This window comes from Hibiscus syriacus, unplaced genomic scaffold (assembly GCF_006381635.1).
Source record: "Hibiscus syriacus cultivar Baekdansim isolate YM2019G1 unplaced genomic scaffold, ASM638163v2 tig00111128_pilon, whole genome shotgun sequence".
NCBI lineage: Eukaryota > Viridiplantae > Streptophyta > Magnoliopsida > Malvales > Malvaceae > Hibiscus > Hibiscus syriacus.
The window spans coordinates 72323-216501 of NW_024062989.1; the positions used below are offsets into that span (position 1 = coordinate 72323).

Consider the following 144179-nt stretch of genomic DNA (forward strand, 5'->3'; position numbering starts at 1 on the left):
TATTTTATCATATTTCAGTCACCAAGTTAACAACCAGTTTAGACTGTCATCAATTTTTAACAAAAAATGACGAGTTTAGAACATATAAATAGTTGGGTGACCATTTTGTAACTTTTAATAATCAAGCGACTCAACAAAATAAAGTCAATTGATCATTTTATAAGTTTTAATAGTTAGAGGACTCAGAAAAACATCACTCTATAGTTGAGAGACCATTTGTGTACTTTACCCATAATTAGTTTAATAGTTAAATTATAAAATATTAATTAAATTTATTAAATCGTTATAAAATAATTACTTCAACATTATAATAATATAAAAAATCGAAAAGATCTTTTTAGGATCTCAAAATATATGCATGGAGCTGTCAACTCAAGTCCGAATAAAAGTATAGGATAAATTATCTTTGACGTATTCTTTTCTTTCTTTCCTTTTTATTGAAACATTAATAATATTGTGGACATTGTTTTTTTATCCGTCTCTCGTTGTCATGGATAATTATATCACTGAAAGGTACATGAAGAAAAAGAAAAACAATGGTGAGATTTGGGGGTCTCCGGTTGGTTGTTAGTTGTTTGAGAGCCGTAAAGTCCTTATCTTGGTTTATAATATATGAGAGGTTGATATTCAGTTATATGGTCTTAATCTCAAAGGTTGCCCAATCTTTCGGCCTTAAATACTTTTTGGTGGGTCGAAACTTGGAAGTGAGGCATGCATTTTAAGAAGAGAAAATAATTTCAGTGATCGAAAATGCCTTGTAATATACGATTTTAATCAAATTTTTTTGGATTTACGAAAATGACCAACAAATTCGTAACGCGAACTATAATTTCGCAACACAGTTTCCAAATACGCAATGCGAATATGTAAATCGCAACAGGATTTTCAAATTCGCAACGCGATTTTCAAAATAATCCGCAACGCGATTTTCAAAATCGCAACACAGTTTCTAAATTCGTAACTCAGTTTCGAAAATTCGCATTGCGATAGTTGTGTTTACCTATATCGATAATTAGCGTTGCGAATTTGAAAATCGCATTGCGATAATACTGTTTACATTGCGATAGTACTATTTACTTATATCGGTAATTAACGTTGCGAATTTGAAAATCGCATTGCGATAGTACTGTTTACATTGCGATTTTCAAATTCGCTAATTACCGATATAGGTAAACAATACTAAAATTCGCATTGTGATTTACCTATTTGCGTTGCGATTTTGGAATCTGTGTTGTGAAATTGGAGTTCGTGTTACGAATTTGTTAGTCATTTTCTCAAATCCAAAAAAAATTAATTAAAATCATATATTATAAGAAATGTTCGGTCACTGAAATTATTTTCTCTTTTAAGAATTAAGACTGCAGTATTTTGTTTTATTATATGAAATTATAATCTTTTTAATCATATTTATGTATCAATTCAAAAAAAAAATTTATATTAAACTGATGTTTAAAGCCAAATACTAATACATATGTGTTGAGATTTTATGTTAACCAGGTATCGGTTTAATAAAAAATTGAAACTTTTTCAACTTCTCCTTTGAAGATCATGGTCCTCTGTATATTCTGATTACAAGTTCAATTGTCGGGTTGATTCTCTTTAAGATCTATTAAGGGCTAATCTATAACGGTTTAAACCTGAAATACATTCTTCACATCCCGAAGTCAATCACTTTAAAACAGAGTTAACACGTATTGCTGAAAGATGATCAAGGTAAAAAAGTTTGAAAGTACATACAAGCATCTCTGGTATGTATAGGTTTCAGGCAATTTATTAACATTTGAAACTTCAAATATCCTTTACTCATAATGATAAGAGGACATCGGATAATAACCGTGTAGGCACAAGATATATGCTGTGCTGCAGTTAGCCACCGCAGCAAGAGCCACAGGCAGGAAGGGAACCTGAAATATAGTACCAGAAAGGAAAACCTTTTAGCGGACAACTAAATTTATAAAAATTGAGAGAGGAAAGCTTGTATGACAAACAATAGATAATTCAATGTTACAAGGTGGGAAAAAACAAAAAGGCCAAACCACTTACTATGGTCAATTCCCCGAACATTGTCTAGTCCACGCGGTGGTCGTCGTGGGCCACCGCCATATGGTCCACTCCCAGGTCCACCTGGACCACCATCCCATTTCTTGCTTGAACCAACACCTTTTCTATAGGCATCAGACTTCTCCATCTGATGCACACCAACATTCAAGTTTCCAGTTGATTGATACAGATTAAAAAAATTGAAAACAAAAGAAACCCTAAACAATGGCCATTGACACACACAAAAAGAACCTTACCGAGAACATGGTTGAGAAGAACACTCCGATGAAATTGATAACCGCCCAGAAAAAATCAGTGATAGTTCTCAGTCGCCATATTGACCGCTTTGATTTCACAACACCTAAACAATCATGCATGAAGAAATTATTCCCAAATATGAAGAGAAGGTTCCATGACAAATAACAATATGCAAAACTAATGAAATGGCCATGTTTTCATCACAAAGGCAATATGCTGTATTAACAATTCAGCTAGGAATGCCATGCAATTGTTGTCATCCAAAAGCTCTGCAAAGTTTAAGAAAATCACCAGCAATCCCAGAATCAATCAAGCCAAGACAGGTAATCAACACAACCACATCCTCTTTTTGGATTTAAAACATAAGGATATGCATATACACTCACAGGCTACATATGGAATAACATACAGAACTTCTTTTTCAATTTGAAATAGCTTTAGAAATTAGGAAATAACTGTCTCCAAACATCACATCTTTAACTGGTACCAGCCATTAGAGGCAAAAAAGCACTAGCTGCAGAAAGTGAAATGGGCTCTCCAAGATTAAAGAGTTGAACCTTTAAATGAGTGGGGGGGAAAAACAATGATAGGGATGTCAAAGAGAGGAATTTTGCAAAACCATAGAAAGTTTTTGGGAATGAACTATGCTAATTCCAATTAAAAGCACTTATGAACACTACAAGAAATTAAGAAGTGCGGTGTCTGATTTGGTAAAAACCTGTGGTTTCAAATTCACCTGGACTGCAACAATAATGTAAAGTAGGACCATATTTCTATTTGAAATTAATTTTAAATGTCAGCTTAAAAGGGGGGTGTAACATCCTCCATGCCGGGTTAGTGATTAATTTGCAAAGTTTCAACATTTGGTGATTTAAGTAAAATGATGGAAGAGTTCAATGACCTATTTGAGTTATTTGGTGTAGGATTGAATTATAAAGAAGGAAAATTAAGAGGGCAAAAGAGTAATTTAGTAAGTGAAATAATTAAATATTCCTTAAGGTGATTTTATAAATCACGTGGGAAGCATTTGAGATAAACAAGGTTCCAGACATTTCTCTTCTTCTTCTCCAACCGTGAAGCTTGCAAGCAAAGGTGAGTTGTCTTCTTTTGGATTAATTCTTATGAGTTAAGCATGGGTTTGGTTAATGAAGATTTAGGAAATATGATGGAGAGAAACAAGGATCCTAGAACTCAAAGAATTGTAAGTTAAGGGAGATTAAAGGTTGGGAGCCATTGAATGAAATCTTAGATTAAAGGTCATAATAAGAATTAGAAGCTGGATTTGACTTGTCATCAAGCTAATTAAGAAGTATGAGGTGATAGAATTAAAATTAGAACAAGTTGGAATTTGAGTAAGATTCTTAAATTCTATATGGATGATTAGTTTTTTTAGTTTTAGAGGTATTGAATGGATAATAATTAGTTTAAGTAAGTGTATGAAAGTTAAGAGTATTAAAGGGAGTGAAATATGAATGTTTGAGCTGAAATGAGATGATTTTCGAGCTCAAAATAGGATTTCTGGGCTAGGGGAATCGGTACCCATTCAAGGGGAATCGATACCCCCTCAACGAATATGAATTTCCAGAATGCTAGAGGGGAATCGATACCCCCAGGGGGGAACCGATTCCCCCATATAAAAAAAAGAAAGACTAAACTATTAATTCCTTAAATTGGTAGGCTATTAAAGATTAATTTCAAGACATAGACATCTGATAATCATCTTGAAAATTTTGTTTATGTAGATACTGAGCCTACACGAGTTCTGGAACAATTTACAAATAGGATCGATCGAGGAAAAGGCAAAGAAATATAAGTGAGTGCATATGCATAGCATAATTATAGAAATATACTCAATTCTAGACTTGTGATAAGTCTAGATTTTATATCTTGGTACATGATCATATTCTGTATTTTGAGACATGACATGAATTCATATAAAATGCATTATATGACATGAATATGCAGGAAAAGTTATGAGCTATGTGAAAAGGTAAGAATTTACATGTCTACGCGATATAGACTACGTGAAATGTAAAAGCCCATGTTATGTAAATGGCAGTTGGCATGTAATTAAAGGGTTAAGTTGTGTATGCTCTGAATATTTTGGTAAACTTATATTACAATATGTATATTATCGTATTTTCTTAATATAAGTTCAAATATTTTGCTATTATTTGTTAAGAGTTGTGTTTTAAAGTCAATGTAGTATCTCTGACTCATATCCGGGTCGGGTACGGGTTGGGGGTGTTACATTTAATGGTATCACAGCTATGGTTTAGCCAATTCTAGGCATAAACTAGAGTCTATAGAGTCTTTAAATGGAATACATGCAAACAAATAGTGAGAACTTCTGATCTGGTATAGTATGAGTATGTTGTTTTGCTAATAGAACAATGTGTTTATTCTTATTAGATGTCCGGACATAATAGCTCCCGAAGTGAAGCGGGAGAAGATAGACATGCTGAAAGCAGTAATTCACATGCCCTGGCCAGGCAAGGTGAAGAACAGGCATCTCAAGGAGTGTCTGTGCAAGATCAAGATACGTTCTTCAGAACGTTAGACGCTATTCTGACGCGTCTTCAACCTTCTGCTCCACTAACTCAAAGAATAAATGTAGCAAAAGAGTTGAGAGGCTTAGGAGCTCCTGAATTTAAAGGAGAAGCTGAGGAAGGTCCAGTGTCAGCGGATCTTTGGTTGAATGATTTGAAAATCATGTTAGATGGTCTCCACTGTTCCGAAGTGGAGAAATTAGATGGAGCTGTATCTTTATTGAGGGGTCAGGCGAGGATATGGTGGACGAACGTCACCATGAGGATGTCAACCGACCAGTTGACTTGGTCTTTGTTTTTAGAAGAATTTAAAAACAAGTATATTGGAGATCAGTTTATCCGACAAATGAAGCAGGAGTTTATGAATTTGAAGCAGATGAGCCCGCTCTGTATATGAGTACGAATGTGAGTTTAATAAGCTGAGCAGGTTTGCAGCTGAGCTTGTGCCTACTGAAAAATATGCTTGCGAATGGTTCGTGGAGGGCTTGCGCCCTAGACTTAAAGAAATATTGATAGTATTAAACTTGTTTGATCAACTAAAAGGAGCTTCGGTATTTTCGAAGATCGATCTACGTTTGGGTTATCATCAATTGAAGATCCAGGAGAAACATATTCCGAAGACGGCTTTCAGAACGAGATATGGTCATTATGAATTTCATCGTAATGCCATTCGGAGTAACAAATGCACCCGCTGCTTTCATGGATCTCATGAACAGGATTTTTCAGCCCTATCTGGACCAGTTTGTTGTTGTCTTTATTGATGACATACTGGTTTACTCGAAGTCCATTGAAGAGCACAGCACACATCTGAGGCTAGTTTTGCAAATTCTCAGGGATAAAAATCTCTATGCGAAATTGTCCAAATGTGAATTTTGGCTAAACGAAGTAATTTTCTTGGGGCATGTGATCTCAGCAGTTGGGATTAGAGTAGACCCTCAGAAGGTTAAAGCTATAATGGATTGGGAAGTTCCTAAGAATGTGTCTGAAGTTCGGAGTTTTCTTGGACTTGCCGGTTACTATCGAAGATTCGTTAAGAATTTTTCGATGATTGTGCTGCCTCTAACAAAGTTAATGAGAAAGAACGTACCATTTGTTTGGACTTCTGAATGTCAAGAAAGTTTCGAAGCTTTAAAGAGAATTCTGACGGAAACTCCGATATTGGTTCAACCGGAATCTGGCAAGAATTTTGTAATATACAGTGATGCATCCCATAACGGGTTGGGGTGTGTATTAATGCAAGAAGGAAATGTGGTAGCGTATGCATCGAGACAGTTGAAACCACATGAAAGGAATTACCCCACTCATGATTTAGAAATGGCTGCTGTAGTATTCGCTCTCAGGATTTGGCGTCATTATCTTTATGGGGAGCGTTGTTACTTATATACGGATCATAAGAGCCTGAAGTACCTGATGACTCAAAAAGAATTGAATTTGAGGCAACGTAGATGGGTAGAGTTTTTAAAAGATTATGATGTGATAATTGACTATCATCCCGGAAAGGCTAATGTGGTAGCAGATACTCTGAGTAGAAAGACGTTTGCAGCTTTTCGAGCTATGGATGCAAGATTATCTTTAACGGGAGACGGTGGTCTTTGTGCAGAATTAACCCTTAAACCAACATGGTTGGAACGAATAGGAGAATTGCAAAGTAAGGATGAAGTGTGTTTGAAAAGAATTGAACAAGTAAAGAACAAAGAGATTAAAAACTTTGAGATTAAGTCAGATGGAAATCTATATTGTAAAGGAAGAATTGTAATACCCGACAATGACGACTTGAAGAAAGAAATTTTAACAGAGGCTCATTGCAGTTCGTTAACGATGCACCCGGGTGGAACCAAGATGTATATGGATTTGAAGGATCGATTTTGGTGGTCAGGGATGAAACGAAGCATCACCGAATTTGTGTCTAAGTGTTTGATATGTCAACAAGTCAAAGCCGAGCATCAAGTTCCATCAGGATTATTGCAACCGCTTTTTATTCCTCAATGGAAATGGGAAAATGTTACGATGGATTTTGTTTCGGGGTTACCCTTGACTCCGAACAAAAGAGAATCAATCTGGGTAATTGTTGATCGATGAACTAAGTCAGCGCATTTCCTTCCGGTTAGAACGGATTTCTCTATGGAAAAGTATGCAGAGCTGTATATTAGAGAAGTTATTAGACTGCATGGAGTACCTGTTTCTATAGTCTCTGATCGAGACCCTCGATTCACTTCTAGATTCTGGAAATCTTTGCATGGAGCGTTGGGGACTCGTTTAAACTTTAGTACGGCTTTTCATCCTCAGACTGATGGGCAATCAGAGAGAACTATTCAGATATTGGAAGATATGTTGAGAGCATGCGTAATGGAATTTAAAGGATCATGGGAAAAGTATTTACCGCTGGCAGAGTTCGCTTACAACAATAGTTATCAGTCTAGTATAAAGATGGCCCCATATGAAGCATTATATGGAAGAAAATGTCGTACTCCATTAAATTGGTATGAACTCAAAGACCGAAGTATTCTTGGTCCGGATTTAATTCAAGATGTAGAACAGAAAGTTCGAGAAATTCAGCATAACCTCAAAGTGGCCTCTGATCGGCAAAAGTCCTATTCTGATCTTAAAAGAAAGGAGATTGAATTTGAAGTTGGGGATAAAGTGTTTTTAAAGGTATCTCCATGGAAGAATATGTTGAGGTTTGGTCGGAAAGGAAAGTTAAGTCCCCGGTTTATTGGACCATATGAGATTGTAAAAAGGGTGGGACCCGTAGCATACCAATTGACTTTACCACCAGAAATGGAAAAGATTCACAATGTATTCCATGTCTCAATGCTTCGAAGATATCGATCGGATCCCTCCCACATCGTAAATCCAGAAGAGATCGAGGTACAACCGGATATGACTTATGAGGAAGAACCGATTCAAATTTTAGCTCATGAGGTTAAGCAATTGAGGAATAAGACTATTCCATTGGTTAAAGTTTTATGGAAGAATCACAAAGTAGAGGAAACAACATGGGAGCGTGAGGAGGATATGAGGAATCAGTATCCCCATCTCTTTTCTTATTGAAAATTCGAGGACGAATTTTCTTAAGGGAGGGAGATTTGTAACATCCTCCATGCCGGGTTAGTGATTAATTTGCAAAGTTTCAACATTTGGTGATTTAAGTAAAATGATGGAAGAGTTCAATGACCTATTTAAGTTATTTGGTGTAGGATTGAATTATAAAGAAGGAAAATTAAGAGGGAAAAAGAGAAATTTAGTAAGTGAAATAATTAAATATTCCTTAAGGTGATTTTATAAATCACGTGGGAAGCATTTGAGATAAACAAGGTTCCAGACATTTCTCTTCTTCTTCTCCAACCGTGAAGCTTGCAAGAAAAGGTGAGTTGTCTTCTTTTGGATTAATTCTTATGAGTTAAGCATGGGTTTGGTTAATGAAGATTTAGGAAATATGATGGAGAGAAACAAGGATCCTAGAACTCAAAGAATTGTAAGTTAAGGGAGATTAAAGGTTGGGAGCCATTGAATGAAATCTTAGATTAAAGGTCATAATAAGAATTAGAAGCTGGATTTGACTTGTCATCAAGCTAATTAAGAAGTATGAGGTGATAGAATTAAAATTAGAACAAGTTGGAATTTGAGTAAGATTCTTAAATTCTATATGGATGATTAGTTTTTTTTAGTTTTAGAGGTATTGAATGGATAATAATTAGTTTAAGTAAGTGTATGAAAGTTAAGAGTATTAAAGGGAGTGAAATATGAATGTTTGAGCTGAAATGAGATGATTTTCGAGCTCAAAATAGGATTTCTGGGCTAGGGGAATCGGTACCTATTCAAGGGGAATCGATACCCCCTCAACGAATATGAATTTCCAGAATGCTAGAGGGGAATCGATACCCCCAGGGGGGAACCGATTCCCCCATATAAAAAAAAGAAAGACTAAACTATTAATTCCTTAAATTGGTAGGCTATTAAAGATTAATTTCAAGACATAGACATCTGATAATCATCTTGAAATTTTGTTTATGTAGATACTGAGCCTACACGAGTTCTGGAACAATTTACAAATAGGATCGATCGAGGAAAAGGCAAAGAAATATAAGTGAGTGCATATGCATAGCATAATTATAGAAATATACTCAATTCTAGACTTGTGATAAGTCTAGATTTTATATCTTGGTACATGATCATATTCTGTATTTTGAGACATGACATGAATTCATATAAAATGCATTATATGACATGAATATGCAGGAAAAGTTATGAGCTATGTGAAAAGGTAAGAATTTACATGTCTACGCGATATAGACTACGTGAAATGTAAAAGCCCATGTTATGTAAATGGCAGTTGGCATGTAATTAAAGGGTTAAGTTGTGTATGCTCTGAATATTTTGGTAAACTTATATTACAATATGTATATTATCGTATTTTCTTAATATAAGTTCAAATATTTTGCTATTATTTGTTAAGAGTTGTGTTTTAAAGTCAATGTAGTATCTCTGACTCATATCCGGGTCGGGTACGGGTTGGGGGTGTTACATTTAATGGTATCACAGCTATGGTTTAGCCAATTCTAGGCATAAACTAGAGTCTATAGAGTCTTTAAATGGAATACATGCAAACAAATAGTGAGAACTTCTGATCTGGTATAGTATGAGTATGTTGTTTTGCTAATAGAACAATGTGTTTATTCTTATTAGATGTCCGGACATAATAGCTCCCGAAGTGAAGCGGGAGAAGATAGACATGCTGAAAGCAGTAATTCACATGCCCTGGCCAGGCAAGGTGAAGAACAGGCATCTCAAGGAGTGTCTGTGCAAGATCAAGATACGTTCTTCAGAACGTTAGACGCTATTCTGACGTGTCTTCAACCTTCTGCTCCACTAACTCAAAGAATAAATGTAGCAAAAGAGTTGAGAGGCTTAGGAGCTCCTGAATTTAAAGGAGAAGCTGAGGAAGGTCCAGTGTCAGCGGATCTTTGGTTGAATGATTTGAAAATCATGTTAGATGGTCTCCACTGTTCCGAAGTGGAGAAATTAGATGGAGCTGTATCTTTATTGAGGGGTCAGGCGAGGATATGGTGGACGAACGTCACCATGAGGATGTCAACCGACCAGTTGACTTGGTCTTTGTTTTTAGAAGAATTTAAAAACAAGTATATTGGAGATCAGTTTATCCGACAAATGAAGCAGGAGTTTATGAATTTGAAGCAGATGAGCCGCTCTGTATATGAGTACGAATGTGAGTTTAATAAGCTGAGCAGGTTTGCAGCTGAGCTTGTGCCTACTGAAAAATATGCTTGCGAATGGTTCGTGGAGGGCTTGCGCCCTAGACTTAAAGAAATATTGATAGTATTAAACTTGTCCTCGTTCCAGGAGGTGATCAATCGTGCAAAAGCTCTTGAAAGGGCTCAGAATGAGAGATTCGGGGATTTTAGAGTTCAAACATCAAAGAGAACAGGTGCTTCTTCTAGCTCAGTACCATCAAAAAGGGGAAGAGACTCGGGATTTCGATCACAAGCTAGATCAGAATCAGTTGCTTCGTCTGCTGGGGGAGCAAGTCAGGCAAGACCTAGACAGACGCAGTCAGTGGAATCTGGTGCTGGGAGATCTACTCCGAGTCAAGTGAAACAGTGTCAGCACTGTGGGAAAAACCATTATGGGGCTTGTCGGATGGCTGCTGGGACTTGTTTTCGATGCGGAGATGCCGGACATTTTATCCGGGATTGTCCATTGATTGTTGGTGAGCCTGCACCATCTGGAAGAGTTGGTTCTTCCTCACAAAGAGGACGAGGAAGAGGCAGAGGAAGGAACCCGTCTGAATTCTCTGCTCAACCTAAAGTTCGATCAACCGCACTGGTGTACAATCTAAAGACAAGTGAAGACCGTGATGACCCTGCTATTATAGCAGGTACTTTTCAGTTGTATGATAAATTAGTATTGGTACTGATTGATCCGGGTTCTAATTATTCTTATATTACAAGTAAGTTAGTAAAGGAATTGAGGATTCCCTTAGAAGCTACGAGTAATGAAATTATAGTAACAACTCCGTTAGGCCTTAGTGCCCGGGTGAATAAAGTCTATAAGGGGTGTCCCATAAAGGTTCAGGGAATTGAATTCCCTGCTAATATGATGGAATTACCCTTTGACGAGTTTGAAGTGATTCTGGGAATGGATTGGTTGTTCCGTTATTATGGAGATGTTAATTGCAGATTGAAAAAGGTAACCCTGAAAAGTCCAGGAGGAACATAGATAAGTGTGAGCAGTGAAAAGTTTAATCCCTTAGCAAATGTAATGTCAGTAATGTCAGCTAAGAAGTTATTGCTACAGGGATGTCAAGGATTTATTGCAAATGTAATAGATTTAAGAGCTATAGAGAAAGGGTTAAAGGAGATTCCAATTGTTCAAGAATTCCCTGAAGTTTTCCCGGCTGAGTTGCCAGGATTACCTCCGGAAAGAGAGGTAGAATTTCAAATTGAAGTAATGCCAGGAACCGCTCCAATTGCAATGGAACCTTATCGGATGGCTCCGAAAGAATTGAAAGAGTTAAAGAATCAATTGCAAGAGTTGTTAGAAAAAGGATTTATTCGACCAAGTGTGTCACCTTGGGGAGCTCCGGTGTTATTTGTTAAGAAGAAGGATGGATCAATGCGTCTCTGTATTGATTATCGACAGCTTAATAAGGTGACCATCAAGAACAAGTATCCCCTTCCGCGCATTGATGACTTGTTTGATCAACTAAAAGGAGCTTCGGTATTTTCGAAGATCGATCTACGTTTGGGTTATCATCAATTGAAGATCCAGGAGAAACATATTCCGAAGACGGCTTTCAGAACGAGATATGGTCATTATGAATTCATCGTAATGCCATTCGGAGTAACGAATGCACCCGCTGCTTTCATGGATCTCATGAACAGGATTTTTCAGCCCTATCTGGACCAGTTTGTTGTTGTCTTTATTGATGACATACTGGTTTACTCGAAGTCCATTGAAGAGCACAGCACACATCTGAGGCTAGTTTTGCAAATTCTCAGGGATAAAATCTCTATGCGAAATTGTCCAAATGTGAATTTTGGCTAAACGAAGTAATTTTCTTGGGGCATGTGATCTCAGCGGTTGGGATTAGAGTAGACCCTCAGAAGGTTAAAGCTATAATGGATTGGGAAGTTCCTAAGAATGTGTCTGAAGTTCGGAGTTTTCTTGGACTTGCCGGTTACTATCGAAGATTCGTTAAGAATTTTTCGATGATTGTGCTGCCTCTAACAAAGTTAATGAGAAAGAACGTACCATTTGTTTGGACTTCTGAATGTCAAGAAAGTTTCGAAGCTTTAAGAGAATTCTGACGGAAACTCCGATATTAGTTCAACCGGAATCTGGCAAGAATTTTGTAATATACAGTGATGCATCCCAACGGGTTGGGGTGTGTATTAATGCAAGAAGGAAATGTGGTAGCGTATGCATCGAGACAGTTGAAACCACATGAAAGGAATTACCCCACTCATGATTTAGAAATGGCTGCTGTAGTATTCGCTCTCAGGATTTGGCGTCATTATCTTTATGGGGAGCGTTGTTACTTATATACGGATCATAAGAGCCTAAAGTACCTGATGACTCAAAAGAATTGAATTTGAGGCAACGTAGATGGTAGAGTTTTTAAAAGATTATGATGTGATAATTGACTATCACCCGGAAAGGCTAATGTGGTAGCAGATACTCTGAGTAGAAGACGTTTGCAGCTTTTCGAGCTATGGATGCAAGATTATCTTTAACGGGAGACGGTGGTCTTTGTGCAGAATTAACCCTTAAACCAACATGGTTGGAACGAATAGGAGAATTGCAAAGTAAGGATGAATGTGTTTGAAAAGAATTGAACAAGTAAAGAACAAAGAGATTAAAAACTTTGAGATTAAGTCAGATGGAAATCTATATTGTAAAGGAAGAATTGTAATACCCGACAATGACGACTTGAAGAAAGAAATTTTAACAGAGGCTCATTGCAGTTCGTTAACGATGCACCCGGGTGGAACCAAGATGTATATGGATTTGAAGGATCGATTTTGGTGGTCAGGGATGAAACGAAGCATCACCGAATTTGTGTCTAAGTGTTTGATATGTCAACAAGTCAAAGCCAGCATCAAGTTCCATCAGGATTATTGCAACCGCTTTTTATTCCTCAATGGAAATGGGAAAATGTTACGATGGATTTTGTTTCGGGGTACCCTTGACTCCGAACAAAAGAGAATCAATCTGGGTAATTGTTGATCGATGAACTAAGTCAGCGCATTTCCTTCCGTTAGAACGGATTTCTCTATGGAAAGTATGCAGAGCTGTATATTAGAGAAGTTATTAGACTGCATGGAGTACCTGTTTCTATAGTCTCTGATCGAGACCCTCGATTCACTTCTAGATTCTGGAAATCTTTGCATGGAGCGTTGGGGACTCGTTTAAACTTTAGTACGACTTTTCATCCTCAGACTGATGGGCAATCAGAGAGAACTATTCAGATATTGGAAGATATGTTGAGAGCATGCGTAATGGAATTTAAAGGATCATGGGAAAAGTATTTACCGCTGGCAGAGTTCGCTTACAACAATAGTTATCAGTCTAGTATAAAGATGGCCCCATATGAAGCATATATGGAAGAAAATGTCGTACTCCATTAAATTGATGAAAAAGACCGAAGTTCGAGATGTAGAACAGAAAGTAACCTCAAAGTGGCCTCTGATCGGCAAAAGTCCTATTCTGATCTTAAAAGAAAGGAGATTGAATTGAAGTTGGGATAAAGTGTTTTTAAAGGTATCTCCATGGAAGAATATGTTGAGGTTTGGTCGGAAAGGAAAGTTAAGTCCCGGTTTATTGGACCATATGAGATTGTAAAAAGGGTGGGACCCGTAGCATACCAATTGACTTTACCACCAGAAATGGAAAAGATTCACAATGTATTCCATGTCTCAATGCTTCGAAGTATCGATCGGATCCCTCCCACATCGTAAATCCAGAAGAGATCGAGGTACAACCGATATGACTTATGAGGAAGAACCGATTCAAATTTTAGCTCATGAGGTTAAGCAATTGAGGAATAAGACTATTCCATTGGTTAAAGTTTTATGGAAGAATCACAAAGTAGAGGAAGCAACATGGGAGCGTGAGGAGGTATGAGGAATCAGTATCCCCATCTCTTTTCTTATTGAAATTCGAGGACGAATTTTCTTAAGGGAGGGAGATTTGTAACATCCTCCATGCCGGGTTAGTGATTAATTTGCAAAGTTTCAACATTTGGTGATTTAAGTAAATGATGGAAGAGTTCAATGACCTATTTAAGTTATTTGGTGTAGGATTGAATTATAAAGAAGGAAAATTAAGAGGGAAAAAGAGAATTTAGTAAGTGAAATAATTAAATATTCCTTAAGGTGATTTTATAAATCACGTGGGAAGCATTTGAGATAAACAAGGTTCCAGACATTTCTCTTCTTCTTCTCCAATCGTGAAGCTTGCAAGAAAATGTGAGTTGTCTTCTTTTGGATTAATCTTATGAGTTAAGCATGGGTTTAGTTAATGAAGATTTAGGAAATATTGAGAGAAACAAGGATCCTAGAACTCAAAGAATTGTAAGTTAAGGGAGATTAAAGGTTGGGAGCCATTGAATGAAATCTTATAAAAGGTCATAATAAGAATTAGAAGCTGATTTGACTTGTCATCAAGCTAATTAAGAAGTATGAGGTGATAGAATTAAAATTAGAACAAGTTGGAATTTGAGTAAGATTCTTAAATTCTATATGGATGATTAGTTTTTTTAGTTTTAGAGTATTGAATGGATAATAATTATTTAAGTAAGTGTATGAAAGTTAGAGTATTAAAGGGAGTGAAATATGAATGTTTGAGTTGAAATGAGATGATTTTCGAGCTCAAAATAGGATTTCGGGCTAGGGGAATCGGTACCCATTCAAGGGGAATCGATACCCCCTCAACGAATATGAATTTCCAGAATGTTAGAGGGGAATCGATACCCCAATGGGGAACCGATTCCCCCATATAAAAAAAGAAAGACTAAAACTATTAATTCCTTAAATTGGTAGGCTATTAAAGATAATTTCAAGACATAGACATCTGATAATCATCTTGAAAATTTTGTTTATAGATACTGACCTACACGAGTTCTGGAACAATCTACAAGTAGGATCGATCGAGGAAAGGCAAAGAATATAGTGAGTGCATGCATAGCATAATTATAGAAATACTCAATCTAGACTTGTGATAAGTCTAGATTTTATATCTTGGTACATGTCATATTCTGTATTATGAGACATGACATGAATTCATATAAAATGCATTATATGACATGAATATGCAGGAAAAGTTATGAGCTATGTGAAAAGGTAAGAATTTACATGTCTACGCGATATACTACATGAAATGTAAAAGCCCATGTTATGTAGATGAGAAACTATAGGTATAGTTGGCATGCCAAGGGTAGAGGGTCTACGCGGTCCTTCGGGACAAAATTCTAACGGTCCTTCGGGATATATATATTATGGAACATGTTGAAGTCTGGTGATACACACTTGATCCCTAGCATATGTATATGATCTTAAGGAATTCTATGTGGTCCTTATGGACATTATTATATGGCACTATAGTGCAATTCTACGCGGCACTTCGGTGCATTTATACGAGCTGTGGTGACAGCATAGTGCACAACCTCACAATACTCAGATGTAAATACCTTGATTAAATATAACATTCATCTCATTCATATCATTATGACATTTTCATTACATTGCCTTGTTATTATTATTACATTGCCTCACTAAGTCGATGACTTAGCGTGTGAGTGTTTCACACTTAGGATCCGAGAAAGTAGACGAGACAGGTGAAGCAGCTTGACAGCATTACTCCTGCAACCATCAGATCAGCAACTTAATCAGTAGGGTCATTTTGTTATGTAAATGCAGTTGGCATGTATTAAAGGATTAAATGTGTATGCTCTGAATATTTGGTAAACTTATATTACAATATGTATATTATCGTATTTTCTTAATATAAGTTCAAATATTTTGCTATTATTTATTAAGAGTTGTGTTTTAAAGTCAATGTAGTATCTCTGACTCATATTCGGGTCGGGTACGGGTTGGGATGTTACAGGGGGTTTCCACTGGAATTCCCCACGAACCCTACGGCAATCCATGGTAGGCTCAAGGACAGCTAAAAACTCCATTTTAGCTGTTTCATGGCAAGCCAAAGAGAATAACGACTCATTCAAATTCATATATTAAAAGGGTTATAAATTCAATATTATTCCAAACCAGAACAATCCTCATCAAAATCATCGCGTAACCACAAACTAAAACCCCAATTTGCATAAACTCACTATAGATTACGACAGACAATCATCTGATAACATAAACATGAACAATTCGTTCTTTTCCTTTCTCGTGGCTAATTGGGTTCCTACAATATTAAATTTCAATACCCAAAAAGAAATCTATAAATCATAAAAAATAGTAATGATCGGCAACAAATTTCGAATTGGAACAACAAGATCTCATACATAAACTATATTAAAACTAAAAGAAATGAAATTTGAGAAACAGAGAAAGGAACCAAACCTCCTTCGACGTAAGCCATGAGGAAATTTCCAGGGTCTTCTCCTCCAGAAAGAGGAAGATTATAAAGATGAATACGGTCTTCTAACCGGCGTATTTTTAAACTCTTCATGGACTTTTGACTTTCGGTAGGAAGACTTATTTTGATTGGTTCCTGGAGCTAATATATACGTGTTCAGTTATGATTCGTTGCACTTGTGAAGAATTCTGTACGACCGACACGTGTAACGCATCTTTATTAAGCGTAAAACAATAAAATATTGTGAAAATATATTTATAATATTAATTTAAAATAATCAATTTTATAAAATCATTTATAACTCGTATTAAAAAGACTAAAGGGTTAATAAAAAACATTTACCTTTTTAATAATAATTTAAGATAATATAAGATAATATTTATTTAAAAAATTATAAACAGTATATATGTTTACAGATAAAATTACTTAAGCCCGTATTTTGATAAAGAATAACAATCTAATTTTCTAATAATTCTCAAGTAAATATCTATTCAAATACCCGAATTAAATACACCAGCCCCCCCAGTATGATGTTTTCCCTTTTCCAGTAAACATATACAATATTGTCAATTCTGTTCATACAACAGTGACTGAGTTTCAAAACCATTTACATTATTGGGGCCTGAGATTTGCTGTGAAGACATATAAGAAAAACAAGTATTTGACCCGCTTGTAAATATGCTAGCATTTTCTTGTTGAAACAACATGAAATCATCGTCACTCTGCCTATTTTCCTCGTCCACCATGGAAGCCTCCGTAAATCTGCGGCCATAAAACCTCAAAAAGTTCAACGATTCAACTCTCGGCTGACTTAAAGGAAGCCCACCTTCCAACATCCCAACAACGGTGGCCATGCTCGGCCGAAGTACAGGCTCCTCATGAACGCAGCACAAAGCAGTGCGCACTAATTTCTCCACTTCTTCATTGTTTACTCGCCCTTCCAGTCTCGGATCAGCGAGCTCCATGTACCTGCCTTGCTCGTGCATCTGGAGCGCAAACAGTGGAAAATAAACCAATCTCATTACTGATGACGATGATGATTGTTGGCTCCACCACTGTTGGTTCCGTTGGTTGTATGGCCGTTTGATCTCAACGAGCAGTTTTTTCCTGCCGCTGACCAGTTCAAGCAGTACCATCCCGAAACTGTAAACGTCAGTTTTTTCGGAAATGGCGGAGTTCGTAAGCCATTCGGGCGCAAGGTAGCCTCTAGTGCCTCTCATTGTCGTGAAGAGACTGGATTGTTCCGGTGTTAGCAGCTTCGAGAGCCCGAAATCGGAGATCTTTACCTGGAAATGATTGTGCAAGAGAATGTTTTCCGGTTTAACATCGCAATGAATGATCTTATGTTCACAACCGCCGTGCAAGTATGCGAGCCCACGAGCAGTCCCGAGTGCTATGTCGAACCTCTCTTGCCATGCCAAGGCCGGACCATTGCTGAAGAGGGATCGATCCAATGAGCCTCGGTTCATATACTCGTACACCAAAAACCTTTGTCGCCCATGGGCACAGAATCCTCTCAGTTTAACCAGATTGACATGGTGAACGTTTCCGATTACTGCGATTTCAGTGCAGAACTCTTTTTTGCCTTGATTGCCTGGATTTGTTATCTTCTTGACTGCCACAACAGTTTTATCAGGGAGTGTGCCTTTGTATACAACACCGAAGCCACCTGCTCCGATTTGGGTCTTGAAATTATCAGTGGCTAATTCGAGTTCTTCGTAATTGAACTTCTGGGGCAACCCTGGAATGCTGAACCCACCGAGATCGTCCGAAGCAACCGAGTTTTGGTGGCCTAATTTCATCTCTTCAGATTTGTTGAATTTACATCTTTTCCACCAGAGGAAAACCAGAGCGGCTAAGAGGAAAACGCCGGTGAAAGGTAATAGCACAACGGCAGCCGTGGGGAAATTTTTGCTTCCATTGCTATCACCGTTTCCGCCATTGGAATCTGTTGAAGTTGGTCCAACAAGTACTTTAACATACCCTTGAAGATCATCTTCAACAGTATCGCTTAGTATAATTGAGCCTAATTCATTCTGAAGCACATAACAAGAACCAGAAGAATTGTCGTAGAAAATTCCCAAGCAGGCACAATCGTCCGAGCATAAATCTTGACAAGATGAATACTTTACACCGTTTATTTCAGGATGAGAGTAAATAAGAGAAAAATACTCCATGCCGGAGCCTAGTTTCATATATGAAATATCTGAAGAATTTGACTTAGTAACAGTGACATTATTGGTCGAATCACATGCAATGGGAAGAGAATAAGAAGGATTATCCGGTAAACAGCCACCGATATTTTGTGAAGCTGAATGAAAATCAAAGGGACAGAACATGCGGGTGCATTCGAGGTTGAATCAGTGGTGCATAATTCCAGTTTGCCACAACTGGTTGGAATTTGACAGCCATTAATGGGGCCAACAAATTCTTGAACCCATCCGCCACTAAAACTACTTACAGAAAACTGACCTGAAACACCCAGCTTGGCAATCCGAAAGCTGGTCGTCGACAAGTTAACCCTTATTACAACAACCGATCCATTTCGACCCAAGAGATAAAGTCCTGTTTCGTTGATTGCCATGTACTCGACAACATCATTCGAGTTCATATAAGCCTTGGTATCCATAGATAGTTTCCAATATGTCTGTTGATGCCATTGCAATATTGCATCAGAGCCGGTAACCATGAATCTGTAATCACCGGTCGACAAGTTACTTCCCGAGGCAGCATTCGACAGGTTCGCCCCAACGTAGAGCCGTTGTCCGAACACGATTGTATCCGTCGGATAATCGAAGCTTTCCCAAAGAGAACCGTTGGATTGATCGAGCAAAACAAGATTTCCCATATCAGTCAACGTTAAGGCACGAACCGTGGCTTGTAACTCTGGGGTTGACCATTTGAGAACACCATCTGAACCGGTAACGCTAATCCCTTCCCCGGTAAGATCCATTTCTCCGGAGCTGGAGATCGGAGAATCATGATTGGCTGACCAATGACGGTGTTGGATTCTACATGTATGATACACAGGTAAAAGCTGGTTTCCTGAGTTTCGGGATTGTAGATGGAAGCTTTGAATGTTCCATTCCGGGAGAACAAGAAGGCGCCATTGTTGTCAATGAAACTAAAGTGCGAAGCAGTGAAGTTTGGGTAGATAAATTCAGAAAAAGAAGCCCCAGAGACAGAAAAAGGAAAGAAATTAAGGAAAGCGATGAAGAAGAAGAAGAAGAACAAGGATGAGGATCCCATTAGAAGTGGAGAAAAGAAGATAATAACCTTGTTGATAACAATGGCGGAGCATGCGCTTGCCTGTGGTTTTTGTTTATTTGTTTTTAATTATCCGGTTGTTGGTGCTCAACTCAGCAGGCATTGACCAAGGGATTTGACATACAAGATTAATAAAAGTAAAATCATTTCATTGAAGATAACATCAACTGGGGATGTAAGATGTGTGAAACATTTGGTGGCGGTCAAAACTACATAAACTGTTTTCATCACTAATGCGTATTCCCATGAGCTGATATACAACAGGTGTCATATACATAGAGATAAATAATTATAAAATTTTCAACACTTGAACCCATATTAAAATCCCACCTGTTGTATTTAAATCCCCTCACCATCCACATTGATTACATTTTTCTTACCTGTATTATTCTTTTGATTGTTTCTTAACCCCATTGTTATAATAATAGCCAATTACATTTACATCTATAGGGAGGTTGAGAGGGAGCAAATAGAAAATAAAAGAAAAATAACCTAATACCGAGTAATTCAGTGTCTATTCATTCTACAATCATCCATAATTCAGCTGGCCTCCTATAGTTATATATATATATATATATATATATATATATATATATATATATATATATATAATCACTTTTTAAATCTCAATAACTAATTAAACTCTGGTTACAAAGCACTTTATGATAATTAAAAATATAATATTAAAATTTATTCTTAATCATTTTCTCATTTCATTATATGTGATTGTATCGAGTTAATACTTTAAAAATGCGTCACAACATATTAAATTATAAATTATTAAAAATTAATATATATATATATATCTTATTTAGATATGACACACACATGTTCTCAAAGATTTAGTTTCCGTTTGGCATGGTTTTTTAAAATCACTTTTAGTTAAAAAGTTCATTTTAACTACAAAATCAATATCAAACGGGTAAAAAATAAAAAAAATTGCGATAAAAACGGTGGTTTCAAACCAACCGCAAAAGCAAGAATTTATAGTTTTTTCATTCTTAATTTTGCGTTGTGAGTAAATTATAATTTTATCCTTATTAATGTATGAGCTTCACTCAATTATGTACTTACATTTTATTTAATAATTAATATTAACATTCTTAAAAGTATTTTATTACTTAATAATTTATTAATCATTTAAAAGAAATAAAATTCATGGTTTATATATTAAAATATTAATAAAATATTTTATATCCACATGTTAAAAAGTATTGATAATATATTTTAATAAAATATTTATTTATAAAAATATTATTAAGGAGATATTTTAAAATATTTTTTTTATTTTTATTTTAATTTAAGTGATATATTTATATCATAGTATTAATAAGTGTAAATATAATTTAAATTTTATATTTTAATTTATAACATAATGTCTATAATTGATATTTATATTTTTAAACTCACTTTTTAACAACAATCTCTTTTTAATTTATAACTTAATGTCTATAATGGACATTATATCATTTTATTATAGTTAAATTTTAAACTGCACTTTTAAACATCACTTTTAAAAGTTCTTTTTTACCGCACTCTTAAAAGTCACTTTTCAAAAGTTCTGTCAAACTGGTCCTAGTAAGGTGTATAATATATATATTTCTAATATTTAAAATTTTTAATAATTTATAATTATCTTTTATAATTTGTGATATACTTTTATTTTTTTTCTAAATCTTTTAATAGTGTTTAGAATTTTTAATATATTTTTAAATTTATTTAGTACTAACTTTTTAAATTTATTTTTTAATTTTTTATATTTTAAATATAAATATTTTTAAAAAAATCAAATAAGCCATTGAAATTTCAATAAAAATCAATTTGGACCTTGAACTCCACAAAAAAATTAATTTAACTCATTAGTCAAGTTATCAGCCACCATGGGCCGTCATATCAGCACAATTAATTGTCATTCAATATTGTGAACTATCATATCATTATCGTAACAGTCAACGATGAAAATTATTGGTCAAATGACCACTTTAATTTTTTCTGAATATAAGAGACACATTAAATACAAAAATAATTTGAGGATCACATTATTTATTTTTAAAAATTTTGAGTTTAAGGGACTCACATACCATTATGCCAAAAAGAGAGACAAGAGAAACCAACATATTGAATATTGTTGATTTTAATTCATATGACACTTCTTTGCTCACTTTTTGCGACTTTTTTGGCCCAATAAGTCTTTTAGATTAAAAATATAGGATTTTAACCAACCTCAAATTTTAATTAGGATCTACGACATTTGCTATAACATCGGGCGAACTCGTCACCCTTAAAATATTATTTTTAATGGACACGGATTAGTAGGTCTCACGCGGGCCATTAATTTATTTTTTTAAGCGGACTCGTCACTTCGAGATGACAAGTCCATTAAAAAATTATTATTGAAAAAAATTAAAATTATATTTTTTTTTTAAAAAAAATCATTCGAATTCAAAAAACTAGTCATCGGTCAACGGGTAGTTGTGCAACGGTCACTTGGCAATAATCGTTAGTTAATGGTTACCTCGAGGTGACAAGTTCCTCCAGAATTTTGCATTATAGTTGTTGGAATTGGTGATATAAATAGGGGTTTGTGTTTTGTTTTTTCATTAAACCCTAAATCCAAAAAATGTGAAAATTATGACTTTCTGTGAAAAATCTCGAAAAATGGCTTCCTAACCAGACATGTTGCGCCTCGACAACGCCCATATTTCATCGATCAAACTCATGCCGGAAAAAGAACGGAGTATTCGTCAGCACTAGATGGATTCGAGAGATGTACATCGGCAGATGTTGATATATCTTCAATAATCCGGTATTTTTCCATCCATATTTATACGTGGCTTCAAGGTGTACCCGATGTTGATTGAGGCTCTAATTGAACGTTGGCGGCCCGAGACGCACAATTTCCATTTCCCGAGTGGTGAAGCGACGATTACTTTAGAAGACGTCGCTTGCCAACTCAGTGTTTGATCGCGTGTAAATATATAATGTTGTGGCACATAAGCCTGTGCAAGTATACAAATCAACACAAGTAATATATTAGTGAGTGAGTATCGTCTCCATAGGGATTGGTCGGTCTTTTAAAAGATTGCTATAGCTAAGAATATGTGTCACTAACTAATCATAAGTATCTAAGTATAATGATATAAACAAGGAAAATATGCAGTGGCAAATGGTATGAACAGATGTAAAATGTTTACCGAGGTAAGAAAAGTGTGAAGTGCAGTAAGCAGATAAATTTTTTCATGGCAAGAAAAATATGCAATAGTAAACAAGCAAAAGTTGCTAAGGCTAAAATTTGTCAAAAAAACTTGAAATAGACTGACAACCTAACATAATCAGACTTCTAACAGAGCACTTGGGTTGGATATGTTATGGCGAGAAATTATTTTATGGCTAGGATGATCTAAGTACACTATGCCTATGTTGACAGATAGGATTTACTAAAGTGTTCCAAGAGTATCTCTAACACGGAACCTGATAAATTATTGCTATGGTAATACTACTCAGCGTGAAATGCATCCCTTAGTTTGTCAAACTGTTACTGCGGTAATGCCCCTCAGTGTAAACTGCAGTGCTAACCTATCTACTCAAGCATTTATACTTCTTAGTCGAATGAAATCCTCTCCTTATCTCTAAGGCGGATTAAAACTTCACCATCCTGGATTAGTTCCCTTATTCACGTAGATATAACCTAACTCTCTCGATATTAGGTATCAACTCCTAGAAAAATGACAATCTTTCAAAAGCTCTAACAAAGACTAAGAATATTTTGCCAATGCACCAGTCAATCTTTCAAAAGCTCTTACAGTGCTAAGGTAAAAGATTAAAATAGTGAACAAAACAACATTTTTAAAAACATACTTAACCATCCATGTAACACCCCCAACCCGTACCCGACCCGGATACGAGTCCGACGTGTCACATTGACTTTTCAATCATTTATTCGTATAAAATAGTGAGTAATTCAAAAACTTGGATAACATTTAACTTATTCAAAACGTTTACAAAATATATCAGAGTTCATACAATTTATATCTTTAGACTACATGCCAACTACACTCTATATACCGTACATATATTTTCTGATCTGACAATTGGGTAAGGAGAACTGACCTGTCTTGCTCCTCTTAGCTCTTTACTCTTTTTCACTTCTGTAACCTACGTGTGAAACAATCGCACGCTAAGTCGTTGACTTAGTGAGGCATATAAAACATATAATATAACCATATATCATTTCATATAAATAAAAGACATACATATGCAAACACTATCAATAATCCTTTCCACTTACCATATACTCATCATATAACACATATATCACTATACCCAGAAACACACATAACATCCTATAATTCATGTATATGCATTCATATCATTGAATCATGACATATCAATATGCATGAATCTATTGTATGATAACAATATACAATCAGGTCATGCACACATGCAACTTACCTTCTTGTATCACTTTCACTTTCATTTGTCTTTCAATTTCATTGCCCATGTATCTTATTGAGATTAGAGGTATGTGAGTACATTGAGGTTGTGCACTAATGCTGTCACCACAGCTCGTATAAATTCCCTCATGGGGCACCGAACATTCATTCAGTATTCGTCCCGAAGGACCTGTCCAGAGGTTACAAAGAACCCCGGTAACTATCCAGAGGTCATAAAGATCCTCGGCAACTATCCATATGTTCCTTTCAACATAGGTAAACCCTCGACTCTTGGCATGCCAATTACATCTATAATTCTCATATCGTATACTATGGGCATTATTCTTATACATTTCGTATCACTTGTTCTTTCTATTCTGTCACATACCACATGTATGTGTAACCATATATCTCATATCATATCACATGTATTATATATACATGTATTCACGTAAATCATTTCATGTAGTTCATATCACATATATCACATGTGCATATAAGCTTATAGCTTCTTTCACATATACATGTAGTCACATAGCTTTCTTTCATGTAACCATGCATGTCATGTCAAATAACATATATCATATGTTGCATTTTCACTTAAGCATATAAATCATATAACATAGCATCCATCTATTTCTATATATTAATGCATACATGGTAATCACATAACAATTTAGAAGTTACTTCTTACCATAGTAACTCCATCACTGGCTCATCGCAAGCCAATGTTAATTCAATCAAATAAGTACAAAATAAATTGCACTCACCTTAGCTTTGCTTTGATTCGATTCTAATTCCTCAATTGTCCTGAAACGGATCACGTTCTATCTCTACATAACAATACACAGATTCATATCAATATTCCAATTGATATATTCTAAACTGTCACTTCTTAGGCTAAGAGAAAAGCCAATTTTCTCTTTTAATGAAGGTATGCATCGATGCACTACTTGTGCATCGATGCATAAAATGCATTCGATGTTTTTATTTAACGGGGATGCATCGATGCACTACTTATGCATCGATGCACGAATTACATTCGATGTTTTTATTTAAAAGAGTGCATCGATGCACTACCTATGCATCGATACACCTTCAAACAAAATTCTGGGTTTTAACCTTGATGCATCGATGCACAATGAATATGCATCGATGCACTCTGCCCAGAATCCTCTTTTTGAACCCGAAAATCATTTATTTTGGATTAAATCCTTCATGTTTCATCCCGTTTTTCATTCTTAACTCTAGTACACATCCTTAAACCTATTTATACTCATTTATTTCCTCTTAAACCTTCAAATCCTATCATCCATATGTAATTCAATAATTACATCAATTTTGCAACATGTTTCAAATCCAATTATAGCACTTCATATCTCTTACTTAGATTGATGACAAGTCAAATCCAACTTTCAATTCTTATTATAAACTCTATTTCAAGATTTCATTCAAGAACCACTAATCTTTAATCTTCTCTATCTCCTTTATCTTTTGATTTTAGGACAACCTAAGCTTTCCATAATCTTAAGTATTACCTAAGGATCAAAACCCACTCTTAAAATCAACAAATCATCAGCTAACAAGGAATCTTACCTTTGCCTTGGAGCTTTCACGGGAGGAAAAAGAAAATGAAGAAGAAAAGAGAGAAGAGATTTCTGGAAAAATCTCTCATCCTTATCCCTATATATATATCATTATTTAATACATCTCTTGGTCAAATGACCCTTTTGCCCTTTAATACCTTTTATAATTACTAATATCTTTTATGATTTATTTCCAGATAAATCATTGAACTAATCCATTCTTCTACTTTAATCACCAAATTCTGAAACTTTATAATTTAGTCACTAACCCCTAGTTTAGGATGTTACAATCCATTAACCGTAAAATAAAATAGCATCCAATCATTTCCTACACCAAATAAAACAATTTATGGTGTACCTAACATCATCTCAAAAAATATTTGTTAAGTACAAGCCCTTAAAAAAAGAAATAAAAAATGAAGAACAATGGGAAGAAAAACTCCCAGAACAGAGCTATGCCGTGACGTGAGACTATCACCAAGACTGCTCTAGCACGCTAGCCTTTCTCGAGGGCCTAGTCATTGCTCCGACGAAGCCTGGCTATGGAGGGAACCAAGGAAGATGATAGAGAGTGTCTCAAATGGTGGGCATCATGTCTTATTTATAGTGGGGAATTTTTAGGGTTTAGTTCCCTTGAAATTCCCCAAATTTCCCTTGAATTCATGCCCAATTCGTGAAAACAAGACAACTAGCAGTGGTCCTAAATTAGCAGTAGGACAGGAGTTCACGTGAGGTGCATTGGATAGATGGCTACACGACGTCAATAATTTTGTCTCGTACTGTGTCATGCTTGCAAGATAAAAATTACCATGGCAAAATTTTTCATCACGGTCATCGTCTTCAGTTCCTTTGGCCTTAGCATATAATTTGTCTCGGCAAATAAATTCTTTCTCGGTCGTTTCCTATCACCTGCATCATCATAGCCAACACACAACTCTTCTCATCAGCATCATCAATTTAATCAAATAAACTTTTTCGAGGCAAAACTTATCCACTACATGCAGAAATGTCCTAAATGCAACTGTATGCAACTATGGCTTTTAGACAATCAATAACTTGAGTAAAAATACCTAAAATATAGTCTTTTTATGGAGTTATCAGTGTTCCTGTGAATAGAGCTCTTGTGGTGAGGCGAAACAATTATGACTTCAGGATGTTGGTCTACAAAGTTTTGGGAAATGTGCCACCATCAGAGTTCATCGATGGCTATTATGTAAAGATGGCGTGGTTAGAGTTTGAATTCTAAGTGACGGGCGACTCTACTAAGAACGAGGTTATTTTTGCATCCCAAGCATATATTCTCCACACTCAGTATCTTCGAATATTAAATGACTTCGCCAAGTGTTGTAATACCAGTTGGGGCTCGGGGATTTTAACCTTTATATATCGGGAGCTTTGCAAGGTTGCAATTGTTGAGCAGGATCTAAAAGCCGATGTAGCAGGCTATCTAATATTGTTACAATCGTGAGTTTGGTATCAGTTTCTGTTTTTTACGCCGATTACAACAGCCCTAGTCGAGTTTTTCTCTTGCTGGAAGATAATTTTTTTAACTTTGTTTTTAAATTTGATTAACTTAATTAATTTTTTATTTGTTTTTAATCTTTTTTTAAATAATTTAGATTCCCTCATAAAATAACCGAGACGAAGTTGTCGAGTGCCATTGCAAAAGATATTTAGATGAGGATTGACATCGCCGGTCGATATGCGGTATACATTTTTTCTTTTATTATTTTTTTAAAAATTTTAAACTTTATATATTTTAACTTTGATATTTAATATTTACAATTTTCTTGGCTTTCATATGCTGACGACGAGATCTACCGGTTATTGCCACCATAATTTTTTGAATGGTTCGATTTATGGTGTGTCGTGACGCTATTATTACATTTTGCGATTGTTGAGTGGTACGACACTGATAGAGTACTACGATAATATGCATCACATCAACCGATTACTACATCGATAATATGCATCATTGAGATAGACGTGTTCCATAGAATTGATATGCGTGGGAAACAAACTGAAAATTGGTTGGCGAAGCACGCTTACTACATCGAGCTATGAAATCAGCGTCACTAATCGCTCCCCGCAGTACGAGATTACATCACTGGATCTAGATTTCAACCATTCTCCATATCTCCGAAATTACAAAGCAAATGGGAAATCATATCTCACGTCATCACAACAGAGGTGGGAATGTGAACAATATCAATCGAGACTTAACCGACTTGGGTTGGAGGTTCATGGGATCCAATAAACACACTCAAACATCTTCGACAGAACATGCGGGTGAGGTGAATGGGATCATATCATATATGGTCAACAACATAGCCGCCAAGTTAATTCAGTAACAACAACAATGATGTCAGATACCATAAGTCCATCACCATATTTTGAAGGTGGATCTCAGAGTGTGTTAAGTACACCTCCTCGGTAAGATGAAGTCGACAACCATCAAGGCCAATGACCTCGACATACTCGATGAGTCCCATGCCATTATCATTCGACCACTCATCGGCATCGTCAAGAACTTAGAAAATATAAAAAAATTATTAGTTTGTAAACAATGTTATTTTAATAAAAAATATTATTATTTTAATTAATTAATTTTTTAAAAATTTAACATGTGCGAACTCATCACCTTAACTCGACAAGTTTCATTGTGACCGTTGCACAACTGCCTGTTGGCCAATTACTAGTTTTTTGAATTCGAAGTAACTCGTCATCTCGAGGTGGCAAGTTACCCTCTTTTTTTAATTTCTAATTTTAATTTTTTTCAATATTAAATTTTTTAATGGACTCGCCACCTCGACGTGACGAGTCCTCTTAAAAAAATAAATTAATGGCCCACGTGGGATCTATTCATCGGGGTCCCATTAAAAATTAATATTTCAAAGAACTTGTCATCTCGAGCTGATGAGTTCATCCGATATTGTAGCAAATGTCGTATATCCCTAATTAAAATTTGAGGATGAGTAAAACCCTAAAATTTTAATCTTAAAGCCCTATTGGGCCAAAAAAGCCCCCTTCTTGATCTTTAGGTACTTTTGAAATGAAAATTTTGAAAGGGGTTTTAGTAGGCCTAAAGCCCATTTATTTGAGCCCATTTATTTGAGCCCATCAAATATGACAAAACCTTAAACCAGACTAATGCAAGCAAGCTCAGAGCAGAAGCATCGTGTGAGAGGAAAGAAATAAAAGGGATGACAGGAATAGGAGGGCCTTTGCTTACCATAGGGGATCTGCTTAGCGACGATGGGGAAGAATCCGGTGAAGCGCTTGAACACCATCCCCGCCGTGATGCCGCTCTCCCACTACAATCAGTTCTTGATTCCGTTGATGCCTCATCTCAATCCTTGGACCTCATCAAACTCTCCCAGGTTCCTTTATTACTCCTCAATATTTACAACATCATAGTAAAACCCAAATTGGAAAAGTTTTTAATTCCTTCTCTCTCTTTTTTTTGGGGTACATTTTTATGTTTTTTTAAACAAAATTTCATTGCTTGAACCAAGTTGAGTTGTTGAAAGTTTAGCAATTGATCCATAACTTTGGAATCTAAAGTAAACCTCTTAATGTCTGATTTCCAGATTAAAATGGCTAAAATTATTTAGGGTATTTTTATTCCTTTAATTCGTTGAAACTGTTTCAGTAGTTTTGGTTGTTGCTGATGCTGATGTCCCCCTTTACATTTTCTCCTCGTATAAATCACCTACGTTAAATCATTTGCCATTTCATTTCAAACTCTATTATACATGATGGGAAAACATTTACACAACTAAGTTCCGTTCATTATTGCCTTCTGATTTGATTTTTAAGTATTTTTGTAGCTTTGAATCATATGGGATGATTCGATACATCTTCATGATTTGTGCTGGTAAATGCCTGAAATTAGCACATTCTATATGTGTTTTTTGGGAAAGCTTGTTTCATTTGCTATGTCAAACGGTTAGTGGTTTCATTCAGGAAAACTTTGAGAAACTGAAAGTGGCACTCGAGGGTTCAGATCATTCATGGACAGCTCTAACTTTTGAGGTAATTAGATAATCTCTTTTAAAGCATGTATAGAACTGCTTCCCATTGATTATTTTCAGTTGTTCCTGTTGCAACTTATGTCGTGCATTAGCCTGAGTATATATTCATACTGGAATCTGTTAGGGAGCTGCAGTTTTACTTATTACTTTAACTAGAATCAGATCTCCAATTTGGGCATCAATTCTTTGATTTTAGCCGTTGTTCAAGCGTCCTGCATTCTCAGTTTTGTTTTGACAATTTCCGACCTATGTTACGTGGAGTCAAGTGTGAGTGTGAGTGTGGACTATGAAAACGTGTCCGACATAAGTATTCCAAATTTTGTTACATTTTCCCGTTTACCTGGATGTTTCTGATATGGATATCAAAGTTCAAAAAGCCTGAGGAGTCGGACCATTGTGGATTTCGATGATTCTAACAGTTAACACACTGCCCTCTGTTTACTCCAGCTATGCACTGCTCTGGAAACTGCAAACAAGTTTGTTCAGTCCACCGACACAAATGTTCGATTGCTGTCAGAGAAGGTGAGGGAAGTTGAGAGGATTATCAAGAGGGGAGATTCTGCAGTTACAGCGGCCAGAGCCATCTCCATCTCTCTAAAGCGGGGAGGAGGATCGTCTGTTTCTAGTCAAAACCGAGAGATACCCAGGTCTCCTTAATAACATTTAAAGTCATAGACCTTGTTTTCCACTTCTTGGAGGCAGTCTGTTTCTTGGAAAAAGTCCCAAAATGATCCTGGAAGAAATAATTCCAACCTTTTCCAAATGAACTTTTGAGGGTATATGCATTGTGCATTTGGTCTAATAGAGTTTTGTTTGAAAGCGGGCGTTTGCAATCTGTTGTAGCGCCATTCATACACCGGGCCTGAAATCTCATTAATCCAACTTCAAGCTTTGAACCCTTAACGTTCCGTTTGGTTCCTTTTCCTTTCAATTTGCCCATTTCTTTAACATTAGAATCACTGTCTTTATTAACATAATTTAACCCCCCAAGTGATGCCTACAAACTACATGAAAACCTCTTTATTTCTTTTTTCAAAGATAGTATGTATAAAAGATGTGCTTAATCGTATTGTAAACATAAAATAAAGATTAAAAAACTATATTAGCTTGAAATTATGGCTCCACGTGGAAGACAAAGAAATGGTTTGCTATTGGTCAACATGAAAAACAAACGTTAGTCTAACTACATAGTTTAATTAGCTAAATGATTAAGTTAATTAAATGTTTCGCTATGAACTTCGTTGCAATTTGCATTTATTTGGGTTTTGTTTTACGAAAGCTTGATTTGCTAATTAACATTAACAATCTTACAAAAGTTTAAGCCCCATAAATCTACTTGCTGGTCATGTCTGAAAATTCCACTCCAGAATTAAGGCATCTCTTCAGGAAAGTAGGCAAAATCAGTCAAAGTTTTTTATTTTCGTTCCGCTCGGGAAATAACCAAGACCTGAAGTGAAGAAGATCAGAATGATGCGAATCAGTGGAGCTTAAACGAATAAAATTATGTTTGTGTTTGTTTGTTTGTTTGTTTTTACAGGTGTTTATATTCAATTTGTATTCGTTTAAATTTTTAATGTCATATTCGTTTGTTTATTTTTAAGGTGTTTATGTTCAATTCATTTACTGTTTGCAAATACGTTTGTTTAACGTTCACAAATATGTTCGTTTAACATTCGCTAAAATGTTAAATCAGTGTTCGCTAATATGTTTGCAATAATGATGAAATTAAGTCATTAGTCTTGTTAATTTTTCAATGTTCTCTTACTTTTTTAACGACATTCGATCAAAATAAAACTAAACATAACGTTAGGTATGATTTAAGAAATAATTGAATGGCTAAAACGAAACCACGTATATAATTGGATGACCAAATAAATAGTCTACCCTATCATAAATATCTATACTTAAAAATTTATTTGCAAAGGCTAATGAAAAGACATGATTGAAGTTGTGTTGTGTAATAGTGATGAATTGATTCATTAAATTAAGGGGATGTCTAAGGAAAGACAGCCTAATATAAGGCTAAAGAAAGACGCAATCAAAAATGTTAATTTTGTTTTAACATTTTCGGTGGAGCAATACCTAGAATGTTAATTTCGTTACCTAAAATGTTAATCTTTTTAACGTTTCTGGTTGCAACCGAAAATGTTATGGAGAAAATAACATTTTCGGTTGTAACCGGAAACGTTAAAAGATTAACATATTAGGTAACAAACTTAATATTTTAGATAACACTGTCGAAAATATTAAAAAATTATTAACATTTTCGATTGCGCCTTTCCTTAGCCTTATATTAGGCTGTCCTACCCTTAAATTAAGTGAGGTGTATTAAACAAATTAAGGGAATCTCGTGGTCGTTACAACGGACAAAGGAATATCATCTCTTATTTGGCTAATTGTGGTATTGATATTAAACCAAATTTTCTATGAATTAAGTTGACAATTATGGAGTTTAATTAGTGTGAAATTAGAAAAAAAATATTTGTCGATATTTATATTGGGCAGTGTTTTGATTTGATTTATGTTTTTTTTTAATAATTTATAATAAATCATTTACTTCTTCCCTTACAATTAATTATAATAAATAAAAGGGTTAACTACATAATTGATCACTTATGTTTGTATTTTATTCATTTTTTCTCGCTGATTTAAAAAAAACATAATATATAGTCACTTTCATTTTTATTTAATTAAGATGTGGTCACCACGAGTTAATTGTTGTTAAATATCTTGGTATAATTACATATTTGGTCATTATTATTTATATATTCTCTCAATTTAGTCTTACTTTTAATAAATTAAATAAATTTAATACTTCAATTGAATGATGTCATATGTCATTGATACCACGTGCCATGTCATGTGTCATCATTCGGTTGGAGGACTAACTTTATTTAATTCATTTTAATTTAATATATCTAATAAGTTAATATAAAAAAATTATTTCTTAAAGTTAACATTATATAAAATAGAGTCAATTGTATCATATATCTCTAAACTATGATCCTCATTTCAAATTAGGCCTTAAACTTTTTAACATTCCAATTAAATCCTTAAACTATGACTCTCATTCTAAATTAGTCCTTAAACTTTTGAACATTCTAATTTCATCTCCAAACTATGAATCTCATTCTAAATTGGTTCCTAAACTTTTAGATCTTCCAATTTCATCCCCAAATCCATCCAAATATATAATCCATTTCAACCATAGTTTAACCTAAATTTTATTTTTTTTCAAACATACAATAATATAACTTGGCTTAATGATTTTATTAACAAGACATGTGATTAGCATATACATATAATTTAGGATAAAATTGAAATATTCAAAAAATTTGGAGACTAATATAGAATGAATATCACAATTTGGGGATGAAAATGAAAGGTTCAAAAGTTTGAGGACTAATCTAAAATAATAGTCATATTTTATGATGAAATTGAAATGTTTAAAAGTTTAAGGACCAATTTGAAATGAGGGTCATATATTTGGGATGCATGATGCAATTAACTATATAAAATATTATGAATTTAAGTTAAGTATTTCTATACTAAGCAAGCATGTCCTAAAAGATGTAGAGGTCATGTGCTATTTTTTAAAATGAGGCCCCTAAAATATTTTATAGTAAAACAAAATTATAAAATATCAAAATTTATCATATTACTAGTGCTTATTATAAAATTAAAAAAAATAAACATATGAATCTAAGATAATATCACAAAACAATTATATAATCGTGATATTATATTTAAAAAGTGTCATCCTCCAAACGCTTTTTGAAGCAAAATCAACACAATTATCATCATTGTCATTCAAATTAACAGTCATCATTCAAAATAATTGAGGCATGAACATCAACAACATTATCAATTTCAGCAAAAGTATGTGATTCTTTCACAAAGAACTTATCAAGAGCATATATTTAAGATTGAGTTAACTCTTCTCGTTTCTTTTTTCCCCTTATGTTTTTTTCACGTCCAGAATCATGTTTTCTAATTGCAGGACCCATGATTAAATTCAAACTAAAAATCAAAATGATAAAAAGACCCTGGAAGTTTAGAAGAATAAAAAATTTGAAACTGTCGAATTGCAAGTCTCAACAGGACTATCAAATTGGAGAAGAAAAATCTTCAAATTCCTCAATTAAAATTTTATCTTTCAAAACATTAATTAAAAGTAGTAGTAGAAATTTCTTTTTTGGGTTTTAGATGATGAAGAAGATTGGAGAATATTGAAATTAAGATAAATATAAATAAGTTTTTTTCTCGCTAATCATCATGATTTTAGTGGGGTTTTTTAAGAAGAAATGATTATAATTTATTTATTGAGATAATAAAGAAGAAAAATACAAGTTTTTTTTTAATATTATCATGAGAATTAATAAAGAAATGATAGTATATTTTTTGGGAAAATATTTTTTTATTAGCAGATTTTTTTTTAAAGTATGAGGTCCTTAAAATTTTGTGATCCTGTGACATATCATATTATACACATGTAAAAGGACGGGCATGACACTGAGAAATAAAATATATACATCATGTTGTCTATTTTAGACTAAGCATTGGTCTTAGTTCAAATAGTTGGGTACTGTTTGATTTCCTAAGAGACCTAAACTTTGTGCATTGTATGTTTTGCATCATTCTCGATATTTTGAAATGAAGTAGGATATTGATCATGGACTATTGGGTAGCTTCATAAAGCTGTGGAGTGAACCAAACAAACTTGGAATTCAGAAAAGAGTCGGCAAAACTTCAACAAAAGAATGGGGATTCTTTAATGTCAAAATCAATGCTGGACCTTCATGAGCAAGCACACTTGGACATGCGTCTGAACGGTATATCTAGTGTAACAACCCGATTTTCAAAATAATATTTAATTAAAATTTGAGGGTTTTAATTGTGAAAATTTGGGACTGAATTGAAAGATTTTAAAACGTGGAGCTTGTTTTAAAGTTAAAGAAAATTCAGGGACCAAGCCCTGAATTTAATCATGGAGTGTCGGCAGACAATTGATATATGCGTGATTTCTGTTTTGAAAAACAGAAATCAATTTCACAAATCCTTCCTCACGCACACAACTTCCAAACTCGATTCCGACGCCGTCCGAATTCCGATCGTTGTTTTGAAACCACCGTTGTGTTCATCATCGAGCGAGGAGAAAAACCTTCAAATTAATTGAAGCGAAACGCGGCCAAACGTCGGGAATTTCCAGTCAAAGTAGCGACGGTTTTGTTAGCTCTATCGCCGAGAAAATCTTAAATTCACCGCTGATCGTTGCTCTGTTTACGACACCTCCCGCACCATCGTGTTCCTTGTGCCGTTCCGAGTTCACCGGTGTCAACCTTGTCCGCCGTAGACGGCGGCGCGTGAGGAGGTGGTGCAGTCAAAGATTCGGCCGATTTGAAATCGAGCTCTCCGCCGTTCAAAAATTTGAACCGATCGTTGTAAGTATCTTGAAATCGCTCAAAATAATTTTTAGAAATTTTTCCGGTATTTTTAGGGCCCCGGAGGACGTCTCACGCGCCACACGCGCCGCCGCAGGGCGAGTGGCTGCTGGAAACCGGTTTAACCGGTTTTCAACCGGTTCTGACCGGTTTGACCGGTTTCAACCGGTTCGACCGGTCTGAGCCGGTTTGACCGGTCCGACCTGACCCGACCGTTGACCCGACCCGATCCGACCGTTGACCCGACCCGACCCGACCGTTGACCCGACCCGACCCGACCGTTGACCGTTGACCGTTGACTTTCTTTGACCAAAACTTAAAATGGCTTTGACCGAGCATTAAACGACCGTTAATCTTTTCCGAGTATACCTATCCTGATAGTTTTCGACGTGCCGAATCCGTTTCCGTGGTCTGTTTTGTCAAATTCGAATCCGAAGGTCTCAAAATCTACGGTCAAAGTGGTTGACTTTGACTTTGACCAATAATCTGAATTTTCAAAAAGTCATACTTTATGTTTTTCGACGTCCTGATTCCGATTCCGCAGTCCGTTTGGCCAAATTCAGACTCAAAATACCCCAAAATGATAGTCAAACCCGAAAAATGCTTATATACTTAAGAATTCTAGCTTTGAACAATTAAGTAAGATTTGGGGCTGATTAATTATTATTGTTTGAAGGTACAAGAGACTCTCCGGATCGTTCGATAGCTCGACCCAACTCTTCTAGATCAGTTAAACCACGTATACCAGTATTCACTCGTAAGACTCGTAAATTTTATGATTTTAGAGATTTATTTATGTTACCCATTAGTAATATAGTGATATTATAAATTAGGTTCGAAAACTGTAGCAGAGCGTGGTGAAACCAGCAATCAGTAGATCCACGATTTGAACATATTATCGAGGTGTGTTCCCTATTTATTACTGAACTGTTTTATTTGTTTTAATATGTGGTACACTGAATTCTTTGGTTTTCGTATTGTTGATGCACCGATTTAATGTGATGATTTATGGATTATGACTGTTATCTGATAATTGCTTTGAAATGGTATATGATTACCATGTTTATGGATTTATGGAATTTATAACACGGTGCAATTGAATTTTTGGAATACGAATTTATAAAGTACAGCTCTGATCAAGCTGGAAAATTTTACAGACCTAATGTGACTCTTAGGTAGGCTCTGCGGCCCTGAGATTATTCTCGGGTAGGCCCTGCGGCCCTAAGATGTGTTCTTAGGTAGGCCCCACGGCCCCGAAATCTATCTTGGGTAGGCTCTCAGGCCCTAAGATGTTCCCTTAGGGTAACGCTTTTTAAAGAGATTTACTGCAGTATAATTTTATGAGACTTATTGGACTATGATTTGTTTAGTGTACCTATAGTGATTTTATGGTAATATTGGGACACACTGAGCCTAGCTCACTTTTCGAAAATGTTTTCCCCCTTTCAGATACTGTTGGTTAGTTACCCTGGATTGAGCACTTGGAGGATCAACATATCTCTTGAAGTATATTTGATTGTAATGTTTTTACCTTGCAAGTTGTCTTTATTTTGTTAACATGGACCTTATTTTAAAGTATGGTATTTTAATATGATGACACTTTTGCTATTACTATTCGGTTTATCGTGATTTGATTTTTAAGATATGTTTTAAATTAATTTATTACTTATTGGTATTATCTTTACAAGTTAGGTTTTGATAGTATGATTTATTATAACTTCATGTCATTTATAATGTGATTTTACATTGATTGAATAACGGTTTCGGAAAAAAAATGTCTTAAAGAATCATAATGTGAGCCACTAGACTTAGTCAAAACGCATAGGCTGGGTCTAGGGGGTTACATTTATTGGTATCAGAGCTTTTGATTTTTAAACCTCGGACTGTGTATGAGTCCACATTGAAAATACGATTTTGAAATATTTACAAAACAAGTTACTAAGGCCATGTCACAAAGTTATTAAGATTTTAATTGTGTTTAGAGACTCCAAGTGCTTGTCTAACCATAAGTTTTATCTTCTGTAGTAAACTTGAGATCCACCAAAAAAATGAGTGCTAGACGTGGTCGTCGAACTAGCCGTGGACGAGGTCGAGTGGCTAGATTTGCAGATCCGATCGATGAGATACGAGTAGATCCCCCACCTCCGATAGGTGATCCTGCTCCTACGACCCCAACGAATCTGCCTCCTACCGATGGTATTGGCATGACTACACCGATCATAGGAGCGACAGATATTGAGTCAGAATCTACCGGAGTTACTTTGGATGAGACTTTTGGTAGACAATTTCTGCAGTTGATACAGGGAGCAGTCAGAGCTGCTGGTGTTGTATCTGAGGTTCCTATTTCGCAGACTCTAATTGCTAATGGGGTCAGGACTTTTGGAGGACAGCTTGGAGGAATTCCTACTGAAGCAGAAGATTGGCTACAGGATACAGAAAGACGCATGGATCAGTTGGGTTTGGACTCAGCAAAGAGATATTTGGGGGCAGTAGCGATGTTAGATGGAAATGCCCACACATGGTGGGAGTCAGTGACCAGTAGTGTTTCTACTGATCGTTTGACATGGGATTTCTTCAAGGAGCGCTTTCGGAGCCGATTCTTGGGTGAGCGCTACTTAGTCCAGAGACGACAGCAGTTTCAGGACTTGGTTCAGGGTGACATGACTGTTTCAGAGTATGAGATAGAGTTCTTGAAATTGTTAAAGTATGGAATCAGTCTGGTGCCTACCGAGAGAGATCGATGTCGTAAATTTGCCTTTGGACTCTGATACGAGCTACGTAGGCAGGTGGTAGCCCTTCAAGATGAGATTTTTGATGTGCTGGTAAGCAGAGCCAAGGATGCTGAGGAGATGGAGGCGTTAGCTTCTGGTAGAGAGCGTGTTGATCAGGAGCGATCTAGGAAATCTTTTGGCCCTACTGAATCATCCGCACATTCCGGTAAGAGGACTCGTACTTCAGCCCCTCAGAGGAGCAATACACGCTTCAGGCCTACTGTATCATCACCTTCAGCTGTTAGTAGAGGTGGTTCTTCGGTTCCGGTTCTAGTGCCTCAGTGTGACTTTTGTGGGAAACGGCACACGGGAGAGTGTTATAGGAAGACCGGAGCATGTTTTCATTGTGGATCTAGTGGACATTTTCGGAGGGATTGTCCTCAGCTAGCTTCGTCTGAGCGGATCGCTACCCAGACTCTTGTGCGTTCTCAGACTACAGTACATACTCCAATTAGAGATCGTAGCCAAGTAAAGGCTCGTGGTTCAGCGTCCAGGACAGACAGTAGAGCTCGACCTCAGCAAAATAGAGGGCCAACAGTTTCTGAGGCTAGACAGCCAGCCTTGGTTTATGCCACTAGACGTCAGGATGACAGAGATGAGCCTGAGGTTATTGCAGGTACATTTACTATTTATTCTATCCCATACTTTGCATTACTGGACAATGGCTCCACTCACTCCTATGTATCGAGCTCAGTATCTCGAAACCTTCAGATTCCGATAGAGAACACTAAAAATACTGTTACAGTTACAAGTCCAGTAGGACAAGCGGTATTAGTGAATAAGGTATTTCGGCGTTGTCCTTTGGAGGTGCAGGGAGAAATTTTTCTCGCTGATCTTATGGAGCTTCCTCTAGAGGAGTTTGATCTAATTCTTGGGATGGATTGGTTGAATAAACACAAGGTAAATCTGGATTGCGAGTACAAGCGAGCTACCCTGAAGACTTCAGATGGTCGGACTGTTGTGTTAATTGGTGAACGGCGTGGCTATCTCTCCAATATAGTTTCAGCGATGGAAATTGATCGTATGATCCGAAAGGGATATGAGACGTTCATTGCCTGTATTTTGAACACTAAAGGTGCATTATCCACAATCGAGGAGATTCGTACAGTTAGCGAGTTTCTTGATGTTTTTCCTGAGGAGTTGCCTGGGTTACCTCCTGATAGAGAGGTAGAGTTCGAGATTGAGACTTATCCGGGATCTTCACCTATTTCTATGGCACCTTATCGCATGGCTCCAAAGGAACTTAAGGAGTTGAAGGTCCAATTGCAAGAATTATTCGATCGAGGATTTATCCGACATAGTACTTCACCATGGGGAGCTCCAGTTCTATTCGTGAAAAAGAAGGATGGGTCGCTAAGATTATGTATTGACTATCGGAAATTGAATAAGATGACGGTCAAGAATAAATACCCATTACCCAGGATTGATGACTTATTTGATCAATTGCGAGGAGCTACTGTATTCTCTAAGATTGATCTTCGTTCGGGGTATTATCAATTGAAAGTTAAAGGATCTGATGTTGCAAAAACGGCCATTCGCACTAGATATGGTCATTATGAATTTTTAGTGATGCCTTTTGGTTTGACGAACGCTCCTGCAGCTTTCATGGATTTGATGAATCGGGTGTTCCGACCATATTTGGATAAATTTGTGGTGGTCTTCATTGACGATATTCTGATCTATTCTCGTACTGAGGCAGAGCATGACGAGCATTTGAAGATCGTTCTGCGGACTTTGAGAGAGCATCGTCTATATGCCAAACTAAGCAAGTGTGAGTTTTGGCTTCAAGAAGTGTCATTTCTGGGGCATATTATTTCTGCGCGAGGTGTTCAGGTTGATCCCAGCAAGATAGAGGCTATTATGAATTGGAAACGACCTAAGAACGTATTTGAAATCCGCAGTTTCTTGGGCTTGGCTGGTTATTATCGACGTTTTGTTGAGGGCTTCTCGATCATTGCTTCTCCTTTGACAAAGTTGTTAAGGAAGAATGTGTTGTTTGACTGGGGCGAGGCACAACAGGAGAGCTTTGAGAAATTAAAGGCGGTTTTGACTCAAGCACCGGTGTTGATTCAACCGGAGTCCGGGAAGGATTTTACAGTGTATAGTGATGCTTCACATTCAGGACTTGGTTGTGTTTTAATGCAGGAAAGTAAGGTGGTGGCTTATGCATCCCGTCAGCTGCGGCCGCATGAGAGTAAATTATACTTTGGATAAGCTGGCAAGATTGTATATTTCAGAGATTGTCAGATTCCATGGTGTTCCATTGTCTATTATTTCTGATCGAGATCCGAGATTTACTTCGAGATTTTGGAAGGTGTTACATACGGCTTTGGGAACAAGATTGGATTATAGTACATCCTTTCATCCATAAACTGATGGTCAATCTGAGAGAGTAATTCAGATTCTGGAGGATATGTTGCGGGGTTGCGTAATCGATTTTCATGGTAGTTGGGAGAACTTTTTACCGTTGGCTGAATTTGCTTACAATAACAGTTATCAGACCAGTATTCGTATGGCACCCTATGAAGCACTCTATGGGCGTAAATGTCGCACTCCGATCTGTTGGACTGAGTTGCGTGATAGAAAAACGTTGGGACCTGAGTTAGTGCGAGAGACGGAGGACACAGTCAGATTAATCCGTGACCGTCTGAAAGAGGCATTTGATAGGCAGAAATCTTATGCAGATCAAAGAAGGAAGGATATACAGTTTGAAGTGGGAGATCGGGTCTTTTTGAAAGTTTCACCCTGGAAGAAAGTATTAAGATTCGGGCGTAAGGGTAAATTGAGTCCAAGATTTATTGGACCATTTCGTATCTTGAAGAGGGTAGGACCTGTTGCATATCAGCTTGAGTTGCCTTCTGAGCTAAGTCGTATTCATGATGTCTTTCATGTATCAATGTTGAGGAGATACCGTCCAGATCCAGGTCACATTATTCAGGTTGAAGAAGTAGAGCTGAGACCTGATTTGTCATATGAAGAGGAGCCCATTCAGATCTTGGAGAGAGATGAACGAGTTCTTCGGAATAGACGAATTCCAATGGTCAAAGTTCAGTGGAGGAATCGAGGCCCCTCAGAAGCTACTTGGGAGACATTGGAGTCAATGGAGGCTCAGTTTCCTCAACTATTCTCATAAGGTAAATTTCGAGGACGAAATTTCTTGTAGAGGGGGAGAATTGTAACAACCCGGTTTTCAAAATAATATTTAATTAAAATTTGAGGGTTTAATTGTGAAAATTTGGGACTGAATTGAAAGATTTTAAAACGTGGAGCTTGTTTTAAAGTTAAAGAAAATTCAGGGACCAAGCCCTGAATTTAACCATGGAGTGTCGGCAGACAATTGATATATGCGTGATTTCTGTTTTGAAAAACAGAAATCAATTTCACAAATCCTTCCTCACGCACACAACTTCCAAACTCGATTCCGACGCCGTCCGAATTCCGATCGTTGTTTTGAAACCACCGTTGTGTTCATCATCGAGCGAGGAGCAAAACCTTCAAATTAATTGAAGCGAAACGCGGCCAAACGTCGGGAATTTCCAGTCAAAGTAGCGACGGTTTTGTTAGCTCTATCGCCGAGAAAATCTTAAATTCACCGCTGATCGTTGCTCTGTTTACGACACCTCCCGCACCATCGTGTTCCTTGTGCCGTTCCGAGTTCACCGGTGTCAACCTTGTCCGCCGTAGACGGCGGCGCGTGAGGAGGTGGTGCAGTCAAAGATTCGGCCGATTTGAAATCGAGCTCTCCGCCGTTCAAAAATTTGAACCGATCGTTGTAAGTATCTTGAAATCGCTCAAAATAATTTTTAGAAATTTTTTCGGGATTTTTAGGGCCCCGGAGGACGTCTCACGCGCCACATGTGCCGCCGTAGGGCGAGTGGCTGCTGGAAACCGATTTAACCGGTTTTCAACCGGTTCTGACCGGTTTGACCGGTTTCAACCCTGACCGGTTTGACCGGTTTCAACCGGTTCGAACCGGTTTGACCGGTCTGAATCGGTTTGACCGGTCTGAGCCGGTTTGATCGGTCCGACCCTATCCTGAACGTGCCGAATCCGTTTCCGTGGTCTGTTTTGTCAAATTCGAATCCGAAGGTCTCCAAATCTACGGTCAAAGTGGTTGACTTTGACTTTGACCAAGAATCTGAATTTTCAAAAAGTCATACTTTATGTTTTTCGACGTCCTGATTCCGATTCCGCAGTTCGTTTGGCCAAATTCAGACTCGAAATACCCCAAAATGATAGTCAAACCCGAAAAATGCTTATATACTTAAGAATTCTAGCTTTGAACAATTAAGTAAGATTTGGGGCTGATTAATTATTATTGTTTGAAGGTACAAGAGACTCTCCGGATCATTCGATAGCTCGACCCAACTCTTCTAGATCAGTTAAACCACGTATACCAGTATTCACTCGTAAGACTCGTAAATTTTATGATTTTAGAGATTTATTTATGTTACCCATTAGTAATATAGTGATATTATAAATTAGGTTCGAAAACTGTAGCAGAGCGTGGTGAAACCAGCAATCAGTAGATCCACGATTTGAACATATTATCGAGGTGTGTCCCTATTTATTACTGAACTGTTTTATTTGTTTTAATATGTGGTACACTGAATTCTTTGGTTTTCGTATTGTTGATGCACCGATTTAATGTGATGATTTATGGATTATGACTGTTATCTGATAATTGTTTTGAAATGGTATATGATTACCATGTTTATGGATTTATGGAATTTATAACACGGTGCAATTGAATTTTTGGAATACGAATTATAAAGTACAGCTCTGATCAAGCTGGAAAATTTTACAGACCTAATGTGACTCTTAGGTAGGCTCTGCGGCCCTGAGATTATTCTCGGGTAGGCCCTGCGGCCCTAAGATGTGTTCTTAGGTAGGCCCCACGGCCCCGAAATCTATCTTGGGTAGGCTCTCAGGCCCTAAGATGTTCCCTTAGGGTAACGCTTTTTAAAGAGATTTACTGCAGTATAATTTTATGAGACTTATTGGACTATGATTTGTTTAGTGTACCTATAGTGATTTTATGGTAATATTGGGACACACTGAGCCTAGCTCACTTTTCGAAAATGTTTTCCCCCTTTCAGATACTGTTGGTTAGTTACCCTGGATTGAGCACTTGGAGGATCAACATATCTCTTGAAGTATATTTGATTGTAATGTTTTTACCTTGCAAGTTGTCTTTATTTTGTTAACATGGACCTTATTTTAAAGTATGGTATTTTAATATGATGACACTTTTGCTATTACTATTCGGTTTATCGTGATTTGATTTTTAAGATATGTTTTAAATTAATTTATTACTTATTGGTATTAAATTTACAAGTTAGGTTTTGATAGTATGATTTATTATAACTTCATGTCATTTATAATGTGATTTTACATTGATTGAATAACGGTTTCGGAAAAAAAATGTCTTAAAGAATCATAATGTGAGCCACTAGACTTAGTCGAAACGCATAGGCTGGGTCTAGGGGGTTACATCTAGGTTAGCAGAAATATAGAGGAATTGAGGAGTCAAAGAACGAATAAGCTTTTTCGAGAAATAGGGGACATTATTTACTCCTTCATGTAGAAGTGGATGAGAACATTATTTGAGCTGCCATCAGATACTAGGATCTAGCCTACATATGCTTACTTTGTTGCGGAATACGGCTATCGGATAGAGCAAAATCGTAACTGATAATTTGAAAAAATAAAAATGAAGATAAAAGAGACACAAAATTTACGTGGAAAACCCCTAAATAATATAGGGTAAAAACTACGGGCAACGGTAGAAGAATTTCACTATGAGAAAATAGTAATTACAACCTCTCTCAATCTACTAAGAAAAAAACAATGATAATTCTCTCTTGATAAAAAGGAGAAAACAACTCTCAAGAAAACTCTCTAAATTCTCTAATATTGGGAGAAAGCTAGAATATTTTAGGATGATTTTGAAGCTAAATGAGTTAGGGTATTTATAGTTGAATCTTAAGAACTAATTTTATAAATATCCTAAGGTACAATGACTAAATTTAATAATTTACCCTTGCACATTTTGTTTTTTTTCACCTTTCGGTGGATGCCTTGAATTTTCAACATACTTTTAATCGAGAAGACCTTACTCCCATTATTGAGGAATATGATGTTTTACTGCGTCTAGATTTACCAAATTCAGACAAAATCTACTAGGAGGAGAAAATCCTAGGATTTAAGGGGAAAATGGCTAGTATTTTGGGATAGAAGACTGAAGAGATTGACAAATACATCATCAAGAAGAACAAGAGCTCTTGTTTTTCGTGGGATTTCTTGTGTGCCCAAATTACAAAGAATAAAGATCATCTGAGATCCCTGCACTTATTCATTCAGGTGAAGTCGAATCCTGCCATTGCTATCTTGACAGAAACTATCAGTTCTTTGAATCATTTTCGAACTCGAGGAAGTGGGTGTTTCACTGGATGTTTGTAACTCTTTTACGGATGGATGCGAAGTCACTTTTGAGAGGGCGAAAAAATAAAGAAGCACCCAAGTTCGAGTACGTTGGTCCCAAAAAAAGAACTTGTGAAGAAAGGTTGGCCAAAGGACGAAAGCACCAAGCAATGAGAAGTTTTTCCCCCAAAATCTAACAAAAGATGATGTGACATGGAGAACCCCTTGGATGTGCCCTATGCATATACTATATAAGTGTGGAGAATTGATGTGAGTCATACTTAATTGGCTTATAGGGAGTCATTAGTTACGACCGTTGCGAGTATAACGTCAATACGAGTCCCGACATTTTATTTTGGTTACTCATGGTTTGTATGAGCAAGAGATCACATACGGGGGAGCTGCATATATGAAGTAGGTCTTGAAGTTAGCAAATGTTTGGAAGCAAACATTCAGGATGAAGTTGGCCATGTATTCAAATAATGTTACACCTGAATATTTGAAACGAAGAGCAAGTAGGACCAATGGATTAAATATTAATGTCCCTACAGGCTAGTCAAACAATTCACCGCCTGGTATCTAGGTATCTGAGATGGAAATAACAAAGCAAGACTTCGAGGCATAAATGAGTATAATGAACATGGAGATCATAAAGCTTCGAGAAGAGCACACCGTCGAAAATATCAAAGAGAATGCTACCAGACAAAAATAGAGAAAATAAAGACCGAGTGTGAGGGGGTGTTGAAAGATTTCAAGGAGTTACATCAAAAAAATAAAGGATTGAGGGCCAATTTGAAGTACGCTGGCATCTCAAAGACCCGATAGAGAGATGAATAGTGTTGAAAGAATCGAGAGGGGAAGCAAAACTTTGGCGTAATAAAGCTAAAAAAACATAAAGAAAAGGCAATTCAGCTTTCAGAAGAAAAGCAATCCTGGAAAGAGAAATGTTAAGAAATGTTCTCAAATCTCACCAAGACTCGAAAATTGAATGAAGAGTTATAAGTCAATCTTATCAATGAGAGAGCTAAGGGAGTCGAGTCAGAGATGCTCCATAAGAAAGTAAGTGATTTAGAAGTACAACTCCAAGGACATTAGGAGCATATCCACCATATTTTGAGAGAATGGGACGAAGAAAATTAGAAATGGAACAATTTACAGAGTTTGACCAGTACGACATGTCTCGGAAGGCAGATGTACATTGAGCATCTTGAAACTCAAGTATGCAAGGCAGTTGTCAAATCCAAGAAGATAGTGGAGGAGGCAAAAGCATTGAGGAGAGAATTAGTCCCGATAGGAAGATTCAGGTAGTGGTTACTAAATTTCCTCGAAGAAGCCAAAGATCAATATAAGCAAGTAAGAGCTTTTTATGGATACAACAAAAGGATGATAGAGTCCATGCTATCCGAAGATTGATTTTATACTAGTATCTTTTGTATTGGAACTTGTAATTGATGAATAGTAATGTTACCCAAACTCTATGATCAATAAAGCTCTACTTTTAATATTCATTTTTTTGCATTTATTTATTTGTCATATATGTTCATACAAACATTTTTCAGGCATCATATCATTCATTCATTAAATAACGACACCCAAATAATATGAATGATTTTTTATCGCAACTACGATGGCCCACTTTAACGACAAAGAAACACCACATCCTTACAAAACCAGGAAAGTGAGTAAGAGGATGAAGAAATGTGGGCTCGCATTGAGAAAGAGCAAAAGGATATGCAGGAAGAAGTTAAGGACACATTGGCTAAGATCAAAATTGATATTGCAAACTCGCAGCTGGATATGTTAAAGAAAATGGAATCGACATTCTTATCTGATTCAGAAACATGTGGACTTATATAGTTACCATCAAATGTCTGTAAAATCCAAGTCATGAGCCGATATGAAAACTACATTTCTCCCTCTGAATTTTGTTTCCGGTAAGCAAAATGGTACAACAGAGTTAAAAGGAATTCAAAGACCTTCGGTTGACACCGGGTGCCAGCTTAAAACCCTTCTGTATATGCTGTGTTCTTGAATATTGTCTGCAAGGGGAGAGTCACCATTTCGATTAAGAGTAAGATTAAAAAAATTACTAACTTTCTTTTTCGTTTTATTCGAAAATGAATGGACGGGAAAGCAAATGTGTTGGCATTTGTTTTGGCAATGCTGACTCCAAATACTTGCTAATTTTCCATATCATACTTAGAGCGAGGTTCTTTAGGTCTTCTCTAAGACATTTTTTAACATTGTTTGCTACCTCAGCTCCAAGCTGTCCACAATGTTGCTTAATGGAATCCTCCGAAATCTGTATTCGTTTAGTTAGTACAAAAAATCCATGATATTTACCAAGAGTACAATATTTAGCTTGCTTCTGAAAGCAGCAAGGCAGATGCTCTATCCAGAAGCTCTTCTACAAATTTCTCAGTATCTGCAGCAGGAATAGATGGCCGCGCACTTTCAACTGACTTCTCCTTAACAATTTGTGATTTACCAGATGGCTTAACAGCTTTTGCTACATCAAAGTGCAGAGAAAGGGTTTATATTATTTGGACAAATTAAATACTAAATTACTCAATGATAAATGACAGAGATGCAAATTCAGTTGTCAGCCTGTCAAAAAATTAGCATTACAGTTCTTCTCTAAGTTACAAGAAAAATAACAAAATTTTCATTTCCTCCACGAAAATGACCACCAGTGTTTCCCCTCCGCAAGAAATGGATTCATAACCGGACATCAGCTCCACCCCTTTGCCATTACGACATTAAATCAACTCAATTAAAAGCAAACAAAATTCTTTATCTCCTCCTCTACAGCTACAACTACAACTAGGTTCTAGAGCATCCTAAGTAGACAACCACTAAATTTGGCACCTTTATGCCCAAGTAGCCACACAGAAACATACACATTCCCGTGATCAGTATCGCAGCTACAGCTATTATTCATTTTGCCTATATGAATATTAGGCTAATCCGTAGAACCCAAAACAAGATTCAAGAATGTTGAATTCTGGAAACAGCAGTTACTAATTCGATAAAATTAAAATGAAGCAACGGACTTTTACTTTTTTGAGAAAGTCAGAATAGGGACAAAATTTAGAAATTGTAACCTGCAGATCCTGCACAAGTAATGAAGTTGCAAATGACAATTCTTTTAGATAAATTACCAGTCAATGCTGCAGTTTTAGTAGCAGCACCAACACTTCTCCCAGTAGAATCTTGTGAAGGTCTTTTTCCAGAAGATCTAACAAAACTGGGGAATCTGATGGAACATAAGCAGCTAGATCGGGTGGCTGATCTTTCCCTACAGGAGGGTTAGCAGACCAATGATAAACTAATATTAGATCAGCTAATCCGAAAATTCATTACCGGTGAAACGGGACAGATTAAGAAAATTCAAATCACCTCCAGCTCAATGTATGATGGGTTTCTCCCAATCGATTTAAGAAACTTGTCATGACCTTGGACATTCAGAGCTGGGAATAAATCAGTTAGGAATTACTCCGATCAGGCACCAAAATAAAGAAGATCTGAAAAAAGGGCTAAAGAGTCGTATCGACTAACTAAGTTCCTCCCTGATTTCCAATTACATGAAACTGCATCCTAGGAAGTCGGTCCACTTTTTCTATCACAGGATTTTGTAGACCTCAAAGACTAAATTGTATACACCATGCAAACATATGGCATTCACACTCGTAACCAGTAAGTGCCAAGTACAGACGGAAAAGGAAGCAGCAAGTTTTAAATTGAATTTAAGTTTTTACGCATTTTCTAAAATTTGCATTACCAAGTCCATAACTCGATAAAGAATAACAATGTCATACACGCTTATGTTTCAGATATATAAAGCCAATTAGGTTTAGAAAAATCTAGAACGCCTATCTTCATTCCAAAAAAACAACCACCCCTTGAAATAATCTCCTACGACCGCCAATTATATAGTAGGTAACAAGATAAAGCATTAAGAGTTAATTAAAAAGAGGATGAGAACATGTTTATTCTTTTCTCAGACTTACAGATTGACATGTCATTGGCGGGTTGGTGAAAGAAGCAACACTTTGGAGTTTTGAATCGTTGATCCAACAACAGTGAGACATGTCTTCAAAAAACGACAAAACTGAAAATTAAAGCTAGACCAACTCTAAATAAAACCAACCAGAAAAGGAAGTAAATCTCCATATATTGAACATAAAGTATAAAAGATAGTTAAGAGAGAGGTGGGTGGGATAGCACTTGCATGTAAGAAGTAGAGAAATCATACTAGAATTTTAGCCAAATGGTCATTAGCACTAGATACATCTCCAAATGCAGAAATGTACGCAGTAAACATACATTATTTTTTTTTCACATAGGCTCAACCTCTTCATGCACCCATGAATGGAATAAAGAAAAGGAGAAGTTAGAAACGAAACTTTTTCAATTTACCGAAAGATGTTCATACATCAATAATGAAGGAAAGAAAACTAATCCAGGCAACTCATTCAGAAACATTTTCAAACACAAAGGTAGCATCAATGAGGTGAGGTTCTTGATAACATGAGAAATAAGTTAAAATATTTTCATGAAATGTCACAAAAACATCTACTCATGTGTATCCTTGACTTGAGGTTCTTTGCGGATGAAATCTGATTACACAAGATCACATGTAAATAAATGGATAATTTGGGCCTCTACAAATTGCCACACCCCAATATGGGGTTAGATTTTTTTTATTAAGGATATATTTTTTTAAACAAATTGAGGGCCACTCAATAAGAGATATATTTTTTATTTAAGGATAATGGTATTGCAGACAAAGTTAGAATCCATTATCTTTCCGTTTAGAAGAAATTGTATATTAATTCCTGCTTGTCAGTTGAATTTGTTGACAAAAGAAAAATAAAATAATGGAAATGATGTGAAGTTGATTATTATTATTATTTTTATAATATGGAAAATAGAGAACCACAAGTGGAAACTAGCTGGCTATAACACATACCCAAAAATTAAAGACAAGCAAAACCAGACTGTCGGTCATTCAAACTCCTTGCACCAAAGAAGAAGAACCATGAAACGAATAACAGCAAGGAGCAAAACAAAACCAGAACCTACACGAGCACCAGAACAAACGCTTCCAACAATTATCAAGGCGGGTCGAGCCATCGATGATCCTTCGACGCTTGATCTTCCACTCTTGGAGGAGCTTCTTCCACCCATCGAACCAATCGATGACTCAGCGACTAGAAGGTGAGCCGCCATATTTGCATAACGGGGAACCACTTTAAACGCACATGCCTAAAAAGATTAAGCCGACTCTTCAATTTCCAGCTCTGCAGCAATGATAACAACATCAACGACCGCTCTACCTTCCGCCATAAACGCTGAGGAACAAAACGGGTATCGAAATTGGCCTTTAGAAACGACTGAGATGGGGTCTACCATCGCATGAGAATAAGCACTGGACGAAGAGTACTTTTAAAAAAAGTTAATTGAAATATAATATGGGTAAGGATCACGTGGGTTTTAGTTGATAAAGTAAAAAAGGGGAAATTACAAGGTAAGACATCCAAGTGTTAAAAGCTCAATCTTGTCTCTTAGCTTTCATATTGTAATGATTATAGCATACACTACAACAAAACTGATATGTAGCGTCGTTTTTAGCGGCGTTTGGAGAGAAAATGCCACAAAAGTTAAACATATAGCAGCGTTTACAATCGTAGCGCCACTAATTGATACTTTAGCGGCGTTTTTAGTAAAAACGCTGCAATATAATTGACATATTGCGGCGTTTTTCTAAAAACGCCGCAATAGGGTGATAAATTAGCGGCGTTTATATCACAAACGCTTCAATAGATTATAAATTTTGCGGCGATTTAGCCAAAACGCCGCAATATAGTGGTAAACTGGTAGCGTTTTTACCACAAACGCCACAATAGAGTATAAATTTTGCGGCGATTGAGTCAAAACGCCGCAATAGATCGGTAAATTGGCGGCGTTTTGACAAAAAACGCCGCAATATATTACAAATATAGTGGCGTTTGTTCCTAAAACGCCGCAATAGAATAGTTCCTTAGTGGCGTTTTAGTAAAAAACGCAGCAATAGAGTAGTTATTTTGCGGCGTTTTTAATATAAACGCCACAATTGTCCTTTAATTTATCAGATATCCCTAATTGCTCAGCCCGAACCCCTTATTTGTTTTATCCCCAAATCTTCTTCCTCGAATTAGCAGTGCGAGAACAAACGATTAGTATATACAACAGCTTCTCTTCATTTTGATTCTCCATATCTATTCATTACGAATTTATAATTTTGTGAACAAACGGTTAGTTGATCTATCACTTGTTTATTTTTCTTTCTAGATTTCCTTTTCCCATTTTGATTCTCGTTCTTTGGAAGTCGGTGCTGGGTCAGGGAAACTGAGTTACAGGCATTTGTTTGCGGTTGGAGAAGACCAACCATTGCAGTTTATTCCTCCTCAAATTTCAGATAGGGTTCTTATCGTTAAACCTCCAACGAAAGTTTTCAACGAGGGAATCCAGATTTGGCAAAGCTCATTGGTGACTCAATTTTTGGCAGGCCTTCAGATCTTAGTTCTGTTCAAAGGTTAGTAAACTCTGTTCAATTTTTGTTCTCTTAGTCTATTCGAAGCTTCATAGGGTTCTAGTTTCTTTTCCTGGTTGGATTTGTTTCCTCATGCTCGAGTGGAGTTAATTTAACAAACTTAACGAGCAATTAGTTTTTTACTGAACACGAAATGTTTTTTACTGAACACGAATGATGTTTCGTAATTAAGGGAATGTTGTTTAAGACAGTTATTGAATATGAATTAGGAAATCAAATCCAAGAAATTTCGAAGAAATTTAACGGAATATCAAAAAAGGTGTTCGATAAATGTTTGATGAAGTAAGTTTATCACTTCTGCCTGGTTATGCTAGCATTAAATAGGGTTCTGATGAAATAAATCTGCATTTCTCTAATGTTTTTAAGTGCTTTTGTGCTTATGAGCTCTGTATTGCACATATGTACTTCCACTGTCTCCATGTTTTATCAAATTGTGTTTTCACCATACTATAAAATATTTGAAAAGTTTGGAGAACTTGATACTTAGTCTTAAGTAAATAGAACCAACAATGCCTAGTACATGCATCGAAAAATGACATAATACTGAAAACCATTCGATGCTATATGTGAAGGTCCCCACACATTAGTTAACACAAGTTGAAAAGGCTTATCATATACTATTGTGGAGTTTTTGAAATGCATTTTATGGCCTTTACCCATTCTACAAGCTATACAAAATGTTCTATCAATTCTATTGCTTTGAGAAGGAAATAACAATCCAACTTGTTCACAAGCTTGTACAAGAACCAACTGACCATGATGGCCAAGCCTCATATGCCATAGGTCATAGGTTTTATTAACACTACTAGAATCTTTAACTTCCACAAGATCACAACTCTTTACACGATCTAATTCAGCAGCAAACTAATGTTTTTAAGTGCTTTTGTGCTTATGAGTTTTGCTGTAGTGCACATATGTACTTCCACTGTCTGCATTTCTCTAATGTTTTTAAGTGCTTTTGTGCTTATGAGCTCTGTATTGCACATGACATTAGCTTCATTGATGAAAAAGCTGGTTTAAACATGCTAATGATTAGAATCTGGTTTTAATTGAAGTACATGACCAATGTATGTATGATTTGGTATGCAAGAATTTTAGTTATGATATTGAAGTGATTTGCTAACTCGAAGTATTTGCTTCAGGTTGAATAACCTGCTGACATTTTGAGCTTGTATGATACATTCGCATCCATACTTGTTTGTCTTGTGGTAATGACATTCATCATGAGTTGAAGTAAATTATACATAAATGGTCTCTTTTCTTGCATTTATTTCCATAGTTTAGGAACTCTTGGCAAGCTTTGTTGAGTAATTTAGTCCAAATCCATGTCGGGTAACTTCATTGAGTGTAGTTTGGTTAAGAGAGGTTTCGGTTTTTGCTAGATTCAAAGTAAACTCTCGTTATGATGCGTTGAGTTTTGTAAAATGATTTGTTTGGACTGGAATATCAGAGGTCATGGAGCATTGGTTAAGAGAGGGTCGGGGTGTTAAAGAGTTCAACGATTTCATCTCGGGGTGTCATTTAATCATACATAACATTGTGATTATTGATGCTAGACAGTTTCTGCTTAAAATTTGGAGATTGTTGAATTGAATGCAATCTTGAGGTATTTCAGCAAAGTGGTTTTACATCTTTACTAGAAATTCAAATGAGATGAGAAATTAGTAACTAGCATGAAATGAGATGAGATGAGAATGGCAGCCATGCCATGCAAATTTTGAATAGAGATTTGGGTTTTACATCTTTACTGCAAATATTGGGTTTTAGAAACTTGATCATGCAGCCATGCCATGCAAATTAGTAACTGCTGGACTTTTTTGCTCTTAGTAACTGTTGGTGACGAGTTTAGAAATTTGATCATCTATTTGAGAGATTCTTCCCTTTTTATCATTTATGTTTGTTTGAACTTTAATGATCAATCTCACTGCAAATATTGGGTTTTAGAAACTTTTTACTTTTTTCGAATAAAATAACATTTATGTAGAGATGATAAAACTACAAATTAGGGTTATTTGATATTAGGTAGCTTTAAGTTATTGTCTTTAAGTTGATCATCTATTTGAGAGAAATGGCCCTTTTTGGTTGCATGATAAGCTTTGTTTGCTCAAAATGTAAGTAAAAAGTTTTATAGATCTTAACACGGTTGTGGGAAGGGTTTATATTTCGTTCTAAGTTCTTAATGCCTCTCTCTGTAACAATGAAACATGAGTCTGTTTAGATGTAAATGCTACATTTCGATGAAACATGTGTAAGTATTTAGTTATATAGTATGCAGTTGTATATAATTCTCGTTATAATTTTTATAAATTAACTGAGATACATTTGCTCCCATACAATTTTATCAATTTAAAAGTTGTATAATTTATGAGTGATTAGTTTTATACTATGCAAATATTATTATGCACTAAATATGATAATTTAATGCTTCTGTTTAGGTTCTAATTTTATCTATATTATTAGCAATTAACATTTGAAATTGAAACTCCAGAAATACGAAATGGATAAGAGTTGGATGGATTTCTCAAGGGTAAGCGTCGAATATCGAAATGGAGTCGAAAACTTTCTAAATTTAGCTTTTCTGAATGCAAGCCAAGAAAATATGATTCTTTGCCCTTGTAAGAATTGTGTGAACATTAATTGGCACATTCGTGAAGTTGTGTACGAGCATCTAGTAATTTTTGGATTTGTTCGGGGGTATAGAAAATGGATCTTTCATGGAGAGATTGTATCAGATAGATCTGCTTCCACGAGTTACTCGACTTATCGTGCTCCTTCTCCCCATCCAACTTTTAGAGAAGATGACATGGAAGGGATGTTACGAGATGCATTTAATATGCACAATCATCAGTCGTATGATACAGAAAATTATTGTCAGGATGATGTTAATGATTTCACTGAGATTGGAAGAAGTGGATGTGATGAAGAGCCAAATGGAGAAGCGGAAAAGTTTTACAAGTTGCTGAATGAAATGAATGAACAACTTTATGAGGGATCAAAGTTTTCAAGGCTTTCTTTCTGCATTCGTCTTTTCCACTTAAAATGCCTGGGAGGGTGGACTGGTAACTCCTTTACGCAATTGTTGGAGTTACTAGGAGAAGTGTTTCCTTTTGCAAAAATCCCTCAATCATGCAAAGATATGAAGAAAATGATCAAAGATTTGGGTCTTGGATATGACAAAATTCATAGTTGTCCGAATGATTGTATGTTATATTGGGGTGATCAAAAAAATCAGGAGTCTTGTCATGTATGCGGAAAATCTCGATGGATTACTAGAGAGGCAGAAAATGTTACTGAGGATGAAGCTCAAGCACGATCAAGAAAGAAACCGATCAAGATTCTGCGATATCTTCCTCACGAAGCAAGGGTTGGTGGTCCCGTTTTCTATCGATGGATGTACCCTATAGAGAGGTGTTAATTGAATTACACGTTTCAAATTACTATGATTATACATTTGAATAAAATGTATTTACGTAGTATGTTGTTTTCTGTATAGGTTCTTGGGCAAGTTGAAGTCTTATTGTCGTAATAAGCGTTATCCGGAAGGATCAATTGCTGAAGGGTATTTGGCAGAGGAATGTATGACATTTTGCTCTAAATATTTGGAACATGTTGAAACAAGATGGAATAGACCAAATCGAAATGATGAGTTAAGTACTGATGACTTAACTCAACATTATTTGTTTGGAAGTTATGGTCAACCATTAGGGAAAGTTGAAATTGCACATTTAGATGACACGTCTTGGGTACAAGCACACCGATATGTTCTTTTCCATCACAATTCAATAGATCACTTTCGCACGTAAGTCTTTCGGACCCAATGCTAATGAAATCTCTTTATCTTTTATATTTATCAATTTTTAACGACATAATATTCTTTATAGTGAGTTTAAAGAAGTATTGAGATCTCGAGCATGCTCCCGAAGATTAAATCAGCGAGAGCTACATAAGTTATTCACAGAAACTTTTCATGAATGGTTAGGCCAGACGGTAAGCAACTAAATCTTACGGAACACTTATAAATAATATATGTCTTGCTTTTTATATCGACATCAATGCAAATTAATTCACCATTCATGTGTAATAGGTTTGGAGTGGGAGAGAAGTTAGTGAAGAAGTTAAATGGCTTTCTCAAGGTCCGAATAGAATAGTTAAAAGATATAATGCCTTCCTCATTAATGGGTTCAGGTTTCACACAAAATCTCGTGAAAGATTAAGGAGGACACAAAATTGTGGACTCGTAGTTACTTCATCAACTACAAGTTATGCTACTGTAAGGGACAATAATTCGCAGGATGGAGAGGTCGATTATTATGGAAATATTACGGACATTATTGAGTTAGATTATTATGGAAAACGAAAGGTTGTGTTGTTTCGGTGTGACTGGGTTGATGTAAACAGATGTATAAAAAGAGATAAATTCGGGTTTTCAATGGTGAATTTCTCTCGATTAATTCACACGGGTCAACGTTTGATGGATGAACCATATGTATTTTCCTCTCAAGTGAAACAAGTATTTTATTGTCACGATCCAATGGATGACGGTTGGTATGTTGTGCTTCGAAATACTCCCAGAGACTTGATAGACATCGGGGATGGAAGTAGAGATGACATTGAAACAAGATCAGAGTGTTTACCTCTACTACCACAAAACTTAGATGAAACTATCAGTAATACAACACAATTTCAATGGGTTCGGGAGGACGTTGATGAAGATATTTATGACAACTGACATTACATAAGACTGTTGTACGATTTTATATCTTCATTTATTTATTTATAATGTTATAACCCTTAATATGTTGTCTTTCAATGTATTCATTAATTAAATCGTTTTTTATTACTCATGTTTGTTTATTACAGATATAATGCCAAAAGAGAAAAATATCTGATTTGCGGGTTGTTCGAGCTTCTGAAGACCATGTAGAAAGAAATAACGAGGAAACAAATGCCCCCCTGAGTCTTCCGAAGTTCCTGAAACTGTTGAAGAAGTAGAAATTCAAGGTAATCTTCGAAACTTTATTTACTACTTTGTTCATTTTCAAAACTGACATTTAATAATTTCTTATATAGTTGAAAATGCTGGAACGCGCAAGACTCGAGGACGTACAACTTTAAAGGAATTATACCAACTTCCTCCTGGGCATCGTGTCAAAGTTTCAAGAAACGATGCCGGTCAACCTATTGGCCCAGAATCACGTCTTCTAGCAGGTTACTTAGGCATAGTTGGACGTAATGCGAATCTGTTACCGATCAATTATGAGTCATGGTGCAAAATGCCTAATAGTAACAAAAATCAAGCGTTGGATTTTGTTAAGGTAATAATGTCATTATAATAGATACTCTATATAAATTCAATACTAATTTATACTTACGGTGCACACTTATTTGCTGTATAGGAGAAATTTGTTTTAGAGGTCTCTGACGATTATGTGAAGCAAGCGTTAGGGAAGAGATGGAGGGATCACAAGAGCTCCTTAAAGAAGAAATACTTCAAGAATGATCTCAGCCTTGAAGAGAAGTTGCAAACAGTCCCACCAGGAATGCTCAGGTACCAATGGGAAGATGCAGTCAGATTTTGGAGTTCTCAAAAAGGACAGGTATGATGTATTTTTCATAAATACTTGTAACAAAATTTAAATCATCATTATAAGTGGTTGTTTGACATTGTAGGACCGAGAGCATGTTGGTGTTGCTAGTAGGCAACAACAAAAGTTTACGCACACGGCTGGATCGAAGAGCTTTGCTTGTATAGCTCATGAGGAGGTATTATAGATTATTGAAATAGTTTTTTTGTATTCCATGTACATACTAACTCATAGTAATTACATTATGGTACATTGTAGGAAAATACATCCGGTTCTAAAGTTGGTCGAATCCAACTCTTCGACATGACACATACGAAGAAGGATGGCACTCCTATGACTGCTGACGCTGCAGAAATTATGGTACGTTTATTGGGTAGATGTTTTAAATTTACCTGACTTTATTTATATTTGTACCATGACATTTTTTATTTTAATTAATTATTCACTTTATTATTAGGAAAAATTGAGGGAGAAAAGGGCAGAGTATCATGCTACTGCTTCGAGTCAAGGTATTGTTAATGATGATGACATTGAAAACCAAGCTATTAATGACGTTTTGGGTCCTGAAAGATATGGTCGGGTGCGCTGTCAAGGATCATTCGTTACTCCCACCAAATATTTTGGATCCAGTTCATCACAGTACATGTCATCACAGTCTCGATCTTCCCAATTAGAAGTTGGTCGTTTAAAAGAAAAGTTGGCTGAGATGGATCAACAAATGGCTAACTTGAAAGCGGAAAATGAAGCAAGGGAAACAGAGAGAGCAGCAGCGGAAGCAGCTAGAGCAGCAGCGGAAGCAGAGAGAGAAGCAGCGGCAGCACAGAGAGAGGCAGTGGCAGAACAGAGAGAAGTAATATATCAGCAGAGATGTAAAGAATTTGAAAAACGACTCAATGATATGATGCTGATGATACAAAAAACGCAACCTCAGAATCCACCATCGTAGCCTCATTTATGTTATGAGCATTATGTTAATGTTACTGAACCGTGTTTAACTTAACCTATATTACGTTAATGAAAACTTTTATTTATTATATTGGATTTGATGTTATTGCTGTTTTGTTTGTTAGATAATGGAACAGGTTGAAAAAACAGATTTGGGGTATTAAGTATAATTTTTAGAATTGTTAAATTCTGTGTTATTTAGCGGCGTTTGTAACAAAAATGCTGCAATATACCATACAGTTAGCGGCGTTTTTGATAAAAACGCCGCAAAATCTCAATACATATTCTGCGGCGTTTGTAAGAAAATGCCGGTAAAAATAAAAATCTACTGCGGCGTTTTTGTAGAAAACGCCGCTAAACATCAACGACTATTGCGGCGTTTTAATGATAAACGCCGCTAAATATCAATACCTTTTGCGGCGTTTGTTGAACAATCGTCGCTATATGTTGTAACCTATTGCGGCGTTTTTTGTTGAAAAACGCCGCAAACTTTAGCGGCGCTATTTTTAGCGGCGTTTTTTTTACGCCGTATGTGTTTTTAGCGGCGTTTAAAAACGCCGTTAGAAGTAAAAAAAAATGCCGCAATAAGCCACTTTTGCTGTAGTGATAATAGTTTTATTAAGATCGATTTAGTCCCTAATTTTAGTAATTAAAAATTATATTGGCTCCTAAAGTTTTTAGTGTTAACAATTGGGTCCCCAGATTATTAATTAGATTCTAACAAGTTATTTTTATGGCGAGGAAAATTATTAGAAGACGTAGTTGCACGATAGATTGTACGTGTTCGTTAGAAAAAGATTTGAAGCTACAAATCAAGTTGGTGAGCTGGAATTCAAGAGTAATATTTTGGGTTTTGTTGACGTTCTGAATCTAATTCCGAAGTCCGTTTCACTAAATTCGAACCCGGTAAGCTGTTTTTCAATGATTTATCACCCGATTCGATCCGTTTTTTGGAATTAAGCTCCGTTTTTGATGAAATTTATATTGTTATGTATTTGAGGAATTATAGGAAGTTGAATTAAAGATCGAGAGTGTTCAAATGGAATTTAATGGTCGATCAATATGGCATGGAAATCGAGGTAATATTTTACTACCTCTTTATACTTTATGGAATATGTTGGTATTGGTAAATGCATGAATGAATATGTTTGGTCTCATTTGGGTATTTAATTAATTCATACACTCGATATGAATGCGGTAAAAGTTTGGTAACTGAATACGGCTCGAATGACTGATATAAGAAATTGAAGGATTGTTAGAATTAAATTTATAAGTTATGTGATTAGTGATAAAGGAATTAGCCTGGATATGTAACATAATTTATTTCATCAAAGGTTAAATGTTAAAGGTACTTGGATGAGAAATTATGAGAATACTCTGGTAGGGTAAAATTACGAAAATACCCTTATATTGTAAAATGAAAAGAATTATCCCTGGAAGTTGGTTAATAACTCTGAAAATACATATTGATCTGATAAAACTACAGATGTGTATAAGAAATGCTAGTTTTGATTAGAAAATTTGGATAACTGGTTTTTAACCCCATGAGGATTTGTGCAAGATACTAGAAGTCTGTTAAGGATTCATTTCAATATCAAAGAATGTTCAAGAAAGCAATTAACCATAGGATCTCTAAATTATAATTATTTTCATTAAGAGTTAATACCGAAATTATCTGGTTACGAAATTATGAAAATGCCCTTGAGAGGTAAAAAATAGTCCAAGTTGACGTTGAATGAGAAAATAACCAGTTATGTGATTAGTGATAAAGGAAATGAAATAGATGATAAGTCTGAATTAAATAATAAGATCGGACGGAAGGAACTGATTAAAATACGTTGGATCTGTAAAATGATCAAAATACTATTGTAATGGAAATGACTCAAGAATATCACAAGCCTATGAATTAATGGATACCCTCAATCTTTGAAATAAATGGAAAATATTGAACACCAAAATGACTAAAATGCCCTTATGGCCTAGACTAAGTAAATATCTTGGGTTAATTAAGGAATTCAAATAAGCATAAGTGTTGTACTACCTTAAAAAGTAATGAAAAACAATTTAAGTTAGTATATCAACCCTAATGTTATGCCAATACCTGAATATCATCAATGTCACTTGGATGCGTGTTCGTCTTCTCAAGTTTGGATTAATGATAATTCTGGAAGTACTTGGCTTAACTAAACTTTAGAGCGCATTCGGTACTAAGAAGTGGATATTTGTGAGACAAATCAACCACGAATACCAAAAGGACTTTATTATATGACTAAATTAAACTAAAAGGAAGTACAAAATGTAGTTGAAATTCAAAAATGTTTGAATTAATCTGAAAAGCTCTGAAGTAACCGGGATAGACTTGATTGTTAAACAAACTGGGTAACCTCAATGACTGAGGATTAAATAGGTGATTGGATGAGTTTGGAAACACTGTTAAACTTACATGAAGAATTGACCTTATGGGTAATATGAATCAAGTACGTCAGTAATTCCTGATATCGTTGAAACGTGAAAATGAAATAAAGACCATTGGAAGAACTATTCAGCAATGATTACAAAGATGATTTATGGATAAGAATTGTTCGTATTAAAGAGTGAATACCTTGGAAATGCAACGAATTGACGGGTCAACATGCATTAGTTCTGAGAGTTGTTCAGCTCGAATAGTTCAATAAACAGATCGATCAACATGAATTGTAAATGTTTAGAATCTCCGTTTTTCTTTTATTAGCTCAAATCTCTCCGGTTATTCTTGAACGTTTTCCGGATACAAATGAATCATAGTGTAATTCTAAAGTATCAACCTTAAATGTCTGTTTAGATCGGTTAGTAATCGATTCTCCCCAATAGAACCTTGTTCTTGGAATCCGATCAAATTGCACGAGTTTCATGTTATCCTTACTGATAACTACAAAATGCCTCTGAAATACTTGGATCCTCTAGTGTGTTCCATATGTACTACATGACGGTTTTATATGTTTCAAAATAAGTTTAACGCAAGTATTAATTTACTAGATTATGAACCATGACAACATGGTATATGATAAACAATTATGGTTTTTATCGAGAAATATGAATTGTTCCTGATTTATGGAATCACGAAAACTATTGGTTTATGAACTATGGTTTTATGTTTCACTGGTTTTACTCGAACTGCTTTATTGGGATATTATATGGGTAGATTGGAGGTACAGCTCTGATCAAGTTGGAAATTTCTTACGGACCTAAGGAGATCCTTGGGTAGGCTTTCAGGCCCAAGGTACTCCCTTGGGTTAATCATTTGACTACTTATGGTGTACAAGTGGAAATTTGATATACAATTTATTTCATGATCACAAATATGACATATTACTGGATCACGATCCAGGTATTATGATTTACAACTAAACTGATTTCTACTGGATTTTTATATGGATAGGATTCTGAAGTATGGGTTACACAGCTCTGATCCAGCTGGTAAGACCTTACGGACTTAAGGATATCCTTGGGTAGGCATATTGGCCCCAATTCATATTTTTAGGTTGGTTCTCTTTTTTACTGTGTGCTTAAGGTAACCCTACGGATCTAAGGATACCCTTAGGTAGGCATATTCGCCCCAAGGCATATCTTTAGGTTGGTTCCCTTTTGTTATGTGCTTAAGGTAACCCTACAGATCTAAGGATACCCTTTGGTAGGCTATATGCCCCAAGGCATATCCTTAGGTTGGTTCCCTTCGCTGTGTGCTGAAGGTAACCCTACGGATCTAAGGATATACTTGGGTAGGCCCATAGACCCCAAGATATATCCTTAGGTTGGCTTTCTTTTTATTGTGTGCTAAGGGTAAGCCCTACAGATGTAGTTCTAGGAACTGCATAATGGAGTTTGGTTGGAGGGGTTCCACTATGGTTTTAAAATATTTATATCTTTTCACTGGTTTTAATTGGAACACTAGACATCCTTTTCGACTCATGAAAACGTGATACTATGAATGCTTCCTATGAAATGTTATCTTCATGGATTCTACTCGATGAACTACTAATGGAACCCCAGATTATTCCGCAAACTGGTATACGTCTGATTCAATAAGGAAATTATATGGCTTTACATTTATTTGCATGTCCTATAGCATCACCTGATAGTTATGTATTACTGAGCTTTCCGAAGCTCACTCTATTACTCACCATTGCATGTTAAAAGAATTGTACCAGTGCAGCTATTGACATCAATAAGGGAGTTCTTTTGGCGTTGCTTGTAGAGTATGGTACATGTGATTAGGGGGCATATAATTGTATTTTGTTTTATATATGAGTATGAAAATCTATTTTATATCTGAAGGTTGAAAAAACAATTATGAGTAACATGTTTTAATAAAAGGTTTAAATTTTTCGAGGTTTTTATAGTGGGTCGCTCCGATGACCCTAATGTGACACTCCAGATCGGATCAGTCTATCCGTATCGATATGAGGGGGTACATTTAGTGGTATCAAAGCTTTGGTTTGAGTCAAAATTTTTATGATAGACCGGTCGGTCGAATGTCAAAAGATGTCTGATCAGTATATGTCCCTAGACTACAATCTTATCTCTCTGAGCTGGAACTCCAAGGTCTAGTCCCTATCTGTAACGAGCAAACCAAATTTTTTATCTGTTAAGGCTCTACCTTTGCATAAAGGAATGCCAGTAACGTTTGTCTAAACTCTGTAAAGTACCACATGAGCCATGTGAGAGTTACTCATCTGAGAAATTCTGACCTGACTCCGGAAATAAAATTGAGATATGCTACTGCTTTATGAGTCTATTCTCGTAACCAAGGCTGAATTGATTTCATAAGGATAAAGTTGCTTTGATTATTTATTTTCACTGAAGGAGAGTTCTAATGAGAATGTATACTCAGCTGGTTAGGAATTTGTAGAGGATCCATACTTTTGTAAAATAATGTGAAGCTATGAAAGAACTGATGGAAGTTTTATTTCTGCAATAATGTGACATAAATGAATTTTGAGGATAAAATTCTTTTAAGGATGAGAGAATTATCACATCCCAATATGAGGTTAGATTTTTTTTATTAAAGATATATTTTTTAAACAAATTGAGGGTCACTCAATAAGAGATATATTTTTTTATTTAAGGATAAAGGTATTGCAGACAGTTGGAATCCATTGCTTTCCAGTTTAAAAGAAATTGTATATTAATTACTACTTGTTGATTCACAGCTGGATTTATTGAAAAAAGAAAAATAAAATAATGGAAATGATGTGAAGTTGTTTATTATTATTATTTTTATAATATGGAAAATAGAGAACCACAAGTGAAAACTAGCTGGCTATAACATAGACCCATAAATTAAAGACAAACAAAATCAGATCATTCAAACTCCTTGCACCAAAGAAGAAGAACCATGAAACGAACAACAGCAAGGAGCAAAACAAAACCAGAACCTACACGAGCACCAGAAAAAACGCTTCCAACAATTATCAAGGCGGGTCGTGCCATCGATGATCCTTCGACGCTTGATCTTCCACTCTTGGAGGAGCTTCTTCCACCTATCAAACCAACCGACGACTCAGTGACTAGAAGGTGAGCCGCCATATTTGTAGAACGGGAACCACTTTAAACGCACATGCCTAAAAAGATTAAGCCGACACTTCAATTTCTAGCTTAGACTGGCTTCCTTTTTGTTGTGTGCTAAGGGTAAGCATTATGGATGTAGTTATGGGGAACTGCATAATGGAGTTTGGTTGGAGGGTTCCACTATGATTTTAAAAGATTTATATATTTTCACTGGTTTTGATTGAAACACACTAGACATCCTTTTCGACTCATGAAAACGTGATACTATGAATGCTTCCTATGAACTGTTATCTTCATGGATTCTACTCGATGAACTACTAATGGAACCCCAGATTATTCCGCAAACTAGTATACGTCTGACTCAATAAGGAAATTATATGGCTTTACATTTATCTGCATGTCCTATAGCATCACCTGGTAGTTCTGTATTACTGAGCTTTCCGAAGCTCACTCTATTACTCACTATTGCAGGTTAAAAGAATTGTACCAGCACAGATATCGACATCAATAAGGGAGTTCTTTCGGCGTTGCTTGCAGAGTATGGTACATGTGATTAGGGGGCATGTAATTGTATTTTGTTTTATATATGACTCTGAAAATCTATTTTATATCTGAATGTTGAAAAAGCAATTATGAGTAACATGTTTTAATAAAAGATTTAAATTTTCCGAGGTTTTTACAGTGGGTCTCTCCGGTGGCCCTAATGTGACACTCCAGATCGGATCGGTCTATCCGCATCGATCTGAGGGGTTACACAAATAGAAAACCATCGTGTACTAATTACAGCCAAAGAAAAACACAAAACTTAAAGCTTCAAGAGCATTTCATCTTGTGTGCAACCAACAAAATTACCAGATCGGCAGATCCTAGGAAAAGAATAGTCCATGAACCATTCCACAAAAATGCATGTATATTTTAAAGCATGAAGCAAATGAAACTTAAATGCATACCTTGCAGATTCATTTGCAACTGCAATCGGAGTAACACATCCAAGTGGAACCTTAAAAGAACAAAACAGAAGCAACAGCATAAAAGAGTGAATTACAGTCTTGTTATACATGTAACGATGAACAATCTTGATATCATATATTTGATGATCATTAGTGGAAAACCTTTTTAATCCTTAGCTTTTTCTAATGAAAAAGAGAAATATCATTTGGATAGTAGTTTGTCCTTTTACTCTGTATCCTTATAAATTGGATGAAGCCACTCTTGAAACATGACACAACATTTTAGGAATGAAATAGGCTATTAGAAGCAATCTGCTCATAATATTAGAGAAGATTGAGTAGAACACTAAACAAGCTGGCAAAGACTTCTATACTAAATCCATAAACTTACTCATAAATCATAATACAATCTCAAAAATTTTGCTACAAACAAGTTTTAAATAATATGTACACACACCTGAAGTATCTCACCCAACGCCTCTTCTGGAGCCATTCTTAGATCACCTTTCCCTAAACCAAGCCTCTGAGATAAAATTACACAGCTTTGAAGGCAAGAAAAAAGCTCTAATTAGCATCTGAAATTAGCTCCAAAATTTCCATATCGTCAACAATATGCAAGAATAGTAAACTATTCCCATGTACTATATGAAAAGATTATGAAGATTAAAGCAGAGAAGAAAGCATGCACCTTTCAAATCTACTTTTGTATCTGCAAGAGCAGAGACAACATAGTACTTTGTTTCTTGTTCTGCATGGATAACCATTTGCAATCACATAGAAAACTAGAAAATTCTAAGATCCATTCAGCACAGATGTACAAATAACGGTACAGAACTTCATATTATACCTTCAAGAACAAATTTTTGCTCAGAACACCTCCCATATTCCCAACATATTTTGCCTGGTTGAGCAGAAATATTTTAGTTTTATAATCCATGAATGTGCAAAAGGGATTTATGAGCAAATAGCGGTCTTCTTTTACCTGAGCTTCAACGGTCAGAACAACGGGATGTTCATTCTGGGAAAATTCTATTTGAAGCTCCTGAAAGATCCCAATTCACGTTTCAGTCACTAAAGAAGATGGTAAAAAAGCATCGCTACCATAACTAAAGTAAGACTATTACCATGGTGCTATGATCTTATTTTCTTTCAGTAGGTTGTATAATTGACATAAATTCATTAACTTCAACCACTGTCCCATACCAACACCATATAACTAGAAGGGTTACAATATTTTCATCCATTCATAGCGCAATTGCAAATAACTATAAAAGTTCATAGTTACACAAGTATATTAATTAACGAATAAACCTATCTCAAGCTCAATGCAGGTGCCTTTGCTTCTATCCTTCATTTCAGCTTTGAGTCAGAAACTGACCAATACAATGGGTTATTCCAAGCACCAGCTGCTTGCTCGTTTAAAGGGTTTTTTTTCTTTCCTTTTTAACTATATTTTTGGATATTTTTAGCTTTCGCTTTTCTCTATTTTGTTATATTACGCACTGGTTCTTTATTTAACACTTCAATTTTGATTTGGGCTTTCATTATTTTGCTTTTATTATGGGTTTTTCTTTTCACGGTAAGAATCGAGTACAGTAGAGGTTGGAATCCAAGTTAGGTTGTTAATAAGTCCAAGAAACTGTACAGCAAGGACCTTGATTGGGCTTAGACGCCATGGGTCCATGTAAACCAAATTAAGAAAATGAGAGGACAAAAATGGAGAAAGCAAACGACTCAACATTGTGTTACTATATTTTTTGCGATTAGCAAGAATTATCCTAAAATATAAATTAAATTTTATATAATCTATTTGTAAAATAATTTTTCTTAATTTAACTAACAAAGTTCAATAACGTAGTCGCTCATAATTTTCTCATAGCCATGCTGCCATGCAATTTGGAGACCTTCGAGGATGCTCCAAAGTTCGACTTCAAGCACAGAAACATGGCCGAGCAATTTGGTTTTCCCTCCCCCCCCTCCTCTAAAGTTTAGACATATTATATTATTTATACATCACAATAAATTTATAATATATATATTAAAATATAAACAGTAGAGAGAGATTTACATCCTGTAGAGGTGTCATAAAAAGACACTCAGGTACATGAGTGATCGGATTCTCCAAATTTTTTAGAATATATTCTGTGGTAAAAACTGAATTATGAGATATAATGGAAGGATTAAAACAATCGTGACGCTTATGCGAAGAGATTCGAGTCAAGTTCGGATTTAGATTACATTTAGTTTAGGTTTGATTCATGTTGGGTTGGATTTGATTTGAATTTAGTTCATATTTTTAGAATACTTTATTGATTTTTTAAACTTTATTAAAAAACACAATCTAACTGAGGTTTATATAATTCTTCATATTTATTTATTTTTTCACTTGAATATGATAAATTGCATAATTTATACATAAAATTAATGTAGAAACTCTCCACTTCGAGAGTTAAAAAAAAAAATCGTCTGAAAATACAGTGAAATATGAATTTTTTTGGTTACTGTCAGCAAGCATCTTCAAGCAACAACTGAAGATTATCAAATAATTGGAAAGAATAAAAGAATGGTTTAATGCTCAAGCTTAGCAAAAACTCCACAGACGAATATCATCGCCTTCATCGTAGAATTCATTGATCGTTGAGGGCGGAACAAGCGAGGACACATTCAACATCTGATTAAAGGAGGAGTACCATGGTTCCATCAGAGAAATAGGCTCATCTTCCGCTACAAGAGATTGTATTAGTGACATGTAATCATCATCATAATCAACTACTTGATCAGATGGCGAGGAAGACATAGATGGGGAAGAGGTTGAAGAAGAGGAGGATTCGGAGGAAGGTGGCGGCGATATTGTTGCGGCGGCGGCGGCGGCACTGTTGACGAAACCATTGGCAGCTGCAGCGGCCACTCTTTGTATTGACTTGGGAGACAAAACACCATCGGGGATGTAATGTGAAGAAGTGATGGCGAAGTTGAGATTTGCCGATGAACCTTTGAGGCATAGCAGTGCAGCATCATAGGCTCTTGCGGCAGCTTCTGGCGTAGAATAAGACCCTAACCAGATTCTTGTCTTCTGATTTGGAGCCCTAATCTCTGACACCCAAGAACCCCAGCTCCTCATTCTCACACCCTTGTACTTCTTCTTGCATGATGACGACGGTGGTGAAGACATTTGCTTTGATGCTTCTGGTTGAATCTTCTTCATATCGGCTTTCACCATTGGCAAGGAGCTTTCAACAAACAACAGTGCAGTGAACAATAAGTCTTCAGTTATCAATCAACGCTTTGGCAATGGTTTTTGGTAGCTTTTTAAATGGTTTCTTGTTGTTTCAAAAGTGATGGTCCAAATGTTGATATTTATAGATGGGAGGTGACATTGAGTTAAAGCTAGGAAGATCCCTTGCTTAATCAGTCTTGGTCCACATTTGAATATGAAACTGGCTGACAGGCAGTATATTTTTAGCTTTATTAAAAACAAAAAAAGAAGGGAAATATAAACATTACTTCATTGCTCCATGGTAAAACCCCAGTTTCCATATGGCTGGTATTTATAATAAGTTGTACCAAACACGTGGAAATAAATAACCATTTTGTGGTTAACTACATAGCAGAAATGTCAATTTGCAAACCCCAATACTCAACCTAATTGTTGATTATAACAAAATCATCTAATTTAAAATATTGCATCTTTGTTTTAGTATTGTTGTTGTTTATGGTAAAAAAAAAAGTGTTAGTAGGCAACTTGCAGGATGCGTAGGGCAGATTATTTAATGGGGTGGGGGTGTGATTCACTCAAGAGACGCGCAGTCTAAATCCGAGTGCTTAGCTCAGCCATTCGGCCCCAACGTAGAATAACCAAACCAAAAACAAAAACCAGCTGTTGCTGCACTGTCTTGCTGCTCTAAAACCGCGTTCCTCCAGTCTTGTTTGGAAACTGAAAACAACTCTTTTACTCACTAGTAAATTAAAAGGACACATCTCTCAGCTGTTTGTTTCACTCACGGTGTTTTCTTTTTTTGTTTGCTTGGCAGCTTACGCTTTCATGTCTTGACTTTCTTCACTCCTGCAAAGTTCAAAGGGTTTCTCTTTATGGTACGGCGAAACCAAAGCTGCTAACTAGCTACTCGATTTTCTCTTACTTTTGTGTTTGGCTGGAAAATGCCTGCCATGTCCATGTGGAACATTCGTATAGAATTGGTTCGTTTTCACACTGGGGGGATGGGGATGAGCCGAATTTTCAAACTTCCCAGCGCACCATTGTCAGGCAAATGGGCAGTGAATCGCTCTGGCAAAACGTGCCAATGATTTTTGCAAGAAAGGGTATAGATTATTACAAAGTTAAATTCAACCGGTCATAAAAGGCAGGCCAAAGTGGGGGAAGCTAATAAAACTGTTTGTTTAGTAATTTTAATGGTGTCCCCAATCCGTACAAATCATGCTTTAATTAAAAGGCGTCTGTTTCTTGAAATTTCTATTACCATCTGTATTCGATAAGCTGCTGACGCAGATCCTATTCCCGATATTTTAAATATATCCTCACATGTGTGAGGCCAGACATTGGTGATTTGTTTATCTTAAAATTTTCAGAAATTAAGGAATGAAGCAGGGGCATGGTTTCTTGGAAATGAGAAGGAAATTTCATTTATTTTAATATATAGAGTGATTGAGCCCTGCAGCTAAGCTTATAGTTCATCACAGTTAATTGAACAGCAACACAATGATAATGAAGAAGATTCATGCTCCTGCTCGTCTCACGTCTCACGTCTCATCAAATATAAGAAACATTATCTTCCCAAAATCTCATCGGTTGCTTAACTGGCATTGTCCTTTCCGTACCCCCACAACCCTTTTCCGTGGTATTGGAGGGAAGTCAGACTGACATAATGAAATCTCCTCCAGCAGCAAAAAAGGGGCACTTCAGCATTAGCCAACTGTAAGTAGAACCGATAGGCCAAACTCGAATACCCTGCTCTCTCAGAAACTTGGTAGAAAAAGAATTTTGACAAGGGATCCAGAACAACCGTATCCAGAGCAATGCTATTTGTAGATAAGATGTTGACTTGAAAGCTGGATATATCATACAGCTGTTCCACAACCAAATTGAGTAGATGTTTACCACATTTATTCAAATCCGGATAACAATGCACACTGGGAATGTCAGTCTTATCTATTTCAATATTTTGTACCTTTTTGTTAGATTAATCATTTCCATCAATTGCCCAATCCGCAAATAGAAGTGTGAACCGATGGGAGAGGCTTTGAAATAGTCTCATTTGGAGTTTCTATTGCATATTTTTGGGTCTTTCGGGCACGTTAAAATGAGTGTAGATCAGATATGAAAACTGTGTGATCCGATGGAGTTTACATATTATTATTATTATTTATCTGTCATTTATCATTTGAATATTAATGATTTATTTTTATTTTAAGTTTATTTTGTACAAGAGCTTCATTGAATTAATTAGCTCAAAACTAGTAGATTTCAACGGTCCATCAACATATTATAAAAGACAAGCAAAATTTTATTGAATATTTAATTTGGAATTTACATGGGACAAGGTTATCCAGGAGATGAAGCAGAATCCAACCAGAAGACTTAAATATTTATTTTTATCTTTTGTGATAAACCTTTTTAATTTAGAATTTTTAGTTAGATTATTTTATTTAGGAATTAGTTATTTATTTGCTTAGAACTCTCGAGTTATAAATATCCTTAGGTTCAATAGCTGAAACTCAGATTAAAATTTACTTTCCTTGGTTATTTATTGAAGTTATTATTTTCTTTCATTATTTTCTTTTCACAATGCTAAGCATGATCCAATCCATGCTTGGCTAAACTTCTACGTAGCCAAAGGTTTTTGTGAAACTCAACTCTAATCGAGAGGATTGATTTTTTATCTTCATACATTCAATTGTATTCTTAGATTCTCTGGAAATTGGGAGTGGTAATCAATCATTCCCTTAAAAGTTATTACATCTTCAACTCAAAACGTGCACGTTGATTTGAAGATTTTTTACTTGAAGCTTGGAAGTTGGATCAGTTGGTCGTAATTCGACTTCCTGTGAACAAACTTAGCGGTGGTCTGTTAAAGGGAATTAAGATCGAGTTCAATTTTTGGTGAGACACTATAACTCGAGTCGGACTTTTCCAAAACTTAAAGCTATTTTGGATATAACGGTGATATATGTGGCTAGTCTAACAAGGATCAGATTTCGGAGATAGACTTGGAAATTTCGGTTAACCAGAGAGAAGATTTAGCTGCAAGGTTATGCACTGTTGACTATAACCGTCGTATATCACAAAGGGAAAATTTTATTTCGATGATCGATCGAAATTGAGACTAAGCAAAACCTAAGGATATATCATCTCTATTGAATTTTTCTTTATTTACTTTATTTATTTTCTTATTATTATTTATTCAGTATTTATTATTTATTTACTTTCATTAATTTTAAAATATCTCTCTTCTATTTTTCTGTAGTTAATTCAATCCGTGAAACAAAATTATCTAACTTCCTTAGTCCATATGAATCGACTCTACTTCTCTATACTATTTTATTTATTTATTTGAGAATTAGGAACTATTTTTATTTGGAAAATTTGACGCTTGTCAAATTGGTGCCGTTGCCGGAAACTTTGGCAAATTTACTAATTTTGTTTCTTATTTTGATTTATGACTAGGAAAAACCTAGGAGAACTAGTATATTGCGAACAAGAGATCGAAGCACTTGCTCGAAGAATACACAAACAAAAACTTTGGCAAAAGAGACAACAGAAACAACTCCTGATGTCGAAACAAACTTTGCATACGAAGAACCAATTCTATTGGATGATTAAACAATTCAAGAATTAACCTTATCTTCAGCGATACAACAACTGTTATGCATCGCTTTCTTTTAAGTGAAACTCTGTTCGAACTCAAGATGGGGTTAATTCATCTTCTCCCTATCTTCCACGAATTACCAATAGGAAATCCGCATAGGCATCTCACCGAATGTCACATGGTTTGTTCCAGCATGAAACCACAGTGAGTATCTGAAGATCAAATTAAACATCGCGCTTTCCCATTTTCTTTAACCGATTTGGCTAAGGGTTGATTATTTAATTTATCGTCAAATTTGTTACTAAGTGGACTGATATGACTTGACTTTTTCTTGATAGGTTTTATCCTACGAAAAAGCAAGTGGATTAAGGAAAAATATCTTAGGAGTTCACCAGAAAGATAACGAGTTACTCTATGATTATTGGGAACGGTTTAAAAGCTCTACGCTAGTTGCCTGCAATACAATTTAACTGAACAAACTATTTTCTAGTACTTCTATGAATGCTTACTTCCTATGAAGATGAAGATGACTGGTGCAACAAGTGGATGAGCTCTCGTAAACATGACTCTCGTCGTAGCTAGAAATCTGATTTCTACTATGGTTGCCAACTCTCAACAGTTTCGCTCATCTAGTGAACCCCCATGACGGGTTCACGAGATAAGTACTTATTCTCTAGAGGATAAAATTGATATGTTAACTAATATGGTTCAATTTCTCATTACAGGTAAAACAGGACCAACAAGGCTATGTGGAATCTACACAATGTTGCACGAACTATTGTCCGATGCTTAAAAAATATATTACTTCTCATGTGGATGTAGTGGGAAATTTTTTGGAACCTCCTCAAAGACCTTATAATCCTCACACCAATACCTATAATTCGGGGTGGTGAGATAATCCAAATTTTAACTATGGGAAGAATCTGAGACTAAATCAAGCATATCAACCGAGGCTACCTCCACCTCAGTAGTACCAACCGCCAAAGTCATAATTACAATTGATTGTGGAGCGGCTAGCAATATCTCAGGAGAAGTTTCAGAATCGAACCGAAACACACTTACAAGAGTTGGACAAACAATAAGTCAACTAGTTTAAACCGTGGGGCGATTAGAGTCTCTAGGGAAGTTACTGTCGCAGACAAAGCCTAATATGAGGCAAAACGTAAGTGCCATGACCTAAGAACCCAGGAGAAAAATAAAGAGAAAAAATGTCAGCACCATATTCTACTCCATCTCCTTATGTTGTTCCACATTCTTTTCCGTCGAGACTAGTTAAACACAAAAAACAAGCCAACAATAATGAGATACTTGATGTTTTTCGAAAGATAGAGATTAATATACCCCTATTTAATGTTTTCAAAAAAGTTTTATGGTATGCCATATTTTTTAAGGATCTTTACATGAGCAAAAGAAAACTTATTGGGAATGAAAATGTAAACTTAGGTGAAATTGTTTATGTCGTCATTCAACGTAAAATTCCACCTAAGTACAAGGATCACAATATGTTTTTTATTCCTTGTAAAATTGATAAGTGGGTATAAAATGTGATATGTGTGATATAGATGCATCAATTAACATTATGCCACTTTTAATTTACAACTTACTTGGTGTTAAGCCTTTGAAAGAAACAAGTGTGACAATTCAGCTCGTCGATAGCTCCATGTTTATCTCGAAAGAGTCCTTGAGAACGTATTGGTTAAGGTAAATGACTTGGTATTTCCTACATATTTTTACGTCATTAACATGAAAGATGTAATATCTAAAATATCGAATTAGAGACTTTATTGAAATGATTTAAAATATGAGGAAATTTTTTGATTAAATGATAAAAGATTGAAAGGATTTGAATTAGTGAATTAGACTAAATTATAACCAGGATGGTTTAGAGGGCATTTTAGTCCTTTCAAGAAAAATGAATTTCACTTTCCCCTCGATTAAATAAATATAAATAACATTCCTTTCACTTTTTACCGGCCAAGATTGGATATTACTACATAGCTATTTTCAGTGGATAGAGAAATGATCATGTGTTGAAATTTTAATATACAGTTAAGAAAAGATATTATTAGTTTTGTTGTTATTTAAATAAAAAAATTGATAAAAATTTATTAAAAATATTATTATTTTTATCGGTTTTGTTGTATTGAGCGCTTTACTGATTTTATTTTTTCTACTGATTTTATTATTGTTGAGCAATTTACTAAAAATGTTAAAAAATATTGATGTTTTATATGAAAATAATAATTTAATTTTTTTTTCAATTTTATTATTTAAATAATAATAAAATCTGTAATTTTTTTTAAAAGAATGCTTCACTCAAAACTTCCTGTGGATAAGAGAATCTTAACTTAGACTAAAGGTTCGTACAATTTTTGTACAGACATGTGGTGTACGGCTCTTATATTGTACAATATTTGTTATCCCAATTACTTCCAGTAAATTTACAGCTTAAAAAGCTTTTCTTTATATATATATATATATATACATTTTTATAATTCCCAAAATTCATAAAACTTTAAATTAAACAAAGTATAATATTCTACTCTTAATATTTTTATATTCTATTTGGCACAGTAGAAAAAGTATCATGAATTCCCATGTAAGGTTCATCTTCCATCTTCATAAAATAATAACATCTTTGATAATATTATAAATTATTTAGTTTAATTATATTTTTATAATTTATTAATAAAATATTATATTAAAATTTTGAAATAACATAATATACCTTCATTTTATAGAGATTATTTTTTAGATTTTGCTCGAGGCTAACTTTTTTGAGTCGGGCTCTGATTCTAACAGTTGTGCAGGAAAAAGATTAGTATTGTTGTGACATTCTAAAATGGTCACACATATCATCTCATCACACTTAGTTTTTAGTAAAATTCATTGGTAATCACTAAATTATTTTAAAATAAATTTTCATTCATTAAACTTTAAAAAAATATATAAAATATATGTTGAATTTTAAATTTTGTTATAAAATGAGTGTTCTGTTGTTAGACGTTATTCACGGTCTAATAATTAACAGGACATGTCTATCTAAATTAAATTTTTTTCACATAATTTTCTCATTTTATAATAATGAAATAATTCAATGATTATTTTGTAATATTTTTAAAATTTAATGATGAAATATAAGAATACATTCTATCATAATCCATTCAACTTGGATATGCAAATTTTCATCATAATCTCACACACATTTACGAATAAAATTGTTTAAATTTAGATCATCCAAAAAAATAACATTTTATTTACCATATTTTTAAATGATTTTTTTATATAAAGAAATGAATTTCTTGGATAATGAAAATATTATATATGAGTTTAATAAAATATTTTATTTAAATTTAATTATAAAAAACAATTAGAAACAAGTTTTATTTGAAATAGGTTAGAGATAGACCTAAGTAAAGATACATATTTGAATTTATAAATGATAAAAAAATCTTGGCCAACTTGACTTTGTAGGGGGATGAGAGTAGCAAATTTGTCGTGGCTCTCTCGGTCCCACTTTCCTAATAGGTTAGGTTAGGCGCTTGAAAGCAGTTTAAACTTTTGGATGGCCTTCACCCTTTCAATTGCCTATATAAAGAATAAGTCTTGTCTAATTTCATTGTCAAACATATCTGAAGCTAAGTCATATAGAGAGATATAGGGGGAATGGAAATCTTAGGGGTGAAAATGAACAAGGCGATCTTAGGGGGATTTGCAGGGATGTATGTTATAACCATGGTTTATCTGCAGCACGGGATGAACCATTACATTCTTGCTGTTTATCGTCATCTGGTGGCCACCATTGTTATTGCTCCCTTCGCTCTTGTGCTCGAAAGGTCCGACACTCAATCTCTTTATCTTTGATTTGCAGTCTTTTCTTTTGTCCTTCATAAACATATGAATCTTTGGTTTTGTTTCATGCAGGAAAATAAGGCCAAAGATCACTCTCCCTATTTTCCTCAGAATCCTGGTGCTTGGTTTCCTAGAGTAATGCCTCCAACACATGCTAATTCTTTTTTCTTGCTTGCATGCACATACATGCGTGTTTATGCAGATTTACACTACGTTGCATGCAAATGAAAGAAGAAGAACATAAAGAAGGTTAAATATTGGGTTGTTTGGTGATGAACAGGCCAGTGGTGGACCAAAATATGTACTATTTAGGGATGAAATACACTACGGCAACGCTTGCATCGGCCACTGTCAATGTGATTCCTGCCATTACCTTTGTAATGGCATTGATTTTCAGGTACTATAACATTACACAAATTGGGTTAATTTCAATCAACTGATTCATACCCTTAAAAAGCAATAAAAAGTAGCGTGCAAACGAAGTTGCATGCGCCAAGTAATAATATATGATGCACCAAGCTGTTCTGTTGGACACATAAGCTTCCACGTCAGACCAAGCCAGTAACATCTATGTTACAAGCAGTGGAGGAACCATAAATTTATAAATGGGGTTAAAATTTTAAATTTTTTTCTTGAAAATAATGGGATACAATTTTTTTTTTTTTTTTCTATTTTCTTTAACATATTATACTAAATTTTACTTTTTTCCTAAATAATGGGGATGCACTTAACCCTTAGGGGGCGTTTGGTTGGGGGAATGTGGATTCCCATGGGAATGGAATCCATATTCCCCCATTTGGTTAGCCGGAATCTCATTCTCGGTAATGTAAGATTACCAATAGTGAATTTTTTGGGGTATATTATCGGGAATGTTATTACCTCCCTTTCCTTAGGTATTGTTGGATTACCGCGTTTTGGACTAAATTGCCCTTAATTTTTTTTTTCAAAAATATCCTTCTTCTGTCATTGAATAATAAAAATTCTATGAAGGTTAAATTACAAATTTATCCTTAAACTATTTTAGATTTACAAAAAAAATCTATAATTAAAATTTTATATGAAATTCAGGGGTTAAAATAAAATTTTACCCTTTCATTAAACATTTGTATATTTTCAATTTTGCAAAAAAAGGTATATGAATTATATGAATTTAAATTTTTTTAAAGAAAATATATAAATATTTTCCAACTTGTTAAAAAAACAAATATATAATAAGGATAATTGGTCAAATATACATTCCAATAATCTTTTATTCCTTTAACCAAACACGGTAATATTACATTCCTACTAAACCAACCAAACAAAAAATACAACATTCCCAGTAATCCTATTCCCTGGCAATCTTATATTCCACTGGTAATCTTACATTCCGTGAACCAAACGCACCCCTATGAGCTTAGCGCATCCGCCTCTAGTTACAAGTTGCCATCACCATCTATCCTTATCTTTATTTTTCAAAACAAAAATGATTTATTTGTGGTTTATGCCATCTTTCTCATATGCATCCTATGGAATTTTCATGATAAACTTTTTCAAATATTAAATGTTATTTGCACTAAACTAGTTTTGTCACACCCCAATTTAAAGGCTAAATGTTATTAATTTAAAGTATTGGATTAAAGTAGTAATATAAGGGAAAGTTAAGGACAAAGAGCATAATTTTACCATTTTTCTATTGTGGAGAGTTTAAAACTCCCCCGTTTCAGGAGAATTCTGAAAATTGTAAGTTTCTCTCTCTCTCTCTCTCTCTCTCTTCTTTCCTCTTTTATTTTTCTCTCTTTAAGAGAATTTCATTGATATTTCGTCGTTGATCAGTCTTCCGTTGACGACACCATCGGTGTCAATAAGTTCCTGGCATTGAAAGGAGTCGACCAGTGGTCGTGGTGTCATCGTCGCCGTCATCATTGAAGGAGGTGAGAAGAAGGAAGTTTGATCGTTTGTAAATATTTTTTTTCGTCGTTCTCCATCACGAAAGGATGCTTGCACGAGAATCCCAAGATGACGAACTACATATCTGGAAAATTTGGTTCCTATGTGACCACCGATGACCACCGGTGACGTTGTACGCTCTCTACGCGTCTCCACCCGCATGTGAACTTTGTCTGTAGCTTAGGGAGTTTCAGAATTAGTATGGATCGGTCCAGACCATGAATCGATCCAGACCACCCGACCAAGCTGCCCAATCGAGCCATCTGACCGAGTCGATCGAGCCACGATCGAGCTAATCGAGCCGCGATTGAGCCTCATGACCGAGCCGATCAAGTTGATCATTGTTGACCGTTGACCGACCATTGACCAGCAATGACTTTTTTCGAGACAACATATCCTGATGCTTTTCGACGTATTGAGTCCGTTTTTGGGGTCTGTTTAGCCAAATTCAAACCCGACAAGCTATTTTTCAACATTTTATCTTCTGATTCGATCAATTTTTCAGTTTAAGATCATTTTTGATGTAATTTATATTGTTATGAATCGAGATATTATGGGATGTCAAAATCAAGTGTGAGAGCGATCGAAGAAGTTTAATTGGTCAATCGATATACACAAAAATTGAGGTAATACTTTACTACCTATTTTCATGTTTTATGGAACATGTTGATACTGGATAAATTCATGGATGTATATGATTGGTCTATTATGCATGTTTGGTTATGATGGACTCGAATCGAATACGACTTAAGTGATAAATTGGTTACGATTCAATTAAATTTAAGGTTAGTGATTAATCGACAAAGGAATTAATCTTAGAATCCTTAAACTTTGAATATTATCGTTAAATGTTTTGATGTCGAAAATGTTCGGAAAGAAAATTATGAAAATACTCTTATGAAGTAAAAAAAATAACAAAATTGACCCGAATATTGGAATTAACCTGATAATTTATTCTTGACCTGATAGAACTACATATCCACCGACTAAACTCCTACCTTGTTTGGAAGACCTGTAAATCGATTGGAAGACCTAAAATTGGTTCCTAATCCTAGAGATCAATAATAACTAAAATAACCCTAAAAATTCATCCTTGATCTAATAGAATACTTATTCACTTGATAAATACTCAGTTTGTTCAGAAACATCCTGATTACCGATTTTAATTCCCGAGGCGATAAAAGATTTAGAATTTCTGATTTTGGAATAATCACCCGATGATTAAATCACCGGAAATGATATATATATGACTTAATCAAAGAAAATGATTTGAATACCCTCGTTCTTAGAAATGACAAAAATAACCTCAAATGTTGATATAACCAAAATACCCCTGAATTTTAGAAAGGATAGAATACCTTGAACTCTAAGATGACCGAAGCAATCTCGAGTACAAAAATAACCTGACTACCCTCATGACCTAGAAATAAGTGAATGTTATTGGATAATTTTGAAAACACCGAGAAAACCTAAATATTATATCGCCTCTAAAGGTTGTGGAGTATGAATCAAGTATGTCGGTAAACTTGGAGACTGTTGCAATACATAAATAAAACAAATACCATCGAATATGTACATTCCTCAATATTTATTCAATGATGGTTCTGAATATGATCAGTTCGACTAGTGTTTTCAGTATTAAAGTGTGAATATTCTTGAAATGCATCGATTTGAGTGGTTGAACAGGTATCGCAGTGCTGAGATTTGTTCAATTCGAGTTGACCCGATATCATGATAAATCGACATGAATCTTGAATATCGTAAATCATCATTACACCCTTATTGGATTAAGTTGCTAAGAATTCATTAGAAATCAAAGTTTCTGAAATACCCTTATGGCCTAAATAATGGAATCTTTATGTTTATATCTAAAATATTAATTTATTCTGATGTAAAGGTTCTAAATACCTTCATGCTACACCTAAAATCCTAAATGGTCCTGAAGTATCAATCTCTGAATGTTTGTTTAGATTCGTTAGCAATTAAACCCTTTTAATAGGGACCTCGATCCTGAAATCAGATCAATTTTGCGTAAGTTCATATTTTCTATTCCCGATAATTTTCAAGCACCTTCGAAAAATATCTGAATCCTCTAGTGTGTTCCCTATTAACAAAAATGTTTTCTCTGATTTATATAAAGCACGGTTTTTTATATCTGGTTTCTGATTTCTGACACAAGTACAATTAGCTCTTGATTTTTTATATTACTGTCTGTTATCTGATCTGTTTTATTAGGGTACTATCCGGGTAGGTGCCTGGAGACTCTGAGGTTCAGCTAGCTGGTAAATCCTTTATGTTCTAATCATTCATATTGGACTCAGATCTAGGGGTCTAGGGTAAGTCCTTATGAATGTCTGATCTGGGGTACTACATTCAGTGTATGGTTGGAGGGAAACTCTATATTTTAAATAAAAACCCAACTTCTGATTTCTGTTTTCTGATATTAATGGTTCAATCTGAAACTATTCATTGGGGTACTGTCTGGGTAGGTGTCTAGAGTCTCTGAGGTTCAGCTAGCTGGTAAATCCTTTCTGTTCTGATCATTCATATTGGACTCCTAGATCCTAGGGGAATTTCAGTTAAAAGATCGATCTAGTGCATCTATTGACTTCAGTATGAGAGTTCTTTCGGCTTTGCTTATAGAGTATGGTACAAATGTAATTAGGGGCCATGTAGGTCACATTTGATTTTTATATTGAGTCTGAAACTTTTATGATGGGAGGTATGATCGAATTTTGTTTTACGATTTGAAAGATTTCTACACTTCTATTTTTATATGTTTTAATAAAAGTTTAAAATTTTTCTATTATTTTTATTGTGAGTTGCTCTAGTGGTCCTGATGTGACACCTTGGATCGGATCACCCGTAACAATATGGGGTTGTTAAAAGTTTACTATTGCTAAACGCCTACACCAAGTACATGTAATAAATGTTCATCTTATCCTGCACACAAGTTTATGTAAATATAAAGAATTTGAGCACTGAAAATAACTTTGTGAAATAGGTTGGAAAGAGTAAATATCAAGAAGGAGCGCAGCATAGCCAAGATAATCGGAACAGTCATCATGGTCCCCGGAGCAGTTATCATGACACTGTACAAAGGTCCGGCGATCAATTTCATAAAGTTGCAAGGTGGAAGCCACCACACTGCCACCAATGAAGCCGAGGCCAAGCATTGGGTTGCCGGGACACTCATGCTCTTAGCCAGATGCCGGGACACTTTTACGCATCATACATTTCGTTTCTTCAATACCTTATAATATTTTCTAAATTGGGTTACTGATGTTTTTTGGTTTCAGTCATTTATATTGAAGTTATATCCAGCAGAGCTCTCTCTTACAGCTTTGATATGCTTCATTGGGACCATAGGAGGAGCGGCGGTGTCGTTCGCGATGGAAAGAGATATGAGTGCTTGGAAAATTGATTTGATTCAAGCTTGCTAGCTGCTGTATATTCAGTAAGTACCAAAAGAGAGGCTTAAACAATGGATTTCAAAGATAAATAATAACAATAACAGTGTTATTAACATTATAAAACTTTTTTTGTGATGAATATAATCAGGGAGTGGTTTGTTCTGGAATCGCATATTATGCACAAGGAGTTGTGTTAAGGGAACAAGGCCCGGTTTTTGTTACCGCCTTAGTCCCCTCTGCATGATCATCACTGCAGCACTAGGATCAGTTACTTCAGCAGAGAAAGTTCACCTTGGAAGGTACTTTTTCTTTAATATTGCACCTCAGGAGTTCCTTTGTGTAACTCAAAAAAAATCATATGCTACAAAACATTATATCAAATTATTGATATACATTTAGGGATAGTACAGATCATGTTAGATTTTTTATCTACCTTAATTTTATTCAAGTATTATATTCTTTATTTATCATCTAATTTAACTCAAATTTAGAAGGAAAAAAACACTTTATTTAATTTTTATGTAAAAATTCACGTATAACAGATTTGTGTATATATAATTCATTTTATTAAGTAAAATAAAGGTTTAATTGAAAAAATAAAGAGATAAATATTACTATAATTATCATAAATTTTTAAGAAATAAAGATATTATCATATCAAATCAAACATTTTTTACCCTAAACTCAAACACAATCCAATTTAAATGGTAAAAAAACTCTAATCTTATATAATCGTATCTAGATTCGACATTCATGGGTAACTAAGTAGTGCATCACTTAAATAAATATGTTGTTAATTTTTAACAATCTATATCTAATAAATATATATATCTAATAAATTTAAGTAAGACTTTTAATAATTTTCACTTTTATGTTGTAATCGTTTGTACAATTGTACTATAAAAACAACGACAAAATTGAATATTATTTAAAAATATTTACATTTATAAGGGATAATAACTTTATCATGTTAGGTAAGCACCTTAATGGATAAACCTAAATTAATTGGTTCTCTCGATGCTCGTAAACGCCCTAATTCTCAAATATTTTGGTATTTTAAATAAATTAAATTTTTTTAACTAATTTGGTGTGGTTATAAATGGTAATATTTTTTTAAAAATTTTTTAATTATTTAACAAAAAACATTCACATGTATTAGAAAATAAATACTAAAAATAAAAAATTAAATACAAATTTAGGTTCGTGTAAAGAAACTAAATTATTTATAGCGATAAATATATCCATATGAAATGGATACTAAAAGTGGAGAGTTGGATACAAGCTTAAACACCTTATTCAATGTATTGCGTAACCCACTTTTCTAACCTAATCCTTCATGGTTGATCGAAATTTGGAAATGGGTCCTTATTCAATGAGTCGTGCACTGAACTTCTAGCCAGCCCTAGGGGCTCTTAATTTTGGCATGTGTATGCCAGCTAGAAAGACCCAGGGAAAACCCTCCCTTCAAGGCCATATGTATATATAAATGCTTAATATAAAGATGTGTAGAAATAATATTTGAGGCATGCATATCGACAGAAATAGACATAAAATTACGTTAGAAGAGACAAATTTATAAAATTTTAAGAGATAATGAACTTATAAAATTTTAAAGAAAAATCGATTTTCACTACTTTTTTATAATAATATTGAAAATTTATAATTTTAAATTCATAATAAAAAATTTACGATCTTATATTTAATATATCTATATGTTTATTTGGTATTTTATTTATTGTGTTATCAATTAGACGTAAATATTTTTATTTATTGTTATCGATTACACGGATGATCACTTTTTATTTGTGTTTTGTCTACTTTTAGTCACTGATTTAAAAAAATATAAGATATGACAACTTTCGTTTTTATTTAATTAATATATGATTATCAGGAGGTTAATTGATATTAACAATTAATATAATATGTGATGATAGTTGGTATAATGACACATTTGATCTATGTTATTTACATATTCTCTCAATTTAATTATATTTTAAATAAAATTTAACATAAAATTTATATTTTTAAATGAAAATAAAATATTTTTAAATTAAGTTCATAATAAAATATACTTAATAAGTTAATATAAAAAATATTTTTTAAGTTAATATATATAAGATATCGTGAATTTAAGTATTTATACACTAAGATACAAAATATATACATCGTGTTATCTACTTTAGACCAGAAACTTGTTTTGGCTTAATAGTTAATACATGTTTAGTTTCTTCAGTGACCAAGGTTGAATCTTTTTGCCCTAATTTGTTTTCATTTGTTTTCTTTCAATCGGAGGGTGGCACATGCCACTCTTTGATTGGTGGAAATAAATATATCAAATAAAAATAAAGTTAGCCCTCCAATCGATTGGTACATGTGGCATCATTCGATTGGAGGATTAAATTTATTTTAATTTATTAAATGTATGACTAAATTAAGAGAATATGTAAATAATATGGACCAAATGTGTGATTATATCAAAATATTTAACTGCTATTAACTCTTGATGTCACATCTTAATTAAATAAAAATAAAAATTATTATATTTTATGGTTTTTGAAACCATTAACTAAAATCGGACAAAACAGTGTTAGCCCTTAGATTTTTCAAGATTCCAAGGCACAACAAGAAGCATAAGCATTCGATGTGTGAGTCTGGGCTGTTAGCGGTCGGGAAATGTTATTCCACTAGACCCATAAGCCCGGTAGCTTTCCTGGATTAATCTTTTAAGCATTTCATCTCAACCCAAGCCATTTAATAATTAGGCCGCGAACGGAGTAAACTAGATTGAATTAGTCGTTCTCGCTCTGTAATACTCAATTTAGATTAGTCGGTCAATAAATCAGATACAAGAATTAATAAAAAAATAATTAAGACTCTTGTTTTGATTGTTCTTTTTCGTCCCATTATAATAGACCTTAATAAAATTCGAGCAATTAGAGGTTAAACAATAACTAATTTGTTCATTATTATTTTAGGTCATTATTAAAATTTAATTTAAAAAATACACATAAATTTAATCAAATTATAATATAATGATTAAATCTCGAATTTACATATAGTATGATGATTAGTAACAAGATTTAAATTATATTTTACCATTTTAATCTTTTAATAAAAAAATATGAAAATTATAGGTAATATATGAACATCAATGGAGTTAAATGAATCAACTAAATGAATAGAAAATACAAAGTCAAGGCATGGAGATGAGTATTTGGTAGCTCGTTTCGTTTATTTCGTATCCTCTACTCTCCCACACGACCAATGATGTCCTGATGTGCGTTAAAATTATAGGTAATATATGAACATCAATGGAGTTAAATGAATCAACTAAATGAATAGAAAATACAAAGTCAAGGCATGGAGATGAGTATTTGGTAGCTCGTTTCGTTTATTTCGTATCCTCTACTCTCCCACACGACCAATGATGTCCTGATGTGCGTTGAATTAATAATTATGCGTGGGACATTGGCCATGTATCTCTGCAACGACATGTGCTGTACTTTTTTCTTTTCTTCTTTTCAATGAAGACATGCTGTAATATGTAGACGCACCACCAACATCTAAATTGTTGTATCAATTTCAAATACTGCTCTCTCTTTCATTTCTTATGTGCGATGACATTGTTATAATTCGAATCTTCAAATTAAATTAATACCAGTTTTATTTTATTTTAACAATATTAAATAAAAATTTAAATTTCAGTTGGATATAGTTGTATATATTTATCTATCTATAAATATTTTTAAAGATGTTTTCATTTTGATATTTTGGGTCTTCTTGCTAGAGTCAATAGATTTTAGGATAAATTATGTCATATATCAGTGTATCCTTTAATCGTTAAACTTTAATTTTTTTTATTTTTAACACTTAATTTTAATTTTGATTTTAATTATGTCATATTTTTTAAAAAATTTAATAGCAGGATGACGTTGACAAATCTTTATATCAATGTGATAACTTGGACAAAACGATGTCGTTTTAACAATAACTATTGATGCCTAAAACAACATCGTATTGACGACAACTATTGATGCTCAAAAAGACATTATTTTAGACATTAAATTTTAGGTGCGTATTAATTTTGACACTAAACTTTTAAAGCATTGTTTTTGGCCCTACACTTTTTTTATTGTCATATGTAGTCAATCACTACATGTCATCAATCGCTTTTAATGACAATATTGATTCTAAAATGTTCGCATTTAACTTCTCTTTCTTCTCTTAATATTGATTTTCCATGAATCTCATTAAAAATTAATTTAAAACTTCGACATAATAATACTTTGATCTTTTATGATCAATGTCTGATAAAACTAGTTTTGAGGTATATTATTGATTTTCTCAAAATAATGCTTCTCACCATTTACAAAATCACATGGCATAAATTTCTAAATACAATTACACAGTCGAACCGGCAATCAAACATAATCACAAACAAATTATAAGACAACTAATAAATCAAGTAATTCAGTCAATAAATATAACAATGATTATACAGTCAACACGAACGGTAATACCCTCGACCACGGTCAGCTCGAACGGTAAGTTGACTCGAAGTAGAACATATGAAAATAATTTAAATAATTAATAAAATATTCTAAGGTTAATGGCATAACAAAGCGCACAAAAATTAATAAACTCGCTCACGGTCAACACGAACAACTCGAGTCAGTTTGAAATTCACGGGTAACAGAGGCGGAGGCGGTAACTTGGTTCTCGATTTTGATTCAACTGCAAAGATTTCCGACGATCTAATCAATACTCAAATAACCCAAAATTTTAGATTAACTTTAACGATGACAGAAATTGATTTTTCAATTCAAAATGGGACTGACAGCGGGTATTTGGTTCGAATAAAATAATATGTCAGTACGAAAAATAGGGGTTGCCGACGACAGGGTGCACCGAAAATAGTCTCAGAGAGCCAAAGGTTCCACGTTCGACCCTCCCATGGCCTTAGACAGCCTACGGCGGCACTGACGGACATAGTTTAAAATAGTGAGATGAAATCGCAATAGCTTCCGTTTGCGGTAGCGTTACCGTCCGAAACCGAAATCCGAGAAAATAATGGTGGGCACCAGATTCACGCCAAAATTAGTCGATCGTGTCCGTAATCTAATGAGTAATGGTGAATAGTATCGATAACAGGACGCTATTACTATTATCTATCTGAATCAAAAGTTTTTTTAAAAGAAAAGATGAAAGGTTCTGGGGAGGGGGAGTTGAGAGAATGGAGAGAGCTTTGCAGAGAGTTTTACAGTGAGATTGGAGAGAGCTTTACCGTGAGACTGGAGAGAGCTTCGCCGTGGGAGGGGAGTTGAGAGACCAGAGAGAGTTTGCCGGAGGAAGAGACTGGAGCTTTGAAGTTTGGGAAGATACCGGAGGAGAAGATAAGAATTGAAGCAGACACAACATTATTTTTTTTTTAATTTTTTTCCTTCAATTTCTCTCTTCCCCAGCTTATGTTATGAAAACGGGTAAAATTACCAAAGAAATCTTTCACTAAGTGGAAGATTATATTATGGTCCTTTTACTAAAAAAATAGTAAAGCAAGCTTTTTAATGAATTTATTACATTTAAATTTAAATTTTTTAAAGACCTCCTGCATTTCTCTACCGGTTTAATTTAGTCATGATTTCAGTAATATAAATTTTTTATATTTAAATTTTAAATTTTATTTTAATTATATTTAATTTAATTATTTTGTGTTCTTTAAATTTATTCAAATTTCATTCAATTTGGTAAAGAATTTCTTATCTCATAGTTATATCAAGATTTATTTTTATCCATTTTAATTTCTTAGGATTTTCCTATATTGATAGTATTATTTCTTTTAAATAATAATGTATTCAAAATCTCATCGTTAATTAATTATCTTATCCTATCATCAGATTTTTTAAAGTCTTCTATTTGAGATATATGTCATTTTTGCTTATAAAACATTCTAAAAATCATTAAAAGTGATTCTTTATAATTATAATTATTTTTATTATGTTTTAAGATAAGTTGTGCAAAAATTTAAAAAAAAATCACGATTGCAAAATCCGCAGTGACCGCGATGGCATCCGTTATCTCCGCAATCGCGATAAATGTGACGCGACCGAAAACGTGATCGTAAATGCTATTTAAATCCCTGCTGACGGGTGGAAGTAGAGGCGGAAAAAACTTTACAGGGCCGAAGGAAGGGTTTCACGGCCAACCAAAGATTGTTCGAGCGTGGCCTAGGCCGGTCAAACCTTCCCAGTGAAGACCCGATCGCAAAGAGGCCACCAACGACCTGAACTGGCAGCAACAATGAGGTTTCACAACCCCTAGCTCGCAGGTTCGACAAGGAATTAGCACGAGGTTCGATGAGGGAACCTAAGCGATGATCGGTGACTTACCTATGACCGACGAGTGGTACAATAGAAGTGGAAAACATAGTACGATGGTGAGAAAGAGAGGGGAGCAATGCTAGGGTCTGGGGAAAAGGGAGGCAGCTTCGCGAGATATAAGGTGCGTTTGGTTCACGAAATGTAAGATTACCAGTGGAAATAAAAGATTACCAGGGAATAGGATTACTGGGAATGTTGTATTTTGTGTTTGGTTGGTTTAGCAGGAATGTAAGATTAATGTGTTTGGTTAAAGGAATAAAAGATTGTTAGAATGTATATTTGACCAAATTGTCCTTATTATATATTTGTTTTTTAACAAGTTGGAAAATATTTATATATTTTCTTTAAAAATTTAAATTCATAAAATTTATATAATTTTTTTTACAAAATTAAAAATATAAAAAGGTTTAATGAAAGGGTAAAATTTTATTTTAACCCCTGAACTTCATATAAAATTTTAATTATATATATTTTTTTGTAAATCTAAAATAGTTTAAGGATAAATTTGTAATTTAACCTTCGTAGAATTTTTATTATTCAATGACAGAATAAGGATATTTTTGAAAGAAAAAAAATTTAAGGGCATTTTAGTCCAAAATACCGGTAATCCAATAATACCTAAGGAAATGAGGTAATGACATTCCCGATAATATACCCCAAAAAATCTACTATTGGTAATGTAAGATTATCGAGAATGACATTCCCGACCAACCAAACGGAGGAATGTGGATTCCATTCCCATGGGAATCTCACATTCCCCCAACCAAACACACCCTAAAAGTCGCTGGTGGGAATTTTGATTTAGAGAAAAATTAGGTTAATCATGTGTTAGACTATTGAACTTCTTAGGGTTTACAAAATTGGCTCTTGAGTTTCCAAAATTTGTAATTAGTGTTTAATTTAGAATTAGGAATTTAGGTTAAAATTTTCTAAATTTTAGGGTTTTTAATTTGGGGAAAATTGTAGGTGTTACATTATTCATACATGAGATGGTATGACTCGTCTTTTTCTTGACACGTTTTTCTATGCAGCAAGAGCGAGTGAATTAAGAAGGAAAATCGTAGGAATACAACAAGCAAATGAAGAATTGTTATATGACAACTAAGAACGATTCAAGAAATTTTGTGTTAGCTGTCTACAACATGGACTACCGGAGCAAACATTTCTCTAATACTTTTACGAAGGACTAATTCCCTTCAAGATGACACCGAAGCTCGCTTTCAAGAGCTCAAAAAACAAATAACTCAACTGGCTCAAATCGTGGGAAGCATGGAATTGCAAGGAAAACTACCATCTCAGACAGAGGTAAACCCACGAGAAAACGTTAGTGCCATCACCCTTCGGAGTGGTACCATGATCGTGCCAATCCCTAAAGAGCATATCGCATAGTCCAGTAAAGAAAAAGAAAAAAAGAACCAAGATCCTAGAGAAAACAAGAAGAATGTTCTATAAAAAAATACATCGGTGAGGCTCACACCGATGATTTGAGGGAGCATTTTTTGCACTTAATCTAAGAGGACCGGTTAGTGATGGAATATGAGTGTGAGTTCCTCAGACTGAGTAGGTATACGCCAGAGCTGATCTCTTCATAAGAGAACCACTGCTGTAGGTTTAGGGAGGGCTTACACCTCGATATAATGTTTTATCTCACAACTGACCCTCCTAGGGTTTTTACCGAGTTACCCCGCTAGGGAAATACGGTTGAGAGGGTTCTTAGTAGGAGGTCCAAGCAGACCAGTGAGATTGTAGGGCAGACTAAAAAAACCCTCGAGCCAGCGTGATCTAGGAAATCCAGTTGGTAAAATAGGTAAGCAAAATAGGGTTTCATAGCTCAGCAACGACGACGATGTATACCATTAAACTCAAAAATGCTTCTCAGCCGGCCGATGGACATGCAATGACGCTGCTGAAAAAATGGTGATAAAGCTATGATGGTGAAGGAGAATATCCCCAAGAAAGAGAAAGATAAATAATCAACGAGCCATGTAACGGTTCACCGGTCATGTAAGCATTTAACATTACAATTTTACTTTTCAACACCCATAATAATGACTGTTAACATCGAGTAATCAATTTGTAACAAACGATAACGTTAGTGACCGATTTATGACTTTAGAAACATTAGTGGTAAAAATAAAAACTTACTCAAACAGTAGTGACCATTGATGTAGTTTACCCAAAATTTAACGATGAAGATTGATTAAAAAGCCGCCATGAATGCTTTTACTATGCTAAAGTTCATCCATTCTCCTGGGCGGGAATAAAGCCACCTCCATTTCAAAACCTAAATTAAATAATAATAAAAGACAAATGCCATAAAAGTATTTTGAATTTTTCTCGAACAGAAAAATCTTTTGATTTTTTTTTTCAGTTTGAGGCTTCCATCTCTTTCACATTCACAAATCACATGCTGTCATCTGTTTATTTTTCATATGAATTGGTAAAAAAAAAAGAAAAGAAAAAGAAAACCCAAAGATAAACAATAAAGCAAATACAAGGCCAACAAATAGAAACCCAAATTATCTGAAAATATTGATTATACGAGTGTTTTCTCTTACCTAATTATCTAAAGACATTCCACAGATTTTCTTGCAGAGTTTGTTTTAATGTTTTTTTAAAATCCTTAAAACTAGGATTTCAAATTGAACCCAACTTCTATTTCACATTGTTCCTTCCTAGTCTCTGGTTTAAGGTTCTTTTCTCACCTCCGGTCAAAGATAATAGATCCATGTCAGCTCAGCTGCTCCGATTACTTCAAGTTATTTTTTTTTCTTTATTTGACATTTCTGGTTGGTTTTATATATGGGTTTTATTGATTTATTTATTGAAATCTAAATAAGAGGCTCTTGAGCTCGTTAGCTTTGATGGGTGCATCACGTTTATTAGGATATTTTTTATTGGGTTTCCGATTTCTGGGTATTTTCCTTTTCAGCTACTGTTTCATTGATTGGATTTTATCTTTCATGGTAGTGGGTTTTTCTTGGTGATTCAAGTAGTTGGTTTTTGGTGATATTTGAGATACTATTTATGGAAATTAAGCAGTTACCTTCTTCTATTTTCAGCAAAATATTTATGAAAATTAAAACCCTTTGATGTTGTTGGGGTTGGACAGTTAGAGGTTTAGATTTGAAGCTAAGTTGAGAAAATGGATAAGCCAAGTTATGTTTTTATTGTTTCTTTTAATGCTTTAGATTGTTAAAAGTTCTGTTTTTTAAGGGTTTGCTCACTTTCTTTTATCCTATGTTGTCCTCATGATTCTTATCCTTTACAAGGATTTTCTGGTGTGTGTACGGTGGCATCTTGAACTAAGTTTTGCTTCTTTGGCTGTATGTACAGATGAGCAGTCTCTGATGAGATAATTGGTTCTGGATATTTGGAATTTACTATGGAAAAAAGGAAATGGTTGTGGAAGAGGAGGTCTTCCGAGAGAAGTCCTGGAGAGACTGAGAGTTCCGGATCGTTGTCATCGAAGTCCGAGAGATACTCCGATGATCAGGTAGCTCTTCGTGTGTAAATTAACTGTTGTTGGATCATTCATTCATGTATGTGTGTATATATATATAACTGTCAATCTCTGTTTCAACTATTTTTTCTACTGCAAGGCTTGGATAGTTGACAAATGCAATGCCTGCAGAGTGAATACACTTGCATTATCTTATCCTTTTCCAAGATTTTTTTTCTTCATATTATTAGTCAGCTGTCAGAATATGTAAGTTCAAGCATCAATGTTACCCAATTCTTCATTTTCCTTCAATATTCTTTTGAGATTTTCTTCAATGAGCTCGTGAGCAACTAAAACCGATATTATTTTTTCTTGTTTTATTTCTAGGGTGGAGTTAAATTGTGCTCAAGATTTCAGTTCAGCTAGTCATTTTCTGATTATTTGATTCAGAGTTCAGTCTCTTTTTTCCCAGTTTAAGATTGATTTTCATCTTGCTAATCGTTGAAGCAGGATCCTTCCAAGGTGTCTTCACCGCCGAATAATAACACACAATCGCCTGAAGTGTCGTCGAAGGCTTCACCCGATTCCAAAGAAGTTACTGACAGCATTAAGATCTTGACGGAGAAATTATCAGATGCACTAGTTAATATTAGTGCCAAAGAGGAATTGGTGAAGCAGCATTCAAAAGTTGCAGAAGAAGCTATCGCGGGTATAACCTATGGTTACATGCTAGTAATCATGTTCTAAGATGATTTATTCATTTTTGTTGTGTTGCTGGTCGTCTACTTTATATCTATGTTACTTGAACTAAAGAATGAGTGTTGGATACATATCTGTCTTCACGGGAATGATGAATCCCAACAACATACCTTACTATGGTCTACTTGGTTGTTTTGAACTTTAGGTTGGGAAACTTGCGAAAATGAAGTAGTGGTGTTGAGGCAAAAACTCGAGGCTGCAGTTCAGCAAAACTCGGCTTTAGAAGATCGTGTGAACCATCTTGATGGAGCTCTCAAGGAATGTGTAAGGCAGCTAAGACAAGCAAGAGAGGAGCAGGAGGAAAAGGTCCATGAAGCCATTGCGAAATCTGCCCAGGATTGGGAAACCACCAAATCTGAACTCGAAAGCAAGTTGCTTGAGCTCCAAGCTAAAGCTGAAGCTGTTAATTCTGAGCCCCCTCCAGAGTTCAATCTTGACCTTTGGCGAAAGATTGAAGCTTTGGAGAAGAAAAAAGCAGACCTCGAGCTTGAGCTCTCATCTCAATTGAAAGAGATGGAAATCAGAACAATTGAAAGGGACTTGAGCACCCAAGCAGCTGAAACAGCTAGCAAACAACACTTGGAGATTATTAAGAAGGTAGCAAAGCTCGAGGCCGAGTGTCGAAGACTCAAAACAATATCTGATAAATCTCTGAATGCCTCCTCAGTGTATGCCGAATCCCTTACTGATAGTCAATCAGACAGCGTAGAACAAGTTAATCTCGTGCAGATCAATACTCACAAGATAGCCGGCTTGGAGGCAAACAAAGAACCTGGTTCGTCTGATTCATGGGCATCAGCCTTAATTGCAGAACTTGATCAATTCAAAAATGAAAAGGCCATCAACCGAAACCTCCAGGGTTCTACCATTGAGATTGATCTCATGGATGATTTTCTCGAGATGGAACGACTTGCTGCATTGCCTGAAACCATGAGTGAAAACCATTGTCTTGAACCTAAAGCTATAGCGAAACAATCTAACAAAGATGGTGATAGCTTGATGAATCTTGAAGCCATGATTCATCGAACAGCGGAACTCGAAGAGAAGTTGGAGAAGATAGAAATTGAGAAGGCTGAATTACAAATTGCTCTTGCCAAAAGCCATGAATGTCTAGAAGCATCGGAGCTGCAAATGAGGGACACAGAAACAAAATTGGGGGACTTGCAAAGGGAGCTCTACAATGCAAATGATGCAAAGCAACAACTCGTGTCTCAACTCAGGAACATGAAAGCAGATGTAGAGACGATGTCAGCAAAGATTAACTCATTAGAAAATGAAATAAAAAAGGAAAGGGCTTTGTCCGCAGAGGTTTCAGTTAATGCAAATGAATCAAAGAAGATCTTGGAGTCTCAACTCATTAGCATCGAAGCAGATGCTCGAACAATGTCTGCAAAGATTGTTTTATTAGAAACAGAAGTTGAAAAGGAAAGAGCACTGTCGGCACAAATTACAGTCAAGTGTCAAGAACTGGAAGAAGAGCTGTCGAGGAAGAAACAGGAAGCTGAGCTACAGCAAAACCTTAACTTGAATGGTGAAGTGAAGATAAAACAGGTAACTCTTCTGTCTTCTCATTAATTATCGAATTACAATATAGTTTGAGAAGTATGGGATGTTTTATTTGATAATCACAAGACGCCATGGCAGGAGGATTTAGCTACTGCTGCTGGAAAACTTGCGGAGTGTCAAAAAACAATAGCATCTTTAGGAAAGAAACTGAAATCTCTTGCAACACTTGAAGACTTCTTAATCGACACCACCAGCGTACCCGAGTTCCCTACGGATGGATCATCGATTCCTAAAGCTGGTGGAGAGCCTTGGAATTTTCGTTCCAATGAAACATCTGCAGCCAAAAGAGATCCAGAGTCTCCAAGAGCTAGTGCTGATAAGGACAATGGAAACACACCAACATCTTCATCCCCGTCTTCATCGATCGTGTCATCAAATCATGTCGGCTCCGAGAAGAACAGAAATGGGTTTGCTAAATTTTTACACACGGAGTAAGAACGGGATACAACTAGAAATTTAAGGCGATTTATACAAGTTGTAAAATTGTTGTCATTTTAAAGACGGCGATTAAATGCTGTTTAATCACCGGTAATATCATTTAATCACTCTTAAATTGTCTCAATCTATACAATTCATGAATGGTTGTTGTATGCAAATTGAAATTTCAACATTCAAATGCTTTGGGTTCTTCAGCGGACATCATTTAATGAAAATGAATGCGTTTTGCTTTACTCTTTCCTGATAATCTTCGGCCATGTTAGCTTGAAAAGAATCAAAATAGCTCTGGAGGAAATGGCCGAGCATTAGTTGTAGAATTAGAATTAGAAACTTCCACAAATGAGATTAACAATTTATCACACGTGTCAACTCATTAATAAAATGTATAAAGTTCTTGTTGTATACATTTCTAAAGTCCGACCGACTTCCTGAAACACAGAAGAGGAGAGAGCGGATAGTTAACAAGATTTGAAAATAATAATAAAATTTACGTTGGGCTGAGAGAGGCTCGAACTCTCGACCTCTGGATAACTCACAAGCTATGAGACCTACGCGCTAGCAATCTGCGCCACCACCCCATATTGTTAAGCTTTCAGTAAATTTAATAATCAAAGTAAGATAAACAACTTAACAAGAGAAATGTTGAAATAAATTCAAGTAAAAGTATCCTTAATTCTAAGGAAATGAATTTGGTTGAATTCCAATTTTAAAACTAAAATTCAGTTCAAGATAAAAAAAATAAATTATTCAAATAAATTTATTTTTTATGTTAAACGGATTCATATACTTTCAACTCCAGTTATTTATGAGTTTAAATTAAAAAAATATATATATATATATATATATATATATATAACATAAGCAAATTAAATTTATGAAATTGATTAAATTAAACATTACAACTATAGTCATGACCCTCCAAAATGTTTGGATTTACTTAACTTTTATTTTTAAAAAAATTAAAGTTAAACAAATTATGTTTTTATTTCTTTTAAAATTTAAGATCCAATTGTTTTTATATTTTTTAAAATTTAAAATTGAATAAATTAAATCGTAATCCCCATTTTTATAGTACACTTGTTTTTTTTAGATTCGTTTAAGTTTAGAATGAAATAAATAAAAGTTTAGAGGCATATATGAGGGGGATTAATCATTGTATGGAATTATGGGTCTCCTAATCCACATCGATAGTGCGTAATATGTGAAGCTCGTAGAGGGGGGGGGGACCTGCCATTGCCAACAGTCCTTTTTTACTGATTCGTTCTAATCTATAGCTAACATGGCTCCTGGATGAATTTCACTTTGCCTCTGCACTTTCAGTTACATCCATACGATGTTCTCCTGCAAAACTTGTTCTATTGCAACAAGATGATCATGCTCCTATTTACCCTACTGCCTTAGGCTAATATATATATATATATATTACAATTATATGTTTTAATTTTTAATTAATAATTTAACAATTAAATTTTAATCAATATTTTTTTTCTATTTACCCCTCAGAGTTTATGCTGACTCGTTGCGTGAGTGATTATAACATTTTTATATGCCGCTTGCTTAGGCTTGACTCTCAGACCATCCGATTTGGCAAGAATCGACCCCCTGCCCCCACAATACACCAAAGACAGACCATCAAAGCATGTGGATACCGACATTCCACGTGTACGAGAACCATGTCCACATTTTCCCACGTGGCATCCATGGGAGGCATGTCAAGATCGCGCGCAACACCAACCTCTTATCCCGCTTACACTTCCCTCTTACCCCCCCGGCATCTTTGAAACGCCATGATCGCCATAGCTACTTCTGGTGCTTTGTCGTTGCCAATCTCTCTATGCAGATCATGCAAGGTTTCTAAAAAGGTACCTTCTTTTTTCTGCTTCTTTATTGGATTACTTTACCTGTGTCGTCCTTCAAATTTTAAGGAAAAAAAAATTAGCTTTCACAGTGCTTGACTTGTCATTGTTTGGTGGCTATGAGGTTAAAAAGTTTGGGTTTTGATTTATTTTTAAGCTAAAAGTAACTGGGTTAGTCCTTATTCTAAATTTTCTTAAACTTGTGTGATCCTTACGTATGTTGCATTTTGTATGAGTTTATATGGTCATTTCACTTGCATTCATTAATGGAGAAGAAACTTATTTATGCTAAGTATATGTGTAATATTCTGCTTAACATATTTGGACATTCTTTAACTTAATAGTTCAAATGATTTTGTTGATCTGTTTTTTCAACTTTGTAAAACATTGTTCATTGTTTGATTGTCCTACTTGAGTAATTTAGGGTTACTGCAAAATTATGGTCAGTTTATGCATGGCTTATATTTCGGCATTGGTGCTACTTCAGGGAGTTAAAGGAGGGTTTGGGGTGTTTGCCGTGTTTGGGGAGGAGAATAGCTTGGGGCCATGGGATAAGAAGAGCTCGTGGGGCACGCTGTTCGATGTAGAGGATCCGAGGTCTAAAGTCCCACAATGTAAAGGGAAGTTCTTAGACGTATATCAGGCATTGTAATTGGCTAAATATGATATTCAATACTGTGATTGGCGGGCTCGGCAGGATTTGCTTACAATCATGCTTCTCCATGAGAAGGTCTTCTTAAATCTCAACCCCATATTCTTCTTGCAGATCACTGTGTTTTGAACTTTTGGTTTTGTTTTTAGTTGTTTTTGACAAGAAAAACTACGTTTTATTATGTTTTTACTGTTTACCTATTAACACTTTTGCAATTTAATCTTGTGGGAAGTTTTTGTTGGTTACATCTTCGTAGTTATGGTTTTAGGTAGTGGAAGTGTTGAATCCGTTAGCTTGGGAATACAAGTCTATTGGCAGCATGAAAAAAGAACTCGCGGAGTTGCAAGGAGAACTAGCACAGGCTCACAAGCAGGTGGACAAAATTAGCATTTAAATGTTAATGAAACTATGATTCTTATAATCTGATTAGAATATGTATGCCTCAACAAGATATATAAATAGATCAAACGGTTCCGGCTATCCAATTGATGAGATTTTACCGTTTCTTTTTCTACGGTTCAATCTAGGATTTGAATTAAATACCTTATGAATGCATTATTCATGACAAAAAAGGAAAAATTGTGTGAGGTCATGTCTTCGGTTTCATAGTCAAATTTGATTCTGACTCCAGAGATAACAGGTACATACATCAGAAGCAAGGGTTTCCGCTGCTTTGGATAAACTAGCATACCTGGAGAAATTGGTTAATGGTAAGCTGTTGGAAGATAAGACCAAAACAGAGTCCAGCGTAGCATCCCCTTCTTCAAGTACATCAACACAATCTCTGGATACGTTGAAGAGGAAGTCTCCCCGAAAAAGCTTGGATGTGTCAGGTCCGGTTCAACCATATCACCCCCGCTTGAAGAATTTCTGGTATCCTGTTGCTTTCTCCACTGATCTGAAGGATGACACAATGGTAAGCTGTAGTTTGGAACTATGATGTTGCTTATCATCTCAATACTGATCCGTTTATGTCATGTCACAGCATATTTGCATAAATCCTAGTTTTGAACAGGTTTATCGGGCCGGTCCTTTTATCTCATAGGTCTCGTTAACAGATGTTTTCTTGCTAATGTCTTGTTCTTTCTCACTTCAGATTCCAATTGATTGCTTTGAGGAGCCGTGGGTTCTTTTTCGAGGAAAAGATGGGAATCCAGGATGTGTCCAGAACACCTGTGTACAGAGAGCATGCCCTCTTCACCTTGGTTCAGTAAATGAGGGTCGTATCCAATGTCCCTGCCATGGTTAGTAAAATTTTAGCTCGCTATCGTTTTTTTTTTGTTTTGAAAAAGCGATACATATCAGGGAATGATCTGGGTTTGGCCTGGGGATGACCCACCGATGGAAACTCTTCCTTATTTATTACCTCCTCCTGGATTTGAAATTCATGCCGAGGTATGCTCTAGCTGTTTTCAAAGCCCATTCTGATTGCAAGTATCACGTGAACTTCGCTTAAATGGTAAAATCTCTACAATCTCATTCTCACCTCAATATTTTGGTTTGCTGATAATTGGCACAGATTGTCATTGAACTTCCGGTTGAACATGGGTTACTGTTGGATAACCATTTGGATCTTGCCCATGCGCCTTTTACACACACGTCCACTTTTGCCAAGGGATGGACTGTCCCCAGGTTTGTTTCTGCATTTAATTTAGCAAATATGTTTATAATCTTTTATATTCTGGTGTGGAGGCAAAAAAAAGAAAAAAAACACACTTCTGTGTTAGTTTTTGGCACAACTAACAAATGATAGTTTGGATGATATATTTTTTTTAAAATGACTTGGAAAGGAAAAAAATCACAATGATAAGATGCTAAGAGTGCGTTGTAGGTATCTATCTTGAATATGTAATCTGACCGTGCATTATCCAAAAATCTCAGTCTGATGAAGTTTTTGACGCTTGCATCTGGTCTCCAAGGGTACTGGGTCCCTTATCCCATTCACATGGAATTCCGACCACCTTGTATGGTGCTATCGACTATTGGCATATCAAAGCCTGGGAAATTGGAAGAACAGAGTACCAAAGAATGCGCAACTCACCTTCACCAGCTTCATGTTTGCTTACCGTCATCGAGAAATAAGACGAGACTATTATATAGAATGTCACTAGATTTTGCTCCCGTGTTGAAGCACATTCCTTTTATACACTATTTATGGAGGCATTTTGCGGAACAGGTAAAATGATATCCTACTTTTATGTTCCTTGTATGGTGGGTTGGTGAACAAATTAAGTACTTTCTGAACACGTTCTTGAAATTCTCACTTGTATGTCCGGATGAGTTGCTGAACAGATTGGTGGTAGTGTTCGATAGGCTGATAACTAATAATGCATAAGATTTTTGTTAGCAAGTGCTTACAAGAAGTATGCAACAATGTCGCCTTTAATCGCTGCTCCTACAAGTGTTATTAATTTATTTAATGCGTAACTAATACAGGTCTTGAATGAGGATCTGAGACTTGTGATCGGCCAGCAAGAACGATTAATGGGGCAAATGTCTGGAATTGGCCGGTAGCCTATGATAAGCTAGGAGTGAGGTACAGATTATGGAGAAATGGTGTTGAACAGGGATCTAAACAGTTACCCTTCAGCAAACCGATGTAAGTTCCGACCCTAGCAACCATTTTAATATCCCTTCTCACATCATCGCCTATCAGGGCGACTCTCGAACATATTATTAAGGTTTGGCATTCGCACACTGAAGGGGAAAGGAGATTATGCGGAAACTGTGAATTGATCTGAGACCGGTACGAGTTGTTGTTAACAAGCAAACCGCACACCGATTTGTTATAGATATTCATAGTATTTTTAACTTTTAACTTATTTTGTTACCGTTAGAATGTCTAAGATCACATCAGCTAAACTCCAGTAACATTTGAGACGTAACCAAATATGTTAATAAGATTCACAACATTTATTATTTATAACTTATTTTATTATTGTTTATAACATTCTAGGTACAACTTGTTATGTTACTACAATTGATGATTTTTGTGTCTGTGAATCTAAATTTTTAAAATTAATATTTTCTTTACCGCATTTTACATATAAAGGTAACATTTTTATTTACAACCATTATTATTATTATTATCAATACATATAACTTTTTTTAATTCATATTTATAACCTTGTCTATTTCACTCCCGACTTGTCCCTTTTTTAAAAGTTCATGCAATGTTATTTTAACCGCCTCACATAATTGCTTCCCCTAGGATCTTCTGTTTGAGCTCAGAAATTACAATCTATATATTAACTCTTCATTTTCTCTTTCGATTTCCCTTCCTGTTTTCTCATTGGTTCTCTATCTATTCCAATCAGATCAGATAAGGCAAGATTTTAGTACCCAATTCATCTGTTTCTACTTTTGTCTTCTTTTCATTTTTTTCCGGTAAAGGTTCGGATTTCATTTCTGTTTCTCTAATAACATTTTAGAAAAAAAGGCAATTCAAATTTCAATTTTTCATGTTCTTAATTTATTAATTATCAACTTATCGTGTACCCAGTTTCTTGTTTTACCTGATTTGTGTTTTTAATTATGTATTCCACTATTGTAAACACTCCATATACGGTTCCTCCGGTTAAAGGTTTCGAGACTCAAAACTATGTTGGCCTTAGACCAATCTCTAGTTTAAGGTTCAATCCGGGTAGAACTCCAACCTCTGGACGTTGCCGGCCCCTTTTTGTGGTGAGAGCGTGCGAAAGGTTTGATGGACATGTGAAAAAGGCCGAAATGAGTATTGAAGAATCTGACACTGCTGTTGTAGCTGGGAATGAGCCTGAAGCTCCTCCGGTGCCCATTAAGCCAGCTGCTCCTGCAGGGACTCCTGTGATTCAACCTTACGTGAGTCTTTTAAATGAAATGAAAATGCTTTTTTATCTTCTGCCCTTTTTTACTCTACTTGCTTATTAATTCGTATGCAAGTAGGGGGTAATGTGATTGTGACAAATGTGACATTGATTGTGTTTGAGTAGTTTTGAAATGTCTTCAGCAGGCCTTTGGTCTTTTGAATGGTGATTGTTTTAGAATTACAAGTGTGTGTTTGAAACTTCACAGATTTGGTTTTCTTGTTTTGTGAATTGGATTTAATCGATAATTATTTGCTGGCCACATCTCATCTATTCATGACACTGAAATAAAACAACAATTCAAGTTATAATTATTGTTTTGAGGCCAACTGATGCACCTTTCCTTTCTCCTTTTCTCATTTGGTGTTTGTTTTTATCATCAACTTACCAGGCGCCCTCGACGTAACCGCAAGTCCCCTGTATTTAGAGCATCATTCCAGGAAACAAGTATATCTCCAGTAAATTTCGTATATCCACTTTTTATTCATGAAGGTTGGTATTCATTGAATTTGAATCTTTCCAGTTGTTGGTGAAAACTGGAACTAATAAGTTAAAATATTCAAAGAGGAGCAATCATATCAAAGATCACGATAAGCACCTTCAAATCATGAATATAAAGAACATTATATTCTCGCAGTTTTCTTGTTTATGACTTTTGTGGTTCTTTTTTCTCTTTCTTACCTTTCTGTATATGCTTACATCTAGTTTGGTATTGTTCCCTAACCTACAGGTCAGGAAGACACACCCATTGGAGCTATGCGAGGATGTTATAGGCTTGGATGGAGACATGGACTTATTGAAGAGGTGGTCTTTTTTATTATCCATCCTTCTCGTAAACAATTTGCATTCATCCCTCAAAACTAGTGCACAAGTGTTGTATGTCTTGTTTTAATGACATCAATTTCATGTAACTGTATGGTGATAAGCATTCCATTGATTATTTAAGTTATAAACATATACAAGCATGTCACATACATATTTTATGTGTCAGTTGCGAAGTTGTTTTGAAGAGTGCATTATTTGTTGCAGGTGGCAAAGGCCCGAGATGTTGGCGTTAATAGTATTGTGTTATTCGCCAAAGTTCCAGATGCTCTAAAGGTTTTGATTCTCCCGCTAGAATCCTATTTGTTTCATTTATTGACGTATGTAATTGTTTTTTTTTTTCTGGAGCATTTTAGTCTCCCACTGGAGATGAAGCCTACAATGACAATGGTTTAGTACCTCGCTCAATATGTCTGCTTAAGGACAAATTCCCTGACCTTATAAGTCAATGAAATTCATTCTCTGATTTTTATATTGTTTAGTGCCTGCAGCAACCTTATGTATTGTATCATGGTGATCACTTATTGCTTCATCAGGTTATCTATACGGATGTTGCTTTAGATTCATATTCCTCAGATGGGCATGATCGTATCGTTAGAGAAGATGGTAAGACAAGATATACTAAATTGGAGTATATTATGTAAAAGATGTTATCCAACTTCAGATGCAAAAAAGTCGAATTAATCAGTAAAGGGTTCAATGGAAGATACAAATATAGCCCCGAAGACCTGCATTCCTCTTCCTAATTTGTTCTTTGATCTGCCAAGTTGCCATACAAGTTAAAACAGCAATACATGTTTTCTTTACAAAAAAATGTTAAGAATTTCAAGTTTTCGTTATTAATAAAATTCTTAATTGGTTAAAATATAATGTTTACATGAATTTATTAAGTTCTGCATAGATATGTGCATGGAAGTATTGACTATTATGTCTTTCGTTTACCCTGTAGGAGTTATAATGAATGACGAGAATGCGCATCAATTATGCAAGCAGGTTGTGTCTCAGGTAATAGTTATAGATTTTTTGTTTTTGAAACATTATTTAACTTCGGTAGAAATCTAATGTATTCTTTAGAGTGCTAAATGCAATAATGGTGATGACTTACTGCCCTTGTGGTGCATTTGTTGTGGCCACTAGCCACTGATGGTGTCTCATGCAAAAAATTTCTGTGATATTTTTCGCTTTTGTGATTTTTTTCTCTCTTCCGTACTCTTCGTACATATCTAAGGCATAACTTTTATTAATACTGTAAATTGAGGAAATGGTGTAATACTTGGAGTTTGCTAATCATTTGAATAGATATTGTAGGTCTCTTAATACATCTTTTGTGTCCTGCTCTTTTTATGCTAGCTTTAACTTGATTTGATATGTTTTGATTTTTTGGGTGGTGTATTTCTTAAAGGCCCGAGCCGGAGCTGATGTTGTCAGTCCTATCGATATGATGGATGGGTGCGTCGGAACTATTCGTGCTGCCCTTGACTCTGAAGGCTTCCATCATGTTTCTGTCATGTCCTATACTGCAAAGTAATTTAACTATTCCCCTTGCACTCCTGCAGTTCTCTGTTTGTATCTATTACCAAAAGAAGGTTTCTTTGAAGTGTGGTAACAGATCTATGACGATGTTGAACCATTGGTGAGGTTTACTATCTTTTTTCTTCCCCTATCAAAAAAACAAAAATGATTTGAAGCAAGTCGAATGGTGTTATTTTGTTGGCTTGCACGAAGAAAATAGTCCTTTTCGTGTTGCTATCTAATTGCATAATTTATTATGGGTTATCTTATCCTGTGCTAGTTAACCATTTTGGACAAATAAATTATGTTGAGAACAAATATTCCAATTTATTCTTGGCTGCTTGGGTGAAATTTGTTGTAATTGTTTTTCATTCTTTTCCCTGGCATAACAGATAATCAAGTTCATTTTATGGTCCCTTCCGGGAAGCACTGGACTCAAATCCAAGATTTGGAGATAAAAAAACATATGATTTCACTTACATGCATTGTATTTTATACAATCTTTATGGGATTTTTTCATGGTTAAATTTGATTGTTAATCTGGTTTGTTAAAAACAGGTATCAAATGAACCCCGCAAATTACAGAGAGGCATTAGTCGAGGATCATGAAGATGAGGCTGAAGGAGCTGATATTCTTTTGGTAAGTATGGTTTTTTTACAGAACTTTGATTTCTTTTCATTAATCGCTAAGCTCCCATCATGTTGAAGTTTATCTGATTGGATCACAGGTCAAACCTGGTCTTCCTTATTTGGATATCATAAGACTTCTCAGGAACCATTCTCCTTTGCCTACTGCTGCATATCAGGTATTCTCTTTAACTTTTTCCGTGTCCTATGTTAACTAATGTTTCCTTTCTTTGCACTGCTTCACTTGGTTTCCGGCGAATACCCCATGATCAAGGCTGGTGGTGGTCTCAAAATGATTGATGAAGAAAGGGTAATGATGGAATCCTTGATGTGCCTCCTCCGGGCCGGTGCCGACACTATCCTTACATATTTCACACTACACGCTGCAAGGAGTTTATGTGGTGAGAAGAAGTGAACTTGGTCTGATTTTTCCTTTGGTTGATTCTGCAAGAAAAGCTCGAGGCTGTAAAATTTTTCCATTTGAGAATGCTAGATGTTAGAACGAGCCGTAGTTGTTATAGAACGGTTGGCTCGGCAGTTTGTAGTCCATGTCCCCGTAAATCTCGAGTAAATAAGAACAGAATGTTGTCGTTATATGTCGAATCTAAAATAATGTGAATTTTCAAATGAGAGTATTATGTGTTCTGTTTTTGGAACAATGTGAGAAGGAATGTATGTTAAGATTTCTTTTTTCATGATTGTTGAAACAATGTTCAGTTCGATGTTCTTAGTAGAAAAGGTGAAATGCAGAGTACAATTACTTGGAACACTCGATAATGTTTTACAATTTACAACAACTACATTCAAACAACAGAGCCATATCCTCTGCCTAATATCAACATGTAAACTGCCAAAGTGAAAAATCTTGCCCTTTTACCTTAACACATCACATTGCAAATTCTCTAGATTAATCCCTGCCAAAGTTGATTTACAATTTATTTCCGTCAAAAGGGCAACTTTTAACCATGTTCATTGAGGTACCTTTCTGCAATACTTGCATGAACGGCTGCACCGATGGGAAGAACATCTTCGTCGATCATAAAATACGGCGAGTGACCGGTGTGTATAGACCCCAAGGTTTCGTTCCTTACCCCGATGTAGTAGAAAGCTGCCGGAACGATCTGAGTATAAAAAGAGAAGTCCTCGGCGCCCATCATCGGTGGAACCACCCTGAAATTTTGTGGTCCTAGTAAATCAGTGGCAACCTTTTTAACATGTTCATACATACGGTCATCATTGACTGTTGGTGGGTAGATTGTTGAGTCATTTTCGAAGAAATCGACCGTTGCAGAACATCTGAAAACACCGGCCTGTTCCACAACAACCTGGTTTTCGGTGTCGGAAAAGGGATTTTAGAAGTTGGGAAACACGGTTGAATTAGGCTTAGAATTTGAACTTAAAAAGCATGGGAGAAGACCTCTTGTATTCTTTGAAGGAGGTTGTAAAAGCTGGCATTGGAGAAAGCCCTGAAAGTGCCTCCAATTATAACCGTGTCGGGGATCATATTAAGATTGCTGCCTCCATTGAAGGAGGTGACAGACACGACCTGCATTACAATATTAAAATTTCAAAGAGTTGTAGAAATCTTACAACTTTTTAAAAAACGAACAACAACAGAAACAAAGATGAAACCTGGGAGTCCAATGGATTTGATTCACGAGAAACGATTCCCTGCAAGCTAATTACGGCAGCTGAAGCAGCTAAGATGGGGTCAACTGAGTGGTGAGGGTTGCTGGCGAGGCCTTTTCTTCCGCTGATAACGGCTCTAAAGAAGCCACAACCGGCGAGCAGTGGACCAGTCCTTGAGCCAATAGTAGCAGTGGGGTGCTCATGAGAGACATGGACTGCGAAAATGGCCTCGACGTTTTCTAACGCACCGTCGCCAATCATCCGTTTAGCACCATTTCCGGCTTCCTCAGCTGGCTGAAACAACAGTATAACAGTTCCCTGTGACACACAATGAAGTACGGAATGGACACATCATTCATAACTTTCTCATTGCTTCGATACCAACACTGAACAGTTGCAACTTTTTCAATCTAAAGAAATGTTTATATTTTATTAATTTCACTTGTGAAATCTAAAACTTCAAATATATCAGAATAATAATCAAACTAGGGTTACTTCTCTCTCTAGAGACTTAAAATACTTGAACTCGCAGAGCAAGCATTAATTAATTTTGCACTATGTGATAACCGAGACTTAATTTTTAATACGTTAATTCTTCCTCTTCTTCAACATCAACACTACTTTCTGTTTTCTGAAGATTCGCCATCAAACAAAGTGGAAAAGTAACCTAGACCCTTCATTATTAAAAGCTTCTGCCATTACTTTAAGCAAGGAATTATTCAATCCAAGGCTTTACAAACAAGGCAAAATAATTATAGTAATTCCACAATATAACAAGCTAGGGTCATATACTCATGTGCAATTATTGTATGTATTTCTCTACAAAAAAACATATTCAAAGATGGTAAATATACTTGAAATTCACAAGTCAAGCTAGTTTCCAAAAAGACCCTAAAGATTCTTATTTTAGAGAAGAAAAGTTGAGATTAGAAGATCAATGCACTAGTGACTAGCCTACTAGCTTTAAGTATTCCAATCTGATCAGTAGGAACAGATCCAAACTCAGCATTCAACAAAAAATGGGTCATTTTCAAAAACAGGTTCTAGGCTGAATGAGAATCGATTCAGAGTCATTTATCACTAGACCAGAAATTAATTTGCTTTGCTGTATCTTTTTCTTATTTTCGAAATGGAATGTGAATAACCAAAATGACAAGCAGCAAGAGATGAGTGAGAGCAAAAGTAAAGGACAAATTAATTAAGGCGGGTCAAATTCATTCCATAATGCAGCAAAAACTGACATTTATTGCCTGCACATGGCCCAGGTGGAGGCAAGGATTTCACCTTTTCAAACCAATCTTTTTACTCTCTCTCTCTACCATTGTTGGTCCACACAGATCAAACCCTTTATTATAAAAAGAAAAAGGCAGAGTCTCAATTTTTTATCATTTATATTATCGAAATTGTATTTTAAAAACTAAGGGAAAAATCTATGGAAGTTAAGGATTTACAACTTAAAGTTACTAGTTAATATTTTTTTAAATATATATTTAATATATTGATATGCAATTTTAGATATCATAAATGAAATAAATTAAAACATATAATTTTGATTTACTAATGATGTACAAAAACAACACACCATTATTTTTCACCTAAATTTATTGCATTTTAAGTTAGCCTTAATCAAGATCTAAAGTCTAAACCCAACAAAGAAATTACAAATGCATATCCATCCATTGCACCCGAGTGAATTTGTACATTAAGTAACTCACTGATGAGAGTTAAAAAGTAATTTTAAAAAAGGCCAAACCTTCAAGAGATGTTCTCGATTCTTCAATATTTTAGCAGCACCGACGAGCATGGCCACATGTGCATCGTGGCCACAGGCATGCATTTTCCCCGGAACTTTGCTTTTATGCTCCCATTCTACACCTTCCTAAAATAAAATCACCTCACTATAAGTGAAAAAATCCAAAAAAATTAATAAATCAAACTTGTCTAATACTCAAGTTTAAGATGAAGAATAGAAATTTAGTTTAATCATAGTTTTAAAAAATAAAAAATTTATAAGTAATAATATCAAATTTATTTTAAAAGTTGTCATCTTTATTATTATCTCAAGACAATCTACCTCGGGAATCGAACTTTTATAATATCCGTACTTATAACTAATGCACACCTTTTTTTTTTGTCCCTAACTTATTCATGCATAGAAACCAATGAAACCCTAAATTAAATTCATGTCCACTACAAAAAATACAAAAATAACTTAAATTTTCTTGTACTTAAAAAACCCCTAATATTCTCATCTTAGATCTAAAACATTTATTCATATCTATTCCTTTAAGTTTCCTCAAACGGGTAGTTTGATTCAAACTTTGTAACAAAAGTCAAAACCCTCAATATATCCAACCAAAAAAATCTAAAACATTGTAAAAAAAATCATGAACCGCCTCACCCATCTTGTTCTTACCCATAAAAGTATAAGCTACTTACCTTAACACATATGCACATATACTTTTGTAAATTAGTATATGAAAGTATATACGGCCGTATATACATATATATGCACACACCTATACTTATATGTATTATGTATACATATATAGTGGCAAAAAAAAAGAAAGAAAAAACTAGCTATTTACCTGTATAGGAAGAGCATCCATGTCAGCTCGGATGGCAACAAAGGGCGGGCCGCCTGTTCCAATCCAAGCCCGAATACCCGTTTTGGCTAAAGGGTATCGATAGTCAATCTCCATCCGGTCCAGTTCGGTTCGAATCAGCTTACTCGTTTCGTATTCTTCAAAAGCAAGCTCGGGGTTCTCATGTATCTTCCTCCTCAACCCTTTAATCCACTCTACGTTGTCGGGTTTCCGGGCCAGGCCCAGAACCGCTTCGGAGCAGGTCACGTCCCATATCTTACAGCTGGTGGGGGAGCCACGTGAACAAGACGACGACGTACGGTTCTTTCCGGCGTTTAGGGGAGCCTTTGGATTGATGGAAGCTATGGCGTCGAAAACGGCGGGGTATTCATTATTATTATCCGACGAAGGAGAAGAACAAGTAGGAGATATGGAGTTGACAAAAACGAGAAAACTATTTACAAAAAAGAGTGAAAATATTAAGCTTAAAAATAAAACATATTGGTTCAGAGGATTCATGTTTGGAGAGAAAGAAAAGAGAGGGTTAAGAGAGAAAATAAATGCAGAGGAAAGTTTGAAAAAAAAATAATTTGGAGAGAGAGAGAGTTAAAGCACGTGGTGATAAGGACGGGGAATTCGTCACGTGGGGGAATATGGCTGGGAAAATAAATAAATGAAATAAGGGCGTCAAAAAGCAGCTGTTATCGGTCCCACCATTTCGTGCAGCGGTTTGGATGAGACGGATTGGCACACTACCCACCGTTTGATTCTGATATTTACATATATAATTAATTGCTTATAATTTATTTATTTATTTTATGAGATTATCAGAGTGAATGCAGTTTACTATAATATATATTTAAATATTATTAATTATTTGATAATAAAATTTATATCTTTAATATAATAAGCTTTTAAATCTAAAATCTCAATGAATAATAATAAATTTTTAATCATTTAAACCTATTGATTCGTGCACGTATAATGACAATATTTATTTATATATTATAAAATTTTTCTTTAATTTAATTTATCTTATTTATAATGTTAATGTTTTAAAAAATAAATTTATTTTAAAAATATACTATCTCATTTTATTAAATTAATTGATAACTAAATTTAGATATGTAAATAAATTTTAATTCGGTTGATATCGTTACCTTCTAATAATATATAGGTTTGAACATGCTCTAATGCTCATTATCTTTTTTATTTAGGAATTTAGAGATATAATATAATTAAATTAATTTATTGATAAATGTAATATTTATTTATTTTTGATAATTTAATTTGTTTAATTAGAGTACAGTACCGCTGCTTAAATCATGATCAATTCCTTTGAAAAGTATGTTTAAGGATTTAAAGTGGGTTGTCTTTAGAAAGGAATTGGGTCATCTCATAATTGATGCTTTTCTTAGTGTTTATTTTCATTTAATATAAATATGTTGTTTCTTTCTTTATGGCTTGGGTTGGTTTTGGTTTTGGTTTTGGACTGACTCAACCAGCGTTAGGTAATTGAGGAACTGATCTATTTTGGATTTTATATTTGATTTTTTTAAATAGTAAGTAAAATAAGATAGAGATTTAAATTTTCTTAGAGATCTTATTATGTGCATTTTATTCCAAAAATCTTACATTACCTCTTATGACGTTGGATTTTGATATGAAAGATAATGCTATTTGAATCTTTAGATAATGTAGTATTAATAATTTAATTTTTAAGTGTATTATTGCTTTAATTTGTTCCTTCAAAATTGGAAGATTTTTAGTTCAGTTTTAATATAATTTGAATAATTTTTATTTAAATAAAAATATAAAACAATTCACCAAGTAGTCCTAGTGGTAAAAAATGTTATTCTTTCTACAGATTTTGCACTCGAATAATTATGTCTACAAAGTATGTGTACGTTATCAACTAGTTAAAAAGATTATGGACAAATATTACCTTATAATCACTATATATTATTAAAAAAATATAAAATATAAACTTTTTTAAAATTTAAAAATGAAAATAAAAACTTGAATAAGATTAGCTGGATTCAAGTCTAAACTTAGATTTCTTTTGAATCAAACTTCATCATAACTAGGGATGTTCATTCGGTTAAAACGGTGGCCGACCGAACCGAACTACCCTTAACCGAATTAACCGAACTTTTTTTTTCTTTAACCGTTAATCGAACCGAATTTTTTTTCAAACATATTAACCGAACCGAATTAATTTCGGTTAATTCGGTTAATTTTCGAATTAACCGATTTTTTTTAAAAATTTTCTAATTTATATAAAATTAAATATTTTTAATTCAAAAAAGTGTATAATTAATTTAAATAATATATAATTATAAAATAAAAATTTCAGATAAATTTTTTAATTAATTAATATTGATTTAGATTTAAAAGTTATTGGATCTTAAATTATTAATTGAGTTTTAAATTGTTTGGGCTTAGCCCAAATGTTATATATAATATATATAATATTTTTTAATTAAAAAAACAATTTACAATTAATTTAAATAATATAATTATAAAATAAAAAATTTATATATTTTTTAATTAATTAATATTGATTTAGGTTTAAAAGTTATTGGATCTTAAATTATTAATTGGGTTTTAAATGGTTTGGGCTAAGCCCATATGTTATATATATATTTAATATTTAAAATTTAATTTCGGTTAATTCGGTTAATTCGGTTAATTAACCGAATTCGAACCGAATTAACCGTTAACTGAATTCTAAATTTTTTTAACCTTTAACCGACCGAACTAATTCAGTAACCGAACCGAATTAACCAAACTAATTCGGTTCGATCGGTTAACCGAATTAGTTCGGTTATTTGAACACCCCTAATCATAACACGCTTTAAAGAAAAAAGTTGAGATATTAGAGTTTTAACTTTTAACTTTTGAGTATTCAAATTTGAGTCCCACATATCTAAATGGATAAATTATACATGAGTGAGTTAGGTCTCGTTTGGTATGTTTTTATAAACGAATTTTTAGCATAAAAAAGTTTGTTTTGACTCTAAAATCAATGTTAAACAGGTAAAAAAATTGTGATGAAAATAATAGTTTCAAACCAACCGCAAAAGTTAGGATTTGTAACTTTTTTATTTTTTAACTTTGTGTTCGGAAGAAAATTATAATTTTACCCTTACAAATGCATGGGCTCCACTCAATTATGCATTTACATTTTATTTTAATAATTTAATATTAACATCCTTAAAAAATAATTTATTACTTAGTATTTTAATTTAATTACTTAAAAGTAAATAAAATTCATGGTTTATATATTAAAATTTACTTTAATTTGTAAACACTAATTTTTTTATAATATTCTTTTTTCAAAACAAATATGTAAATTATTATTTCGTAATATTTTATCCACTTGTTAAAAAGTATTGATAATATATTTTTCTTAATAAAAATATTTTATTTATAAAAATATTATTAATAAGTTATCTTAAAATATTTTTTTATATTTTTATTATAGTTTAAGTTGATATATTCAATATATTATAGTATTAATAAGTGTAAAAATAATTTAAATTCTATATTTTTAATTTACAACATAACTTTTATGATGAAGATTTTATAATTTCAAACTCATTTTTAATAATAATCTCAAACAGTTAGATTTTAAACTTTACTTTTAAAAAATATTTTCTACAATACTTTTAAAAGTCATTTTTCAAAAGTACTGCCAAACTAACCTTAGTTAAATCGAGGTAGTTAAAGTTTAGTAAATTATTTAGTTTTGTGCTTGTAATTATTGAATGTGAAACCTTTATTGGGTTTAATTTTGTTATCAAATTTATTTTATTTATTTAATTAGGATAAATTATATATTAAGTACCTAAACTATTAGTTTTGGCCTATTTTAGTACCTAAACTTTTTTAAAAATTTATACTTAAAATATAGTTTTTGTTTAATTCTAGTATCTCGTTCAAAATTTAAAGTTAAATTTTGATTTTTTTTTGAAAGTTTAGGTACTAAAATGGATCAAAACTTATAGTTTAGGTACTAATAAACGCGTTAAGATTTTAAAGGTGGGGTACTAAAATGAAAAAAAAACTAAATGTTAAGTATGCTTTTTAAAAAATTTAAAATTTAGATACCAAAACAGATCAAAGATGATAGTTTAGGTACTAAATACATAGTTTTTCCTTTAATTTATTATCACTTAACGAAAATTATGATTATGCCATTAATTTTTCAAGGCACTAAGGTAACAACTCATGCGGCAATCAACTGGTATTATCAAAATACTTTTCAAAAAATGATTTATTATAAAACAAATGTAAGATTATATTGGTTTTTACGTTTTACATCAATAATAAAAAATAAACACACATAAATTACCACATATACTATTTTATTTGTATCAAAAATGTAAGATTGATTTGGGGTCTATTAAGGCAGTAACATGCACACCAAAAACTGCAAAGATACCTGAGATGACATCGACAGCCTCGCAATCCTCCTAAGCTCAGACTATGTACTAGCGGGAGGTAATCCTAGCCTCAAGACCGACTACGGATCTGGTGGTGCCTTTGCTATACTGTCTAGAGGCTAAACTACCTTCTCTCTAGAAGGATCCTTGACCCCTTTACCCAGTCGGAGTCAATCTCTGAACAGTCGATGGCGCTACACTCCATGCCTTAGGGTAGTCTCGACTAAGGTGCTCGAATGATCCATATTCGTAGCACGCTCTTGAAGCTCTATGGCACTCCCCTAATGTCTCCTACCATAGTACCTACAAGTTGGCGGTTGTATGGCCCTGGCAGAATCGATGGTGCTCGCTACAGATGCTAAAGCTTGTGGCCTCCTACGACCATCTAATCCTTGCCTACAAACCAGATCATGTCCCGACCTTTGGGACTAAGAAAATGGAGGACTCCATGACCCTTGGGAATCTTTGGCCCTCTTAACTGAAGTATGTGATGATTCAATAGTGTATAGGGTTCTACGGCTTTGTCCCACAATGTCATTAGAAAGACGAGTCCTTCTACTTAGGACATGTTCAATAGCATTAACCTGAAGGGTCAGCTCAACAAATACTTTAGGTGGATCGGCAGCTAGGTGAGTCAAGATGTCTATGTGAAGGCCCTCCCTAAACCTCTTGCAGCGGTTCTCCTTTTGTTGACACTAGCTCCAACTCATACCAGTTCAAGCGTAAAAACTCACTCTCATACTCATACACGGAGTGGTCACCCTGATTCAAATGCAAAAATCAGTCTCTCAGGTCGTCGTATGGGTCTCACTAGTTACTTCTCTAAATTATCCTTAGAGGTAAGATAAAGTTGTCATAAGGTATATAGGGTCTCGCGAATCCATTGGTCAACGACTACATGATCATTGTCACTGAAACCCATAAAGTCGGTGGTCTTGTAGTGGTAACGTTGGATTCCTGAGGGGCTACTAAGGGTGAAACAGGTAAAGCGGATACGACAGGTGTCCTAGGGATAACTTTAACAATGTGCCTCAGCGCATGCGTTAGGTTTATAAAAATATCACCTCGTCTATCCATGTTTCTTTCGGGATACATATATCCTCAGAGTTGAGGACGAACTCGTCACTATGTCTCCAGCTAGAGAGACACGACTCTCCTCATGGCTCTTCTGACTATGGGCAGGGTCATCAGCCATAACCTATGCGATTCCAAAGAGACAGAAGTCAGCATCGCCACTTCTAAACATTTAAGTACGCTTGACACCCTAGAGGCATGTACTTTATTGACACCAAATTACTCTGACCACGGGTCTTAGGAACGACTGAACCTAACGCTCTAATACCACTAAATGTAACACCCTAATCCGATCCGACCCGAATTTCAGATAATTAGAATATTACACGGAACTACCTAAGTGGCTAACTATTTTTGTTAAAACATTTAACCAAATTAATATTTAAACATAATATAAATACCAAAATATAATATATTTACAAAATATAAGTATCTAAAATATGGGGGAGCTCTCAACATCAGTCTCTAAAATACATGAGTACAAAATAGAGTCTATGAATCAAATAAATTATAGGGTCATTACAATATATGCCCTCTATAATATTCGAGAATACTATGATAAAAGATCAAGTTTGAAAGTCCTGAATCCGGCGACGAGCTTCTCGATTTGTACCTAAGAACCTGTGCACAGAAACACATTTCATACGTTGAGCTCACAAGCTCAATTCCACACAAATAACCCTACTTTACTACATGCATCCAACATAAAAGCATGCTACAAGTATGGTTATGAACATTTGCATACACTATCACAACAATAAAAGTAAGTATCATGGTATAGCTCGGGGTCACTTAGAATCACGAAACTCGCACCTCTCTTTGCTTACTAAAAAACCTTATGCGACACTTGGATCATATAGTATCAACGTCTCCCTATTATTTAAGCTAGGTCTAGGTCACACAGTATCGAAACCTCGCCCGACTAGTCTATTCCTCTAGAGTACTCAGTATATGGTCGGGTCACTTAGCATCGATGCAGCATCTAACTAGTATTTAAAGTGTTCAAACATTGATTTGGATATATCTGGATAATTCCTTACTCAATTATGCCAATGTCGTACACAAGTAACTTGGGTGTCCTTAGTATTACCCGAGTGTCAAATAAGGCATAAGTCTTATGGAATCTTATCTCAATAAGATCTTATATTATCACACAATACATTAAGGTTTCTACTTATAAGCTTATTAGAAGGTTTCCCTCACCAAACCCCTTGGTTTTGCCTCTCTCCTCCTTCGGTATCATTACTTTCATCCAATGGTATAGATAATTCCCCAAATATCTGTACTAAAATTATATTCGATTTTTTGGAAATTACCTTGGTATCGATACTCCTATTGGGAGAATTGATACTCTATCATCGATATCGATACTCCATTGATTATCGATACCAAAATAGCTTACTAGAATCTGATCAAGTCTCTGAGTATCGATACTAAGCCCTGAGTATCGATACCATGTAACATCCTCAATACCGGGTTAGTGATCAAATTGTAAAGTTTCAGAATTTGGTGACTAGAGTAGAACCATGGATTAGTTCAATGATTTATTGCAAATATATGATTAAGGTTATTTAGTAATTATGGAATGAATTAAAGGGTAAAATGGTTAATTGATAAGTAAAATTTTTATTATTCCTTTATAAGAAAAGGGAACCACGTGGAAAGGGAGAGATTTCTCTAGAGTTATCTTCTTCTCCTTTCTTCTTCTTCACGTGAAAGCCAAGAGCAAAGGTAAGTTTGATTTAGCTATTGATTTCTTGAATTTTTAAGTTGGATTTGAGTCTTTGGGGGTTATATAAGCTTAAGGAAAGCTTATATAAGTTTAAAACACCAAGAAGAGAGAATTAGAAAGGAATTTCTATTAAGAGTTTATAAATGAACTTTTATTATAAAAAGGTTTTTGAAGTTCTAAGGATGAATTTGACTTGTCAAGGGTCTAATTAAGAAGTTAGAAGCAATAGAATTGAATTTGGAACATGTTGAAAATTTAGGGTAATTCTTGAATTACATATGGAGAATAGGTTTTTGATGTTAAAAAGGTGATTAATGAATAGAAATGAGTTTGACTATGAGTATGTAAGTTAAGAATAAGAAAGGGGATGATATATGAAGTTATTAAGCTGAAAAGAGTGGATTTTCGGGCATAAAAATGAATTCTGGGCTATGTGCATTGATGCACATTCAATGTGTACCGATGAATCAAGTGTATTTCCAGAAATTGTTCAGTGTGTATCGATGCACAGGAAAGTGCATCGATGCATCCACTAAAAATGGAAACATCGAATGCAATTAGTGCATCGATGCATAAGGAGTGCGTCGATGCACCCCCTTAAAATGAAAACATCAAAGGTGATTTGTGTATCGATGCATGGGTAGTGCATCGATGCACATGTTAAGGGATGCATCGATACACTGTAGAATGCATCGATGCACTTCAAGGGGAAATTGAAATAGACATTTCTTTTGGTCTAAGAAATGATAGATTAGAGTATATCAATGGGATACTGATATGTATCAACGTATGATTATGTAGATATCAAACATGAACAAGTTCCAGAATTATTATCGAGTTAAGATTCGATCGAAAGAGAGGAAATCATAAAAGTGGATTGGAACTTAGTGAGGCCAATGTGAGTGTATCTTATTTTTATAAGATTATATGGAAATTGGACTTGTGATAAGTCTATTTCCTATAATAGCTCATTAAGTCTGATTATAAGTATGTTAACAATATGAAGTGTATGTATGTTTGATTATATGAATTGATATGTTTTTGTATGTGCTATGTGGTTTATGTAAAAGCACTACTAAGTGTTAATGAGAGAATATAAAATAAGTTATGAAATTATAGGAATATAGAAGATAAGTCAAGAGATGTATGGAAATGGAAATAGATGTTTATGAAGAGTCATAGGAGAACAAATATAAGTCATATGATAATGAATATAGACTATGTGAATACATGGTTATGAGATAAAATATGTAATAATAGGAAAATATGATGAAAGTGAGTTCATGAGAAGTGATAGGAACTAGGTAAACATGTGTAACAATATATGCATAATGGAAACATGAGTTGGACAAGTACATAGTGGTATGATCCATTATGAGAGTTAGTATAATAGAGCTTTTTGATTTAATGAGAGTTAAGGGAACTAAATAAGATTGAATTATAGAATGAAATGAGAATAGTATATCAATTAGGAAACTTGAATATAAAGGGATGATACAAATATATAAGATAAGTTATATGCTAAAGATCTATAGAGCTATATGAAAAGATTATAATGAATATATGAAATTGAATTAAGTAAATAGATTAAATTAATACATAAATAAAAGTACTATTAAATGATATATGTTTAGAAATACGACATAATTTATATAATCTAAGGGAATACAAAGAAATGGAGCATAAGGTAGATACTATGATATAAGTTATTATATACATATATGATATATGTTATCAAGTAATACAAAGGACTTTGGAAATTGATATAAGCTATATGAAAGTGTTCTATGTGTTATATGAAGTATATATGATCATATGTGAACAATATATGATATATATGTTTACATGAATACCTGAGAAATGATCTAAGTTATATGATATGATCTACGTGATTATATGCACTTTGGATATATGTTATATGACATGGATCTATGTGACTACGTGAGAAAGTATATAAGCTATGTGACATGTAAATGTGAATCATATGAAAATGTTATACTCGTAAGTGAACTATGCATATATATGAATATGTGAAATGACATAAATGATTATGCCCATGTTATGTGTCATGAGAGCTAGGGGTATAATTGGCATGCCAAGAGTCGAGGGTCTACGCGGTCCTTCGGGACATATATGTATTCTTTGGAACATGTGTGAGGTCTTTTGAGACACATACTTGATCCTTGGAATATGTATATGATTCTTAAGGAATTTTCTACGTGGTCCTTAGGGACAATCTTATATGGCACTACGGTGCATTTCTACGCGGTACTACAGTGCAATTCTACGTGGCACTTCGGTGCATTTATACGAGCTGTGGTGACAACATTAGTGCACAAACTCTATAGACTCATATATCTATAGTTCTCACATGTGTACATGGGCTAATAAAGAAATAACAACAAATATATTACATTTGACTTGTATGCTTTTGTGCTATGAATGGTATTATATGATTTATATGATGATATAGGGATTGTATGATTAAATGAGTCAAATGTTGGTTAAATACTAGGTATAAGAGGATATGAATTAATTGATATAAACGATAATAATATTGATAATGTAATAAGGCTAAAGATGGAAATGATGAGTGATGAGTATAGGTGTGTGTGTATATGTTCTTACATGTAATGATATATTGCATATGTGTTATAGGGATTTATTACATGAATAAGGGTATGAGTGATAGCAGTAATTATTTATACATGATTGCAAGCTATAGTTTATATTATATGTTTATTTGCCTCACTAAGTCATAGACTTAGCGTGTGATTGTTTCACACGTAGGTTACAGAAGTGAGAAGAGTAAAGAGCAAAGTGGAGCAAGACAGGTGTTGAAAACATTTTGATATTTCGATATAACAAATTAAGTTAAATGAATTTTAAGATTTTCCAAATGATTTTCTAAGTATATTCGATATAATTATTCGAATATCAAAAACATTACTAAACATTACTTCAAATATTTCAAAAATCATTTTTAATCCTTACTTAAGTGTAAAATTAAGTTTTAATCTTAAAACAATTTCAAAATAATCTTTCAAAGTATTTCGAACTATTTTAAAGCCAAAAATTCCAGATTGCTCAGAGGGAACCGATTCCCTCCCCAAGGGGGTACCGATTCCCCCTGAATGGTTTGGCTCCGAGATTTCCAGAATGCTCAGAGGGAACCGATTCCCCCATAGGGGGTACCGATTCCCCCTGATCAACGGTCGAAATATTTGAATTTTACACTTAGGGAACCGATTCCCTATGAGGAGGAACCGATTCCCCCCACGCTCCAAGTTGTTTTATTAATTGTTTTCACACTAAAACGGCTATATGATCTTCACTAATCATCCCCAACGTTCAAAAGTGATTCAAGGTGTATTTAAACAAGTTCTGAAGCCCTTGATCAATAAGAAATCATAGAGAAACAAGAGAGAAAGCATCAAACACCAAGTTTGTGCAAATCAAGCCAATTTTCCTTTCAAATATTCATTTTACTTTCAAGAACACCATTTGTGCTCATTTGTAATTATCTTTGAGTGTTCTTTTCTTGTTCTAGAATTGTGCAAACATCTTACCTTGTGAGGTTTTCCTTGTAAGTTTGCAAATTTGTAATCTTCTCTTTGGGAAAGAGTGTTCTCAAGAATTGGGGTATATTCTTGAGGGTGTTGTAAGGTTATCTCTTTGGCCTCAAAAGAAAGAACAAATTAGTGAATTTGTTGGAAAATCCTTAGTGTGGATAGCTAAGGTAGTGGACGTAGACTTTGATTGAGAAAGTCGAACCACTCTAAATCGCTGTGCAATTACTTTCAATTTTCTGCAAAAGCTTCCACCAAATTTTTAATTGCCAATTCACCCCCCTCTTGGCCAAATCCGTCAATCGATTAACTCAACAACAGGTCAGTTACTTCTTACCGAAGATCAGATCAGAAACGATGTTTTGAATTAGATGTATTATGTACATTGAAAATAGTTGACATGTAATTAATGTTTTGAATTGTATATGCTCTGATCGGTTTTGTAAAAACATTTAAGCTCTGAAAATTCTGGAAACCTTTTGAATAAGTTACATGTATAAAAGTTTTAAATTACTCACTATTTTATATGAGTAAATGTTTTGAACTCGGACTCGAATCCGGGTCGGGTACGGGTTGGGGGTGTTACATACCACCTTAGCAGTATCGAATACTCCCTTGATGGGGTATCAATACTCTTCTTACTAACTCTTTGAATTTTTCCTTTTCATGAGAGACATTATCGGTATTGTTCTTACATTCTATGCCCTTAAAACTCTCTTTCACTCATCCATGATTTTCCAAAACACTATTTAGTGTCCCCAAGACCTCCAAATAGTGTTTAAAACTTATTTAGTACTTAAGGGTCATAAAAGGTTATCATTTCATGCATAAACAACAATAATTTCTCGTTTTCATACTTGAACCCTAAAATGCACCCAAATGCTTCATAGACTCATACAAACACCAAAACTACACATACTGATCTACAAGCAATAAGGAAAGGTTATGTGTGTGTTACCTTACACTTATGAGTTGTGGGAACAACTTTAACCTCACCCAATGACCTATTTCTCTTTACCTTCTTTATTTCATTTCTCTTACATGCCAAAAGTAAATTAATACTTACTAACTACTTGAAGGTTTATAGAAAGTAAAAACATGATTTATGTGTGTGTTACCTTACACTTATGAGTTGTGGGAACAACTTTAACCTCACCCAATGACCTATTTCTCTTTACCTTCTTTATTTCATTTCTCTTACATGCCAAAAGTAAATTAATACTTACTAACTTACTTGAAGGTTTATAGAAAGTAAAAACATGATTCTAAACTCTTTGGAACAAATTTGGAACACCCAAGAGTTATAAAATACAAAACCTTTCTAAAACCCTCTTCTTAGCTACCACAACCATTTATGGTGATAAAGAGCTCGAAAAAAGCTATAAGAATGAGGATTATCAAACTTGCCTTAAAAAATCTGGCCTAGAAAGAATGGATGGCAAAGCTTTCACCTTTGAAACATACAAGAGTTGAGAATAAGAGTTTGTTAAGGAAGGAATAAGACAAGAATGAATAGGGGTGATTCCCAGGGTGATATAAGTTTTTTTTTAAAGGTTTCAGCCATTATGAAACTTTTAAGGCAATTAGCAACTTTAATACTCTTTATATTAATCCAAAATAAAAATATCCCCTTTTTGTTCCATTATGGGCTCAACTTAAGCCAAAAACATCCCGTACTTGGATAAGGGTCTTTCACAATCTTATTGGGTTTAGTAACTCTATCTCGGATTAGCCTGAACTTCTAACCCAAAAATCACATTACACTCAAACAATATATAAATATAAATAGATCTAATTGTATAGGGAAACTGGTAGACATGCAGCAGCCGATGAATGCTTGTTACTCTCGTTGAGGAATCAAACCTTAAAAGCTCCAGAGTCGATGAAGAATGAGGAATGATTTGAATGAAAGAAGAAGATGATAGCATTGTGGAAGATGGAAATACATGGATAATTGTCCTATCGAACCCTCTTAGTCACAATGAAAAGACAAACTCGATAAATGGCTCTAACCAACCCTCCTAATCGCAATGAAGAAGCAAACTGGAGTGTGAAGATCTCTTTCACAAAGAACTTGAAAATAACTCAGTGAAAAGAAGTTTCGAAGGCACAAGCAACCAACACTTGCAAAGATAAACTCTTAATGTATTGTATTTAAGGAAAGATGTGATTAAAAAGTTCAATAAAGCCTATTTTATATAGGAGAGAAGTTCTAAAATTCCTAAATAACTAATGAATAAAAATAATAATAAACTAAACATATTATAATTCTAATTCGTAATTAATAATAAACTAAGAATAATGTTTTAGCTTGATCTTAATTTCTAATAAAATATAAATCCAATCATAAAAGATAATGCATCATTATATATTAAATTATATTACAAATAATGAATAAAAGAAAATTAGTAATAATTACAAAATCTCGTATTAATGTCGTACATGAATTTCTACATGCATTATCTTCACTAAAATGATCGCATATTAAGACCAAATAGTATCAGGATCCCATTTAAAAAGTAGTCAAAAGTCTACTTTTATTTTGTTATTTTTTCCAAGCCTTGTCGTGTAGATCAGTTGGAAGTGTTAGTCTATCTTCATTTGATGTGAGCCCTATGGTACATGTATCATCCTCCATGTCTTCAAAAGGATTTAACCTTGAATCTAAAACATCAAAGGGAGAAACGTTAGAACCTTTGAATGATTTTATCACATTATGCTTACCGAATAGGTATGCTTTGAATCTTCGAGACTTTGTTCTTCTAATAGGTTTGAGTAGAAACATTAGTCCAAAGAAGCATGCATTTTCATCATTATGGACTCTGGTGAATGTATCATTCCCTCTCTCCTCAAAAAGATTAATGCACGAATTTGAAAATCCAAGAGAAATATAATTAGATGTGTTGAAACAAAAGCTTATAAAACATTTACCATTGGACTCTTGTAAATCGTGATTCATCACTGATATGGCATAGTGATTAAGGCTTTCTGGTGGTAACTCATCATGTGGGTTACTTAACAACATTTGACAACTCTGTAAAAGAAGAAAAAATGTACTAGGCAAGCTAGTGTTATTGTTAGAAATCAAAACCAATGGTTGTCTAAAGTGGACAAGAATACAAGGCTCTTTGTGAATAAAGTTTTCTCTCAATTATTTTGTGCTCACATATGTATTTTCAACTACTTTTTTCCTCTCATAAATACGTTCACTCCCCTCCCGCGGGTCATGTTCTTGGCTTTTATGGGTTATGACCTCTTTTGTTTATTCCTCTTTTTCATCGTCTTTTTTCTTTTTGACTTTTTCCACCCTCCTCACAAAATTTCATCACTTGATTTTCAAGTGCATCTTTAGTTTCCAATGATTGAAGATTTCTATCTTCCATTATAATGCTACTAGCATCGTATTGATCGATGTCAGTGTCTGATTTATTATCCGTGGTAGAAGGTGGAGTAAAAGAAGAAATTAAAGGATTTGAAATACCTTGCCAATTGTCTCTGAACTGATATCTCCTTTGTTCTTTGTTTTCAGTTGTGATGGTTTTTTGTAGTGCATCCTGAAGATCTTCATAGTATTGTTTATCAAGTTCATCATGAATGTCTAGATTGAGACCTTCCACAAATCGATAACAGTGGTAATATTTGTCACAATACCTTGTTCATTGTATTAATGATCCCATCTCTTGATAATAATCCTCTACAGATCTATTATCTTGTTGTAGTTTTTAAAGTTTTTTATGTGTTCTTAGATGTTATAACTTGGAACAAACTGCTCTCTCATCATAAATTTCAGCTTTTCCTAGGATTTGGTTGCATGTTTTCCATATAAAACTTGCACAATCCAAAATAGTTCCTTGTCATTGAGTCTATGTGTAGCTATAGATATTTTTTTCTTCTTCGAAACACTTATAGTCGTGGAATATTAATTCCATCTTGGTTTCCCACTCATAGTAGGCATGTGGATCTTTCACACTATAGAATTGTGGAATGCTTGATTGCGATACCTTTGGCTTGAACATCTTGAGAATAACAATAATAAAAAACAATGTAAAGTGGAAAAAGAAAATCAAAGAAACAAGAAACCTCAAAAGTCACTCCAAGGAATAATACACCAAGAGCCAAGTAAGTCAATCTTATACTCTTTAAAACTTTCTTACCAAAAAGTTTTTTCAATGTTCGTATCAGAGCTCAATCTCTAACAAAGAGGAAAGATTTATTGTAAAGATCTAAGAGGTTAAACAAAGGCAAGATTCCAATAGAACGAGAATCAAGGAAGAAGAAAAAGTATGCAAACTCTTTTAGTCCTACTAACACAAGGAAGAGAATGTGTTAGATGATGTAGAGGAATAAAGAAAAGGTAAAACAAAGGAACCTAAAGCAATAAGATTCAAGAAAAGTTAAAAAAACCTAAACCCATAAAAACCTATTTTCTTGGATCAACTTGAGAAAATTTTTTAGGGGGTGTCGATTTAAAAAAAATTATAATTTTTTAATATTACTTAATGATATTAGTTTCATTCTAGAAAAATTCAGCACGGAATTCTTTCTGAAAAATCATGTGGCAATTCATTAATGGCATTGCCCCAAATCTGTCAATGAAACTTGTATAATGGATTTGAGTGGTCAAATGAATTTTGATTGGTTTGAATTTTGAGTTGGATATTTCCCTTAAAACAACACAAGTACCTATAAAAAATTATCCATAAATTTCTTCGTTTGCAATTATTATATTCTTTTATTTTTAGCATTTTCTCTTTTTTGCCTTTTTTTCTTTTCTTTTTTCTTTTTGATTTTTTTGTAAAATAGCAAACTAACAAGAAGGAATTGAAACTAAATTGAAAAAAATGATAAAGAACCTGAAAAACGATGAACTTGTGAGAACTAGCTCCGTTGGGGTACATTGGCGGTATGAACTTGTGAGAACTAGCTTCGTTAGGGTACCTTGGTGGTGTATGCGTGCAAATGAATTATTGTTGCTCTCATTGAGGAATTAAACCTAGAAATCTCTACACTTTATGAAGAAAGCAGAAGGATTTGAATGGAAGGAAAAGATGACGGTGTTGTGGAATATGGAAATAAATGGATAATTTTCCTATCGAACCTTCCTAGTCACAATGAAAAGGAAAACTCGATAAATGACTCTAACCAACCCTCGTAATCACAATGAAGAGACAAACCGGAGTCTGAAGATCTCTCACGAAGAACTTGAAAACAACTTAATGAAAATAAGCTTCGAAAGAACAAGTAATCAACACTTGCAAAGATAAACTCTCAATGTATTGAATTCAAGAAAATATGTGATTACAAAGTTGAATGAAGCCTCTTTTATATAGGAGAGGAGTTCTAAAAGTCCTAAATAGCTAATGTATAAAAATAATAATAAACTAAACATGTTTTAATTCTAATTCTTCAATAATAATAAAATAAGAATAATATTTTAACTCAATCTTAATTCCTAATAAAATAATAAATCTAATCCTAAAAGTTAATGTATCATTCTATATTAAATTATATTACAAATAATCAATAAAAATATTAAAAATTTGAAATAATTACAAAATCGAGTATAAGAATTTCTGCATGCAACATCTTCTCTAAATTGAGTGTATCTCAAGTTCCTGATATCAAATTTATGCAATTCAAGAACCCTTGGAAAGCTAAGGCACAGATGACCGTAAATCTAAAATACATGTCAACCAAATAACATAAGGATCCCATTCAAAAAGTAGTCCCAAGTCTACTGTTATTTTGTTCTTCTTTTACATGGTTTGGTCGTGTGGATCAATAAGAAGCATTAGTCCATCTTCTTTTTATGTGAACCTACATGTATAAAAAACGAACTACAACATGGATTAAACTACTGAAAGACCACTGAAAATCACAAATCATTGTCAAGCATCATGAGGAAACTATATCTGAACGCAAACTACATATCCAAATCCAATTCGAGAGTTCAAAGTATTGAAGATCAAAAAGATAACAAATAAGTGGCATCTTGATAAATCAATGTGATGTCAAATCCAACCATGAGAAAAGTAAATGAAGAGAACAATCAAATGATCGATAACAAATATTAAAAGCGTACCAAAGAAAATGTATCATAAAGATAAATAAAAGTGTGCCATAAATGTATAGTTATTAAAAATTGAAAAAAAAAAGAAATACAAAGGTTTAAAGTAAGAAAGTAAAAGAAAAAATAAGAAATATCGGTGATTGACAATCAACATGAAGACTGGTGCCGCTGCTATCCAAACTAAGATCAAAGAAAAAAACAAGTGGTGCTAAAGTTAAAAATTCAATTATATAACTTTTTTACAGATAGAGGCCGCTAGTTTTATTAGAAATAGGAAATATTAAAAATTATAATGAAAGTTTACAATTATAGCTATAAACTAAACTCATAATAGAATATTTTTCATAGTCATTAATACAACAAACTAGTAACTTAATATCACATAGTACCTTACAAGGAAAAGGTTGCAAAAATATAACCAAATAAACTTAAACAAAAGATAGATATGAACAGATCTGAACGCATTGACAAATGAGTCATAAGAGAGAACCAAGCTATTGAAAGATCATCGAAAAACTGCTAATAAAAGTCGAACGACATGAGAAAACTATCCACTAACATAAATCGCATATCTAATCTAATCTAAGGGTCGAAAGCATAAAATATCATCATGATTACAAATAAGTGTCATCTTAATCAGTGTAGCAATGTCAAATCCAACCCTGATAAAAAGGATAAATAAAAAGCAATTAAACAACCTAAAATGTGTCAAAAGATAGAGAAAAATGTGTCATAATGTAACACCCTAATTCGGTATGACCCAAATATCATACGGTTAAAATGTTACATAGACCACCAGAGTGGCTAATCAAAATTTTTTTGTTCAAAACATTTTGTAAAACATTAATGAAACATTCACCATAATATGAAATGAAACACCATAAATCAAGGTTTACAAAATACAAGAAGCTCCCAATACGCACAAAGTAAAAACACTGAGTTTTAATTCAAACAGAGTTATGACTTGGATTAATACAAAGTCCACATAAATACATGCCCTCTAACAACTCAATAAATACTTTGAAGGACGGTTAGTCTGGAATGTATCTGTGCGATAAGCTCCTCGTCAATCCTCTACTGACCTACACACGAAAACAAATTCTGAACGTTGATCTCACAAGCTTATTTCCACGATAATAACTATGCAATACTACATGTATTCATTTCATGAACATGTTGAAGCGTAAAGTCATTAGTATGCAAAAATATAGCAACAAACATATGATAGGACTAGCGGTGTAGTCGGAGGAATTTTCTGTATCTCGAACAACACACTAGCCTACCTTGAATATTCAAGGGTCTTAGGGTAAGAACCATAATTTTCACGTGCATCAAAAGATTACATCCCTAGCCCACGTATGGGCTCTTAAGCATCTGGTGTGATCCAAAATTTTACGTGCATCGGATATGTGTCTGTCAACTTACCCTGTTGAGTCTTGAGGCATCTGAACCTAGCTGGAAACTGAAGTGACTAACGCACTAGCAGACCATATTCGAATGTTCATCATAAAGAGAATCTTCATAATGCTAAAGGGACTCGGGTGTCCTGGTCGTTTCTCGAGCATTTATGTCATTCCAACTTATTCAGTTTCTAGTTGTATTTATAGGTACTTTGATTGTTCTTGCTTGTAGTCGTATACCAAGGCTTTTATGGCATTATAACCCCTTTACCCGAACACTTGAATCAATTGGGTTATTTAACCAACTCATGACGATGGTACCGATACTATGTCTCACAGTATCGATATTGACCCTTGAGTATCGATTACCCTTCTAGGTATCGATACCAAAAATAAATTTGATGTTTTGGGAAAACACTTGGTATCGATACTCTTATTTGGAGTATCGATAATTCCATGGGAGGATATCGATACTACCTCGAGTACTAAAACCAAAAATGAATTTGATGTTAAAAAATATACCTCGGTATCAATACCCCTACTGGGAGTATCGATGTTCCACCCTTGGTAACTCTTCCCAAAAATCCCTTAATTTACACTTGTAGAAGAACAATTTTGATATTGTTATTCTAGTATCGATACTCGTGCTAAAAAATGCACTATTTTAGGCATAAAATTTTGGCCTAACTTTACCCATTCGTCTTACCAAGGCTAATAAACATTATTTAAGTTTAATTTGAGGTTTCAAGGGTTAAAATGAGTCATCTTTCATGCTGAAAAACATCAAACATGAGATTTATCATGAACTACTCAATTATGCTTCATGAACTTAATTAATCATTTATGCACATTTAATGAACTACTCAAGCATGCCTCATGAACTTAATTAATCATTTATGCACATTTAATGAACTACTCAAGCATGCCTCAAATGACGAGTTAATTGCATAAATATAATCCTAAACTTTTAAACTTTATGTTAAATTGAAATTAGATAATAAATAAGAAAAACCATAAGTTTTGGGGGTTAAAGTCGGAAAATTTTATATTAATAATTGTTCAAATATCATATTACCACTGTTTATCACTTTACTTCAAGTGGTGTTTAAAACCTGCTTAAACAATCTATAGGATGAAATAATGTATCTAAAATTATTGTGCATCCTCTATCTAGTTGCTACTTAAATATGTAAATTGTACCTTTATTGGCCGGTATTATTTATTTTCTTTATCTGATGATAAAATTATTTTTTATTTGATTATAAAAGTATTTTCCATTATATATATGATTTCTGATAAAGTATATTTTTGTGATATCTGTAAAATATTTTTTAAAAATATATGCCTTTTTATTTATGTGAGATTTTTTTTTCTTTACATGTCTATGGAAAACATTATATTTTTATATATTTAGGTTAGATATTACAAGAGAAAGATCTATCGATTTATCGTTCTTATTTGTATAATTCATCGAATTATGTTTAACCTATGATTGATCGTTGATTCATAATAGATTTTTAGATTGATATCAATTGTTTTATATTTTATTAAAGTTAGCTTTTATTTTTATTTAAAAAAAATAAAATATTTAACAATAATAAAATATTGAAATAAATATAAAATTAAATGAATGGATTTTAATTATAAAAAAATCAAAATTTATAAAAAAAATTAGTAAAGTGAAAAAAACTCAATGATATTTAAATAGATCGTTATGAGATTGTTGTTATCTTTTAAGATTTCAGGTTTGAGTATAACGTTTGCAAAAACGTATAAATATCCATATCAAATGGTTAAGAGTATTTCGAACATAATATTTTACATTAACCACACAGTGATAAAAAATGGATTAGTTAGTAAAATATGGCTTTAATTTACTAATTTGCTAATTTAAGAGGTTAAATATGTTTTAACTATTTTTTATAAGTTTAAATGAGATGAAAATTTACATCTGGAGTGGATAGAGCCGGTGGATGAAAGCAATGCTCTTTTGTCTTTTATGTTAAAATTCTTTTGTCTTTTATGTTAAAGTTATTTTAATTAAAATAAAGAAATATAAGATAATATCTTCCTAAAGATAAACTTTAATCATCTAATGTTGAATATTTATATTCTTGACTTTGATGATATTTAAATTTAATATCTAAAAAAATAAAAAATAATTTTTATTATAGAGATCATTTGATTCGTACAATTTCATGACAGTTTTAAAATAACTTGAAAATACTTGAAATAATATCCACAATCAAACCGTTTCTCATTTCAATTTATCATATTTGTTATGCTGATAAAATGATGACAAATTATAAATTTTATTATATAATATTGATTATATTATTATTTTTATACTAAAATTTAATTTTTTTTAATGTAATTATTTAGTTTTTAATATTATTTTTTATTATTCTGTCTTTAGTTATTTATTATTATGACAAAATGTCGTTTAAATACCAATACTGTAAGGTCTACACAGATACATTAGCTCAACACAAGAATTTTGTAGTTATTTTGAATGATAGGTTAGGATTTCACGATGATGGTGCTCATCTAGAGAACGATATACTCCTATGATCATGAGAAGATATACAATTAAAATAATGAGCCACTGGTGCCCAATAATGTACAATTATTCTAGGAGGTTTATATAACATAAAGCAACTAACACAAGAGAGAAGTGTATGAAATATAATCTTTCGAATTTTATAATCATATATATACACGCTCATATATTTGTGTATCAGACTTGCATCATATAAGCTGTAAGATAATTTCTCGTTAATTTTAAAGCACATTTATAGTATTTTAAGTGCTCTCCTATGAGTTACTCTAATCCTTCGGGGACTTCAATATGAGTCACCTGAAATTAAATACAATTAGATGCTCCTATACGAGTCACTCTAATGCTTCGGGGCTCCCGTACGAATCACCTAAAATTAAATATGATTTGGTACTCTCGTATGAGTCACTCTAATCTTTCGGGGCTCTCGTACAAGTCACCTAAATTAAATACAATTATGTGCTCTCGTACGAGTCACTCTAATTCTTCAGGGCTCTCATATGTGTCACCCAAAATTATATATAACCAGGTTCTCTCATACGAGCCATTTTAATTATTCAAGGCCTTAGTACGATGCACCCAGAATTACATTATTATGTGCTACCATAAGAGTCACTCTAATCCTTCGAGGCTCCCATATGAGTTACTCGAAATCAAATATGATGAGGTGCTCTCGTACAAGTTACTATAATCCTTCAGGGTTTCTATATGAGTCACCCGAAAATCAAATATGATTGTATATTTTTTCATACCAAGTGAGTCGTAGCTCTCTATCATTCATTTAGCTTTCTTTCATGCTTCTATACTATGTACTTACACCAGTGAAACTGAACATAGACTTATATCAGTGAAACTAACACTTAATTCCAAAACTGAGCTTAACACATAATTCTATCAGTGAAACTTAACATAGACTTACACCGGTTAAACAAACATTTAATTTCAGTATTGAACTTAACACATAATTCCATTAGTAATAACACTTAATTCCAAAACTGAGCTTAACACATAATTCTATCAGTGAAACTTAACATAGACTTACACCGGTTAAACAAACATTTAATTTCAGTATTGAACTTAACACATAATTCCATTAGTAAATCTTAACATAGACTCACTCGTGAAATTAACACTTAATTCAAGTACTGAACTTTGTCGTAACCGGTTTTTGTCCGGGCACGAAATTTTTATACTTGGCGGGAAAAATAATGTGAATAATAAATAATTTGGGAGTCGCCATCGGCCTTTTGGGTCAGGTAGGTCGAATACCTAAAAATTATCTTTTAAAAGAGTTTTTAAGAAAACATCAGTTAAAAGATGAACTGATCTGCGTTTATAACCAAAAATTCGTTCTTTTTAATAAAAAAAAGGATTCGTGATCGGTTACGTTTAGGGAAGGACACCCCTACAACGCCCAAAATTGGTACTTTTTAATTATAAATTGTCTCTATTATTAGAAATTTAAAAATTCAAAATATATTTAATTTATAATTATTATTTCAAAATTATAATTATAAAAAAATAAATTTATATATTTATAAATAAAATATTTATTTATTTAGAAATATCAGAAAAGGACTTCTAGGTACCTTAAGACAACTCTTTTCTTTAATATTAAAAAAATAAATAAATAATTAAAACAATTAATATATATAATTTATAAAAGTAAAATATTTATTTATTTAAAATTATCAGAAAACAGACATCTAGTTGCTTTAAGACTATCATTTTCTTTGATATTAAAAAATAAATAAACATTATAAAATTTTTATAAAATTAATCAAATAATATATTAATATGATTAAATAATAATTATTATTAATTTAAATATAACAATAGAATAAAATTGCAATGTAATAAATAAAATTAAAATTATATGATCAAAATATAAAGTATTGAAAATGAAAGATCAAATTCAAATATTAAGAAATCTATATCCTAATATTTTAATTTAACCTTAATTATTTATTCAAGGCTAAAATAAAATTTATAAAACTATGAGGGACTAAATGCGATATTTATCCTAAATATATTATTTAATATAAAGACTAAAATAAATAAAATTAAAATTAAAGAACCGAATTATAAAGATCTAAAATTGGGTTCAGTGACTAAAATATAAGGTTATAAAATTATAATGGCTGCGGGAAGGGTTTTACCCTTACCAAATTACACACAGGTCCTCCCTTAAACGACGTCGTTTAAGAGAGGGTATAAATACCTTATGCTGGCTGGCCCTTCGGGCCAGCATCTCATTTCTCATTTCTCTCATCTCTCATAAACTGAGAGAGAGATTTCTCTCTCGCCTCTCTCTAGATTCCTCCAATCGGAGGACGGCCAGGCTGCCACATTTCGGCGCCGATCACTACCGTCGGCCGCCGTCTCCGGTGGCCGGAGATTACTAAACTACACCAAATTAAGGATTTGAACTTGGTTTTCCAACGGTACGAGGAGGCTCCGATGACTGCAGTTTCCTCGGTAAGTTTCTCTCTTCTCTTTTCTTTCGATATTTGGCTGTTGGGTTGTTCTGTGTTGGCTTGTTGTGGCCCCTCTTTGTTTCTGTCTCTCCTTTTTTCTCCGATTCTCCCTCCCTGTTCTCCTTTTTCAGGTTTGGTGGTGGCTTTTTATAGCCACCACAGTGCTCGGATCGGACCAGTCCAAAGAGGGAAGCTTCGGTGAGTCACCATAGCTATAGTGGTGACTCACCATAGGGCTTCGACGTGTGTGGCTTCGTGGTGTTTCTGGAGGCTTCTTCGAGGCGTGGCATCATGGCAACGGCGGCTTAGACATCTGGAAGTGGATGCGTCAGCAGTGTAGACGTGGGGCGGCTGGAACTCACTGGAAGCGGTGGCTGGGAGATAGGGTTTGGAAACCCTAGCTGAAACCCTAAATTAGTTTAGGGTTTCCTTTTGAGTCTGGGCCGATTTGTAATTATTTTTTTAATAATAATAATATAATAATAATAATAATAATAATAATAATAATAATAATAATAAATAAGAAAAAAAAAAAAATTAGTATCTTCAGCTGCCCCTCTTTGCTTTTTCTTGTGTTAACAAGAATAGGGCAAAGATGAAAAGATAATAAAATTGTTTTTATCCATTTGACTTCACTTGATTATAATGGTAATGTTGAATAATTTCTTCTTTGGGATTATTTCTTCTAATTATGAACTTTTCCACTAGGGATGACAATTTATTTCCTTCTGTGATGTAATCTGGAAGTGTTGATGTTGATCTATCTCTTTCTGTGATAGAATCATGCAAAAGATTGAACAAATTCTTCTCATTATGAACTTCTTCTTCATTCTTCAGATGAGTTCTTCTTATTATGAACTCGACCTGGTAATGATCCATTGAATGATGAATTCAAGCAAAAGTTGAACAGTTCTTCTCATTATGAACTTCTTCTTCCTTCTTCAAATGAGTTCTTCTCATTATGAACTCAACCTGGTAATGCTGATCCATTGAATGATGAATTCAAGCAAAAAGTTGAACAAGTTCTTCTCATTATGAATTTCTTCTTCCTTCTTCAGATGAGTTCTTCTCATTATGAACTCAACCTGATAATGCTTATCCATTGAATGATGAATTCAAGCAAAAAGTTGAACAAGTTCTTCTCATTATGAACTTCTTCTTCCTTCTTCAGATGAGTTCTTCTCATTATGAACTCGACCTGGTAATGCTGATCCATTGAATGATGAATTCAAGCAAAAAGTTGAACAAGTTCTTCTCATTATGAACTTCTTCTTCCTTCTTCAGATGAGTTCTTCTCATTATGAACTCGACCTGGTAATGCCGATCCATTGAATGATGAATTCAAGTAAAAAGTTGAACTAGTTCTTCTCATTATGAAATTCTTCTTCCTTCTTCAGATGAGTTCTTCTCATTATGAACTCGACCTGGTAATGCTGATACATTGAATGATGAATTCAAGCAAAAAGTTGAACAAGTTCTTCTCATTATGAACTTTCTTACTTCTTCTTCCTTCTTAGAGTTCTTCTCTTTATGAACTTTTTCTGGAAAAGCTGATCCATCAAATGATGGATTTGAGCAAAATGTTGAACAAATTCTTCTCATTATGAATTTCTTCTTCCTTCTTCAGATGAGTTCTTCTCATTATGAACTTTTTCTGGAAAAGCTGATCCATCAAGTGATGGATTTGAGCAAAAGGTTGAACAAATTCTTCTCATTATGAATTTCTTCTTCCTTCTTCAGATGAGTTCTTCTCATTATGAACTTTAACTGGAAATGTTGATCCATTGAATGATGGATTTGAGCAAAAGGTTGAACAAATTCTTCTCATTATGAATTTCTTCTTCCTTCTTCAGATGAGTTCTTCTCATTATGAACTTTTTCTGGAAAAGTTGATCTATCAAGTGATGGATTTGAATCTTTGCTAAAATCTTTGAAATTCCTGTCAAAATTCAACATGAATAAAATGAATGAAAATGCACCTATTTTTGCAATTGTCTAAATATGATGCATGAATGTTTATGCAATCTTCATTTGACTTCAAAATGGTGAACTCGGTTTTCCTCCACTTCATCATTTATTGCCAGGTTCACCTCTGGATATCAGTGTAGCAACTTATGCTATCAAGCTTGCATTTCTGAAGAACCATCTGATCAACTTGTATCTTTATGTCTTCTTTGCTTCATGAAAGTCTCAGAAGAATTGTTTCATTTGTGGAACTCTTGTCGTAGTTAGAACTATGACCTTGATGCCCATTTTCTTTGATAATATCGGCTTTCTTTGCTTGGACTTGTGTAGAAATCCAATAAAGCTTTCATTTTTGAAAAGAGAATCTATCATCTTTGAAGAGGTAAGATGTAGATATGCCTGACTCAGCAAGGATTAATTGGGAGAGTAGAGTCTGTTCTGATTTGACTCTTGAAACACATCCTAAGGAAGATTTATTCCAATTCCTTTCATGTCTCCACATATAATTGGTTCTTGAACAAAGCACCACAACCTGTCGTTTAACTAGTTTCTTGTGGTTAAAATTTCAGCTCTCCATCTGCGGAAAGAAATCTTCATCATATCTCATCTTATAATCTTGAAGTTGAAAAAGACAAACTTCATCTTGGATCCATAAATGGAAATACCATATGATTGCAACATTGGTTCAGTACCAGAATAACTGATTCGTAAAACATTTGACAATACATTCATCATTTCATGTGGTTTCTGCTCAGATGTTTGTAAAGTATTTGACAAACATTCATCATTTCTTGTGACTTTGCACAGATTCTGGTCAGTGAAGCTCTTTGCACAGTGTTCAAAGCTTTTGTATGATGTCACAAGACCTCTTGAAAACAAAACTCAGTGGGAATACAAATGGAATGTTGGCATGACAAAAAAAAATGGTCCAATTCACAAGATATGCTAGTATCGAATTGAATAAGAGATACCAACTGATCTTGATATCATCTTGGGCAAGGAAAAGTGTAATACCGATCATGGTTTTTTTTCATAATGTGTTGTAAGAAATGAAAACATGATAAAACCAAAATAGATGAAAACTCCGTTCACCTGGCTGGCAATGATAACACCAATAACAATGGGAGTAAGGGTAATGTAATCTGAGCCTCTTTATTCAATGTCATCAAGCAAACAACAACTGATGTGAAAACTGCTTCGTAACCTCAACATTATGGTTGAAAAACTAACTCCAGGAATCTCAAAGAAATTTTCAATCATCACCGACACACAAATACAAAATTCAAAGATGATATTTTGAGGAATTGAACCCTGGATCGACTGGTTTGCCTAAGGACCATCTTTATTCATGCAACCATGATTAGATTGACAAAAAACACACTGTCATGTGACACATGGTTAAGAAGATTGGGTATTGAAACCATACTTGTTGAGTAAATATTGTTAAACAACAAGACCCATAACTGCCTAATGAATCATTTGTATTCAGCTCGACTGTCATGTTTCCCATTTCTTCTATCTTTATTCTCATTAGAAATATTGTTCAAGTCAATGATCTCGACACAGGATGATGGGCCTTCAGCATGCCCCAACATTGGCTAATACAATGTTCAAAATGCATCAACATCATGATTCTGATTGAAAGGGGCTTTCAGCATGCCCCAGTATTTTGCTGATATAATATTCAGAATACTTCAATGCCATAACATTCGCTTCTTGTTAATTTGAGCCTTCAAAATGCCCCACATGGATCTGTCTGAAAGAACCTTTAAAATGCCCCAACATTTGCTGATACAGATGTTAAAAGTGTGCTCAACATTATTTCTTGTTGAGATGAGCCTCCAAGAATGCCCAAATATTCATATTGTTATGAGCCTTCAAAATGCCCCAATATTCTATTTCTGGTTGAAATTGGCCCTCAAGATGTCCCATATGGATCTGTCTGACTTGGGCCTTCAAAATGCCCCAACATTAATTCTGGTTTATTTTCAATGTCTGTTTGACTTGATCTCATGATCCCTATGAGGTCCAATTTTGACAATGCATTGTTATGGGTACATGTGGATTTATTCGTGCCCCAAATCTGTTTATCTTGAATGCTCTCATTATGGTGTCACTAACAGCAGTGTTGTCAAGTAACTGAGGAATTCTCTTCACGTTGTCACAGACTTAAGAAGCAATCAATCATTTTTGACAGAAACGTATGAGATATGTGCCTTTTCTGAATGAGGTGAATGTGCCTTTTCTGAATGAGGTGACCATTTCTGTATCTGGTCTCCTTATTTCTACTATGAGCAAATTCATCTTTCAAATCTAATGATTGGTTTTGGGGTTCATACCAAACCAGATCAGATAGCTCAAAGAACACTTCCAGAAGATGCTATTGGGTCTCCTTATTTCTACTATGAGAACGTGGCACTTTCTCCAGTTGGTTTGGACTGAAATATCACAGTACTTATTCGATGTAGAGCCAGAATTTGTAGATTCAAAGCATTTTCATACTGCTACACTGAAAGGGGCTATATTCATAATCTGCCAATTAAGAACAGATTTACTCTTATCATGTTTTCTCCACACACTGTACATGATATTTTCCATTGACAAAGAAATGATGGCATTCCTGGGATCCAAGAACAAAGTTGAGCTGTTTACAAACATGTACAGGAAGTGCCAAATTGACAGAAAGGATCTGTAAGGCTCTTGAAGCTTATGACGATGAGCCACCTTCGAGTGTCCAGAAATATGTTCTTGATGAGTGCTGAAAATGGAATCTGGTATGGGTTGGAAGGAATAAAGTTACTCCACTTGAACCTGATGAGGTGGAAATGCTTCTAGGTTTCCCTAAAAACTATACATGAGGAGCTGCTAGAGACAAGTTCCCCAGTGATATCAATGTCCTGTCTCTTTTCTCTGAAATCAGTGATGCAGAGATTGCCTTCTATTGTCTTGGCATATCTTTGAAAATAGATGTGTACGAAATGAATGATAATCAGTTGGAGCAATTGATGAGTAGATTTGTCGAATTCGACATTGTTGTCGGTGGCATCCAACGTAACAACCTTACTGGAAGAAAAATCATCAGGATGAACTAGAATTTTTGTTGGTGCATTTTCTTGCAATGACTGCTATGACAACTGTATCTTCTGCTGCTCCAATATATCCCACTTTTTTCGAATCATGGAACAGTTTAATTGACGGTAAAACTGGTCATCTTCAACTTTTGGAATCTTGTAACCAATGTTACCCTATATAAAAGGCCTATAAGGGTAGATTCTGTTCCAATGTCTTATTCTATGACATAAATCCTCAAATTCAAATTCAACAATCTTCTAAAGGACATAATGAATATCATCTTGACAAAGAAAGTGATCGGCATAGAAGAAGCAGTAATGATGTATCAAGACTTGAGCCAGCATCACGGTATAACCAAAATGCCGGTAGTGACTTGTTCATGGCTCTATGATGTAATCTTCTAGAGAACATGAATTGATGGTTGGGAAAAATAATTTGTCTGGTGATGCTTATCGACCTCAACATGAGATAAACGATAATCTTTCTTGATGAGCTGCTAATAATGTCATAGGAGAGTGTCACAAGTTCAATTCTCCGGACTTTCTGGCTTCTTGGACCACTGGCTTTCAAAAATGTGAAGTGCTTCATTATTCTAGCCTCGTTCATTCTTTTGTTTCTACAACAGAGGTAGAATAAACAACAATTGCTTCAAGGACCTTCCTCATTTAAGACTGTCCTGTTTGAAAATGTTTTTTTCTTCTTCTTTCTTTATCGAAGAATGAAAGAATTTTGCAAAGTAATGCACTTCTCAAGTTCACAATAGAATCAAATCATAAATAATGAGTTTAATGAATATCAAATAAATCAACTACACTTTTAAATCATTCAAAAATCATAGTCCTATGGCAAGTGTCAAAACTATTGACTGATTTAAGGTATAGGTTGGTTCTGGTAAAGTAGGTTCTTTCAAGTTGGTTCAATATGTCGCTTCAGGCTTCCACTAACCTGAAGAAATGGTTGTTATGCTCATCTTGTAGAGATACTTCTTGATTCCAGAATCTCAGGAACGTCTTTGGGATGTGCGGTGCTTCATTTAAGAGCTTAAGATCATCTCTTATGTCGTTTGTTGCACCATTCAATATTCGAGCCGCCTTTTCAGGTTTTCAACTCGAATCCTCTTTTGGTTCTAAGATGTTATTTAAAAATTTATATCTTGAACCCTCCTTTTATCATTTTTCATATCATGCATTAAAGATTTTAAAAACCAATTTTTGTAAATAAAAATCAATCTTGAGAGGCGGAATGAATTTTGAAGATATTCTCTTTTACTTAGAAATCCATGTATGATTAAAATGGACTTTTCATGTACGTAACGTAGGTCATGGCTTATGGTTACGAAAGAAAGGGATAAAAAGGCCCAAATAAGTGTTTAAGGGTAATCAAACCAATGATCAATTCATTCTGATGCCATCAATCTTGTTTTGTTTGACTTGGATCTGCATTGCTGGGGATTTTTCCATCATCTGGCTCTAGACTGCCAAATTTTGGATTCATTTCCATTTCTCATCTCCAGCATTTCTTGCTCTTCTTGTTTGTACTTGATCAACCTGTAACTTGAGGCTCAATAAGTCACCCATCTTGATTCAATTTTCCTTCTTTTTTTTTCTTTTTTGTTTTTTTTTCTTCTTCTTTTTTTCTTCTTTCTTGCTGGATGATAATACTTCAATTGCTTTGAGCACCTCCTTTCCTTTTGTATTTTGGAGATTTTCCATTATTCTTGATTGGATGGATCTTCAAGCACTTTGTATTTGACATACCTTGTAATTCAAAACTTTCTTGACTTCATGGAAACTGTCTTCGTAATAAAACTGTATTGACAATCTTTATTCCAGCAAATATCCTTCACTTTACCCCCCAATGTAGAGGGTGATCCTTGGTAGGGTTGAATCAGAAGAAAAATCATTCTGGCTCAAGTGGGGACAACAAATGATATATATATATATTTAAAGGATAAATGAAACATGATGTTCATCATCTCATACACAGAAACCTTTGTAAAAAGAGGTATCTCCAGGGGGATGAATATTCAAGATTAACTTTATTTACATGGAAAATATAATTAATGCATGATATATTTATTTCAATCAATCACTTTCCCCTTCTTCTTTGAGTATGCCCTAATCATTATCATCAATGAGTTGGTCCATGATGCCTCATCTCGTCTCTTATTGCAGTAAAATTCACGAATAATTGAAAGTTTGGTTCTTTTGAGGTATTTTGGTTTATGATGGTTTTGTGTTTGGAAGGATAAATATGTGACTCTTAAAGTCATGTATATGGTGGAATATAGTATCATCAATCAACTCTACCCAAAAAGGTAAACATCTGGAGTAGGTGTCTCAAAAACAGGTGGAGACATTTCTTCGAAATCTTTGTAGTGTCAGGATTTGGTTTGAGTAATTGGCATTGGATGGGATATTGAAGATATAATTTTACCACTTGCCAATAGATCTATAACTCTTGAAAAATTAAAAGAATATTTAATCTACTTGATACTCAATAATCTCAAGATTAAATTTGACTCCTTGCTCATAACCATAAAAGAAGCACATATTTTTATTGCACAAAAGGCGGAGAAAGGAACAAAAAACATATTCAAACAAGATGCTGAAAATAGAAAGTACTACAGTGGTAGATAACACTTCTGCTTATTTCTGATCAGTCTCTATCATCATCTTCTTCTTCCCCGAGTGGAAATTAGGCTCAATTTTGTATTCAGAATATCTTCCTTCGGTGATGAAAGTTTTGTTCTGATTCTAAATGCATCTTGCCGCTGTGATTGGAGTAGTATTTACTAGACTCTTTATATTGCCCGTTGCTTCACTTGTCCTCGGAATATCTAATACAAATGTTTTAGGTTTCTTCAGAGTTACATTTTTCCCATTCATTCTTAAACTGGTGGGCCAATCTCGAATTACCTCTCTTTTTATTTTCCTTTTTCATTCTTAGTATCAGAGAAGTATCAGGAGTTAATCTGTCATACACTTCATATTCCTTAATTTTGCATTTTTTCTTTCAATATCTTCTGCTGTATGATCTTCATTTGCCTTGATCGTGTTAATTTCATTTTGGGGTTTGAATCCCGGTTGTTTGATCAAAATGGATTGACTGTTAACATCCACTCTTATGATTTTATGAACCAAAAGGTCTTGAACTGTCTTTTGAAGTTACGCAATTCTTGATGGAGTGCCTCGGATTCCAGCATGATATTCAAAAGACTTTCTCATTATACCATCTCGGGTAAGGAGGCAACAAAGGCTTAGCCTGACAGGGCCAATGAGATGGGCTTTGAGTACTCATGATATAACTTGCTGCATAAAACTAAAGGAAACTTGGGTAGAATTTCCCCTGACATCACTGTCACCTTACAATTATTTTCTTTGCTTTCTTGAAGATCTTGTGACTTACGATTTAGATGTTTGCTTTGTTTAGCTTTCTTCAATGGTACTGAAATTTCTTCTATGTTTCTCTTCAACCTGATCTTTGTCTCATTTTCTGGGGTCATACCCAATTTTTGGAGATTTATCAAATTTCTACATTCCTTGGCAAAGTTCTAGTCATTTGTTTCCATTGTATCATCTACATTATTCATAATCCTATTCAAATCTTTCACAACAGGATCCTCTAAGGGTTTCTCTCCATGTATCACAACATTCATCAGGTTCATCAGTTTGATCATTTTCTCTTTTGAATCATCTTGAAATTTTTTTGCATGATCAGTCATTCCTTGTTGAGTCTTGATAAGTTGCTTTTGCAGTTTCTCAATTCTACCAACTCTTGCTAAAATCTCATTCATGGCATTATCCTTCTTTAGGAAGACCAAGTTAACTCCACTTTGATTCTGTCATGGAATTCTCCACGAATTATTCCATGTTTATAAAGATTAAATGCATGTAAAATAGTTTGAAATAAAATATAATTATGGAAATATGCAAATGTAAATACAAACGTAAAAACAAACGTAAAAATGCAAATGCAAATGTAAATATATGAAGGTAACAATAAAAATGCAAATTGTATAGTACAGAAGCAAATATAAGAGTATAAATGCACAATGAAAAATGCAAAGATGCAAAATACAAATGTATGTATGAAAAGGTGTTTACTCAAGAGTGATCATCTTAGAACAGATTTCATTGAACACAAAAGTTTTAGTACATCAAACAAAAACAAAGTTTGGTCATTTGTTTCCATTGTATCATCTACATTATTCATAATCCTATTCAATCTTTCACAACAGGATCCTCTAAGGGTTTCTCTCCATGTATCACAACATTCATCAGGTTCATCAGTTTGGTCATTTTCTCTTTTGAATCATCCTAAATTTTTTTTGCATGATCAGTCATTCCTTGTTGAGTCTTGATAAGTTGCTCTGCAGTTTCTCAATTCTACCAACTCTTGCTAAAATCTCATTCATGGTATTATCCTTCTTTAGGAAGACCAAGTTAACTCCACTTTGATTGTCATGGAATTCTCCACGAATTATTCCATGTTTATCAAGATTAAATGCATGTAAAATAGTTTGAAATAAAATATAATTATGGAATATGCAAATGTAAACAACGTAAAACAAACGTAAAAATGCAAATGCAAATGTAAATAAATGAGGTAACAATAAAAATGCAAATTGTAGTACAGAAGCAATATAAGAGTATAAATGCACATGAACAAATGCAAAATACAATGTATGTATGAAAAGGTGTTTACTCAAGATGATCATCTTAGAAGATTTCATTGAACACAAAGTTTTAGTACATCAAACAAACTTACATATAAGGATATCTTTTACTCCTAACTTTTCCAAAGCCCAATAGTTTTCCATTCATGCTCAAAAAGTTGAGTCTTCAGTCTGCTTCATCCTTGTAAAATTAGCTAAATCTATCATTAAGAACCATATGCTTGTCTGGACACTTCTTCCATGACATTCTCTTTCATCTTCTGTGTCATTTCTCGGAGTTGCTCATTTTCCCTTGTAAGAGAACTTTCTGTCCAAGAAGTTCTTGAACAAGATCTTCATATATGTTGCAGTTCTTTTTCAGCTTGGTGATCCCTGTTATCCACTCTCTGGGGTACTGTCTTAGATCAGGAGAATTTCTAGGGTTCATTATATGCAGGGTTTGGTTCTAAGGGTAAAGGTACTAGAACTGTCCTTGTCGGTGTCCCCTTGAGCTGCCAACCCTCAATCATAGTCCATCACAGACTAAAATGGATCGAGTTCAATTCGATGGGATACACTTCTCTATGCCTGACACGGAGAATAAATTCTCACGAAGACATAGAGCATATGAACCCCGAAAGTTACTTGCTAGGTCTGATACGGAGAATAAATTCTCACGAAGACGTCGCTTTCACTCCCACTTAAAAGGGACAAACTCAATTATAGAGTTTTATTTATGCAATTGCAAGTGTTGTGTGTGAGGAGAAATGTTCAAACCTCTGACAGAAAAAATAAATAATGAATAAAATACTTGCAAATAAAATGAAATATTAATAAGATAATATATAAATACTATGAAATAATAAATATAAAAAAATTTGAAAGAAAGAATTATAAATTAAATATGAATTTTAATTTATAATTAATAGAGACAATTTATAATTGATTTTAAAAGCTTGAATCATCCCCAGCGGAGTCGCCAAGCTGTCGTAACCAGTTTTTGTCCGGGCATGAAATTTTTATACTTGGCGGGAAAAATAATGTGAATAATAAATAATTTGGGAGTCGTCATCGGCCTTTTGGGTCAGGTAGGTCGAATACCTAAAAATTATCTTTTAAAAGAGTTTTTGAGAAAACATCAGTTAAAAGATGAACTGGTCTGCGTTTATAACCAAAAATTCGTTCTTTTTAATAAAAAAAAAAAGATTCGTGGTCGGTTATGTTTAGGGAATGATTAGCACCCCTACAACGCCCAAAATTAGTACTTTTTAATTATAAATTGTCTCTATTATTAGAAATTTAAAATTTTAAAATATATTTAATTTATAATCATATTCTTTCAAAATTATAATTATAAAAAAATATTAATTTATATATTTATAAATAAAATATTTATTTATTTAGAAATATCAGAAAAGGACTTCTAGGTACCTTAAGACAGCTCTTTTCTTTATATTAAAAAATAAAATAATTAAAACAATTAATATATAATTTTAAAAGTAAAATATTATTTATTTAAAATTATCTGAAAAAAGACATCTAGTTGCTTTAAGACTATCATTTTCTTGATATTAAAAAATAAATAAACATTATTATAAAATTTTTATAAAATTAATCAAAAATATATTAATATGATTAAAATAATATTATTATTAATTTAAATATATAACAATAGAATAAATTGCAATGTAATAAATAAAATTAAAATTATATGATCAAAATATAAAGTATTGAAAATGAAAGATCAATTCGAAATATTAAGAAATCTATATCCTAATATTTAATTTAACCTTAATTATTTATTCAGGGCTAAAATAAAATTTATAAAACTATGAGGGACTAAATGCAATATTTATCCTAAATATATTATTTAATATAAATGATTAAAATAAATAAAATTAAAATTAAAGAACCAAATTATAAAGATCTAAAATTGGGTTCAGTGACTAAAATATAAGGTTATAAAATTATAATGGCTGCGGGAAGGGTTTTACCCTTACCAAATTACACACATGTCCTCCCTTAAACGACGCCGTTTAAGAGAGGGTATAAATACCCTATACTGGCTGGCCCTTCGGGCCAGCATCTCATTTCTCATTTCTCTCTTCTCTCTCTTAAACTGAGAGAGAGATTTCTCTCTCGCCTCTCTCTAGATTCCTCCAATCGGAGGACGGCTGGCTGCCACATTCCGGCGCCGATCACTACCGCCGGCCGCCGTCTCCGGTAGCCGGAGATTACCAAACTACACCAAATTAAGGATTTGAACTCCTAAAGGCCAAATCCGGTCTCCTTTTACCCTAAATCTCCTTAGATCGACCTAGATCTAGGTTTTTTTTACCTTTGAATCTCGGCTTTCCAACGGTACGAGGAGGCTCCGATGACTGCAGTTTCCTCGGTAAGTTTCTCTCTTTTCTTTTCTTTCGATATTTGGCTGTTGGGTTGTTCTGTGTTGGCTTGCTGTGGCCCCTCTTTGTTTCTGTCTCTCCGTTTTTCTCCGATTCTCCCTCCCTGTTCTCATTTTTCAGGTTTGGTGGTGGCTTTTTATAGCCACCACAGTGCTCGGATCGGACCAGTCCAAAGTGGGAAGCTTCGGTGAGTCACCATAGCTATGGGGGTGACTCACCATAGGGCTTCGACGTGTGTGGCTTCGTGGTGTTTCTGGAGGCTTCTTCGAGGTGTGGCATCATGGCAACGGCGAGCTTAGACATCTGGAAGTGGAGGCGTCGACAGTGTAGATGTGGGGCGGCTGGAACTCACTGGAAGCGGCGGTTGGGAGCTAGGGTTTGGAAACCCTAGCTGAAACCCTAAATTGGTTTAGGGTTTCCTTTTAGGTCTGGGCCGATTTGTAATTATTTTTTTAATAATATATATATATATATATATATATATAATAATAATTATAATAATAATAATAATAATAAATAAATAAGTAAAATGAGTAAAAAATTAGTATCTTCAAACTTAACACGTAATTCCATTAGTTAAACTTAACATAGACTTACACCGGTGAAACTAACACTTAATTCTAGAACTGAACTTAACACATAATTTCATCAGTGAAACTTAACATAGACTTACACTATTGAAACTAACACTGAATTCCAACATTGAGTTTAACACATAATTTTATCAATGGTATCCACTAGCTCACTAACTATAATGTGTGGCAAGTTTATTTTGTTCTTATTCTTGATACAGTGCATCCACCGTAAATCTCTAATACGAAGAGTGGAGTACCAACCTCCAGATGGTCTAAACCACCAAGAGATCATCAAATGAAGAAAATGATCATGATGAGATCGTAGAGTACTAACATTAGCATTTGGAACATAAGAATATTCCTCAGTTTCTTTCTCATTATATAAACCATCGTCATCTAGCCCAAAATGTGAAGTGATAGACTCAAAGTCAATATGAATATATTGTCCTAAAAGATAGGATCTAATTCCCATAGTCCCACATTGAGTCTCATTTTGAATACATAATGCATTAGAGTAGAAAATGCGGACTAACTGATGATAGATGATAGGTTTTAAGGAAAACAGTTTATCAAACTTCCATGTTTTGAGAATCGGAAGGTATTCGAAGTCAATATCAATCATAGCTAGAACAGAAGGAATACACTCTTCCCTAATTCTATAAGATTGGAAGGAGTTCATATACCTATGGTAGTGTTCATCCCTACGACGCTCAGGCATATTAAAACAAGAACTTATAATGTTTTGGTCATTCAGGTTTGGATTTTGAGGAGGAATGAGAGGTCGGTTTGAACGACTCGATGAAGACCTAGGGCGTTTTGGGTTTGAAATGATTTAGGAAACGAAATTAGAAATGTAACCTACAATTTTGAAACACATGTATGCAAAATAATCAATTCCAAAGCTCAATTGAGTCTGCAATAATTCAAAGTTCTCTAAACCGAATCCTAATGGGCAAATTTTTTGAAAACTATTTGAAAATAACATTTAGAGATATTATAATTCATATAGTTTTTTTTATGAAAACAATTAAATCAAAAACAATGATTTTCGAAAATAATATTTTTTTATTTCAAAAATTCAAAGACAATGTTGAAAATTGCTTGTTTTTGACGAAATTGATTGTGAAATCTAGTTTAGAAAAATAATATAATCAATTCCCGATATAATGTTCATCCTAGAACTAATCAAAACTAGTTCTAAGTTCAAAAATTAATAAAACAGAGGTTTTGAAATATTACCTTGAAAATTTTGAATTTGAGAGGAATGTGATGTTGTTTTGCACGAATTAATGATATAAGCAGGATTTGGAGTTGAGGAATGATTGAAATCCGTCAAAAATACGTTGATTTGAGACAAATGGAGAGTTGAGAGAGATAGAGAGGTGGTAAAGAGGTGTTTTGAGGGTTTTGAGACAAAGAAGAGAAACAAGGTTTTTAATCAAAACCCGACAGATGCATCGATGCATGGCCTTGTGCATCGATGCACATTCAAGGAGTGCATCGGTGCACCTTCATGGTGTATCGATGCACATTCAAAGGTATGCATTGATGTATTGTTAAGTGTATTGATGCATTAAGCACAAAAATGTCAAAAATCCGTTTTAAACACTCAAAATGCTAAATTAATTAGCTCTAGTGGTATTGGCAACTCATATATTGAAAATTAATCATGTTCAATCAATCAAATTAATCCTTAAACTACATTTGAACATAAAGTTAATTTTCACCAAAGAATATAAACTCCCTCTAACTAATAGCAAAGAATGCAATCAAAAATTATTATTATAAGCATTTATTCTTAAAAGTGCTAAAAATATTTTAAACACTAAGTGAAGATAAGTCAGTTAAACCTAATTCTCTCCTAAGTGTCCAAAATCTTTCTTTGTCTAAAGGTTTTGTAAAGATATCCGCTAATTGGTGCAAAGTATCAACAAATTCTAGAACTATATCTTCCTAGTGACATGGTCTCTAAATGTCTAATTTCAATGTGCTTAGTTCTAGAGTGTTGGATAGGATTTT

The 144179-nt window shown here is 34.3% G+C and overlaps 5 protein-coding genes, 1 long non-coding RNA gene and 5 pseudogenes across 8 annotated transcripts; 5 read left to right on the top strand and 6 right to left on the bottom strand.

Annotated features, from left to right (window-relative positions):
• Positions 1 to 1811: 1811 nt before the first annotated feature.
• On the bottom strand, positions 1812 to 16557 carry LOC120154324 (selenoprotein K-like). Its single transcript, XM_039166114.1, has 4 exons — positions 16439 to 16557; positions 2298 to 2401; positions 2044 to 2188; positions 1812 to 1904 (listed from the first exon to the last, which is right to left on the bottom strand). The coding sequence occupies exons 1-4, from the start codon at positions 16545 to 16547 to the stop codon at positions 1867 to 1869; spliced, it is 396 nt and encodes a 131-aa protein (XP_039022045.1). The 5' UTR covers positions 16548 to 16557; the 3' UTR covers positions 1812 to 1866.
• Positions 16558 to 16977: 420 nt separating this feature from the next.
• Positions 16978 to 20083, bottom strand: LOC120154327 (annotated as a pseudogene).
• Positions 20084 to 28925: 8842 nt separating this feature from the next.
• Positions 28926 to 30479, top strand: LOC120154314. Its single transcript, XM_039166106.1, has 3 exons — positions 28926 to 29120; positions 29707 to 29775; positions 30222 to 30479. The coding sequence occupies exons 1-3, from the start codon at positions 28944 to 28946 to the stop codon at positions 30429 to 30431; spliced, it is 456 nt and encodes a 151-aa protein (XP_039022037.1). The 5' UTR covers positions 28926 to 28943; the 3' UTR covers positions 30432 to 30479.
• A 16287-nt stretch (positions 30480 to 46766) lies between these two features.
• On the bottom strand, positions 46767 to 74019 carry LOC120154328 (annotated as a pseudogene).
• On the bottom strand, positions 66463 to 67340 carry LOC120154362 (ethylene-responsive transcription factor ERF014-like). The gene has a single exon (XM_039166138.1). The coding sequence runs from the start codon at positions 67249 to 67251 to the stop codon at positions 66613 to 66615; it is 639 nt and encodes a 212-aa protein (XP_039022069.1). The 5' UTR covers positions 67252 to 67340; the 3' UTR covers positions 66463 to 66612.
• Positions 74020 to 74521: 502 nt separating the features above from the next.
• On the top strand, positions 74522 to 85315 carry LOC120154329 (annotated as a pseudogene).
• Positions 85316 to 88795: 3480 nt separating this feature from the next.
• LOC120154315 (filament-like plant protein) lies at positions 88796 to 92699 on the top strand. 3 transcript variants are annotated; one of them, XM_039166107.1, is made up of 5 exons: positions 88796 to 89142; positions 89776 to 89922; positions 90376 to 90577; positions 90773 to 92178; positions 92272 to 92699. In XM_039166107.1, exons 2-5 carry the CDS (start codon positions 89812 to 89814, stop codon positions 92626 to 92628), a joined length of 2076 nt encoding a protein of 691 aa, XP_039022038.1. In that variant the 5' UTR covers positions 88796 to 89142; positions 89776 to 89811; the 3' UTR covers positions 92629 to 92699. The 3 variants fall into 3 exon arrangements, with proteins under 3 accessions (XP_039022038.1, XP_039022041.1, XP_039022040.1); XM_039166110.1 differs by having other exon boundaries at positions 88797 to 89142; positions 90379 to 90577; positions 92272 to 92676; XM_039166109.1 differs by lacking the exon at positions 88796 to 89142 and having other exon boundaries at positions 89608 to 89922.
• A 1675-nt stretch (positions 92700 to 94374) lies between these two features.
• Positions 94375 to 98037, top strand: LOC120154317 (annotated as a pseudogene).
• A 597-nt stretch (positions 98038 to 98634) lies between these two features.
• Positions 98635 to 102400, top strand: LOC120154318 (annotated as a pseudogene).
• LOC120154319 lies at positions 102026 to 124207 on the bottom strand. Its single transcript, XR_005518877.1, has 3 exons — positions 124194 to 124207; positions 110650 to 110655; positions 102026 to 102159 (listed from the first exon to the last, which is right to left on the bottom strand). It is a non-coding gene; the product is annotated as an uncharacterized LOC120154319 (long non-coding RNA).
• LOC120154316 (IAA-amino acid hydrolase ILR1-like 6) lies at positions 102676 to 106731 on the bottom strand. Its single transcript, XM_039166111.1, has 5 exons — positions 106163 to 106731; positions 105328 to 105453; positions 103578 to 103892; positions 103363 to 103491; positions 102676 to 103270 (listed from the first exon to the last, which is right to left on the bottom strand). The coding sequence occupies exons 1-5, from the start codon at positions 106676 to 106678 to the stop codon at positions 102905 to 102907; spliced, it is 1452 nt and encodes a 483-aa protein (XP_039022042.1). The 5' UTR covers positions 106679 to 106731; the 3' UTR covers positions 102676 to 102904.
• Positions 124208 to 144179: the final 19972 nt, after the last annotated feature.

Coding starts and splice junctions, on each gene's coding strand:
- LOC120154324 (XM_039166114.1), bottom strand. CDS start 16,547: ATGAAGAGTTTAAAAATACGCCGGTTAGAAGACCGTATTCATCTTTAT. Junction 2,189..2,297: donor TCTTCTCAACCATGTTCTCG/GTAAGGTTCTTT, acceptor GGTGTGCATCAG/ATGGAGAAGTCTGATGCCTA. Junction 1,905..2,043: donor TGTTCGGGGAATTGACCATA/GTAAGTGGTTTG, acceptor ACTATATTTCAG/GTTCCCTTCCTGCCTGTGGC.
- LOC120154314 (XM_039166106.1), top strand. CDS start 28,944: ATGACAGGAATAGGAGGGCCTTTGCTTACCATAGGGGATCTGCTTAGC. Junction 29,121..29,706: donor ACCTCATCAAACTCTCCCAG/GTTCCTTTATTA, acceptor GGTTTCATTCAG/GAAAACTTTGAGAAACTGAA. Junction 29,776..30,221: donor GGACAGCTCTAACTTTTGAG/GTAATTAGATAA, acceptor TGTTTACTCCAG/CTATGCACTGCTCTGGAAAC.
- LOC120154362 (XM_039166138.1), bottom strand. CDS start 67,251: ATGGTGAAAGCCGATATGAAGAAGATTCAACCAGAAGCATCAAAGCAA.
- LOC120154315 (XM_039166107.1), top strand. CDS start 89,812: ATGGAAAAAAGGAAATGGTTGTGGAAGAGGAGGTCTTCCGAGAGAAGT. Junction 90,578..90,772: donor TGCAGAAGAAGCTATCGCGG/GTATAACCTATG, acceptor TTTGAACTTTAG/GTTGGGAAACTTGCGAAAAT. Junction 92,179..92,271: donor GTGAAGTGAAGATAAAACAG/GTAACTCTTCTG, acceptor ACGCCATGGCAG/GAGGATTTAGCTACTGCTGC.
- LOC120154316 (XM_039166111.1), bottom strand. CDS start 106,678: ATGAATCCTCTGAACCAATATGTTTTATTTTTAAGCTTAATATTTTCA. Junction 103,893..105,327: donor ATCGAGAACATCTCTTGAAG/GTTTGGCCTTTT, acceptor TGTGTGTCACAG/GGAACTGTTATACTGTTGTT. Junction 103,492..103,577: donor CAAATCCATTGGACTCCCAG/GTTTCATCTTTG, acceptor ATTGTAATGCAG/GTCGTGTCTGTCACCTCCTT.